Genomic DNA, 107,996 nt, shown 5'->3' with positions numbered 1-107,996 from the left:
CGTATCTTTATAGTGCTCCCCTTCACTGTTTTGGGGTTGGTTTTTTTTTGTTTGTTTGTTTGTTTTTATGCTTCCGCCATCTTAAGGTGCAGGAGGCATTATGTTTTTGGGTTGTCCGTCCGTCCGTGCGTGCATCCGTCCCGAAACCTTGTGAACACGATATCTCAAAGGCTAATGAAAGGAATTTCACCAAACTTTCACCATTTGTGTGCTTTGGGACAAACATGAACTGATTAGATTTTGAGGTTAAAAGGTCTAAGGTCAAGGTCACTGTGAGGTCAAATGTCTGTCCGAAAACCTTGTGAACACAATATCTCCAAGGCAAATGAAAGGAATTTCACCAAACTTTCACCATTTGTGCATTTGGGGACAAACATGAACTGATTAGATTTTGAGGTTAAAAGGTCACAGGTCAAGATTACTGTGAGGTCAAATGTCTGTCCCCAAACTTTGTGAACACCATATCTCAAAGGCTAATGAAAGGAATTTCACCAGACTTTCACCATTTGTGTACTTTGGGACAAAGATAAACTGATTAGATTTTGAGATCAAAAGGTCTAAGGTCAAGGTCACTGTGAGGTCAAATGTCTGTCCGAAAACCTTGTGAACACAATGTCTCCAAGGCAAATGAAAGGAATTTCACCAAACTTTCACCATTTGTGCGCTTTGGGACAAACATGAACTGATTAGATTTTGAGGTTAAAGGGTCACAGGTCAAGATTACTGTGAGGTCAAATGTCCATCCCCAAATCACAACTTAATAAGGCGTGTAGTCTACCAGGCGGAGGCATCCCCATCAACACCGTTGGCGTCGAGTTCTATCTAGTTTTTTCCCCCCTTTTCCAATTCAGTCTCATCTTTTTTATTTATTTATTTTTTTAATTGCTCTTTTGCTACTATAATTATTACCTTGTCCAGGACGGAGTCCACCAGGGGGAAAGGGGTTTTCTGTTTTTTGTTAGCAACAGCATGGAGAAATGGTTGGACCAATCTTCATGAAACTTTCAGGATAGATGAGCATTGGTCTCAAATAGAACCTCCAACATTTTGAGGGTCATTCGGTCAAGGTCCTCAAAAAGGTCAAAATCTTTTTTTCGTGATATTTTCCTTCATATTTACTTCAAACCAAATCCAAAATGTTCATCTTTCAATTCTGCTTCCACTGATATGCTACATGATGGGGTATCTCTCGTAGTTTTCTTAGTGGTTGGGGGTCAAATGTCAGGGGTCAAGGTCACGGGTTTTCAGAGGCTCATAACTGGGAAACGGTTCTAGATAGATAGATACTTAATATTATTGACGTAGAAAGTCATATATGGGCTCTCATTTGGCACCATGACCTCTGACCATGAGTGACCTTGAAAGGTCAAACTCAAGGTCACAGGTTTTCAGAAGCTCATAACTTTAAAATGGTTAATGATAGACAGATGTTTACCATTATCAACATATAAGAAGTCCCATATGGGCTTTCAGTTGCCACCATGACCTTTGACCTTGAATGACTTTGAAATGTCAAACTCAAGGTCATGGATTTTCATAGGACATCTCATAGCTGACATCTGATGATTGAGAAATATTACTATCATCCCATATGGGCTTTCATTTAGCACCATGAATGTTGACCTTGAAATGTCAAACTGAAGGTCACGGTTTCACCTTGTAAGGTGAATAGGCCAGACTGCCGGGCGAGGTTTGTTTTGCCTGGCAACACTTATTTTTACAGAGATGATTTCAGTTTTTCTCTTATATAGTGTACCTTTCTCTTTCGCATATTTCTTCCTTTCTTTTGTTTGTTTGTTTATTATAATACCAACACAAAGGCTCTACAGTACTTCCTTTCTATTTCGGACCGTTGTTGAAACAGGATTACTTTCTCATGTTATTTGCCATTTTCATGTCATTCTCACACTCGTGTCTTAACAGTATTTCTTGGTCGCGTAATTCACTGTCATTTTAGACACAAATGATTCAATTTTGATGCTTTTTCTTTTTACAACCACAAATGGGGTAACCTTTAATGTGGGAAACAAATGCAATCAGTAATACAATATCTGACAGTATGGATGCCGGATGCACCATCTTGCCAAATGCTTTAGTGAGAAGATGACTGGACTGGGCCTACACTCTGCAAGCAGTTAACAAAACTCCTCTTGCATCGGCATGAATTATTTCATTTCCCAATGCATACATCATTCAGAATACTGATAAAATTTGCATTTGTTTGTCACATTGTTTGCCAAGTCGCATTTCTCATTGCATTTGTTTCCCCACATGAAAGGTTACCCCATTTGCTAAACACTGTGTGGTCTTAAAAAGAAAAAGCATCAAAATTGAATCGTTTGTGTCTAAAATTATGTGACCAATAAATACTGTTAAGACATGACTGTGAGAATGAAGTGAAAATGGCAAATAACATGAGATAATAATCCTGGCTCAACAACTGTCCTAAATAGAAAGGAAGTACTGTACAGCCTTTGTGTTGGAATAATAGATAGATAGAAAGGAAGAAGAAATGTATGAAAGAGAAAGATACACTATATAAGAGAAAAACTGAAATCTCCATTGAAATAATTATAGTAGTAAAAGAGCTGTTCAAAAAGAAAAATGATCAGAGACTGAACTGGAAAAGGGAAAAACAATAACAGTAAAGCGGAGCACTATAAAGATACGTAAGGAATGGGGGTAAAGGTGAGAAAATAAGAGGAGGAAAGGAATAAAAAGTCAGGAGACACTTTTCTTGGGGCAAGTTTGACCGGATATGACGATTTAACACAATAGTCAAACACGCGATGTGAGTGACAAGATGGCGGCCAGATGGCTTCACTCTGACGAGTCTATGAGCTCTCCAGATTTTATATAGAGCTCAGTGCTCCCACCCCAGTACTAACCAGTCTTTTGGGCGGCACCAATCTTTGTTTCAATAGCCCTCTTGCCAATTCTATAGCTAAGGTTACAGTGGGGGGCGGGTCCTCTGGTGACCACAAGTTCGATTCTACCCTCACATCTGTATTGTAGCATGTCTTGCCAGATGGCAGTAGGTACCATTTTTACGATGGTCTTTGGTATGACCCAACCACGACTAGCACTCGTGATCTCCTGGTTGAGAAGTGGACACGCTAACTACTAAGCCAGCACGTTGTCTGGAAACATAGTAAAGGGCCTAATTTGGGGTGTAGATTAAACAGGATTAGAGTTTACCAAAATTTCTGTCACAAGTTGGACAGTGAAGAGCATTGTGTCCATAGGCCATAACCACAACTTGCGCTCTTACACATATGAAGGTGAATATTCTGCCTTCTTTATAATCAGAACGTCTACACACCAAACAAACAACATTCAAAGCTCTTTGCCCTGTAATGATTTGTGATTTGAACAGCGAGTCTGACCTTTAAGTGTAAGAAGGTTCCAGGGTTTGACTGAAACAAGCTGATACTAGTCCTGGCCTCCAGCCACCTGAGCCTCTTTACTGTGAGATGATCCAGCTTTACTGGATAATCCCTGAGACGATAGAAGTACCCCCCAAGTCCTCCCAGTTCTCCACATGTCCTCTAAAGAACCAAACAGTACTAGCTAATTATACAGCATGTATGAAAAGACTAGTAGAATGAGTGTCAGTTCCAGAGAGTGGATCTTCAGGACATTGGAGATCTTTGAACCACTTGTTTATTGACAGTATGTTTTATAGCAACTTGTACACGTCAGTCTGTGAGGTAAAAGAACATGGGATACAAATTATTTCTTTCAATATTATATTGGTTAAACATATTTGTTCTATCAGATCTAGTTTAAGGGGAATTTGTTTTTTTGAACCGCTGTACGAAATGTAAAGGCTCTTAGAAATGAAAAGAACCAGGACTGGTGTGTTATTGGATTGAAGGTCTATATTGATGTACCATCTAATTGTTGTGTACACTGCATAGACAGGGTGTTCCTGATATTATGGTCTATTTACACAGAGCAACAGTACCCTCCATGATTATTGGTTCCCCATTGGAAAGATCAATAAAAAGGGTTAGAAAAAAATCCATGTTTTGGTGAAGTCGCTTCATCTCACACTGAAAAAATGAGAAAAATCCAACCTTTTAATTTAAATAAATGTATTCAGAGAAAACCAAATCCCTCATCAAGAAATAATTATTTTCAACAAAAACGTATGCACCAAAATCCCTCAACATCAACATGGGAAAGCTAAGAGAACACAAACCAAATGAGGGAGAAGTGTGTTGACCTTCATAAGTCAGGGAATGGTTATAAAAAAAATAGCTACTTGCCTGAAAATGTCCATTTCTACTGTTAGGGCAATTTAAAAAAAAGTGGACACCAACTGGAACTGTTACAAACTTTCTTGGAAGAGGACCCAAGTTTATTTTTCCCCCCGTGTAGAGTGAGGAGGATGGTAAGAGAGGCAAAAAAAAATCTCCAAGGCTCACTGTTGGTGATTTACAAGAAAAAGTAAAATCTTGTGGTTTCCAAGTCTCCAAAACCACCATGAGACTCCACATCCATGCCAACAGATTATTTGGAAGGTCTGCCAGGGAAAAAAAAAAGCCTTTTCTGTTAGTTAACCACACACGTAAGCACCTGAAGTTTGTGAAACACTACGACAACTCTGGAACCGTGTTCTACAGTCTGATGAAACAAAAATGGAGCTTTCTGGCAATAAACACTCATGGTGGGTTTGGAGTAAAAAGAAGGATGGCTATAATGAAAAGAACCTGATCCCAACTGTAAAATATGGTTGAAGTTCTGTGATGTTTTGGGGCTGTTTTTCATTCAGAGGCCCTGGAAACCTTGTTAGCGTACGTGGCATCACAGACTCCATGAAATACCAGGACATTTTAAATCAAAATCTGGCTGCTTCTGCCAGGAAACTAAAACTGGATCATCAGTGGATCTTCCAGCAGGACAATGATCTGAAACATTTGTCCAAATCGAGACAAAAATGGTTTGCTGAGCACAGAATCAAGCTTCTGCCCTGGCCATCTCAGTCCCCTGACCTGAATCCCATTGAAAACCTGTGGGCTGAGCTGAAGAGGAGAGAGCACAAGAGAGGGCTGAGGACCCTGGATGATCTGGAGAGATTGTGTAAAGAGGAACGGTCTCAGATGTCCTGCTCTGTATCTCCATCCTTATAAAATGTTATAGGAGAGACTCAGTGCTGTTTACTGGTAAAGCGAGGGTGTACAAAGGCTTAAATGCAGGGGTGCCAATGATAGTGGCACCTGTTTTTTTTTCCCCAATAAGGGATTTTTTTTTCTCTGAATAAATTGATTTCAATTAAAGGTCATATTTTTCTCATTTTTTTCAGTGTGTGATGAAGCGACTTCACCAAGACGTGGATTTTTTTATTCTAACCCTTTTTACTGATCTTTACAGGGGGGGCCAATAACCATGGAGGGCACTGAACATATTTGGCGTGGCTCACAGTTATATAACATACTGTAGGTATAGTTCCTGTGATCTGCTTTATATAAGTCGAAACTTCAAGATTAAACTTGAATGAACTCAAGCTTCCTCTCAAGCCCTGACCTGATCTTCTGACAACATTGCAGTTGTCAGTACTTGCTTGATACTACACGCTTTTTTATTACCACTTTCAGAATATTCATCTCAAAAGCTAGATCACATAATTATATACAGTACCAGTCAAAAGTTTGTACACCCCTACTCATTCATAGGTTTTTCTATATTTTGACTATTTTCTAGGTGGCACGGTGGTGTAGTGGTTAGCGCTGTCGCCTCACAGCAAGAAGGTCCTGGGTTCGAGCCCCGTGGCCGGCGAGGGCCTTTCTGTGCGGAGTTTGCATGTTCTCCCCGTGTCCGCGTGGGTTTCCTCCGGGTGCTCCGGTTTCCCCCACAGTCCAAAGACATGCAGGTTAGGTTAACTGGTGACTCTAAATTGACCGTAGGTGTGAGTGTGAATGGTTGTCTGTGTCTATGTGTCAGCCCTGTGATGACCTGGCGACTTGTCCAGGGTGTACCCCGCCTTTCGCCCGTAGTCAGCTGGGATAGGCTCCAGCTTGCCTGCAACCCTGTAGAACAGGATAAAGCGGCTAGAGATAACGAGATGAGACGAGACGACTATTTTGTACATTGTAGAACAATACTGAAGACCATCAAAAAAGTGTCTTTTAATGAAAAAAAGAAAGCAAAACCATTTAATTAGAAGGTGTGTCCAAACTTTTGACTGGCTCTGTATGTGTCCTGTGCAAAACCATTTAGCTCTATCAGTTTAGACGTGCTTTACGGAGAGCGACATGCGCAATAACACCATTCACCATACTGTTAGAATCTCAGTGCATTATTAATCTTTCTTAAAGATCAGGCTCCCTGTATCCAGACATTAAAGAAGTAACAATTATCTAAAACCCATGTATCAAACTGAAATATCCCTTTGAAATGGTTCACGAACAACAGTCAAGTTCTGGCCTTGACACTTTACATCAAGTCATTCTAAATTTTAAAAACGCATTAGGCAAAAAAAAAAACCCAAATAAAAACACAATGTGGCTCTCGGTGGTTATTTGCTCCAACACTTTTTCTCTCTGTTTAAATAAATAAATAAATGGTTTTTTTATATATAAATATATCTTCAATATAGAAATATGATTGACTCACTAATCAAGTATTATCATCATTATTATTATCAGCATTTTTAAAAATTCAAACTCTGAAATAATTCCGCGTGTTGTAATTTCGCCACTACATTGCAGTCTTTGCTATCGTTACTGGAAGAACTGAAATCTGTCCATCTTAGTTAAAAATTAGTGATAAATGAAAGAAACAACAAATCAATCACCAGACTGTACATTATATTCAGGTTTTCCTGGTGTTCTGTGTGTTGACACCCGTTCCACAAAAGAAGGAAAACAACCAAAAATGGTGAATCCTGAGGTCCAAAAAGACCTTCCACCTGTCACACATCATTCCACTGGTTGCTCAGACTCTTTGTCCAATGGTTCTTGTTAAAATATGGTGCATGTTTTGGACTTCCCTCCTTCAGTAACTTCTGGTGGTGCTGAGAAAGAAAGACAGGAAAACGAGAGTAAGGGTTAAGGTAAAAGAGTATCGTCTCACACAGAAGCCCCTCGATTAATCGTATTTTTATGGCTATTTAGAATTTTTTTTTTTAAATATCAATCACAGGTATGCTGTTAATGTTGCAAAGTTGATTGTATCTAAGTGAAGCATGTTTATCAGGATTTATCAGTGGCTGTAAATAGACCATTTTTGTCCTCCTCTTTCTTCTTGTCATTTGCAATGGCATCTAATTTGGCTTGATAGACATCCGCCAGCTCCTTCCAGTGAGTTCTGTTGTTGTTCAGACCATCAAACATGGGCGTGATCTCCTTATGGAATCTTGAAAATTCCTGGATGAGCAAAAATGTTCAGTTATTCCACATGCTTATTGCTTGCCTTTCAAAACCTTCATAAAAAAGGAGGGCTTTGCTTGGAGCTAGAGCTTTTTAAAAGTAGGTAGGTACTTTAAATTTGACTGCAAGTTAGCCTAGTGGTTAGTGTGTCCGCCTCTCGACTGGGAGATCACAAGTTCTACTTGCAGTCAGGCCATACCAAAGACCATCATAAAAATTGTACTGTACCCTGTACCCCCTGCTGGGAGAAGCCATGGCCTAATGGTTAGAGAAGCAGCTTTGGGACCAAAAGGTTGCCGGTTTGATTCCCTGGACCAGCAGGAAAGGCTAAAGTGCCCTTGAGCAACCTAACCCCCAACTGCTCCCCAGGCTGCTAAGAGTGTCTGCGAAATGCCATTAATGTAATATAATGTACTACCATCTGGTGAGGCACGCCATAATACAGATGCGAGTAGGGAGTCAAACGCTTGTGGTTACCCCAGCAGTAACCCTAGCTATCTAATAAGTGAGAGGCTGAGAGCTACAGAAATGGAGATTGGCACCACCCAATGGGCCTTAAGGGCTAGGAAAGGAGACTGTCTCTGGAAAGACCTCTGGGACTTGGACTTAAATTTAGCTAAGTACCAAGAGATACTGCTGAACTCAGTCCAATCTCACAAACAAAAGAGGGCGAACTCACCTTGTACACGAATGAGCAGACAAAATCAATGAAGCCACACTGCATCTTGGGCAGCTCATCCGCCTTCTTCCTGTCCATCATGGGCTGAGGAAAGATTTCCCAAGAAACATTTATCAGCTGCTGAACAAAACCTCGATAAGCTATCCTAATTGAACTTTCAGGTTTTAATACACTTTACATAAATGCTAAAAATGAGATGAGAAAAAACATTACAATTACTCACAATAGGTTCTTGCTCCAGTACAGACCTCTCTAGGTCTCCCTGCTCCCAAAATTCAGCAGCCACCATCAGAGCCACCTTCAGCATGAAAAAAACCAAAAACAAAACCCAAAAACTATTTATAAAGCTGCTTGACAGGACAAATAGACCACTGGAATGTAAGCTGTCAGTGACATGCCTTGCTCTGGACCTCCCATGGTTTTGTGATGGCAGACAGGTCACAGCCAGTCATCATCATTGCCCTGTACTCAATCAGAAAGAAGAAAATTATTACCATGTGTCAAAAATAATACCCAATAATTTACAATTTTATAATTATTATTATTCTACACACATTCACTGGATATGAGCAATCGTGCGCTCTGATTGGCTACTCTACAACTAAGCTATCAGCTCATAAACCATGAGTAGAGAAAAACAAAACGGTGGAGCACATCAAGTCAGATATATCACTTTAATAAATATTTAAAAGAAACATAAATAGCTCAAAGAATATAATCCCCCCCCCCGCCTGTTCCACACTCCAGCCTAGTCGGTGGCAGTAATGTACCTTTAATTTGGTTTGCCAACTGCCAAAAACACCCTAAAGAAGAAAAACGAAATGGCGGAGGATGTTGCTGAACCAACTGAGGATGAAATAAAAACTCTACTCGAAAACAAAACCCCCAAAAATACAAAAAAAAAAAACAACAAAACGTGGAATAAAAGTATTTGATGGTATGAAGGTATCTTTTTTATTTAAAAAAATATATATTATTATTGCATTTTTCACAAATTGCTTCTGTCATGTCGCTGGTTTGTTTACATTCTAAGTGGAAATCATTTTATCGGACGTTTTGTACAAAGTTTTTATTTATTGAATTTGCAAAAAATAAAAATGCTCTGTTTCTCAAAATCCATTGAATGTGGATAGAATAAAACAGTTATTCCACTCAATCCCGTCATACATGGCTTATAACCGACTCGGTGCTATGCGCCTCGTCAGCTATCAACTCATGTACGATTTGATTTTGTGGAATAACTGTTAAATGTATACCCAATATTTCGAGCTTTTGCCTTTAACACAAAAGAAATGTTATTTACATGATGATTTCTTTCCTAATGGGATTGTTGGATATATAGTTAGTGGCTTCCTTCTCCTCTGTCATTGTTTCTGTGGCATCAACAATCTTCTGGAACATTGTTCTTTTTCTGTGAGGTACAGAAACATCAGAGCATTCAGACTGACCAGTTATTTTTAAAGCAGATGAATGCAAGTCAGGAGCAAGACCTACTTGAAATACAAAGCCAGATCAGTGGCAATGATGCAGACATCATGTAAATGCTGTACTGTTTCAAACTGACGTTTCTGTAGATTCTGAAAAATGTTTAGGTCCTGGAAACCAAGGAATAAAACAGTGAGATGGCTCATTCCTACATACACTATATGGTCAAAATTATGGGGTCACCTGACCATCACCTAAACTGTTGCCACAAAGTTAGAAGCACACAATAGTATAGGATGCCTTTGTATGCTGTAGCATTACAATTTTTCTTCACTGGAACTATGGGCTCCAAACCTGTTCCAGCTTGACAATGCTCCTGTGTACAATGTGAGGTCCATGAAAACATGATGTGCCAAGGTTGGAGTGGGAGAACTTGAGTGGCCTGCACAGAGCCCTGATCTCAACCGCAGTCCTTTGAGATGAATAGGGACACCTACTACACTCCCAAGCCTTCTTGATTGAAATCAGTGCCAGACCTCACTACTGCTTTTGTGGCTGAATATGCAAATCCCCACAGCCATGTTCTAAAATAGTGGACAGCCATCCCAAGATCTGGAATGGGATGTTCACCAAGCAAGCACATATGGGTATGATGGTCAGGTGTCCAGAAACATTTGGCTTTATAGTGTACATAAACTCAACATAAGCTTTACATATCTGAAATACACTGGATCTTTCCAAACCTCATGTGCCATAAGAGTCTTGCTATATTCAAGATGGTGTCTCTCCAGAATAGAGGACCCATGAAGTTTGGCCAAAGGTGAAGCACTCCTACAATGAAAATGAAATAATTATGAATGAATCTGCAACAAATACAGGTGATGTTTGTGATTAAAAGAAGAGCCAATTTCATACTTTGTCTGGTAGAGATTGTTGGTACCCCTGTGGTCAATATCATGGCAAAAAGCAGCCGCCACCATTGCAAAGGCATCAAGATCTGAATAGTATTTTCTCAGCTTTCCAGTCTGTTTGGAGAGGACAAGTAACAAGGGCTGATAGAGTCAGTCAAGGTAAAATGTTTGGTAAAGAAAAGGACAACAAATAAATAAAATTATTTATTTGATAAATACAGTGGGGCAAAAAAGTATTTAGTCAGCCACCAATTGTGCAAGTTCTCCCACTTAAAAAGATGAGAGAGGCCTGTAATTTTCATCATAGGTACACTTCAACTATGAGAGACAGAATGGGGGGAAAGAATCCAGGAAATCACATTGCAGGATTTTTAATGAATTGGTAAATTCCTCGGTAAGATAAGTATTTGGTCACCTACAAAGAAGCAAGATTTTTGGCTCTCACAGACCTGTAACTACTTCTTTAAGAGGCTCCTCTGTCCTCCACTTGTTACCTGTATTAATGGCACCTGTTTGAACTCGTTATCAGTATAAAAGACACCTGTCCACAACCTCAAACAGTCACACTCCAAACTCCACTATGGCCAAGACCAAAGAGCTGTCAAAGGACACCAGAAACAAAATTGTAGACCTGCACCAGGCTGGGAAGACTGAATCTGCAATAGGTAAGCAGCTTGGTGTGAAGAAATCAACTGTGGGAGCAAGTATTAGAAAATGGAAGACATACAAGACCACTGATAATCTCCCTCGATCGGGGGCTCCACGCAAGATCTCACCCCATGGGGTCAAAATGATCACAAGAACGGTGAGCAAAAATCCCAGAACCACACGGGGGGACCTAGTGAATGACCTGCAGAGAGCTGGGACCAAAGTAAAAAAGGCTACCATCAGTAACACACTACGCCGCCAGGGACTCAAATCCTGCAGTGCCAGACGTGTCCCCCTGCTTAAGCCAGTACATGTCCAGGCCCGTCTGAAGTTTGCTAGAGAGCATTTGGATGATCCAGAAGAGGATTGGGAGAATGTCATACGGTCAGATGAAACCAAAATAGAACTTTTTGGTAAAAACTCAACTTGTCGTGTTTGGAGGAGGAAGAATGCTGAGTTGCATCCAAAGAACACCATACCTACTGTGAAGCATGGGGGTGGAAACATCATGCTTTGGGGCTGTTTTTCTGCAAAGGGACCAGGACGACTGATCCGTGTAAAGGAAAGAATGAATGGGGCCATGTATCGTGAGATTTTGAGTGAAAACCTCCTTCCATCAGCAAGGGCATTGAAGATGAAATGTGGCTGGGTCTTTCAGCATGACAATGATCCCAAACACATCGCCCGGGCAACGAAGGAGTGGCTTCGTAAGAAGCATTTCAAGGTCCTGGAGTCGCCTAGCCAGTCTCCAGATCTCAACCCCATAGAAAATCTTTGGAGGGAGTTGAAAGTCTGTGTTGCCTAGCGACAGCCCCAAAACATCACTGCTCTAGAGGAGATCTGCATGGAGGAATGGGCCAAAATACCAGCAACAGTGTGTGAAAACCTTGTGAAGACTTACAGAAAACGTTTGACCTCTGTCATTGCCAACAAAGGGTATATAACAAAGTATTGATATGAACTTTTGTTATTGACCAAATACTTATTTTCCACCATAATTTGCAAATAAATTCTTTAAAAATCAGACAATGTGATTTTCTGGATTTTTTTTCTCATTTTGTCTCTCATAGTTGAGGTATACCTATGATGAAAATTACAGGCCTCTCTTATCTTTTTAAGTGGGAGAACTTGCACAATTGGTGACTGACTAAATACTTTTTTTGCCCCACTGTACTAGTGCATCTTGGTGGTGTAGTGGTTAGCACTGTCGCCTCACAGCAAAGAAGGTTCTGGGTTTGAGCCCAGTGGCCGGCGAGGGCCTTTCTGTGTGGAGTTTGCATGTTCTCCCCGTGTCTGCGTGGGTTTCCTCCGGGTGCTCCGGCTTCCCCCACAGTCCAAAGGCATGCGGTTAGGTTAATTGGTGGCTCTAAACTGACCGTAGGTGTGAATGTGAGTGTGAATGGTTGTTTGTCTCTGTGTCAGCCCTGCGATGACCTGGCAACTTGTCCAGGGTGTACCCTGCCTCTTGCCCATAGTCAGCTGGGATAGATTCCAGCTTGGCTGCGACCCTGTAGAACAGGATAAGTGGCTACAGATAACGGATGGATGGATACTAGTGCATCTCAAACACTTAGAATATCATGAAAAAGTTAAATATTTTCTATCACTTATTTAAGAACGTGAAAATTGAATATATTCTAGACTCATCACACGTAAACTAAAATATTTCAAGCATTTTTCTATTTTAATTTTAATAATTATGGCCTATACTGCAAAAAAAAAACCTCTCTCAAAATACAAGAATATTTCATTTCAAGTTTGAGTAAAACAGTATAAATACCATGTATCTCTTGGTCTAGTTCAGTACATGCAACCACAAATCATATGGAAGACTGCTGACTCGACAGTTGTCCAGAAGACGATCATCGACACCCTCCACAAAAGAGGGTAAGCCACAGAAGGTCATTGCTGAAAAGGCTGGCTGGAAAAGGTGCACAAGCAACAGGGATGAGCATAGCCTTGAGAGGATTGTCAAGAAAAGTCAATTCAAGAACTTGGAAGAGCTTCACAAGGAGTGGACTGAGGCTGGTGTCAGTGCATCAAGAGCCACCACACACAGACGTCTTCAGGAAAGGGGCTACAACTGTCACATTCCTAATATCAAGCCACTCCTGAACCAGAGACAACGTCAGAAGCATCTTACCTGGGCTAAGGAGAGAAAGAACTGGACTGTTGCTCAGTGGTCCAAAGTCCTCTTTTCAGATGAAAGTCAATTTTGCATTTCATTTGGAAATCAAGGTCCTAGAGTCTGCAGGAAGAGTGGAGAGAATCCAAGGTGTTTGCAGTCCAGTGTGAAGTTCCTGAAGTCTGTGGTGATTTGTCACCATGTCATCTGCTGGTGTTGGTCCACTGTGTTTTATCAAGTCCAAAGTCAATGCAGCCGTCTACCAGGAGATTTTAGAGCACTTCATGCTTCTGTCTGCTGACAAGCTTTATGGAGATGCTGATTTCCTTTTCCAGCAGGACTTAGCACCTGCCCACAGTGACAAAACTACTACTAAATGGTTTGCTGACCATGATATTACTGTGTTTGATTGGCCAGCCAACTCGCCTGACCTGAACCCCATAGAGAATCTAAGGGGTATTGTCAAGAGGAAGATGAGAAACACCCGACCCAAAAATACAGACGAGCTGAAGGCCACTATCAAAGCAACCTGGGTTTCAGTAATACCTCAGCAGTGCCACAGACTGATCGCCTCCATGTCACACCACATTTATGCAGCAATTCGTGGTAAAGGAGCCCCAACCAAGTATTGAGTGTACAAATGAACACACTTTTCAGAAGTTGGACATTACTGTATCGTAAATCCTTTTTTGATTGATCTTAGGAAATTTTCTAATAATCTGAGATACTGGGTTTCTGATTTTCATGAGCTATCAGGCATAATCATCAAAATTAAAACTAAAAGAAGGTTTGACATTTCAGTTTACGTGTAATGAATATAGACTGTATGAAAGTTTACATTTTTTGAATTAAATCTCGAAAAAAATATGAACTTTTTCACGATATGCTAATTGATTGAGATGCACTCGTACATCAGGATGGCAATGTCCCATGATCATTTGTGTACACATTTGCTTGTCTTGTTCAGGTGATCTGTACTCATTGTGAACGCTTGTGAACTTGCACCCACTGTTTAAAGCGATCAAGGTCAACACTGCCCTGATATTGCAGAAGAGTACAGAAGTGTCTATCACATTCTGAGGGCTTGGTGACTGATGCAGCATGACATGACCGATGGCTCTTTTTAGAGCGAAATGACTGTTCAAACTTTTGTTGAATAATTCTCTCATGCCAGTGACACTGTTAGGTTTATATAAGTATTATTCTTGACCAAGAAGGCAGTAATATATTTGTGACAAAATTAAGGATTAACTTAAGGTTCAGTTAAACTTAAGGTTCAGTTTAAAATGACCTTCTGTCTCAGCTGGACATTGTTTGGGAACATTTTGTTTATGAAATGTGTATTTTTGATCAGAGATGTGTCTGAACGACGCCAAGGTCTGTTTTGATGTCAGATCGACCCACACACACTTTAATGTTGGATGTAATGGTAGCCTTATTGCTGAACAAAGAGTTAAGACTTTATATTTTAGAGCTTTTTAAGATCCTTTATTATTTTGGACTATTGCATATACTATGGCAGTGATTTTAAACTGTTCCTGTGTAGCCTGACCTTCGTCCAGTGGAGAACAACACTTCTTTGTTAGACCAAACAGTCTTTGTTTAAAACATTGTCGTAAAAACATCTCGCGCGCTTTGACGTGCGTAAATGAAATTGCTGAAATATTATTTTGCTTATGATTGAAGGTTTCATTCACACACACACATACATATGGAATTAAGATGTGATTTGCTGACCTAGCACATAGACACAGATATCAAAATGATGTCACTCACTCACACCCTCCCATAGACACACACACACACACCCCTCTCTGAGGTCACATACAAACACACACACACATTTGACAGACACAATAGCCGTTTGGAGAGATTATGATTTGTTATAAAAGGTGTTTGTAATCTTTCATCTTTGGCAAGAATACTGTGAATAAACAGCAGTTAAACCGATCTCTGGTTCTCTGTTTTTTTGCGGTGTTCCGTCCCAGACATCTGGGTGGTACGAGGGCGGGGGTCCCGAGAAATAAACGATTAGAAATAAACGATTTCCCGATTGACCGTTTCAAACTGGGTTGAACCTAACAGACACCTCACTAATAACTAAACAGTGTCCATTTTGCCAGAATACACTCACAGGCCACTTTAATAGGAACACTTGTACACCTGGTCATTCATGCAATTTTCCAATCAGCCAATTATGTGGCAGCAGCACAATAAATAAAATAATGCAGATCCAATATAGGCATTTAGCAGATGCTTTTATCCAGAGCAACGTACAACAAGACCCTGACATACCCGCAGCAGTTGGGGATTCCGTGCCTTACTCAAGGACACTTCAGCTAGTCCTGCTGGTCTGGGGACTCAAACCAGTGACCTTTTGGTCCTAAAGCTGCTTCTCTAACCTTTACACTATGGTTTCCCACAGGCATATAGCAGATACAGTTCAAGAGCTTTAGTTAATGTTAATTGGGGAACAAGTTCTCTCAGTGACCATGGCATTTTTGTTTATGCCAGATTAAAAGATTGGTTTCAATATTTCAGACACTGCTGATCTTCACACCCAAATCTCTAGAGTTACAAAGAACAGTGAGAAAAACAAACACATCTAGTTAATGGCACTTCTGTGAATAAAAAATGCCTTGTGAAAGAGAGAGGTCCGAGGAGAAAGGACTGATTTGAGCTGACAGGAAGGGTACAGTAATTCAAATAAACCACACTTTACAACCGTGGTGAGCAGAAAAGCATCTCAAAAGGTGTTAAATTATGGGACCTGGAACAAATTCTACTTCACACTGAAACTGGATAAAAATTACTCACCTGAAGTAAACAAAACATGGTCTGACCCACATTGAAGCCATGCCTCCAGTTATGGTAAGTAATGTCTCTGTAACCCTTCCTGACTGTGTACATCCATCTGGTTAGAACCTGATGTAAGTTGTGGGAAATACATTAAGTCACTAGTAGATGCAAGCTAGAACTTCTGAATTTAAAAAAAATGAAGAAACGGTTATTCTAAAGACTTATTGATGTTATATCAAACTTCTAACTAGTATACACTGTTCATTCAGTAGTATCATTTATTACAAAGAAGTATGATAAAACAACAAATAATCACATGTACTTCCCAGCATATATAATCCAGTTACAATCTTTGATTTTATGAACTGGTCATTATAAAATATACAATACTTTATGATATAGACATGAGTATTTTACTAGGAAATACGTCTGGGACACTGAGGAACATATTTTCCAATATCTTCACTCGTGAGGAAATCGATGAATTGTTTTGATAAATTTGGGTACTGTTTTGTTTGTGAATGTGTCTATATAATAAAAACAATTTAAAGATTTAATATTTAAATAATATTGGCTGGCGTTGAGTGATATATCAGTTGAGTGGTCTATCTTCGACTTGTCTTTCACTCGTTCAGTATCATGCTAGCTGAATGGACTATATCTGATATACCACAAAAAAAGTCAGCCAATATTATTATTATTATTATTATTATTATACACACACATTCCTTTTGGGTGTTTAACGCGTCTTTCTCTTTCAAAATTCTCTCAAAATCTTCCATATTTAATGAAGCAAACCTGGAGGCCATGCTTGTTTACAAATTGCCACAGTCGCTTGTGAGCATGGAAGTTTTACATCTCCGACGTGTGACATCATGTTGTCTTGACGACCATGCAATATTGTAAACCATATTCAACGCTCATTCTACATTGGGTAGAGTGATGTAATACACGTAGGATAAGCAATACGCTAACAATATTGCATGTTATCAAACCAAATTAATGAAACCTGTAGAAGGGAATAGAACACGTGTTTTTAGTCCATCGAAAAAGTGTCCTGTATGTATAATAATTCATGATATTTCACTCTGACATCACTCCCAGTGTTTTCCCACTGACTAGATGCGTGTTGTCAAAATGGTGAACCGGTTCAAAATTAAAATTCTTTTGATTAACTTGTGTACAGTATATTTTTTGTGGATGTGTCCATATAATATAAAGAATAATATACAGTTGCGCGAAGATATGAAGTTTATCTTCTCATGGTGAAAATATTTTCACTCATTCGCTTCGCTCATTCGTGAAATATACATTCGCCACTTGAAGATAAATTTAATATCTTTGCGCAACTGTATAATATCCTCTCTATATATAAATAACAAAATAATATTACACTTTTAGTTTCTAATTATACATCTTGTCTATTCATACAATAGAATGCATGTTGTCATTTGCTTAATTGGTAAAATTGTGCATTATCTGGAAATCTAAATTACATGAAAATGTATCTGACCTCAGGGGGCACTTTGAACTTCTCAACCACACCAAGCTCAAAGAAGCAGCGTATACCGCACTTGATAAGGTCGACTTCAGACAGAGGAAAGTCACTGAAGTGGAACTCCAGCAATTCAACATCCTTGGCTTCAGGAATATTTGCCCTCTGTTTCAGAGCATGTGCGATAACGTAAGCCCACCATCAGACATAAAGCCAACTTGCTTATTTCCATATTGATGAGAAATTGTTGACTAATTATATAAACAAATTGTCCAGTGAGTGGATGCTGCAACTCATTTACTCATTGTGTAAAAACTGAAAAGGGCTCACCAAGAGTTTGTACATTTCTTTTTGATCACAATCCTCTGGTTCTTTGTCGAACTTCTCCCTTGTGCTCTGCAAGACGTGAAAAAAGTGTGTAAGGTGGATGAAATATTGACACTCAAATTGACTCTGCATGGTAAAAATAAAAGTGTACACTCATAATGGCTCACCAGGATCTGCTGGACCTCATTATGGGTTGCTCTTGTTTGATATATAACCATCTCCTGAGCAATCTCCTTCTTCCACTCCGTTCTGTTCAGCTTATCGTAAGTGTCACAGCTGAGCACAGACCATCCCAGGAATTGTGTGAGGGCCTGTGTGAGAAGAAGCTTGTATGATGAAACCTCGACCACAGCCCTTTATTCACCAATGTCCGAAGCATTAAATGAATGGTAATGGTAATGGCTGTCTCACCTCAGTTATCTGCTCATCTTGCTCATCAAATGGCTTGCCATCTTTTCGATTGAAGAAAGTGGCAATGCCTACGATTTCCTCTTTTTTGTTGACAATTGGAAGAGACAAGACGTTCTTGATGACAAAGCCTCTCTCATCCACCGCTGTTTTCTGAGGTCAAAATAAATAGACAGCGACTGAAGAAAAATGGACAGATGCAATTTAGTGGCAAATCCCATATACACACAGTGGTGCTTGAAAGTTTGCGAATCCTTTAGAATTTTCTATATTTCTGCATAAATATGACCTCAAACATCATCAGATTTTCACACAAGTCCTAAAAGTAGATAAAGAGAACCCAGTTAAACAAATGAGACAAAAATATTATACTTGGTCATTTATTTATTGAGGAAAATGATCCAATATTGCATATCTGTGAGTGGCAAAAGTATGAGAACCTTTGCTTTCAGTATCTGGTGTGACCCCCTTGTGCAGCAATAACTGCAACTAAACATTTGCAGTAACTGTTGATCAGTCCTGCACACCGGCTTGGAGCAATTTTAGCCCATTCCTCTGTACAGAACAGCTTCAACTCTGGGATGTTGGTGGGTTTCCTCACATGAACTGCTCGCTTCAGGTCCTTCCACAACATTTCGATTGGATTAAGGTCAGGACTTTGACTTGGCCATTCCAAAACATTAAAACTTTGTTCTTCTTTAACCATTCTTTGGTAGAACCACTTGTGTGCTTAGGGTCGTTGTCTTGCTGCATGACCCACCTTCTCTTGAGATTCAGTTCATGGACAGATGTCCTGACATTTTCCTTTAGAATTCCCTGGTATAATTCAGAATTCATTGTTCCATCAATGATGGCAAGCCATCCTGGCCCAGATGCAGCAAAACAGGCCCAAACCATGATACTACCACCACCATGTTTCACAGACGGGATAAGGTTCTTTTGCTGGAATGCAGTGTTTTCTTTTCTCCAAACATAACGCTTCTCATTTAAACCAAAAAGTTCTATTTTGGTCTCATCTGTCCACAAAACATTTTTCCAATAGCCTTCTGGCTTGTCCACGTGATCTTTAGCAAACTGCAGATGAGCAGCAATGCTCTTTTTGGAGAGCAGTGGCTTTCTCCTTGCAACCCTGCCATGTACACCATTACTGTTCAGTGTTCTCCTGATGGTGGACCCATGAACAGTAACATTAGCCAATGTGAGAGAGGCCTTCAGTTGCTTAGAAGTTACCCTGGGGTCCTTTGTGGCCTCACCGACTATTACACGCCTTGCTCTTGGAGTGATCTTTGTTGGTCGACCACTCCTGGGGAGGGTAACAATGGTCTTGAATTTCCTCCATTTGTACACAATCTGTCTGACTGTGGATTGGTGGAGTCCAAACTCTAAATCTTTAGAGATGGTTTTGTAACCTTTTCCAGCCTGATGAGCATCAACAACGCTTTTTCTGAGGTCCTCAGAAATCTCCTTTGTTCGTGCCATGATACACTTCCACAAACATGTGTTGTGAAGATCAGACTTTGATAGATCCCTGTTCTTTAAATAAAACAGGGTGCCCACTCACACCTGATTGTGATCCCATTGATTGAAAACACCCGACTCTAATTTCACCTTCAAATTAACTGCTAATCCTAGAGGTTCACATACTTTTGCCACTCACAGATATGTAATATTGGATCATTTTCCTCAATAAATAAATGACCAAGTATAATATTTTTGTCTCATTTGTTTAACTGGGTTCTATTTATCTACTTTTAGGACTTGGGTGAAAATCTGATGTTTTAGGTCATATTTATGCAGAAATATAGAAAATTCTAAAGGGTTCACAAACTTTCAAGCACCACTGTACTTTCCTGTGTAAATTACACAGTGATCTGGTTTGATTTTAATGTGCCACTTTTCAGATGAACAATTTCATCTGAAAACAATTGAGTTCATCTGAAAACATCTGAGTTTTCTGTTCACTGAGGTAGAGTGGAGCCAGGTTATGTAGAGCTTTAAAGATGAGAAGCAGTATTTTGAATTTTATCCGGGACAGGAGTGGTAACCAGGGTAACTGAGAGAGGATGGGGTAATATGGGCCGTACATTTTATGTAATTAAGAACTCTGGCTGCTGAGTTTTGAAGGTACTGTAATTTTTGAAGGGACTTTGCAGGAAGGCCAATGAAGAGAGTTACAGTAATCAAAATGGGGCATAATGAAAGCATGAACCAGAGTTTGTGCATCATTATTAGACAGGAATGGGCAAAGGCATGTAATGTTACGGAGGTAAATGAAAGCAGTCTTGGTGAGGCATTTAATATGTGAGTTGAAATTGAGATCTGGGTCAAATAGTATGCCAAGATTTTTTTAACACTGTTGCGGGCTTAACAGGCACACTGTCAATACTAACCGAATGATTGGAATATTTGGGACGTGAGGACTTGGGGCCAATCAGTAGGACTTCTGTTTTATCGGAGTTTAGCTTGAGAAAGTTGTCAGGCATCCAGAGTTTTAAATCAGAAATACAATTTGTTAGTTGATGGGGGAGGGGGGTGTTTGTCTGTGGGGGAACGTGATTTGAAATACAGCTGAATATCATCGGCATAACAATGAAAGTTAAGGTCATGACTATGGATTGTTTAGACAATAGAAAGGATGTAGATTAAGAAAAGAAGATGCCCAAGTGCAGAACCCTGGGGGACACCACATGTGACCGGAGAGATGGAGGACTTCTGTGGACCAACTGTGATAAACTGTTGTCTATTAGCGAGATATGACCTGAACCACTGTCAGGCTAGATCAGAGATTCCAGTTGAGGAGAGACGAGAAATGAGAACATTATGATTGACCATATCAAAAGCTGCAGTTAAGTCTAGGAAGAGGAGGATATTGATAATTTTTCTGATCATCAAACCATTCAGTGAGCTCTTTTGTCTTGTGGATGGGGGTGGAGACCTGGAAGAGACCACTCCCATCAGGAAAGAAATGTTTAATTGTAGGATAAAAATGATCCTTGGGAATAAATTTGGATTGGTTTACAGTGAGGGGCCAAGTGAACCCAAACCATGCCAGCGAAAATAAATGCCCCCAGATCATAACAGAGTCTCAAGTTTTTCTTTTATAACAACCTGTTATAGTTGTTACAATTAATCAATTAATCACAGCCAATAGCACAACTACAGTATATTCTATTACAATATAACAGCTGATTCTGTGATACCGTGAAGAAGGGGACTGTTCTGTGCACCGTACCTGGAATGTGAAGTACTCATCCGCAGCAACATTCATCATGTTACAAATCTGCAAACAGCAGACAGGTAATATTTTTTTACTGAACAGCACAAATTCACTTTACACTCTATACCAAAGGCTAATAGTGAGCCTGATATTTAGAGCTGCAGACTCTCAGTTATAGACAATATGGTTTTGTGGTGCTTAGTAAGTATTATGTGTACAACCCCAAGTCCATAAAAGTTGGTATACTGTGTAAACTATAAATAAAAACCAAATGCGATAATTTGCAAACCTTGGAAACCCTATATTTCATTGAAAGTAGTACAAAGACAACATATCAAATGTTGAAGCTGAGAAATTTAATTATTTTTTGAAAAATATATGCTCATTTTGAATTTGATGTCAACAACACGGTTCAAAAGTTGAGATAGGGACATGTTTACCACTGTGTTGCATCACCTCTACTTTTAACAACACTCTGTAAACATTTGGGAACTGAGGAGAACAATTGCTGTAGTTTTGAAAGAGAAATGTTGTCCCATTCTTGCCTGATATACAATTTCAGTTGCTCAACAGTTCGGGGTCTCCTTTGCTATATTTTGCATTTCATAATACTCCAAATGTTTTAAATGGGAGACAGGTTTGGACTGCAGGCAGGCCAGTTTAGCACCTGGACTCTTTTACTATGGAGCCATGCAGTTTTAATATGTGCAGAAAGTTGTTTGGCACTGTCTTAATGAACGAAGGACGGCCTTCCCTGAAAAAGATTTTATCTGGATGGCAGCATATTGTTCTGAAACGTGTATATATCATTCAGCATTAATGATGCTTTCTCAGATATACAAGCTACCCATGTCATGTGCACTAATGCACCCTTATACCATCACAGATGCTGGCTTTTGAACTGTGCACTGATAACAAGCCAGATGGTCCCTCTCTTCTTTAGCCTGGAGGATGTGGTGCCCATGATTTCTAAAAAGAATTTCTACTTTTGATTTGTCAGACCTCGGGACAATTTTCCACTTCGCCTCAGTCCATCATAAAAGAGCTCGGGCCCAGAGAAGGTGGTGGTGTTTCTGGATCTTGTTTATATCTGGTTTTAACTTGCATTTGTGGATGCAGTAGTGAACTGTTTTCACAGATGATGGTTTTCTGAAGTGTTCCTGAGCCCATACAGTGATTTCCACTACAGACACGTGTCTGCTTTTAATCCAGTGTCGCCTGAGGGCCTGAAGATCACAGGCATCCAATGTCAGTTTTCAGCCTTGTCTCTTGCATACAGAGATTTCTCCAGATTCTCTGAATCTTTTAATGATATTATGTACCATAGATCAGGGGTTCTCAACCTTTTCTGCTTTAAGGCCCACCTATTCATACTTGTCACGAGTCGGGGCCCATTAAAAAAGATCCCCAATTATTTTGGCTCATCTATTAGAATCTAATAATCTATTGAAAAGGTGTATTAGTGGGATGCAACATCACTCCCTATTACAGAAGGGAGCCCAGGAATTAAATAAGTGCAATGAAAACAAACTGTCTTTAATTGTAGGTATTGTATTTAAAACTGTTTGGATGTGCCAGAAGCCAACATAAGACCTTGCATGAAGGTCATTCTCAGTCAAAAGGGATTAATGATCCAAAAGTGGAGTCTGGGCGATTAACACAAGAACTTATTGCCATGTTTGTGTTCAGCAAACAAGCAAGTTATTAAAACCAAGACGTACACTCAAAAGAAGTGGATGTAGAAACCACTCAATGGGATTAGATCCTTACACATTAACAAAGAAGGATTTTTCCTAGGAGTTGGAAAATTATCCATCCATTGAGTTCCCCGACATCTCAAACTACCTGGTGCTGCAGACATCATTCTACACGGACATACAGATGAAAACCTAGATGAGCATGGAGGTGTACAACTTTGTATATGTGGCTGGGTTAAATATCTGGGGATCAGGACACTACAAGATAGACGGCAGTAGACGGATCTAAGTGCAGGAAGAGTGTTTATTAGCAGGAGTGATATTTAAGTCAAGTCAAGTTTAAAGACTTTAAACATGAACTAATTTTATCCCTAATTTATCCCCAGTGAGCAAGCCTGTGGTGACGGTGGCAAGGAAAAACTCCCTCAGACGACATGAGGAAGAAACCTCAAGAGGAATCAGACTCAAAAAGGAACCCATCCTCATCTGGGTGATGACAGATAACATGATTATAAATAACTCACTTCTATAACAGTGTCCTATAGAGTCACAAAGTACAACTGTGTAACCAGGAAATTCATTATAGTTTTAACATGAAGTCTGTTTTATTGAAGTTATAAACTGTTCATTGATGGAAACTCGAGTGCAAAACTGTTCATGACAACCGCAGTCCTAAAGTTAGCAAGTCAACTGTAGTCCTCAGACATAAATGCATTATTGTAAGTGTCCAGAGCGTCTTCCAAGTGTTTTTTTTTATAAAAGCAAAACCAAAAGCAGAGTATATAACAGCGTTATAAACATTACTAGAAACAAATGTGACAGTGATAATGATGATACTTCGCAAAGCCTCTGTGAAAACAGCTTCTGTATCTATGTGTGCTGATTTGCGCTCAATCAGTATCAGGTGTTTCCCATAATGACTGGGTCCCAAGTGCGTACACAATGCGCTCCTTGAGCGCGCACGGCAGCTCGAGCTGCACCAGACTCAAGCGCACAAAGGCGCGACAGTCAAGTGTTCACCTGCTGTGTGACCACAACTTTTAGCTCACATGTATATCGCCATCAAAATGCCTCATTTTCATCGATAACCCATCGCAAAGCATCACGAGCTGTAACGTGACTGTAGCTTAATGTGACATCAGATGCAACCCAGCAATTGCACCCTACTACGAGTAAAAATTAGCTTCCACTTGAAAAAAATTTGCGGCCCACTAGATGGCGCTTCGTGGCCCATTAATGGGCTGCGGCCCAGTGGTTGAGAAACACTGCCATAGATGATGTGATTCCCCAAATTCTTTGCAATTTTACGGTACATTGAGGAACGTTATTCTTAAATTGTTGCACGGTTTCCCCACGCAGTCTTTCACAGAGCGGTGAACCCCTCCCCATCTTTACTTCTGAGAGACTCCGCCTCTCTGGGATGCTCTTCTTATACCCAATCATGTTACTGACCTGCCAATTAACCTAATTAATTTTTTAGCAACAACTTTTTCAGTCTTTTGTTTCCCCTGTCCCAACTTTTTTGAAACATGTTGCTGATATCAAATTCAAAATGAGCATATATTTTTCAAAAAACAATAACATTTCTCAGTTTCAACATTTGATATGTTATCTTTGTACTATTTTCAATGAAATATAGTGTTTCTGTGATTTGCAAATCTTCACATTCTGTTTTTATTTATGTTTCACGCAGTGTCCCAACTTTTTTGGAATTGGGATTGTAAGATGTGTATGAGGGTAATATTTTATAGGAAAAGAACTTACAAAGCCATTTTCAGCTACATAAGTGGGGAGTCCACTAACAAGGGCCCAGTGATCTGCAGGCGGTCCCCTGCGAAGAAATGAAATTGCAAGCACAATTCAGCTTACTATGCAACACATTGTAGGTGAACATGTGCAGTGTACAATAAACACAATGGTTCTGGTAAAAATACAAATAGTGCTTACGGTATGACTTTGATTTCTTCCTTCGCTTCTAAAAGATAATCAATGATTTTGTAGAAGTTGATTTCCTGTGAAGCATACAAAGAAGTTTATCAGCCATACTGATTGCCTGAGTTCATATTTAACAGTTTTAAATAGTATAAAATGGTAGTGAAAAGACACATACCCTGCCATCAGGTGTCTTGGGGCCCTTGTACGGTTCCACGTCTCCCAGTTTAATCGGCCACTCATCATAGAATTCCTAAACCAGAACAACACAATGATTGGGTAGCAAGAATACATGTAGAATGGGATAATGCTAGAAAGGTCCATATAATGAGTGAGTGATGTATTTCTACTATGGATGACGTACCTTCTCTTTGGTCATGTCCAGTAACCCTACAGAGTACCTCTCACACTGGAGGTAGGTTCTCACAGTGTACAAAACTTTGTGAAACTGTCTCTCAATGTCCGTCAACTCTTCAAATACTTTGCTGGCAGACCAAAGAAGAACCTGCAGTACAAGTGAGCGAACAACACCTATGTGGCCTTGCCATTGGTTTTAAACATCATGAGAACATTACAGAATGTTCTTTTCCATTGATGAGTTACCTGACTTCTTCTGGATTCTACGTTCCACATATAATTGGTGTAATGCTGAAGAGCGATGATTGAGGCAAAATTTACGTACTTGTTGAAGAGCTTTGAAGAGAGTAAAATGTATGTTTTTTTAAAATAGATTGCTTGTTGGTGGCAAGCAAAGCAAAATCAAATGTTAAATGTTAAACATGTTAAAGTTTTACTAAACTATTGGAGGACACATTGCAGCATTCCTGAAGACACTTGGTACTTATGCATTTTGCTAAATGGTGCAACTGCAGCACTATGAATAAAAAGTTTAATTTATATTGCGCCTTTCACAAACACAAGGATACTTTACAAAGTCAGGGGGAAAAACAGAAAGGCGTAATGGGACTAAATTCATTTCTGTGGCAGCCTGTCTGGAATTTGAGTCAGCAACTTTCCAGTTCTTGGTGGATTCATAAAAGAACTTTTGTGTGGTGATGAGGTCACTTCCCATGTCAAACGTATATGACAAGAACATGACTTTAGAACAAGGAAGCTGTAGTTCACCTGAATCGCCACTATTAATATAAATGTTGTCACATCAATTTGATCTTTTAATTGCACATAATATACACTGATCAGCCTTAACATTAAAACCACTGACAGGTAAAATGAATCACATTGATTATCTCATTACAATGGCACCTGTCAAGGGGTGTGATATATTAGGCAGCAAGAGAACAGTCAGTTCTCAAAGTTGATGTGTTGGAAACAGGAAAAATGGGCGAGCGTAAGGATCTGAGTGACTTTGACAAGGGCTAAATTGTGATGGCTAGATGACTGGGTCTGAGCATCTCCAAAATGGCACATCTTGTGGGGTATTCCCGGTATGCAGGGGTTAGTACCTACCAAAAGTGGTCCAAGGAAGGACAACTGGTGAACCAGAGACAGGGTCATGACTGTCGAAGGCTTGTTGATTTGCATGGGGCATGAAGGCTAGCCCATATGGTCCAATCCCACAGAAGAGCTCCTGCTGACAAAGTTAATGCTGGCTAAAACAGAAAGGAGTCAGCATTAATGTTTTCACCAGTTTGTGCTACAGGAGCTCTTCAATGGGATTGGACCATATGGGCTAGCCTTCGTGCCCCATGGGAATCAATGAGCCTTCGACACCCATGACCCTGTCGCCAGTTCACCGGTTGACCTTCCTTGGACCACTTTTGGTAGGTACTAACCACTGCATACCATGAACAGCCCATAAGATGTGCCATTTTGGAGATGCTCAGACCCAGTCGTCTCGCCATTACAATTTAGCCCTTGTCAAAGTCACTCAGATCCTTACGCTCGCCCATTTTTCCTGCTTCGAACACATCAACTTTGAGAACTGACTGTTCTCTTACTGCCTAATGTATCCCACCCCTTAACAGGTGCCACTGTAATGAGATAATCAATATTATTCACTTTACCTGTCAGTGGTTTTGTAATGGCTGATCAGTGTATACTGCTGCATTGTTACACTGTATATTACCATTATTGCAAGTTAGCCTTCTAATTTGCAGATTGACCTGCTTTGTGACAGTAATGTGACTGTAGCACTCTAGTGTTTAGTTACATGTCCCAAAGTTCTTCCTGCAGGCTGTTTCTTGCACTTAATGACCTTTAAAAGCTAGATGGATTATTATTCTGCGTTATTTTGGATAACAGTATATGCCAAATGAAGAAACATGAATGTCATGTAAATGTTTTGTAATGTGCAATTGTCTGCTAATTTGTCTGTTAGTGTCCAAACTACTTACATTTTCATCTGCTTTGGAGAATTCTGTTGCTCCAACTTTGTTTAATGCCATGATGACCCCCAGCAGATCCTTTCCACTCACAATGGGAGCAGCCATCATGTTTTTGGTGGTGTATCCTGTCTGGTTGTCTACAAAGTCACTGAACTTGGGGTTCTTGTTAAAAGAGAAGAAAGATTCACATGAACATTTACTGAACTTAACAGATAGCTTCATGATCACTGGATAACAATTCAGTTATGTCTTGTCTGAGTAAAAGAGCTGTAATAAATGAACAGCTATTCGAATGGAGGAATGAATAATGAGAGAAAGTGAATCTTCTTCTTCGTCTTCATGATAATTACTGATTTATTTTATTTAAATGTTGATTTGAATAAATTATGTTGTTGTTTGCAAACTACGTTGGTAAAATATAGATTGGTGGTAATTATGGAAATGAACCAAGCCTGTGAGTACACGTGAATGTTGTCTATAAACAACGAGATGCCTAATGAAGACCACAATCAAAATTGTAGACCGAACAAATTATGAAGGGAAAAACGTGACAATTTTTATATGCCTTATTTATGTATCCAACATCACATTCACACAACTATGACTGAACAAGATTGCAGACTGAATACCGATTTCTACTTATGCCTGTTAAGATCTAGTGGCTATATATGTCCGCTTGTTGGCTGTACCTCAAACGGTGTCTAATCTAATTGGCTTTGGCTATTTAAAGTTAAAAATAGTTTAAAAATGTTCCAATATTATGTAATGGTGTAAAAGTGGGCGTGCTATATTTTGTAGCAAATCACTTTTCTCGAAAACAATTTATCTCCTCATATTTTAGACACTCTCCTCTAATAAACATGAACAAAACCACCATACCATTATGACGCTGTTTGCAAGGACAGCTAGTATCCTCGAATTAATTTTATTCTGAAACTCAAAATCTTAATTTTGTATACATGGAATAGTTCAAGAGAGAAAAGTAATTTGCTTTACAGGATACTTACTATCACTTGCGATGACTGAAAAACAAGAGTGACTAATCCATGTATGTGTAAGGGTTTGGTTTTATTTGAATACTTCTGTAAAGCAGGGCCTTAAACAGTAAAAACAGCTCCTGATTTTAAAAGTGTTCACCTAAAATTTGGATTTTTTTTTTCTTCAAATTTTTGTACTAAAAGTGGTGTGTCTGTTTGTTTGGCCAATTACTACTGTATGTTTACAATTAATAAACATTCGTTGTACACATTAAACATAGCAGTTAAAAAAATACAGGGTCATTACAATGATTTTTCTAAAACTTTTGATATGCACTCACCTGCTTCACATCAGGAACGTTAACTCCCTTTTTGCTTGTGGCTATTTGCCCAACTATGCCGATGTCAGTGGGGAACACAATTTCAGAAAATGGGTTGACCAAATTGCTCTCAAATGTGGAGGTAGGAGTAACATCAAAAAGACACGTGGCAAGCTCTGGGATTCCATTCCTCGCTCGAGATATAAAGTAGCTGCATCGATCTGCGTTCACCAGCATACATATTCTCTGGAGAACCTTGTGCATGCTGTTCTCCATGACTGATTCGCTCTGTAATTCCAAGACCAGATCAAATATGATCTCAGCCTCCTGGATCTGTGAGACATCTTTGTAGGAGGATGGATCTTTGATCTCAAGCTTCTCTGTGAAAGCAGCAGTGATGACTTCAGGCCTCATCTTCTTATCGAAATACTCTTTTGCAAACTGTGGGTTATTCTCCAGGTATTTTTCCACACTGTCCTTGTCTGCCATCTTGTATCCGGTGTGTAATTGTAAAGACGTCCTTAAAGGAGATGCATCACCTGCAGAAAGCTAGAAGGAGAAGAAAAACAGTGTTGCTTGCTTTATTGGATCTTCCCTTCACCCAGTTGCATCCTACACTGTAGTGCTGCATAAAGCACTAAAGGCTCCTGGTCTCCTCCATCAAGCTGGAAGACTATGGTGGCTTACAGGCTGAAGGGATCAAAGCAACTGCTAATTAAAGTGACGTCATGACATTAAACCTCCTAAGCTTTCTTAACCTGCAAATCCCCACACTGATCATTTTACATTCGACAATCCAATCAGTGGCAAGTCTTTTTTTGTGCCGTAAATGTCATGATGTGATATGCTATACATCAAGCATTTCTCTGGCGCGATGCTTAAATATGAATAATCTATATACTTATACCAGGGTAATGAACCTGCGTAGACCAGTTTTCCTCATTCTGGTCCTTCAGTCCTTCAGGTATGTTCATCACTTATCTGAACTGAGCAATCAAGAACTGAACACTGAATGTCTTTGATACTTCTTTATCCATCCAGATAATCCCAGCTATGTTTAGCAGCCTTGAATTGATAATACTAGACACTAGTACATGAAACTATAAATTACTAAGAATCTATTGTTGTACTGTTTTGGCTGAAGCACAGCAATGAGAAGTGACCTTCAAAAAATTGTGCTATAATTAGCCATTTTGCACTGACTGCAAGGCAGTGCCAAGGATCTATTTCCGACAATAGGATTAAGCCTGACTCATTATGCTGCTGAATGTAAAACAAGGTACGAATGTTGTTGTTTTTTTTTATCTTGACAAGGAGGAAGAGAATAGATAAGAGTCAGACAGCAGAAGGCTTTGCAACTTTGGTACTTGGCACAGAAAATCCAAGATTAAGTAAGAGGTGATTACTATGATGTCCTTTCTTGAAGAGAGTTTGCACAGCTCATTGGTTACCCACTGAAATTTGCAGGCCGGAGCCACCAGAAATGGTCTAGCAAATAAACTAGTGTAGAATAAATTTGGACTGATGCTTGAAATCATCATTGGACTTTGGCCGAGATAAATCGTCCAATGTTCTTCCACACATTCCTGTCAGCCATTGCAAATTTCAGGTCCTGTACCCTGATTCCAGTGTCCCTTGATATTAGGACGGGGTAGGTTAACTTTCTTGACCTCACCGAGCAGTGCTCCGGGCTCCAGAGGAGAAGGCAGGATATCACCTCCCCTTTTGGCTCTAAAACAGTGCCCCACAAAGAGGATTCTTCTTGATTTGAGTCTCATTGTGACTAGCAGCAAGTTCCCGTATACAGTCAAGCTGGAAAGTCTGCACACCCCTTTCACCTTCTCAGCATTTTATTATGTTGCAGACTTATTCTACAATAGATTGAGTTCATTTTTTGTCACAAAATTCTACACAAAATAGCCCATAATGACAAAGTGAAAGCAGGTTTTTAGAAAATATACAGTTTTATTTTACTGACAAAAACAGGTTATTTAGGGGTTACATATCTGTATGCACCCTTAGCCTAATACTTGGTTGATGCACCTTTGGCAGCAATTACAACTTCAAGGTGTCTTGGGAAAGAAGCTACGAGCTTGGCACACTTGTTTCTGGGCATTTTTGCCCATTCCTCTTGGCACGTCCTTGCAAGTTCCGTCAGGTTGGGTGGGGAGCATTGGTACAGCCATTTTTAGCTCCTTCTACAGATGTTCAATTGGATTCAGGTCTGGGCTCTGGCTGGGCCACTCAAAGACATTCACAGACTTTCTCTGAAGCCACTCCTTTGTTCTCTTGGCTGTGTGCTTTGGGTCGTTATCATGTTGGAAGGTAAACCTTCGCCCCAGTCTGAGGTCCAGAGCGCTCTGGAGCAGGTTTTCTTCAAGGATCTTGGTGTACTTAGCTGCATTCATCTTTCCCTCTATCAGGACTAGTTGCCCCGTTCCCACTGCTGAAAAACATCCCGACATCATGATGCTGCCACTGCCATGCTTCACTGTAGGGATGGCATTAGCCAGGTGATGAGTGGTGCCTGGTTTCCTCCAGACGTGATGCTTGGTATTCAGGCCAAAAAGTTCAATTTTGATTTCATCAGACCAGAGAATCTTGTTTCTCATGTTTTGAGAGTCCTCTAGGTGCCGTTTGGCCAACTCCAAGCGGGCTGTCATGTGCCTTTTACTAAGGACTGGCTTCCGTCTGGCCACTCTACCATAAAGGCCTGATTTGTGGAGTGCTGCCTGGATGGTTGATCTTCTGAAAGGTTCTCCCATCTCCACAAGGATACGCTGGAGCTCTGTCAGAGTGACCCTCGGGTTCCTGCTCACCTCCCTGGCCAAGGCCCGTCTTCCCCGATCATTCAGTTTGGCCGGGCGGCCAGGTCCAGGAAGGTTCTTGGTGGTTCCAAACTTCTTCCATTTACGAATGATGGTGGCCACTGTGCTCTTTGGGACCTGTAAAGCTGCAGCAATTTTTCTGTACCCTTCTTCAGATCTATGCCTTGACACAATCCTGTTTCTGAGGTCTGCAGATAATTCCTTTGACCACATGGCTTGGAGTTGTTTCTGACATGCACTGTCAACTGTGAACCTTATATAGGCAAGTCTTGGCAATCCCCAATCATAGACATAGACAACCTTTATTGTCATTCAGTATGCAACAAGTGTACACCGAACAAAATTTCGTTGCAATTTGGCTCAGCACAGAAATAAATATGAAGTGTATTAAATTAAATTATGCAGCAGCAAAAATATTATAAAGTGCAATAGTATAAAGTGACCTGTGGAATTAGGAATGTTCAAGTTATAAATAGAAGTTTAGAATTTGGGTTTGGAGTTCAGCAGTCTGGTGACCTGGGGGAATAAGCTGTTACAGAACCTGGTGGTCCTGCACCTAATGCTGCGGAACCTCTTTCCAGAGGCCAGAGGGGAGAACAGTCTATAGTGAGGGTGTGAGGGGTCACTGATGATATTTCTGGCTCGAGACATGCAACACCTTGGTGTAATGCCCTGAATGGAGGGAAGAGAAGTCCCAGTGATTTTCTCTGCTGTCCTCGCCACTCTCCTCACATTCTTCCAGTCAGAGGCACTGCAGCCTCCACACCACACAGAGATGCAGCTGGTTAGAAGGCTCTCTATGGTGCTTCTGTAGAATGTAGTGAGGATGGGAGGGGGCAGGTGGGCTCTTCTTATCCTATGCAGGAAGTGCAGACATTGCTGTGCCTTCTTGACCAGTGACGCGGTGTTCACAGACCAGGTGAAGTTGTCTGTGATGTGCACCCCCAGGAACTTGGTGCTATTGACCACCTCCACGGCCGTGTTGTTGAGGAGAAGTGGAGCGTGGCTGGGTTGGTTTTTCCTGAAGTCAACAATGATCTCTTTAGTTTTGTCCATGTTCAGGAACAGGTTGTTTTCCCTGCACCAGCTCACCAGCTGCTCCACCTCCTCTCTATAGGCCAGGTCGTTATTGTCCCTGATGAGGCCCACCACTGTTGTGTCATTCGCAAACTTCACAATGTGGTTGCTGGTAGCCCTGTGGACGCAGTCGTATGCCATCAGAGTGAACAGCAGAGGGCTCAGGACACAGCCCTGAGGGGAGCCTGTGCTGAGGGTGATGACACTGGAGGTATTCTGTCCGACCTGCACTGATTGTGGTCTTTCAGTGAGGAAGTCCAGCAGCCAGTTGTATCGGGGGGTGCTGAAGCCCAGGGGACCCAGTTTGTTCATCAGATGCTGTGGAATGATACAGTATTGAATGCTGAACTGAAGTCCAGGAACAGCATCCGCACATGAGTGTTGTTCTCCTCCAGGTGTGCAAGGCTCAGGTGAAGAGCAGAGGAGATGACATCTTCAGTGGAGTGGTTTGGCCGGTAGGCAAACTAGAAGGGGTCAAATGTGGGCGGGAACCTGGAGGTGATGTACTCCTTTACCAGCCTCTCAAAGCACTTCATCATAATGGGAGTGAGTGCGACAGGCCAGTAGTCATTGAATGATGTGATATGAGGTTTTTTTGGCACTGGGATGATGGTGGCAGTCTTGAAACATGATGGGACTTTGGCTTGATCCAGTGAGGTGTTGAAGATGTCCGTTAGAACATGAGCCAGTTGGCCTGCACATTCCCTGAGCACCCGACCAGGAATATTATTGGGGCCTGGGGCCTTTCGTGTGTTGACTCTCCTCAGAGTCCTCTGCACCGCCGCTGTATCAAGACAGAGTGCCTTTTCATCTTGATGAGGAACAGCTTTCACTGCAGGAGTGTTATTTAGTGCCTCAAACCTCCCAAAGAAGTTATTGAGTTTGTCCAATCATGTCCAATCAATTGAATTTACCACAGGTGGACTCCAATTAAGTTGTAGAAACATCTCAAGCAGTATCAGTGGAAACAAAATGCACCTCAGCTCACTTTTGGCTGTCATATCAAAGGGTGTGCACACTTGTGTACATATGATATTTTAGATTTAGATTTTTAATAAATTAGCACAAATGTCTAAAAACCTGCTTTCACTTTGTCATTATGGGCCATTTTGTGTAGAATTTTGTGACAAAAAATGAAAATCTATTGTAGAATAAGTCTGTAACATAAAACGTGGAGAAGGTGAAAGGGGTGTGCAGACTTTCTGGCTTGACTGTATCTCCTCCAAGGTGAACTGGGTAGACCAATGGATGTTTTGAACTTGGTGCTTTAAAAATGCAACCTACCACACAGTGTACTATGATTGTCACTACCATGATTAAGGTTCTTGAAGGCTGATCATAAATAATAGCTAATCTAGCCCCAAGAAAAATTGTTTTTACACTAAAGTACACATGTATATGATAAACCAAGATTAAATGACAGTACCCAATGTGTTCAGATGGAACTCTTGATTTTAAAAAAATACCTTTGCCTCTTTTCTTTGCAAAAGTCTTTTGATTATATCAATGTCTTTTGCTGCTGGAGGATCCAAACATCTCCTCTGGAAAGCCTGTCTGTCCACCCATCATTACTTTGGAGGATTATGGTATTCCTCGATCTAAAGCTAGTAGAGGAAATAGCCTTTGGAGTTTTGGCATCTCTAGGTGATTTATACAAAACAATTGCCAAAACATATTTAACGTTCCTACTTCAAGTACTTGCTTCTATAACATTACACCATCATTGCTGAAGTCATCCAAAGGTACATCTTCATAGGGGGACAACAACTACCCAGGACTGTCAAAGCTCTATCAATCTGTGTTTCGAATGAAGCAATACAGCAAATTTGACAACATTAATTGAGTACAAGGAATATTTAGTAACATTAGAAATATTTTTGAAAGTACTGGTACAGTAGATAGCATTACTGTCTCAGCTCCAGGATCCCTGGTTTGATCCTGAGCACGGGTTACTATCTGTACAGAGTGCCACATGTTCTCCATGTCCAGCTGGGTTTCTTCTGGGTTCTGTGGTTCACTCCCACATCCCAAAAACATGTTGGTATGTGAATGGGCTAACAACAAAAGTGCCCCTAATTTTGAATGTGTGTGTATACGCTGTGTAATGTGCAATAGATGGTATCCCATCTACAGTACACTGTCAGAACTAGGGGTACCGTAGGAGTCCATTTCTGTCCCCCAAGGTACAATCTACACTAATGTACCCCCTAGGGCTCATTATTGGACTTCAAGGTAACTATGTGTACCATTTTAGGGCAAAAAGGTGCATATATGTTCCAAAACAGTATGTAAAGTGTAAAAATAAGTATTTTAGAAGGTGCTGCCCCAGTGACAAACCAACTGTTGTACCCCTAAAGGGACAATAACAGTTATTCCACGAAATCAAGTCATACATGAGCTGAGGCTATAAGCCATGTACAATGAGATTGAGTGGAATAACTGTTTTATTCTGTCCACATTCACTGGATGTTGAGAAACAGAGCGTTTTTATTTTTATTTTTTTGCAAATTCGATAAAAACTTTATACAAAACATCCGACAAAATAATTTCCACTTAGAATGTAAACAAACCGGTGAAATGACAGGAGCAAGTTGTGAAAAATGCTATAATAATAATTCTTGAAAAATAAAAACGATACGTTCTTACCATCAAATACTTTTATTCCATATTTTGTTGCTTTTTTTTTGTATTTTTTGGGGTTTTGTTTTCGAGTCGAGTTTCTATTTCGTCCTCGGTTGGTTCAGCAACATCCGCCGCCATTTCGTTTTTCTCTACTCACCGTATATGAGCTGATATCCTAGTAGTAGAGTAGCCAATCAGAGCACACGATTGCTCATATCCGGGGAACAATGTACTTTATTTCCTGTCTCGTGCCCAGTGTTCCCAGGATAGGATCTGAATCCCTGTGACCAGGATAAAGTACTTAAATAAATGAATGAATAAGTTTATCTTGGTTCATATCGGTACGGTATAACAGTGTGAGTGATCTTTTTTCATGAATACTTTTCCCCAAAAAGACTGTGTAAGTCATGTATAGCATTTATTAATTGAGATTTGATTCTTAATCACATCACAGCAAGAGAAAAAAAAACATGTTTAAAAATGTAAACATGAGCACTGAAACAGGCAGCACAAGTCAGAACATGCAGTCAGTGTTTTTCTTCCCTGGAAAAACAAAAAAAACCAAACAAACCCACAGCACTGTTCTTGTGAGTATATACGATGAAACACAGATATGAGAAATCGGAGTGAGTTCAGTAAACTTTCAAAGTCCGTGAAACTGTTGTACATGGACGTACATTTAGGGATGTTTGTTCTGTATAGCAATTGAAATAAAGAGCTAAAAAACCCAAAAAACAGGAGTAGCCCGTTGTCCGTTCATTGCTTTTCACTTTGAGACAAAATGTAGCCCATATATACGGGAACAATGTTTAATATGGTGTTTTCCAGATGTTTTATTACCTTTAATGTTTTGTAACAGTTATGCAAGTCCTCTGGGGAGGGACAAAATGGTCAAATCAAATTTTTTTGGATATATGAGCCTTGTAGTTATGGAAAAATACTGTCCAGTGAACAAAATGCTCAGAGAAAGGGTTTTCAGTCTCTGGGTAGGATTGCGAAACTGTCTGCAGTGAAACAGCCTTATATAAGCTCAGTCTGTAAGAGTGTTGCACTGATACTCACCCAGAACATCTGGTAAGGTATGGTCTAGTCAGGAAAACATCTGGAAAAATTTGCTAGGCTATTACTTTACTGTTTGGACAAATCAGAAAGAATGCATGTTTTAATACTAGTCTGTTCAATTGGGTCCTTTGAAAAATTCAACTCGCCCTAACTTTCATACTGTTTTGCAGGTTCGATAGACAGCAACATGCTGAGGCTCACTATTGCTCTTTGCGTCCTGGCCCTTGGCTGGGCACAAAACTGCCAAGTTAGCAACATCCCAGTAAAAGAGAACTTTGACAAATACAAGGTAAGTCAAGTTTTAGTTTTTTTAAAATCTATTCATTCTTTGTGTACCGTTGAAAGAGTTTTCTGTTCGAGCTTTGCCATTCTGTGGTCACTATTCACTGTGCGTGTTGCAGTTCCAAGGAACATGGTTTGCTGTAGCCAAGAAAGATCCATCAGGACTTTTCCTTCTGGATAACATTGTTGCCCATTACACTGTGGAGGATGACGGCAAACTAACAGCCACTGCTCAAGGCAGAGTCAACATTCTCAAGTTAGTTCAAAACATTTCAAAGTTTCAAATTTCATTAATCATACTTCTAAATGAAATTCTCTCTCTTATTTCACTTTTCAGTAACTGGGAGACGTGTGCCCAAATGTTTTCCACTTTTGAAGAAACCCCACACCCTGCCAAGCTCAGGCTAAAATACTGGGGTGCAGCTACATATCTCCAGAGTGGATGTAAGTGACACGGGAGCTATTTAATTTAGGGGGAAAAAAACCCCAAACCCATCCTATATTGACAAAGGATTTACAAGGACGTCTGGTCATAGGAGGACTTTTCTCAGTGAGAAGATTTTAAGTGCAAAAAACCCTCACACCAAAATAAAACGCTGTACTTTAACCCTGTACACAGTTCAAGGTTGAACTCGTCTTGTTTCTGATTGCCCAACTAGGTGATGACCACTGGATCATTGATACCGATTATGACAACTACGCCGTGCACTACGCCTGTAGAGTAGTGGACACAGATGGCACCTGCCTCGATGGTTACTCCTTTATCTTCTCTCGCCACCCAAATGGTTTGAGGCCTCAGGACCAAGCGATTGTGACACAGAAGAAGCAAGAACTCTGTCTTCTCGGTAAATACAGGCGGGTTGCCCACACCGGTAAGTGACAGTTTGTGACCATGGCTGCGTAAATAAAGATGTACTCCAGTAACCTAATCTACTGGATTACTATGCATTTTTCTCCATTTTTGCAGGTTTCTGTGCTGCCTGATTCTCTGCTCAAGGATTGCCACTAGTCATTTTTTTTTTTTAATTTCATGTCAATACAAGTGTAAATTAAAAATCTGAATATGTAGCCTAATTAATAATCGACAGTAGAATTATAGCACTGAAGGGTATAAATGATTCTTCTACCATGATTATATTCTGTAACCTGAACGTTTTAAAATAAAAATGTTCATATTAGATATGATTGGGTTTTATTGCTAATGTAAATCAACATACAGCACTACAACCTGAACATTTAAGAGCTTGGCTAACATCGCATGAAAGGGTTAATAGCGCGTCCAATCTAGACATTTAGCGTAATGAGGCTATATTTATTTATTTACATTGCTGTTTATGGTAGAAGTCGGAACATGATGTTCTGATGTCAATAAGAAGAAATACAGGATATAGTAACAAATGCCCTGAAAGTAAATTGCATTTTGTCACCAAAGAAGATTTATAAATAAGAACAAGACTTAGTAAGAAAATTCAAAAGATTAAAAATGTTAAAAAAAAAAAAAAAAAAAAAAAAGGCTCTCTGTGTAAATTTACTTGGCCTTTACATGTGAGGCATTCCACCTGGGTGTGTTTTCTGAATTGAGGCATCAATAGCCTCCTTTCCCCTGCACTCTCCGTAATCTCCATGCTTTAAATAGGTCTAATACAAGGATTTACACATACGCAGCCTAATTCAAGACAGATCTGATTTCCAGCATGAGGACCACTGAAAGGGAGTCCTGTGCCACTTCAACACCTTTGAGATATTATCAGGATAGGAGAAAAAATACAAAATTATGAGAAGTAAGGTGGTTTTAATGTATTCAAAGCAGGCAAACACATTATGAACAAAAAGGTACATTACAGCATGTTACCCCAAAAGAGCTAAATTAAAATGTACCTTAAATATGTTTCACATAAATGAAAAGCCAATACTTCTGTAAATCCTCAAAAGCCCAAACAACAAGCAGCACACCATAGATTAAAGTAAAACTAAAATGCCACAAACTTCTTTGGAATACAAAAATAAAATTCTGATAATATCGACCCCTACTTTTTCGCTCATTCATTATTCTATTTTGGAAGTCACATGAGAAATGAAAAAGGACTCGTTTATGAATTTTTACACTTGTGTATGACTTGTGAAATGGAATCCAGAGCCATGTTTTGATGTATTTTTAGTTATTGAAAATGAGTCATTGAACAGCAGAAAAAGGGAAAAAGCAATTTTGAAAAATGCCGTTCTGAATTGCGTTTGAGTTTATTTAGAACTTAGGTTTTGGGTGACCTGGAAGCCTAAGCTTGTGGGCGGGTTGGGAGCGTTATGGTTTGTTTATTCTCATCCGCATGACATGGCGTCTTTGGAGGCATATTCCGACTTAATTTGCAAAATGTTGCGAAGGCATGCTACGCATGCAGATATTTCAGAGCACCTCAAAGACATTGGCGCAGGACATGGCTGTTCTGTTATGAGTGTACGGAGGTTTTGTGACGCTCACAACCTTACGAGAGTGGTATCTGATGCACAATTGGAAGAGCATGTACTGCATCGCATCCATGATCCATGAACTCGCTGGAGGTTGATCTATAAGTGAGACATGAGTGAGCACGAGCCAGGCGGTGTAATTTACTTCCGGGTGAAATATAGGATCAGTCAAATGAATTGAATCAATAAAGGAATAAATGAATATTACAAAATAAGAAAACGATCAGAAATGTCCACTTTTCTAATACTACTATTTGATGGCAATACATTTCAAAAACAAAATAGAGCCATTTCTGCTTGTATTGTTTTAAATAAAAACACCAAGCTGCACCCTTTTTTTAATTTCATCTTTTATTCCAAAATAGAATAATGAATGAACAAAAAAAAAAAAAAGTACACGGACCTAAACCATTCCTGTTTCTTCTTTTTTTTTTTTTTGGTAGTCTTAACTAAAGCAGTAGTCAAGATGTGCAAGGAGCTCTCGGTGCTGGCTTGTAGGGTACGAGGCCCTGCAGTTGGGACACTCCAGAAAGCTCTCATCCAACATGCTGGAGCTCTTTACTGGAGATGTTGGGTTCAGGATGCGGTCTTGAATGGTCATCTTGTCCAAATCCAGCCTGTATGAGCTCGGCTCAGAGAACCGAGTTTCTCGGTGCTGTTTCTAGAAAATAAAACCCCAACAGGTTCATTGGTTTGGATTGATTCAATTACATTTATAAAAGCAACTTTTCCCTAAAAGTGATACTGAACATGCAGTCCTGTGCAAAAATCTTAGGCACGTGTAAAGAAATGCTGGAGACCAAAAATGGCTGAGGAAAAATAAATAAATAAATAAATAAATAAATAAATGAAAATGTTAACATTTAAAAATAAATAAATACTGTAAGCAGTAAGCCATAATAAATGAAAGCGTCAATGTTTGGTGTGAGACGACCCTTTGTGTTAAAAAAAGGGTACAGTGAGTGCAGCTTTATGCGGAAATGAGCTGTAGGTTTTACTGAGCATCTTACAGAACCAGCCACAGTTCTTCTGGACACTGTCACACTCGCGTCTTCATTTTGCACCAAAACCCAGTTGCCTTCATGATGTCTTTTTTAATCTGAAAAGTGTGCGCTTATGTAACATGCTGCTCAGATACAAACTTTTTTTTTTCCTGTGACATTTAATTTTGTGCTGGAAAACGAATGTTTGGACTCCAAAATGTTTTTGTACTGACTCGATAATGTAAGAGTCATAAAATAGAAATCTATAAATGCTTGTATGAAAAAAAAAAAAACCCCACCACAAAACCATAACCATAGGGCGCCTAAGACTTTTACACAGTACTGTATAAATGAACATAAATATACAACTGAAGAGCTACGGATCATCAAGTGTCTTGCTCAAGAGAAGAACAGGGTCTTGAAGTGCGTTTTGAACCACTGATCCTTCATCGTAACACCTGCTACGTTCTGATGAACATCGTATGCTGCAAATTAACTCTTTAGCTGATCGAACCGTCAGTGTTGAGAGTGGACTTACTGCTGTCTCCAAGCGTGTGATTTGGTCTCGGGCCTTGCGAAGCTCCTTCAGTACTTTATGGAGCTGGCGCTCAAGACGTTGACGGTCCCGTTCCTCATTCTCACAGTTTCCAGCAACCAAATGGATCTGCATAATAAAGTTAGAAATACTTTAGAGAAGCTTTCCAACACGTCTCTGGTATTATAATGTTCACCGAAACAACATTTTATACCTGTTGCTCTAAAACGGCTATTCTTTTCTGATCTTCATGCTGAGTCAGGAGAGGTTTCTGAAGAAGGTTCACCTTTCAAAAGGAGAAAACATGAGGCTTGTAGCTGAGACAGGGATAGTGCAGTTGACCTGCAGTGCATGCACTGAAAAAAAAATGCTTGGAAGAGGATCCAACAATTTGATCTTGTATTTATTACAAATATACAACATTACTGTACGACCCATGCTGCGGTGCGGAGTTCAGCGTACCTGCAGTAGCAACTCGGCCGCTCTCTTCCTTTCCTCCTCGATCCTTATATCAGCTGCGTCGATCTCGCACTGCAGTCTGGCTACTCGCTCCATATTCAGCTTTCTTTCCTCTGCGAGAATCTGTCGGCCACTTCTGCGCTCCTCTTGCAGCTCCTCCTGGGCTCGCACCACTTCGCGGCTCTTCCCTTCATACCTGGCCTTCAGCTCGTCAAGCTCGGCCTGTAGGTGGCACGCCCGTTTGCGTTCCTCCTCCATCTCCCTCTGGCTCTCCTGCAGCTGCTTCTCCTGCTGCATGGAGGCAGATGACTGACCTGGATCACAGGAGTTTGGAACACAGACCTCTGGATATTACCTTTCGTGAAGTTAAGAGAAACCTGAAGCATCCATTAATCTTTAAAGGCAGGGTATGTTATTTTTGAGAAACGTGCTATATTTCTTGAAATTCGCTTTACATCCTGATCGCAATGAATAAATCAATTGCATCAAAAATCAATCAATCATCGGGCTGGAAAAAGCTCCTCCAATCATTTCATTCAGTCCGAATTAAATGACTGAAAGGTGGACAGGCAGGTAGACCAACGAGACGCAGCATACACCCTGCCCATACATCAGGGGTGGAAAATAACTGTTTTACCCACCTGCCACTGTGGCTGCTCAAGTCCAAAATCTACCACACATACCCAGTGGTGCTTGAAAGTTTGTGAACCTTTTAGAATCTTCTATATTTCTGCATAAATATGACCTAAAACATCATAAGATTTTCACACAAGTCCTAAAAGTAGATAAAGAGAACCCAGTTAAACAAATGAGACAAAAATATTATACTTGGTCATTTATTTATTGAGGAAAATGATTCAATATTACATATATGTGAGTAGCAAAAGTATGTGAACCTTTGCTTTCAGTATCTGGTGTGACCCCCTTGTGCAGCAATAACTGCAACTAAACGTTTGTGGTAACTGTTGATCAGTCCTGCACACCGGCTTGGAGGAATTTTAGCCCATTCCTCCGTACAGAACAGCTTCAACTCTGGGATGTTGGTGGGTTTCCTCACATGAACTGCTCGCTTCAGGTCCTTCCACAACATTTCCATTGGATTAAGGTCAGGACTTTGACTTGGCCATTCTAAAACATTAACTTTATTCTTCTTTAACCATTCTTTGGTAGAACGACTTGTGTGCTTAGGGTCGTTGTCTTGCTGCATGACCCACCTTCTCTTGAGATTCAGTTCATGGACAGATGTCCTGACATGTTCCTTTAGAATTCGCTGGTACAATTCAGAATTCATTGTTCCATCAATGATGGCAAGCCGTCCTGGCCCAGATGCAGCAAAACAGGCCCAAACCATGATACTACCATGTTCTTATGCTGGAATGCAGGGTTTTCCTTTCTCCAAACATAACGCTTCTCATTTAAACCAAAAAGTTCTATTTTGGTCTCATCTGTCCACAAGACATTTTTCCAATAGCCTTCTGGCTTGTCCACATGATCTTTAGCAAACTGCAGACGAACAGCAATGTTCTTTTTGGAGAGCAGTGGCTTTCTCCTTGCAACCCTGCCATGCACACCATTGTTGTTCAGTGTTCTCCTGATGGTGGACTCATGAACATTAGCCAATGTGAGAGAGGCCTTCAGTTGCTTAGAAGTTACCCTGGGGTCCTTTATGACCTCGCTGACTATTACACACCTTGCTCTTGGAGTGATCTTTGTTGGTCGACCACTCCTGGGGAGGGTAACAATGGTCTTAATTTCCTCTACTTGAACACAATCTGTCTGACTATGGATTGGTGGAGTCCAGACTCTTTAGGTTTTGTAACCTTTTCCAGCCTGATGAGCATCAACAACGCTTTTTCTGAGGTCCTTAGAAATCTCCTTTGTTCGTGCCATGATACACTTCCACAAACGTGTTGTGAAGATCAGACTTTGATAGATCCCTGTTCTTTAAATAAAACAGGGTGCCCACTCACACCTGATTGTCATCCCATTGATTGAAAACACCTGACTCTAATTTCACCTTCAAATTAACTGCCAATCCTAGAGGTTCACAGACTTTTGCTACTCACGGATATGTAATATTGGATCATTTTCCTCAATAAATAAATGACCAAGTATAATATTTTTGCCTCATTTGTTTAACTGGGTTCTCTTTATCTACTTTTAGGACTTGTGTGAAAATCTGATGTTTTAGGTCATGTTTATGCAGAAATATAGAAAATTCTAAAGGATTCACAAATGGGTGTCGCACCACTGGATGCTCTGTGTGTGTACACATTATACAAGTCCTGTCCAGTGTAGTCCATTAAATCTAGTTATTGTTGGGCCTTATGGCTGATAGACTGCTGTTGCTACATGCCAAAATGTTTGTTTATAGCTTATGCAACCTGCTTTTCTTGGTAAATATCCCTGTCCTTTAGCTGTTTGTTGTACTGTGCACCAGCTGAATTGATCTGAAGTTAACATGCTGAATGCTTTTTGAGAGTCATGTAGATAAGACAACAGAAAATCAGGAAATGTACGGACGGTGGCTTGAGAGGTCAGCGAGAGTAAATTTACTAACCATCAATGACCAACTGATAAAGCAGGTACAGGGAAGAACAAGGTCACCGTTTTTATAATAGAAGAACTTTGCCATTAGGGAAGAAAAAATGCAGATGTGAAGTGGACCTTTAAAAACATCTGGATATCTGGTGAGGCCCTACCTTCTGAATTGGCCTCTTTGTGCTGTTGTTGGAGTGTTTGCTTGGCTTGGTTTAACTGCTGCTCCAGCTCTGCAGTTCTGGCCAGAATCCCCTGAACATAGGCCTCTCTTTGCTGGTCATAAACAAGCCAGTGCTGATTTTTTTCCAGAGCCTTACACAAGGAGAAAGGGGGGGGGGGGGGGGGGGGGGGGGGGGGAAGGAAACATCAGTATGTAATGCTTTTGCCTTTAAAGGAACAGTCCACCGTACTTCCATAATGAAATATGCTCTTATCTGAATTGAGACGAGCTGCTCCGTACCTCTCCGAGCTTTGCGCGACCTCCCAGTCAGTCAGACGCGCTGTCACTCCTGTTAGCAATGTAGCTAGGCTCAGTATGGCCAATGGTATTTTTTGGGGCTGTAGTTAGATGCGACCAAACTCTTCCGCGTTTTTCCTGTTTACATAGGTTTATATGACCAGTGACATGAAACAAGTTCAGTTACAGAAATTGAAACGTAGCGATTTTCTATGCTATGGAAAGTCCGCACTATAATGACAGGCGTACTAACACCTTCGGCAGCGCATTGATATCTGAGCTCCGTATCAATGCGCTGCCGAAGCGCGCAGAAGGTGTTAGTACGCCTGTCATTATAGTGCGGACTTTCCATAGCATAGAAAATCGCTACGTTTCAATTTCTGTAACTGAACTTGTTTCATGTCACTGGTCATATAAACCTATGTAAACAGGAAAAACGCGGAAGAGTTTGGTCGCATCTAACTACAGCCCCAAAAAATACCATTGGCCATGCTGAGCCTAGCTACATTGCTAACAGGAGTGACAGCGCGTCTGACTGCGTCTGACTGACTGGGAGGTCGCGCAAAGCTCGGAGAGGTACGGAGCAGCTCGTCTCAATTCAGATAAGAGCATATTTCATTATGGAAGTACGGTGGACTGTTCCTTTAAGATGCTCAGCTATGCTGAAAAGCAACAGAAGAAAATCTGAGGGTCATGAGGTGTCTCCACTCACATCTCGCAGTTGCTCCTGGACCATGGCAACCTCACTTGAAGGAACCTATTAAAATACATCAATTATGTGATTCTTCAACTCATACACAAACCTACAACTGCATATTAAAACATTTTTATACCATGATGTTGAATACGCAAATCTAATGCCCAGTCTTAATGTACTGTACTTGCAACTTTTTAAATGGTCTCAACCACCACAAAAAGACACTCAATTATTCAATACTAATTAACCCTTTCATCACTGCATAATTTTTCCAGAAAGGGTTTCTTTACTACAATAAGACCAGAATGGTGGTATGCAGTGATGAAAGGGTTAATCTATCTAGACAGTGGTCCAGCCTGCAGAGGGAAATAGATAAACTTACGACACGAGGTCTGCTGGCTTCCAGTAAAGGTTAAACCATATTAACAGAAAGAGCAGTTATTTGCATCTGTTCAGTTTCTTCTCTTTTTAGCACTACGAGGTAAAAAAATATATATATTTACTTCCGTATTTTTGCCGATTGTTATTTATTCATTTGGCCAACACTCTTCTGCAAAGTGACTCACGCAAGCATAGAACACAGGAGTTAAGGGCTTTGTGGCTGTTGGACAGTCCTGGAATTTGAAGTCAAAACCTTCTTGGACACTGGGATCAACCAAGCATCTGTGCTAACCATTAAAATCAGATTAGAACATCTGTTGATTTGTACTGCGGATATCTGAGGGGGTGGGCAGCATGGTGGTTAGCACTCGTGTTTCAATTCAGTTTGTGTCTGCATGGGTTTCATCCCACAGTCCAAAGACATGTAGGTCACCTGGCTACTCTAAATTGCCCACAGGTATGAATGAGAGAGTGTGAATGGGTGTGTGTCTCTGTGTTAGTCCTGCAATTGATTGACAACCTGCTCGGGGTGTGTCCCGCCTCTCGGGATTGACTCCGGCCTCCCCTGCGACCCTGACGGATAAGCGGATAACGGATGTTATTTGATCCACATTCACTGGATATGAGCAATCGTGTACTCCGATTGGCTACTTTACTACTAGGCTATCAGCTCATATACAGTGAGTAGAGAAAAACAAAATGGCGGAGTGTGTTGCTGAACCAACCGAGGACGAAATAAAAACTACTTGAAAACAAACCCCACCAAAAAAAAAAGCTACAAAATGTGGAATGAAAAGTATTTTTCAAGAATTAACACATTTTTCACAAACTGCTACTGTCATTTCGCTGGTTTGTTTTAGCCTAGTAAACTAGACCCACCCACCTAGCGGCCAAAAATATTTTTGCCTAGCGAATGGGTCTAGCCTCACACCATATAAACAAAAACACCCCGGGCATCAAATCGTGCCCGCCAATCACAACGCAAGGTTTTTGTTTGGATTCTTTGGGCGGGCTTTTGCAGGAGTGACGACAAAGCTGCGCGACGCTGGAGAAAGCACAGCAGGAAAGATGGCTACGGGCTAGTGAACAGCGCGCGTTTGACTCCGCTTTGGAATCAGTTTTAGAAGAATTAGACTTGGAGTTTTCGTTGAAACATGAGCAGGAAGAGGCTCTCCGCTCATTCCTTTTCAAGAAGGACGTTTTCGCTGTTTTGCCGACCAGCTATGGCAAAAGTCTGATCTACCAGCTGGCTCCGCTCGTAGCCGAAAGGATGGGGCTAGTTTGTGCAGTACGAAGAATTAATAAACAGCTTTGAAACATTACTTTTTGATTGTTTCTTATTTTCCCGTTATTTTAAATTTAAGGGAAATTATTTCACCAAACACCACTAAATAAAAACTCTCAAAAACAGTTTAAGCAAACCCTTGAAAAACACTTGGAAAAAAAAATGTGCATGTGGTACAGACTCCAAACTTGTGGTCATTATCTCCAAACTTCTTAATATCTAGAACCTGTTTATTAATTAATACGCATTTTGAAAAATTATTTATTTCAAGGCCTCCCCCACTGCTTTCTGTCGCTCTGACTACGTCACAGTCACTGTTGCGCTGATTGGTCAGAGCGTTGGCCTATACGCACAGAGACCATTTGAAAGACAGCGGTTTGTTCCTCCTAACGCTTCGGAAATGTCTACGGATCGAGGCCAGAATAAATATTCACATTTAGACTGGCTTGCCAGGCTAGGTTTGTTTAAAATTGTTTTGTCGGACGTTTCGTATAAAGTTTTTATTTATCAAATTTGCAAAAAATAAAAATGCTCCGTTTCTCAAAATCCAGTGAATGTGCATAAAATGAAACAGTTATTCCACTCAATCTTGTCGTACATGGCTTATAGCTTACTCAGTGCTACGCGCCTCATCAGCTCATGTATGACTCGATTTCGTGGAATAACTGTTAAATAGAGGATGGATGGATGGATATTACTACTGAATTTTAGAAACTTTGCTTGACAAACAACAGACAAAGGCCAGGCAGGGGTGTGTGTTGCATGGACAAGTGTGAGCGTTTCTGGGAAAATACTACCATCTAGTGGAGTGAAGCCCTACAAACACCAGGTAGACTGGGGCCATTAGGGAGAGCATCGGGTTACAGAAAATACATCAACAGAATGGCCTAAAGTAGACTTTATTCAAATTCTGTGAGCTATACGTCATAAAAAAAAAACAAAAGCTTTTTGGAAATGATAAAAATCAAGATAAAATGAATCTGTGCAGACTAAGCAATACTCTGGTTATTCAAACGATCCTACAGAAACACATAAAAAGGTCATAAAAATAATTTTCCCAACACCCGATTATTTGTGTTTAGTGGACCGAAAGCTACTCAATTTGAATCACAGACTTCCAAATTTCATTTGGTTTTTAAATAGAACAATTAATGAATTTAGGGCCATGTGGCCCTAAATTCTCCGCTATTTTTTCCTGCTTCACCATGACCCAATTCAAGATATTACGTCATACATGACGTGGTGGGCTTTCCCCGTTCACATAAGGCATTGTGGGATACAAATTTGAAACAGGAGAGAAAAATGGAAGACGCAAGCGCGAGACTGAATCATGAAAGACCGACTACAGTAACGGAGAGCGAGAAAAAAAAAAAGTGTGTTATATACACGAAGGAAAGGAAACGCAGGATCAAACTAAAATATCGACGCTCAGCGAGCACCTCGGTGTGATCAGCTGTTCGTTTAGCGACAGAATGATGGAAGTCAGTGCACCATCAAAAACGTGTAGATTGCAGTAATGCAACACTGTGGATGCCAGCTGCCGTAAAACCCAAAAGAACCTGCGCATGCGCACACGGACTTCGACTGCGCGAAGCAAGCGATTTCATGCGCATTATTTGCTCAGGAATCGCCTCAAATTAAAAAGAACTTCCCAGCCACAGATTGGCCTGATATTTTGTGAGAGATTACAGAAATAAACATCTTACAATGACCACATTTCAGAGCGAACTAAATTTCACCGATTTTATGAAATCGAAAGGCCGTCCAGCTTTAATCAAACTGTTTCCTCTGAATAAATCTCTGGTTGCACGTTTTGTACAGATGCATATGAATTATATGAACTCTACAAAGTTGATGCGTACTAAGAATAGAAGAACTGTTTCATACACGCATCTCCCATAAAATCTGTATTTAATAAAAAGCAATGACTTCAAATGATGGGAAAAGGCGTGTTTAAAATTAGCATCTGCAACACTCGCACCTGCACAGTCCCTATTTGGTGTAAGTGGAATTTTGCTAATGTGCAACCTTAAACTGATGCCTGGTTTCATCAAACAAACATCGCAGCCTGTTCACCTGAGGACTGAGGTCTTCCCTGAATGACATGCTTTGAAACAACCGTCCATACGTGTTCTAACAGTAGGAATTAGCGATTCAGTCAGGAACAGTGCCCATTATAGACCTTATATGAATCTCAATTATATGGAAACAAGCGTTTTACTGGAAAATACACCACTCATTTTTCATCAGAGCAGGGCCATGTTAACCCTTGCCGAGGCCCTGGGCAGACACCCCCCCGAGGCCCCACCCCCGCCTATTGTCAACTGCGCTCAGCAAATTCACCCCCTCAAGGCCAATTTATGCTGACAACCCAGTCCTCGCAGATGGCGTCGCAGACAGCGTCTGCGTAGCCCCCCCCACCTTCGCAGACGCTCTGCGCGCACCTCCCAAAAATTGTGACCACCGCAGAAGCCTCACAGACAAGAGGGCTTTTAAAAACACGAGCGAAGATGGAGCAGCACGAAGAGCGGTTGATTAAGTACGTACATCTATACGACTCCAGTTCTAGTCATTATAAGTAACCAGAGGATAAACACTCCACTAACCACACCCACCAACTACTCCTAGCGACTTCGCGCCCCCTTGCGTTGTGGCGGTGAATAACATCGCGCACGCCTATACTCCCCGCTCAACAATAAATTACAACTGTCTGCGAAAAGCTATCTGCGAAAGCCTTGTCACAAGAGCACGCAGATGCCTTCAGATGTGCCTGTCTAACTAGGCACAGAAACTTAAATAATGCCAGTGGCACAATTAGAAATACTATTGAACGATAAAACTTTATATCCATCAACACCTATTTAATCGAGAAAAAGCAATGGTGAAATAGGCAATTGTATGGTGAAAAAAATCCATCAGACATCACGGTTAACAAGTCTGGTTAACTAAAGTTTAGCCTCAAGAAGCCTTTGAATGAGTGAGTCAAGAACATAACCTAGGCCTACAACAGTTTCTTTAGTATTCAGAACAAGAACATTCATTTGGTATATAACCGTTCGTTTTCATTTTGGAATCCAGGCGACTTTTTAACTTGTGAAAACAAAGAGCGATAACAAAGAAAAATATCTTGCTTCTCAGAAATAAATCTCAAAATGTTCGGCTATGTGAAACATTTCATCCTTTCACACATGTAATGTCCCAGACAGCAGTGGCACACAGCTTTGCGCATTCAGTTTGACAGCCATGGGTCAACTTACAAGGGCACTTTCCTACTTTTCTGGAACGTGAAGTCATTCATTAAATCATCGAACTCAAGCTAGCGTAGCGTCTGAAGACATGGTGGACAGTGATCATATTGACAATGACGGGTGATTTATGCGACGGGACAAGGTGGGCTTCCTTACGGGTGGCGAAATGCATCAAAAATGTTATATGATCAAAACTTCGGAAAATATCGTTTCATATTTTCCGATCTCGCTACCTCCGAGGCCCTGGGCAGCTGCCCATGAAGCCCATTAGGATAACGCGTCCTTGCATCAGAGCTCCATCCGGGAGATGGAGAACCAAAACAGTGACAAACTTCTATAGGTCAATCGGGAGGAAATCGATGAATTGTTTTGATAAATTTGGGTACATCGTTTGTGAATGTGTCTATATAATAAAAAGAAAATCATATGTTGGCTTGAAGGTATGACGCAGTGTTTCCCATACATTGTCGAGACTATGGTGGCCCGCAATAGTCTAAATTTGGAACGTGAAAAAATATTTCTGCCATACTGACGTCTCAGTCAGTCAGTCTCTTTTGTTTGCGTTACTTTTAATTACTTAAGTAGGCCCTACCGCAAATTCAGGCCTGTTTTGGTCTAGAAAAAAAAATTAACATGAATCTGTTTTGGAACCTACAGCAGTGCGCTGCACACCCTTGGAGGCTCCTCCACTTGCGCACGCATGCACATACACGGTGAAAGATGGTGCGTCTGTGTGCCACTCCAAAGCAGCCATAAATTAGATGAAAAGGATGTCACCTATGACTGACAGTGACTACGTTTACAGTTGTGCTCATAAGTTTACATACCCTGGCAGAATTTTTGCTTTCTTGGCCTTTTTTCAGAGAATATGAATGATAAACTTTTTTCCCCACTCATGGTTAGTGGTTGGTTGAAGCCATTTATTGATAAACAACTGTGTTTTCTATTTTTAAATCATAATGACAAAAAACATCCAAATGACCCTGATCAAAAGTTTACATACCCCAGTTTTTAATACCGTGTATTGCCCCCTCTAACATCAATGACAGCCTGAAGTCTTTTGTGGTAGTTGTGGATGAGGCTCTTTATTTTATTTTCTCAGATGGTAAAGCTGCCCATTCTTCTTGGCAAAAAGCCTCCAGTTCCTGTAAATTCCTGGGCTGTCTTGCATGAACTGCACGCTTGAGATCTCCCCAGAGTGGCTCAATGATATTGAGGTCAGGAGACTGAGATGGCCACTCCAGAACCTTCCCTTTGTTCTGCTGTAGCCAATGACGGGTCGACTTGGCCTTGTGTTTTGGATCGTTGTCATGTTGGAACGTCCGTACGTCCCGTGTGCAGCTTCCAGGCTGATGAGTGCAAATTTGCCTCCAGTATTTGCTGATAACGTGTTGCATTCATCTTTCCTTCAACTCTGGCCAAGTTTCCTGTGCCTTTGTAGCTCACACATCCCCAAAGCATCAGCGATCCACCTCCGTGCTTTACAGTAGGAATGGTGTTCCTTCCATCATAGGCCTTGTTGACACCTCTCCAAATGTAACGTTTATGGTTGTGGCCAAAAAGTTCAATTTTGGTCTCATCACTCCAAATTACCTTGTTCCAGAAGTTTTGACGCCTGTCTCTGTGCTGTTTGGTGTAAATTTTTGTTGGTCTACCTGACCGTGGTTTGGTTTTAACAGAGCCCCTGATTTTCCATTTGTTAATCACAGTTTGAACACTGCTGACTGGTATTATCAAGTCCGTGGATATCTTTTTGTATCCCTTTCCTGTTTTATACAGTTCAACTACCTTTTCCCGTAGATCCGTTGACAATTTGCTTTCTCCATGACTCAGAATCCAGAAACGTCAGTGGCTGGATGAAAGATGCAAGAGTCTGTCTGGATCCCAGAAACTCACTCAGCTTTTATGCGCACACACTGATTACAAGCAAACAGATCACAGGAGAGGACGTTACCTTTAGCAGCCATTCAAACCCATTTGTGTCAACTTCTGTGCATGTTATCAGGCCAAAATCACCAGGGTATGTGAACTTTTGATCAGGGTCATTTGGGTAGTTTCTGTTGTCATTATGATTTAAAAAGAGAAAACACAGTCGTATGACAATAAATGGCTTCACCCAACCACCAAGCATGAGTGGAAAAGATGTTTGTGTTATCATTCATATTCTCTGAAAAATTGTCAAAGAATCAGATTCTGCCAGGGTATGTAAACTTATGGCCCTTTTCCACTACCCTTTTTCAGCTCGCTTCAGCCCGACACGGCTCGCGTTTCGACTACCTCAGAGCAGCACGACTGAGCTCACTTCAGCCCTGCTTAGCACCCAAAACTCGCACGGTTTTGGAGTGGGGCTGAAGCGAGCCAAACCGAGCCGAGTGGGGCTGGGGGCGTGAGGAGACACTCCCCTGTGCACTGATTGGTGAGGAGGCGTGTCCTCACATGCCCCGCGAGCACGCTGGGATCTGTATACACCGTAAACCCGGAAGAAGAATTACAAGAATTATGAAGCCTTATGCGCCTCGCCTCATCTATACGTTCTTGCCAGTATCTGTCCGCGTTGTCGGTAACAAGCCACAGCACCAAGACCAGCAACACTAACGACTCCATGTCCTCCATGTTTATTGTTTACTATCCGGGTCGTGAGGCTACCGCTTAAAAGGTCACTGATGTCACTGTTTGCGCCGCCTAACGACATCACGTGACGTCCACCCACTTTCGCTAACTCCACCCAATGTGCCCACCCACTTCCAACCAGCACGGTTCAGCGCGGTTGTAGTCGAAATGCAACTCCAACAGCCCCACTCAGCACGGCACGGCTCAGCCCGACTCAGCCGCGTTGGTAGTGGAAAAGCAGCATTATGAGCACAACTGTACATGCACCCAAGTATCCTGGATATGTTCAGGATATTAAGTATCCCGGCTTTGCGTTTGCGCATGTAAACACCTTTTCCCAAAACCAGTATGCCGAATAAGCCCTTATCCCCATTTCTGAGAAATCAGGAAATACTAGGTGGAGTACTCTGAAAGAGACCGGGATACTGTAGCATGTAAACACCTTATCCTGATTTCTGACAATTGAATGCTATAACCAGTAACCAGAATATAAGTATTTATCATGTATTTATTCATATAAACACTATCCAGAATATGATCAAAACCCGGGATAAGCCTCATATTCGGTACACTGAAGTGCATGTAAACATAGTCAGTTACAGTGAGTTGAAGATTTACACCCCCCACCATAGTCTCCGAAAATTCTGTGGGAAACACTGAAGTTTATCTTCTTGTCTTGAAAAACTCACATCTTTCATACAAAATACATCACAGATCTGAGAGACATATTTAAATAATATTGGCTGGCGTTGAGTGGTATATCATATATTCCATTCAGCTAGCATGATACTGAACGCGTCGAAGACGAGTAGCTGAATGGAATATATCTGATATACCATGACAAAAAGCCAGCCAATATTATTTTTATTATTCATACACATTCCTTTCGGGTGTTCAATGTGTCCTCTTCTTTCAAAATCTTCCGTATTTAATAAAGCAAACGTGGTGGCCATGTTTGTCCACCAATTGTCACAGTCGCTCGCTAGTGCAAAAGTTTTACGTCTCCGACATATGACGTCATGTTGTCTTGACAACCATGCTCAACGCTCATTCTCCATTACGTAGAGTGACGTAATACACATAGGATAAGCGATACGCTAACAATATTGCATGCCATCAAACCAAATGAATGAAACCCACTAGAAGGGAATAGAACACATTTTTATTCCATCCAAAAAAACAAAAAAAGTGTCCTGTATGTATAACATCTCACTCCGATAACATCCCTCCCAGTGTTCTCACGGACAAGACGTGCATTGTCAAAATGGTGAACCGATCCAAAATTAAAATTCTTTTGATTAATTTGTGTATATTTTTTGTGGCTGTGTCCATATAATATAAAGAACATTACACAGTGGCACGAAGATCAAAGTTTATTTCCTCATGTTAGGGCTGGGCAATTTTACGATTACGAGGTTATTCACGATATAAAATCTCCTACGATTAGAAATTAGACACGTACGATATGCCTACGATAAGCCTACGCCTTCAATAAAACTACTTCATCCGAAGTTTTGACAGACACGTGAATAGCCAATCATAACTAAACAGTACCGTACGTAACCAATCAGTTGGGAAGAGAGCCACGTCATGTTAGGTTGCGTGCACACACACAAACACGTGTAGCAGCAACGCACAGCATGGCTGTGGTGAAGTTTGCAGGAGCGCGGCATTTCTCCAACAAAGCGTGAAACAAAGCGATCGTAAAAATGAGCGAGAAGCCGACTGACCGGAGTTCTGAACAGGAAAGTCAGAGCACTGCCCTGGAGGACATCGTTGAAAAGAAGGGCCAGAGATCTTCGGTTGTGTGGAGGTATTTTGGATATTTAAAATCGGACATACAACAAAGTGTTACACAAAACAAACACACTGACGTACAGGATTGCACTTTTTTTCTCCGTGCAGCATAAGGTTTACATGTCAATATGTCTTTGTTTATTTGAAAGCTGCTAGAATTTGCACAAATGATTAACAATGGTATATAGTTTTTATTTTTCAGTTTCAGTTTATTCATTTGAATAAAAAGAACAAAAGAATGTGCATCCAGTTTGTTTTGGTTCTGTGAAACTTGAAGGCTTGTTAAGCTATTTTTGTTAATTAGGAAGGAACTACTAATTTGTAATGTTCATATTTTGAGCAGAAAATTAAAGAAAATACAAAAATGGTGATTTGATTTATATCGTGATATATATCGTTATCGAAAATTTTGAAAAAATATATCGTGATATAATTTCTCATATCGCCCAGCCCTACCTCATGTTGAAAAATATTTTCATGCTTTCACTTCACTCGCTCGTGAAATATACATTCACCACTCGAAGATAAACTTCATATCTTTGTGCAACTGTATAATATCCTCTATAAATTAAACCCTCCATCTTCAGTAAGTGTTTACTGGTCAGAGCCCAGGTGGATCCTGAGCCTATTCCTAGAACCCTGGAAGCACGACTGGAACGAACACACACACACACTTAGCACAGCTAATCCATCTACTGGGCTGGTTTTCAGAGATGAGAGGAAACCAGAGAATACAAAGAAAACCAAAAAGTGGACACATGGAGAGAAACTCCACACAGAGCAACCTGAGCGCAGGATCGAACCTGGGATCCTGGATCAGCGAGCCTGTGCCCTTTCCATACGAACATGATGTGATTAGTATGAATAAAGTGAACAGGAGTTCTGACCTTAATTAAAAAAAAAAAAAAAAAGTCTTTAACTGAAGTTATACTGAAACAGTGGAATAGTTTCCATACTGGATCAAAAACACTGAAGTCGCACAACTAACTAATAATCATGTCTTCTAACTACGAACGCATCTCTAATACACAAGTCTTTGCTCACTCGTGTAGCACGTACGTACCTGTTCAGGAGAATTGTACTAAACTGTTTGGCGTTTCCTTATGAAAAGGATAGTGACTTGGCCGTTATTCTTGCTGTACTAACTCCTCTCAAAGTTTTAGCTTTTGTACTAGCAGGGGATTTGATGGAGATGATGCAAGTCACTTTGGAGATGGGTGTATGCCAAATGATGTAAATAAGTTCCTTTATACTCATATATTAAAATAAATAAATACCCTGCATATCGGTTCTAACCATGTATGTACCCAGAACAACTTTAAGATTATGAAAAGATTTAAAGCTACTTCAATAACGTATCTGATATGATGCATGAAATATTCCTGCAACACAGAAAGAAATTATACTAGATTTCTCTCTCCCCCCCCTTTTCTTTTTTAGATCAGAAGGATATGGGGTTAGACAGAAAGTCACCGACCTGCATGTCAGTACTGCATTTTTCAAGTGTTTGGCACTTCTCGGTGACAGCCAGCAATTTGTTTTTCAGGTCCTCGGTCTCCTGTGAAAGGTTTTGAAAGAGTTTCTCTCTCTGTTCTGCCTCCTGCCTTTTCTGATCCAGCTGGTTCTGCAGCGAGGCCACCACCTCTCCACCTTCAGCCCGCAGCTGTTGCTTCATGATGGAGAGCTCCTGTTCTTTAGCCAGCAGCTGCTGGGTGTTTCTCTCCCTCAGCGTCTCCAGTGACAGAATTCTCTGTGGTGCCAAAAAACACACATTCAGTTGTGTTAGAAAAAGAATGGCTGGTTAAGTTGACGTTCCTCAACTCGTAAGGGCTGCATCGTTCATTGTCTGTCTTCTACAGACGGAAAGAGACTCACCTCCAACAGCTTGGATTTATCTGAATCAGGAGGTGCAGGATGATGCCTTCCCTGTCGTTTTGACATTTCATCCAAAGTCTTCTTCAACTGGGCATTTTCCTTTTTCAGTTTCTCAAGCGCCGCTTCCAAGGCCTTGGAGCCACCGCTTTTAAATCCTAGTTTACTTGCCAATGTTTCCTTGGGTCCCTTAGATGCCATCACTGAATTGCTCCCTGGAAAACAACCAAGTATTTACTATTTTAGACAGCCAGCCAGCCAACTTTATTCATTCTAGAGGGAAATTCACCTGTTACAGCAGCACAGAGTTAGACATATACAAAAAGTAATTTAACATTGGATATGAATTAATAGTATTAATTTAACTGACAAGGGCGGCACGGTGGTGTAGTGGTTAGCGCTGTCGCCTCACAGCAAGAAGGTCCTGGGTTCGAGCCCCGTGGCCAGCGAGAGCCTTTCTGTGCGGAGTTTGCATGTCCTCCCTGTGTCCGCGTGGGTTTCCTCCGGGTGCTCCGGTTTCCCCCACAGTCCAAAGACATGCAGGTTAGGTTAACTGGTGACTCTAAATTGAGCGTAGGTGTGAATGTGAATGGTTGTCTATGTGTCAGCCCTGTGATGACCTGGTGACTTGTCCAGGGTGTACCCCGCCTTTCACCCGTAGTCAGCTGGGATAGGCTCCAGCTTGCCTGCGACCCTGTAGAACAGGATAAAGCGGCTAGAGATGAGAGGAGATGAGAATTTAACTGACACAGAACTTCTGTCTCCCTGCGCCCTTTCTACCTCCCCAGGGAATTCCCTCAGCTTTTCTTCATTTTGGTTGATATCCACCCCAGAGCAAAAACTGTAAATCCTATCGCTCAGGTAGACACATTGTGTGAATCAGGACAAGTGTGGCTACTACTTTTGAGAAAATTGTGTGTGGAGTGAAAATTGGGGCTGAAAACACAGTTTAAATGAGAAAGTTTGAGCTATTTTTCCAAGCTCTCTACACTCTAACTTAACGAGCTCCACTGGTGTGTAACGCAATAGACGCCCATTATAAAGCAGAATTTCTCAGGCTTTATGAGGGGGAGGAGGGGTGGAGACGCGGGGGGTGGGAGTGTTTCTTTTCAAAATATGGCTTGCGGGCAGGGCCGTAACCAGGATTTTTCAAATACCGAGGTCAAACATTGCGATACATCTTATTTGCCAAAAAAAAGTCCTAATATGGTGACTTTTCATACATTTTGGAAAGTCAAAATCACAAGCCCAACAAGATGAACATGTAGGTGAACATGTTTATTTTAACAATTTCAAAACTGCACGATCACAAAAGTATTTTGTGTGCGTGAGTGAGTGTGGGTGAGTGAGCAAGAATGAGAGTGTGAGTGAGTTAGTGTGAGTGAGAATGAGTGAGAGAGTGAGTGTGTTAGTGTGAGTGAGTGAGAATGAGAGTGTGAGTGAGTGAGAATGAGAGAGTGAGCAAGTTAGTGTGAGCGAGTTAGTGAGTGAGAATGAGAGTGTGAGTGAGTTAGTGTGAGTGAGATAGTGTGAGTGAGTGAGAATGAGAGAGTGTGAGTGAGTTAGTGTGAGTGAGTGAGAATGAGAGAGTGTGAGTGAGTGAGTGAGTGAGTGAGTGAGTGAGTGAGTGAGTGAGTGAGTGAGTGAGTGAGAATGAGTGAGAGAGAGTGTGAGTGAGTTAGTGGGAGTGAGAGAATGAGAGTGGGAGTGAGAATGAGTGAGTGTGAGTGAGTGAGAATGAGAGTGTGAGTGAGTGAGAATGAGTGAGAGAGTGTGTGAGTGAGTTAGTGAGTGAGTGAGAATGAGAGAGTGTGAGTGAGTTAGTGTGAGTGAGAATGAGTGAGAGAGAATGAGAGTGTGAGTGAGTTAGTGTGAGTGAGAATGAGTGAGAGAGTGAGTGTGTGAGTGAGTTAGTGAGAATGAGAGAGTGTGAGTGAGTTAGTGTGAGTGAGAGTGAGTTAGTGTGAGTGAGTGAGAATGAGAGTGTGAGTGAGTTAGTGTGAGTGAGAATGAGTGAGAGAGAGAGTGAGTGTGTGAGTGAGTGAGAATGAGAGAGTGTGAGTGAGTTAGTGTGAGTGAGAATGAGTGAGAGAGAATGAGTGTGAGTGAGTGAGAATGAGTGAGAGAGTGAGTGTGTGAGTGAGTTAGTGCAGAATGAGAGTGTGAGTGAGTTAGTGTGAGTGAGAGTGAGTTAGTGTGAGTGAGTGAGAATGAGAGTGTGAGTGAGTGAGAATGAGTGAGAGAGTGTGTGAGTGAGTTAGTGTGAGTGAGTGAGAATGAGTGAGAGAGAGTGAGTGAGAATGAGAGAGTGTGAGTGAGTTAGTGTGAGTGAGAATGAGAGTGTGAGTGAGTGAGAAATGAGTGAGAGAGTGTGTGAGTGAGTTAGTGTGAGTGAGTGAGAGAGAGTGAGTGAGAATGAGAGAGTGTGAGTGAGTTAGTGTGAGTGAGAATGAGAGTGTGAGTGAGTGAGTGTGAGTGAGATGAGTGAGACGAGAGTGTGTGAGTGAGTTCGTGAGTGAGTGAGAATGAGAGTGTGAGTGAGTGAGAATGAGTGAGAGAGTGTGAGAGTGAGTTACTTGTGAGTGAGTGAGAATGAGAGAGTGTGAGTGAGTTAGTGCGAGTGAGAATGAGTGAGAGAGAATGAGAGTGTGAGTGAGTTAGTGTGAGTGAGTGAGAATGAGAGAGAGAGAGTGAGTGTGTGAGTGAGTTAGTGTGAGTGAGTGAGAATGAGAGAGTGTGAGTGAGTTAGTGTGAGTGAGAATGAGTGAGAGAGAGAGTGTGAGTGAGTAGTGTGAGTGAGAGAGAGAGTGTGAGTGAGTGAGTGTGAGTGAGAGAGAGAGTGTGTGAGTGAGTTAGTGTGAGTGAGTGAGAATGAGAGTGTGAGTGAGTTAGTGTGAGTGAGAATGAGTGAGAGAGAATGAGAGTGTGAGTGAGTTAGTGAGAATGAGAGAGTGTGAGTGAGTTAGTGTGAGTGAGAGAGTGTGTGAGTGAGTTAGTGAGAATGAGAGTGTGAGTGAGTTAGTGTGAGTGAGAGAGAGAGTGTGAGTGAGTGAGTGTGAGTGAGAGAGAGAGTGTGTGAGTGAGTTAGTGTGAGTGAGTGAGAATGAGAGTGTGAGTGAGTTAGTGTGAGTGAGAATGAGTGAGAGAGAATGAGAGTGTGAGTGAGTTAGTGAGAATGAGAGAGTGTGAGTGAGTTAGTGTGAGTGAGAGAGTGTGTGAGTGAGTTAGTGAGAATGAGAGTGTGAGTGAGTTAGTGTGAGTGAGAGTGAGTTAGTGTGAGTGAGTGAGAATGAGAGTGTGAGTGAGTTAGTGTGAGTGAGAGAGAGAGTGTGTGTGAGTGAGTTAGTGTGAGTGAGTGAGAATGAGAGTGTGAGTGAGTGAGAATGAGTGAGAGAGTGTGTGAGTGAGTTAGTGTGAGTGAGTGAGAATGAGTGAGAGAGAGTGAGTGAGAATGAGAGAGTGTGAGTGAGTTAGTGTGAGTGAGAATGAGAGTGTGAGTGAGTGAGTGTGAGTGAGAATGAGTGAGAGAGAGTGTGTGAGTGAGTTAGTGTGAGTGAGTGAGAATGAGTGAGAGAGTGTGTGAGTGAGTTAGTGTGAGTGAGTGAGAATGAGAGAGTGTGAGTGAGTTAGTGCGAGTGAGAATGAGTGAGAGAGAATGAGAGTGTGAGTGAGTTAGTGTGAGTGAGTGAGAATGAGTGAGAGAGAGTGAGTGTGTGAGTGAGTTAGTGTGAGTGAGTGAGAATGAGAGAGTGTGAGTGAGTTAGTGTGAGTGAGAATGAGTGAGAGAGAGAGTGAGTTAGTGTGAGTGAGAGAGAGAGTGTGAGTGAGTGAGTGTGAGTGAGAATGAGTGAGAGAGAGAGTGAGTGTGTGAGTGAGTTAGTGTGAGTGAGAATGAGTGAGAGAGAGAGTGAGTGTGTGAGTGAGTTAGTGTGAGTGAGAATGAGTGAGAGAGAATGAGAGTGTGAGTGAGTTAGTGTGAGTGAGTGAGAATGAGTGAGAGAGAGTGAGTGTGTGAGTGAGTTAGTGTGAGTGAGTGAGAATGAGAGAGTGTGAGTGAGTTAGTGTGAGTGAGAATGAGTGAGAGAGAGTGTGAGTGAGTTAGTGTGAGTGAGAGTGTGAGTGAGTGAGTGTGAGTGAGAATGAGTGAGAGAGAGAGTGTGTGAGTGAGTTAGTGTGAGTGAGTGAGAATGAGAGTGTGAGTGAGTGAGAGAGTGTGTGAGTGAGTTAGTGTGAGTGAGTGAGAATGAGAGAGTGTGAGTGAGTTAGTGTGAGTGAGAATGAGTGAGAGAGAATGAGAGTGTGAGTGAGTTAGTGAGAATGAGAGAGTGTGAGTGAGTTAGTGTGAGTGAGAATGAGTGAGAGAGTGAGTGTGTGAGTGAGTTAGTGAGAATGAGAGAGTGTGAGTGAGTTAGTGTGAGTGAGAGTGAGTTAGTGTGAGTGAGTGAGAATGAGAGTGTGAGTGAGAATGAGTGAGAGAGAGAGTGAGTGTGTGAGTGAGTTAGTGTGAGTGAGTGAGTGAGTGAGAGAGAGAGTGAGTGTGTGAGTGAGTTAGTGTGAGTGAGAATGAGTGAGAGAGAATGAGAGTGTGAGTGAGTTAGTGTGAGTGAGTGAGAATGAGTGAGAGAGAGTGAGTGTGTGTGTGAGTGAGTGTGTGAGTGAGAATGAGAGTGTGAGTCAGTTAGTGTGAGTGAGAATGAGTGAGAGAGTGAGTGAGTGTGTGAGAATGAGAGTGTGAGTGAGTTAGTGTGAGTGAGAGTGAGTTAGTGTGAGTGAGTGAGAATGAGTGTGAGTGAGAATGAGTGAGAGAGAGAGTGAGTGTGTGAGTGAGTGAGTTAGTGTGAGTGAGTGAGTATGAGAGTGAGTGAGAATGAGAGTGTGAGTGAGAGTGTGTGAGTTAGTGTGAGAATGAGAGTGTGAGTGAGTTAGTGTGAGTGAGAATGAGAGTGTGAGTGAGTATGAGAGTGTGAGTGAGTTAGTGTGAGTGAGTGAGAATGAGAGTGTGAGAGTGAGTTAGTGTGAGTGAGAATGAGAGTGTGAGTGAGTGAGAATGAGTGAGAGAGAGAGAGTGTGAGTGAGTTAGTGAGTGAGAATGAGAGTGTGAGTGAGTGAGAATGAGTGAGAGAGAATGAGAGTGTGAGTGAGTGAGTGTGAGTGAGAATGAGTGAGAGAGAGAGTGTGTGAGTGAGTTAGTGTGGAGTGAGAGAATGAGAGTGTGAGTGAGAATGAGTGAGAGAGAGTGAGTGTGAGTGAGTTAGTGTGAGTGAGTGAGAATGAGAGTGTGAGTGAGTGAGAATGAGTGAGTGAGTTAGTGAGTGAGTGAGAATGAGAGAGTGTGAGTGAGTTAGTGTGAGTGAGAATGAGTGAGAGAGAATGAGAGTGTGAGTGAGTTAGTGTGAGTGAGAATGAGTGAGAGAGTGAGTGTGTGAGTGAGTTAGTGAGAATGAGAGAGTGTGAGTGAGTTAGTGTGAGTGAGAGTGAGTTAGTGTGAGTGAGTGAGAATGAGAGAGTGTGAGTGAGAATGAGTGAGAGAGAATGAGAGTGTGAGTGAGTTAGTGTGAGTGAGAATGAGTGAGAGAGTGAGTGTGTGAGTGAGTTAGTGAGAATGAGAGTGTGAGTGAGTTAGTGTGAGTGAGAGTGAGTGAGAGAGTGAGTGTGTGAGTGAGTTAGTGAGAATGAGTGAGAGAGAATGAGAGTGTGAGTGAGTTAGTGAGTGAGAATGAGTGAGAGAGTGAGTGTGTGAGTGAGTTAGTGAGAATGAGAGTGTGAGTGAGTTAGTGTGAGTGAGAATGAGTGAGAGAGTGAGTGTGTGAGTGAGTTAGTGAGAATGAGAGAGTGTGAGTGAGTTAGTGTGAGTGAGAGTGAGTTAGTGTGAGTGAGTGAGAGTGAGTTAGTGTGAGTGAGTGAGAATGAGAGTGTGAGTGAGTTAGTGTGAGTGAGAATGAGAGTGTGTGAGAGAGTGTGTGTGAGTTAGTGTGAGTGAGTGAGAATGAGTGAGAGAGTGTGTGAGTGAGTTAGTGTGAGTGAGTGAGAATGAGTGAGAGAGAGTGAGTGTGTGAGTGAGTTAGTGTGAGTGAGTGAGAATGAGAGTGTGAGTGAGTTAGTGTGAGTGAGAATGAGTGAGAGAGTGAGTGTGTGAGTGAGTTAGTGTGAGTGAGAGAGTGTGAGTGAGTTAGTGTGAGTGAGAATGAGTGAGAGAGAATGAGAGTGTGAGTGAGTGAGTGAGAGAGAGAGTGTCTGAGTGAGTTAGTGTGAGTGAGAGAATGAGAGTGTGAGTGAGAATGAGTGAGAGAGAGTGAGTGTGAGTGAGTTAGTGTGAGTGAGTGAGAATGAGAGTGTGAGTGAGTTAGTGTGAGTGAGTGAGAATGAGAGTGTGAGTGAGTTAGTGTGAGTGAGAGAGTGAGTGTGTGAGTGAGTTAGTGTGAGTGAGTGAGAATGAGTGAGAGAGAGAGTGTGAGTGAGTTAGTGTGAGTGAGTGAGTGAGTATGAGAGTGTGAGTGAGTGAGTGAGTGAGTGAGTGAGTGAGTGTGAGTGAGAATGAGTGAGAGAGAGAGTGAGTGTGAGTGAGTGAGAATGAGAGTGTGAGTGAGTGAGTGTGAGTGAGTGAGAATGAGAGTGTGAGTGAGAGTGTGTGAGTTAGTGTGAGAATGAGAGTGTGAGTGAGTTAGTGTGAGTGAGAATGAGAGTGTGAGTGAGTTAGTGTGAGTGAGAATGAGAGTGTGAGTGAGTTAGTGTGAGTGAGAATGAGAGTGTGAGTGAGTATGAGAGTGTGAGTGAGTTAGTGTGAGTGAGAGAGAGAGTGTGTGTGTGAGTGAGTTAGTGTGAGTGAGTATGAGAGTGTGAGTGAGTGAGAGTGAGTGTGAGTGAGTTAGTGTGAGTGAGAGTGAGTTAGTGTGAGTGAGTGAGAATGAGAGTGTGAGTGAGTTAGTGTGAGTGAGTGAGAATGAGAGTGTGAGTGAGTTAGTGTGAGTGAGAGAGTGAGTGTGTGAGTGAGTTAGTGTGAGTGAGTGAGAATGAGTGAGAGAGAGAGTGTGAGTGAGTTAGTGTGAGTGAGTGAGTGAGTATGAGAGTGTGAGTGAGTGAGTGAGTGAGTGAGTGTGAGTGAGAATGAGTGAGAGAGAGAGTGAGTGTGAGTGAGTGAGAATGAGAGTGTGAGTGAGTGAGTGTGAGTGAGTGAGAATGAGAGTGTGAGTGAGAGTGTGTGAGTTAGTGTGAGAATGAGAGTGTGAGTGAGTTAGTGTGAGTGAGAATGAGAGTGTGAGTGAGTTAGTGTGAGTGAGAATGAGAGTGTGAGTGAGTTAGTGTGAGTGAGAATGAGAGTGTGAGTGAGTATGAGAGTGTGAGTGAGTTAGTGTGAGTGAGAGAGAGAGTGTGTGTGTGAGTGAGTTAGTGTGAGTGAGTATGAGAGTGTGAGTGAGTGAGAGTGAGTGTGAGTGAGTTAGTGTGAGTGAGTGAGTGAGAATGAGAGTGTGAGTGAGTTAGTGTGAGTGAGAATGAGTGAGAGAGTGAGTGTGTGAGTGAGTGAGAATGAGAGAGTGTGAGTGAGTTAGTGTGAGTGAGAATGAGTGAGAGAGTGAGTGTGTGAGTTAGTGTGAGTGAGTGAGAAAGAGAGTGTGAGTGAGTTAGTGTGAGTGAGAATGAGAGTGTGAGTGAGTTAGTGTGAGTGAGAGAGTGAGTGTGTGAGTGAGTTAGTGAGAATGAGAGTGTGAGTGAGTTAGTGTGAGTGAGAGAGAGAGTGAGTGTGTGAGTGAGTTAGTGTGAGTGAGAATGAGTGAGAGAGTGTGAGTGAGTTAGTGTGAGTGAGTGAGTATGAGAGTGTGAGTGAGTGAGTGTGAGTGAGAATGAGTGAGAGAGAGAGAGTGAGTGAGAATGAGAGTGTGAGAGAGAGTGTGTGAGTTAGTGTGAGAATGAGAGTGTGAGTGAGAATGAGAGTGTGAGTGAGAGTGTGTGAGTTAGTGTGAGAATGAGTGTGAGTGAGTTAGTGTGAGTGAGAATGAGAGTGTGAGTGAGTTAGTGTGAGTGAGAATGAGAGTGAGTGAGTTAGTGTGAGTGAGAATGAGAGTGTGAGTGAGTATGAGAGTGTGAGTGAGTTAGTGTGAGTGAGAGAGAGAGTGTGTGTGTGAGTGAGTTAGTGTGAGTGAGTGAGAATGAGAGTGTGAGTGAGTGAGTGAGTGTGAGTGAGAGTGAGTGAGTTAGTGTGAGTGAGTTAGTGTGAGTGAGTTAGTGTGAGTGAGAGTGAGTTAGTGTGAGAGAGTGTGACAACGCAATCTAGCCGAGCCTGAATGGACTTCAATTGCTTTTTTAAAAAAATGTATGCCCTTTTCAATAGCAAAATACTAGACGGTTATTGGACAAAACCGACTAAAACGCTACATTCGGAGACTGAGCCTCACTGGAGATGGGAGTCAATAATGGCCCGGTCACACCGCCCGAACTTTGCTGGAGCGTTCCTTGAACGGTAGGGAGGGGGGGCCGAAGTTCGACAACGCTCGTCACCGCGGCACAAAATGGGGAAAAAAAAAAAATCGAAAGCACGGGCGTTGGCTTAGCGGTGCACCACTGAAGCCGGCGTTGCTTTAGCGTTGGTTTAGCGGCGTTCTGCGCATGCGGGCTTTGGCTCGGCGGGGGTATAAAGTTGGTTTAGCACCAATCATAGCAAGTCTCCCAGCATCCATGGTGATACAGTTTTACTGTAACTTTGAGCAAATTCGATATAGATGAGGTCTGAACTCAACGGCAGCTCGATTCCAGATGAGCTCCTGGTCCATTTCTCCCCGTATTTATAGCCAAATTCTATACCAACGCCAAACCAAAGTTCATCGCCGCCATGGATAGCTGCTTCAACGCCCGACACCGTTCCAGCAACCCCGTGTCCGCTCGTAAAACGCTTACAACCGCTCCACCGAGGTTTGTGCAACGTTTAATCGCCGCCCGATCAACGCTGGCGAAGCAGCGGTGGTCCAGCGTTCAAGATTTCTGCGTTGGCCTAGCGGACCCAAGCGGCCACGAACTTGCGTCTAGCGGTGCCAAACTTTGACTGGGCGCTGGTGGAGCGGAAAACTGCCCCCTCCTCACCGCTCGCAATATTTTGTGCAGCTCAAAACTTTCGGAGCGGTAGGAGGGCCCCTCCAGAAACATCAGCGGTGGCCGAGTGTATACGGCGTTGCTTTAACGGGGGCCAACTTTTGTTAAACGGTGGTGAACGGTTACGAGCGGTGATGAATTTTTTCCCCGCTCCAGGAACGCTCCAGCAAAGTTCGGGCGGTGTGACCGGCGAGGGGCGGGACAAGACTTCCCGAGAGGAGGCTCATCTCCAGCTGCTGATTGGAGGAGGAGCTGTGAACGCGGCTGGGCTGCTCATAATTGACAGAAAGCAGTCAGAGGCGGTACATCATGTTGTAAATAAAATGTGAACATAAGTTTGCTACCCGTTTTCATTTCCGTTCGAAAATACAACCAATGATCAAAACAATAGTGTCTTGTGTTCGTTAGCCTATAGTCTGGTAAGTTAGCAAACTAGCTCAAGTCTCGTCAGCACCCAATAACTTCATAAACAACAGGTCCCGACTGTCCAGCCTTTTCTGATCTGAAACGCACCAAATCAAATCGAGATGAGAGAGAATAAAAGAGTTTGTGCCGCCTGGAAAACGAAAATCCTATCTAGCTAAGTGGCTTCGACTGTTGTTGCTTGAAATGCTAATTAAAATTGCACTGTTAATGATCATAAGCATTCCGGACTGGCAAAATTAACTCCCCTTCTTCCCTCTTTCTTTTTCTCTCACTTGCTGACTTTCCAGAGCTGAGTTTGGTTTGTTTTAGTGTACTAGACTTCATCTTATGTCAATTTTCAGATTCCACGACTAACTGACAAACTGCCTGGCTGCGGAGTCGGACCTTGATGAGAACACTTCTCAGCTCTTGTGTATCCCGGGGTGCTGAGCTGACTATCGCGACAGCTGACTAATATGAAATGTTTCCAATGTCGGATATTTCAGCTTCGTTTAAAAATAATTATGTGGACTTTATTTTTAGACAAACAAATGAGAACAGGGGGATGCAAGCTGAATTTAGAATTTTCCACCGATCAAAGTCAGAACGATTTTCATCGTATATTAATTTCACATTTCTGAGTGAAAAAAAAAATACCGTGGGAAAAAAAAAATGCCGAGGACATGAGCTCGGTGTCCTCAGTGGTAGTTACGGCCCTGTAGACAGTCATGCGATTAGTGTGTGTCGTGTTAGTAGATTATTAAAACTTAAAAAAAAAAAATACAAAAATCACTCAGTTAGTACAAGGTGACTTACTACTTAGAAGATTAAACCGCTGATGAATTGCTGATAAGTCGCTGATGATCGCTGGAAACTCGCTGTTGCTCGCTGTGAAGGTTTGTGTCGCTCTGAAGCTCTGTGTGGATGGGTGGCTCTTATATAGCTGCGGATTTTGAAACATAACTAATTAAACTGTTTTCATTTAAACTAATTAAACTGTCTTCTTTTAAACTAATTGAACTAATTAAATTGTCTGAATCATGTGACCTGGGTTTTCCCCTAAACTTTAGGGGAAAACCCAGGTCATGTGACCAGATGACATCACCTCCCAGAGAGAGAGAGAGAGCGCATTCTGATCGCTCTGTGTTGCTCAGTAGCCCATTCAGTGTTCTGTGTGTGTGGCTTTACATCTTCTCTCCCAGACCGAGAGCTCATAGGCTCGTCAGAGTGAAGCCATCTGGCCGCCATCTTACCCCTCACACCGCGTGGATTTGGTTTGTGTGTTAAACCGTCATATCCGATCAAACTGGTCCCCAAGACAAGTATCTCCTGACCCCCATCCCCATTACCTCCTCTTAAGGGCCCCATACACGTTCAAAAAAGTCGTCAAAATTTTGATGCAAAATGTCCACACACGATTCAATGTTTTTTCTATCAAAAATTCAGTATTGTCAAAAACTTTGACATGGACGCAGCAGTGGCCGTAGCACTTGTGTTCGCTTTGGACAATGAACCGCCTCGGCATCGACGGAAATGGTCGAAAGACTGGTTTTTGAAACGGCGAACGTACGGTCACGTCAACCTCCTCAGAGAACTTCGTCTCAAAGAACCAGAGGACTTCCGTAATTTCCTTAGGATGGATGCCCCATCCTTCGATGAATTATTGGACCTTGTCAAGCCATTGATATTGAAAGAAGACACTGTGATGCGTTCATCTATACCACCAAGTGAACGCTTGTCCATCACACTGAGGTACCTGGCATCTGGAAATTCTTTTGAAGACTTGAAATTCCTGACTGCAACGTCTCCGCAAGCAATTGGAAAGATAGTTAAGCCCCCCACACACGCATCAATGATTTGACGACTCTTCAAAAAATATCAAAGTGATCTGATATGTCAAAATTTGGGTTCAAAAGTTTGACATCAAATTTTTGACATCAAAACACCCTACACACGATCAAACTTTATCAAAATTTTGACGACTTTTTTGAACGTGTATGGGGCCCTTTATTTTCTCAACTTTACCCCCATTCCTTATATCTTTATAGCGCTCCCGTTCACTGTTTTTTTTTCTTTTCCATTTCAGTCTGTCATTTTATGAACAGCTCTTTTACTACTATAATTATTTTTACAGACATTATTTCAGTTTATCTTTTTCTTTTGTATAGTTCTTCCTTCCTTTCTATCTGTTTATTTAAATACCAACACAAAGGCTATCCTTCCTTTCTGTTTAGGACAGCTGCTGAAACAGGAATATTTTCTCATGTTATTTGCCATTTTCACTTCATTCTTACAGTCAGGTTTTAACAGTATTTATTGGTCACAAGCTGCATGAATATTGTGACAGTGAATTATGTGACTTTGCAGCTTTGCTGAGATTTCGTCCATATAGCGTTCCAATGCTCTCCCAACTGAGCTGCTTTACCTGAAAATCAGTAACGTATGAGGCAAAAATCAGACGCTTGGTCCAGGAGCAAGGTGAATCCCATTTTGTCTGATGACCACGTTCGTAGAACAAGCCCGACCATGCCACCATCAGAGCTCTGTTCTAATGCTCCCCGAGCCACCATGTTGCACCCAATGCGCACATTAACTGCATGGACCAAAATTCACAGCCATGACCCATTTTCATCTTTAACAAAACTTATTTCTTTGTCCATCATTCAAAGTGGGCAAAAGCTTTTAAAGGTTCCACCAAGAATTGGACTCGGATGACTGGATTCAAAGGCCAGAGTGCTAACCGTTACACCATGGAACCAAGTTATGCTCCACTTTTAATTTTTAGAAGATGAATACAGACCCGGGGCATTGCTAGACATAAAGCTCTATTGGGTCACAGCCCCCCCATATCAAAGGTTCATGGTAGTTATTGATTTTCACCCTGGCAAGACTGCATAGTTTTTGTAGCTTATATAAATGCTAGTATGCACTGACTTGAGTGCTATGGGATTCTGTAGATTAGAATTAACTAACTACTTTTGACAATGCAGTGAACTTACTGAAGGTTGACAGCCGTAAATCAAATGCATACAGCATCAACAACTACAGTAGCATCACTGTTGCCAGCTGACCGAGCATAGATCAATGATGATAATATTAACATACAGCTAGATCATCTTACCTCCCTCCACCTTATCCACATCTCTCCTTACTGCTTCTCTCCCTGCCTCTGTTTTGGATGAAGAATTTCCTGATGTCCATCTGCAGAGGTACAACCCCGATTCCAAAAAAGTTGGGACAAAGTACAAATTGTAAATAAAAACGGAATGCAATGATGTGGAAGTTTCAAAATTCCATATTTTATTCAGAATAGAACATAGATGACATATCAAATGTTTAAACTGAGAAAATATATAATTTAAAGAGAAAAATTAGGTGATTTTAAATTTCATGACAACAACACATCTCAAAAAAGTTGGGACAAGGCCATGTTTACCACTGTGAGACATCCCCTTTTCTCTTTACAACAGTCTGTAAACGTCTGGGGACCGAGGAGACAAGTTGCTCAAGTTTAGGGATAGGAATGTTAACCCATTCTTGTCTAATGTAGGATTCTAGTTGCTCAACTGTCTTAGGTCTTTTTTGTCGTATCTTCTGTTTTATGATGCGCCAAATGTTTTCTATGGGTGAAAGATCTGGACTGCAGGCTGGCCAGTTCAGTACCCGGACCCTTCTTCTATGCAGCCATGATGCTGTAATTGATGCAGTATGTGGTTTGGCATTGTCATGTTGGAAAATGCAAGGTCTTCCCTGAAAAAGAGACGTCGTCTGGATGGGAGCATATGTTGCTCTAGAACCTGGATATACCTTTCAGCATTGACGGTGTCTTTCCAGATGTGTAAGCTGCCCATGCCACACGCACTAATGCAACCCCATACCATCAGAGATGCAGGCTTCTGAACTGAGCTCTGATAACAACTTGGGTCGTTCTTCTCCTCTTTAGTCCGAATGACACGGCGTCCCCGATTTCCATAAAAAACTTCAAATTTTGATTCGTCTGATCACAGAACAGTTTTCCACTTTGCCACAGTCCATTTTAAATGAGCCTTGGCCCAGAGAAGACGTCTGTGCTTCTGGATCATGTTTAGATACGGCTTCTTCTTTGAACTATAGAGTTTTAGCTGGCAACGGCAGATGGCACGGTGAATTGTGTTCACAGATAATGTTCTCTGGAAATATTCCTGAGCCCATTTTGTGATTTCCAATACAGAAGCATGCCTGTATGTGATGCGGTGCCGTCTAAGGGCCCGAAGATCACGGGCACCCAGTATGGTTTTCCGGCCTTGACCCTTAAGCACAGATTCTTCCAGATTCTCTGAATCTTTTGATGATATTATGCACTGTAGGTGATGATATGTTCAAACTCTTTGCAATTTTACACTGTTGAACTCCTTTCTGATATTGCTCCACTATTTGTCGGCGCAAAATTAGGGGGATTGGTGATCCTCTTCCCATCTTTACTTCTGAGAGCCGCTGCCACTCCAAGATGCTCTTTTTATACCCAGTCATGTTAATGCTGGGCTGCCAACTCTCATGCAATGAGCGTGAGACACACGCATTTGATTGTCTTCACATGCTCACACGCCATACCTCCGATTTCTCACGCTAGAAAAAAATCTATTTTATCTATCTGATCTAGGCTACCCATTGCGTCGCGCCAACCACTTGCGATCGATCAGTTATGCCTTACGCACGGCTAAACAGGCAGAGAGGTGTTCCCTTCTGTACACACTCCCCTATGGTAGGTGGCGCATCTAATGATGCTGCACTCGCCGGAAGTTGGATAATCGCCTACCGTCAATTTAGAGGAAGAGGAGAGAGAAGAAGGTATTCGAGTTGAAGACGGGTGTCTCAGACAGGTTTGTACATATGCACGCCAATGTGTGGTGTTACTGGCGTAATTATGAACTTATATAAAGTTTCTTAATTGTTTTAGCCTATAAGTGTTGTGAAAATATTTAATGCCATATCGAGAGCTGTGTACTAGGCATGCTAAATCATTATAGGCCTCCTGCCGTGCCACAGCCTCTATCTTCCCCAACAAGCAGCATGGGAGAGCACCTCCTTAGCACACATTTATTAAGGTGCATTTTTAGTTTGTTTACTGTATGTTATCATACTTTATGACTTTATTTGAAGCCATACTGGAAATGTTGTAAAATAAAGCAAGTAAGAGATCTCATCTCATTATCTGTAGCCGCTTTATCCTTCTACAGGGTCGCAGGCAAGCTGGAGCCTATCCCAGCTGACTACGGGCGAAAGGCGGGGTACACCCTGGACAAGTCACCAGGTCATCACAGGGCTGACACATAGACACAGACAACCATTCACACTCACATTCACACCTACGGTCAATTTAGAGTCACCAGTTAACCTAACCTGCATGTCTTTGGACTGTGGGGGAAAGCGGAGCACCCGGAGGAAACCCACGCGGACACGGGGAGAACATGCAAACTCCACACAGAAAGGCCCTCGCCGGCCCCGGGGCTCGAGCCCAGGACCTTCTTGCTGTGAGGCGACAGCGCTAACCACTACACCACCGTGCCGCCGCAAGTAAGAGATAATATTACAAATGCAAGAAGAGCCATTAGCCACCATACCTATTGTTTATTTACAGGGTATTTATTTTTAATTATTTATGTTGTATGTAATTGCTCAGTTAAAGTAAATAAAGCATGGTCACCTGTAATATCAAAGAACTTGAACTTGTGAATAATTAAAAAAAAAGACAGAGAACAATATACTGGAGGAGACAGGGTTTCAAAGAGGGCAAGACACGTAGAGAATATTTGTCAGATAACAGGCCCTGACGAATGCTCTATTACTAATAAGAAACATAGATAAGAAATAAATTAATAAGAAATATATTAATATAGCTTAGTTAAGTATGACAAATTTTTAAGCCCAACTTTGTGTGCACATTCCCACCTATGGCCAAGGTTCAGCTTTTTGTGTTTCAATACTGTTCAAATTTAATCATTTTAACGTTTCTTGCACATTTTGCTTACTGTTTAAGCATTTTATTTGTTCTTTTGCTGTTGATATTTTTCCCCATGCCAATCTTCTGCTGAACCCAGTGGTGGGGAAAGCCCTTAAATGCATAATGAATAGTCAGTGAGGGACAATCTTATTTTTTGCAACAGTTATTAAAAACTTAACATTTGGGGCTTCCGGCAGAGACGCTTACAAGATGGCAGCCTGAGAAACCAGCTCCCGAATAACTAAATGATTTATGCGTCCTTAATCTGAGAAATGTGACCGAGTCGTATTTTTACATGAAAGGGACGATAATGAACACTAGGGCAAAGAAAGAAAAGAAGGAATTACGTTCAGCAACGATACAAAATCAAGCTCGCTCGCCGAATACCAACATGGCTTCCCTTGAAACCGAGGCTAGTCAACATGAGGATACTACTAGCATGATACTACAGCAATTGCGAGATTTTCGCCGGGACAACAAGACGCAACTAGACGACATAAAGGAGGAAATAACGAAGACAAACACCAGACTGGATGAGGCCGAGGAAAGAATTGTTAGAGCCGAGGACAGACTTCAAAATGCAGAAGACATAATGCTAGAAATGATAAAACTCCAAGCGCAGATGGAAGCTAAGATAACTGATCAAGAGAGCCGTTCAAGACGAGATAATATCCGCATCTACGGGATACCAGAGGAAGCCGAAAATGAGTTCCCGACTATGATTGAGTTTGTTGAAAAGTTGCTTGGTGACAATCTGGACATTACTGATGCCGCGGCCCTCCAAATCGAGAGGGCACACCGGTCGCTCGGTCCTAAACCACCTTCTAATGCCTCACCAAGATCAATCCTGGTTAAGTTTGCCAGTTTCAGAGTGAAAGACACTATTCTAAGCAATATCTGGCAGAAGAAGGGGCTGCTCTGGCAAGGTGCGAAAGTTAATGTGGACAATGACTACCCGCCACGCATAATCCAAAAGAGGAAAGAATATGGCGAGGTCAGGAGGATCTTGAAAGACCGAGGCATCAAGTTCAACACGGTCTTCCCAGCTAAACTGCGCGTAAAATACACGGATGGTCCCAAGACTTATGAGACAGTGGAAGAGGCGACGCGCGACATGCACGAGAGGGGCTTCCCGGTCGAAATAATCAAACCTCCCGAGACACTAATGGAGCGACTGCAACAACTAACCTGGCAGAAAAAAAAACACGACGAGCGACTGGCAGAATTCCCACATACAAGGCGAAACTACAAACATTTAGAAGGGAGTCTTCATCAGTTGCAGACAGTGGCGGTGATTAACGAGAGTATTTATCATGCCACAAACGGTGAGTTATGTCTTATCAGACTGTGATGTTGTTGAAGATACATGGACGCTTACTTTATTGACTGCCTAGAGACTGTTGAATCTAAATACGATTCGGGCCAACCAGCGCTCGAAACTAACAGTGTCCCGACGTCCCGGGGACCATAAAAAATGTCATCGGGACACAAAAATATCATATCTGGGACAATCCCGGGACAATGGAAAAAATAGATCTAGAAAAAAAGTTCTACATTAATATTATTTACAAAGCCGTAACACATACGTAGACATTCACCTAATTTGTCAATTTTAATTTTAAAACGTTAACAGCGAAAAATACATAGTAGCTTCACTTTCGATGCACCTGCATCCGTAGGCTACAGAGCAGCGCATTCTGTTCTAGAATCTTCGGCCGGAGTCCGCATTATATGGACTTGGAATGGAATTGCTACCGCACACGCTGCGCCGACTCTTGCCAGAACAAAAATGCTGAAGTGGTTGAAGCGGACCGACCGCGGGGAAGAAACTGAAAGCCCAGACATAACGTCTCCGGGACCTTCAGGATCCAAAGTGTCATCGCCTGGTCTGCAGGCAACGCTAGCAACTGAATGAACTTAATGAACACTGTTAGACACGTTATAAAATACAACAGGAATGATGTGGATGATATTGACGGAAGATACCGTTCAACAGAATAAGTGAGTTTTCTTGGTGTCTTTCTAGTTCAGAAAGTTTAGTCAGTCAGCAGCACAACTAGGCTCGGACCTGCCACTATGCTGATGTTGCTAACATTTGCACCCACGTTTCAGCAGCGAAAGTTCATAAAATGGATAACGGAAAGTTCATAAAAATGGATAACGGTAATGGTGAAAATTATAAGTTGGCCTTATAAGTGCCAACAGATATTCAAGGTATAAGTAGATGAAATGAACATAAAAGGGGTCTTATTTTCAACTAAAGTGTACTGCAGATGTAGGGAGTTGAAACATTTTCTGAATGAGCTAGTTGGCCCCTTTAAATAAACGGGTATCTATTCATACAGTGAGATCGCCAAAGTTTAATAAACTGAAAATGCAATAACTAATTTTGAAGTAGATGATGTATAGGACATGTGTCGCTTGTGTCTTATTGTAAAAATGATATAAAGGGTTCAAAATCGCATAGTTACAAATATAATAGTAACTTCATATGATAATATTAACCACTGGTTATTTCAGAGAGGAAAAAAATGGGGACACACTTGCTTCCATTCGGGACAATACAACACAGAATTCGGGACCACTGGGGGACACAAAGAAAAAAAGTTAATTTCGAGCCCTGGGGCCAACTATGGACACTGGACCTTTTTTGTCCTGTCATTCACGAGGGCCCTCCTTCTCAATACCGAGAGGGGGGCTTTCCCTTAAAGCCACCTACTACCACCTGGTGGAGGGTCATGAAACAGACCCATAATGTGGAAGACCTTTCTTTGTATTGTCCCTTTTTCTTGATTGTTATTTTTTCAAAGGTTTATGTTGTTTTATATTTACAGTCGTTCTTTACTGTAAAGGCGAAGTTATTCATTTACACTGAGGATATGCCAGCAGATATAACTTAAATGCAGGGCATAAGAATAGCATCTTATAATGTTAATGGAATGCACAGTCCTATTAAGAGGGGGAAAATATTGTCACAATTGAGGAAGGAGAGAATACAGATAGATTTTTTACAAGAAACCCACTTGAATAATTTGGAACATGCCAAATTAAATAGAATGGGTTTTAAACATGTATATTCCTCGTCCCATGGATCGGGACGTAGAAGGGGGGTGGCAATATTACTGGCTAAGGGGCTAAATTATGAGCACTTAACAAGGGTCTCAGATTCAGAGGGCAGATTTGTCATGATAATAGGAAAGCTGGAGGGAACAGTAATCACTTTCTTAAATGTATACTCCCCCCCCCCCCCCCCAGATAGTGATTGGGAATTCTATAGGAGAATATTTGATCTAATGGCTACAAAAACGCAGGGAATAGTTATCTGTGGAGGTGATTTTAATCTACACCTAAATCCTAAATTGGATGTTTCATGTGGTAATTCTGAGTTAAAACTTATAAGCAAGAGAGCAAACACATTAATGAAGGAAATGGGCATAGTGGATGTCTGGAGAGAGTTTTTCCCAACCAGGCGCAACTACACATACTACTCCACACCGCATGCAGTGTACACTAGAATAGATTATTTTTTTTTACCTTTAGTAGGCGTTTGCATATGGTAGAACAGTGTAACATAGGGTCCATGAGACTATCTGATCACAGCCCTATATATCTGTCTTTAAGCCTTAATGGAGAACGAAGAGAAACATTGTGGAGACTAAACTCAGCAATTTTGAATAATACAGCCACAAAAGAAAGTCTAAGGCTACGTTTACATTAGACCGTATCTGTCTCGTTTTCTTCGCGGATGCACTGTCCGTTTACATTAAACCGCCTGGAAACGCCGGGAAACAGGAATCCGCCAGCGTCCACGTATTCAATCCAGATCGTGTCAGCTCCGGTGCTGTGTAAACATTGAGAATACGCGGATATGCTGTGCTGAGCTCTAGCTGGCGTCTCATTGGACAACGTCACTGACATCCACCTTCCTGATTCGCTGGCGTTGGTCATGTGACGCGACTGCTGAAAAACGGCGCGGACTTCTGCCTTGTATCACCTTTCATTAAAGAGTATAAAAGTATGAAAATACTGCAAATACTGCCCATTGTGTAGTTATGATTGTCTTTAGGCTTGCCATCCTTCCACTTGCAAGTGGTAAGTGATATGCGCTGGGATCACACACACAGCGGCTCAGTCCCGAATCACAGCTTGTTCACTTCACTCGCGCGCTCTGTGAGCTGCGCAGGGCCGGAGTGCGCACCCTCCAGAGGGCACTCGCTGTTCAGGGCGGAGTGATTTGGAGCGCAGGATGCCTGCGGAGCCGAGCGTATCTGTGTATTAGGCTTGCCATCCTTCTACTTGCAAGTGGTGAGCCTTGCGCGGCTTGCCATCCTTCTACTTGCAAGTGGTGAGCCTTGCGCATGCCCTAAATGCATTGGGATCATGTTACGCGCCGTCTGAAATGCACTGGGATCATGTTACGCGCCGTCTAAAGTCATGTGATTAGCGTATCCGCGTATTGGCGTTGCTGTGTGCACGGCTAACGGTTTTAGTGTAAACGCGAATCGTTTTAAGAACGTTAATCTGATGATCCGCTGATTCGACGTAATGTAAACGTAGCCTGAGTCAGTGGATTAGGCAAAATGGTAATATTAAAGGCATAATAATGAACACTGATGAACATAAACTTGCATTATTTGCAGACGATGTCTTAGTTTATTTAGTACAACCCACATTAACATTAACATCCACATTAGACAAATACGGGACAATTTCAGGATATAAACTGAATATAGAAAAAACCCAAGTGCTCACTTTCAACTATGTCCCACCCGACCACTTATCAAAAAAGTATGATCTGAGATGGGATGCAGACTACATAAAATACCTGGGAGTTAATATTCCCAAGGACATTAAGAAACTGGTTGACCTAAATTACATTCCTTTAAACAATAACATTAGAGCAGACCTGCAACCAGGCCTTGAAATTAACTTTTTTCCCCTATTGTCCCAAAAATGTCCCAAAAATAAATTCCAACTGTCCCAAAGTGAGGATGGACTGTCCCAACCTGGTTTTCAGGAAGTATGTATTACAACAACAATAAAGCTGAGTCAGAGTACAGTATTGCTGTCTAAGCTAATTGTCAACTGAAATAAATTCAAAATCAACTCAAATTCAAACTTGTCTTGTCCGGTTTATTATTAGACTTGTGTCTACAAATTTACCAAAGACAAACCAAAATATACTCTCTTTTCAAACTTTCTTCCCACTTGTTACATAGGATATATGCTGAGTCTACTACTTGTCTTAGGTAAACATTTGTAAAGAAACATACATTACACTAGTCTAGAAACTCTGGCCTAAACTTTCCACTTGTTACATAGGATACAGCAAGTGGTCCCTGTAGTCTATTACCCCTTTTCCACCAAATCAGTTCCAGGGCTGGTTCGGGGCCAGTGCTGGTGCACAACTCGTTCAACTTGCGAGCCCCTACGGAGCCCCTCTGGTGACATGGGTGAAAAAAAAAAAAAATTCCGTGGCCACGAGTTAATAACACGTGGGAACGAGATCCTATTCCGTGGCCATGACTTGCTTAATGCGTGGGAACGAGATGATTATTGGGTGGCCATGAATTAATAACGCGTGACCACGAGATGATTCAAGTTCCAGCCTGATGGGATGATGTCCAGTTTTTAAGCGGCCATCAAATTTGCCGTCCATATTTGCATGTGACTTTGACAGTCACATGAAAGCAATCACTAAATCGGCATTTTATCACCTAAAAAACATTTCCAAACTAAGAGGACTTATGTCAAAAAATGATCTGGAAAAACTTATACATGCCTTCATCTCTAGTAGGGTTGATTACTGCAATGGGCTTTTCACAGGCCTGCCAAAAAAGACCATCAAACGACTTCAGCTGGTTCAAAATGCAGCGGCGAGGGTTCTCACACGAACAAAAAGAACAGAGCACATTACTCCAATTCTAAGGTCCCTTCACTGGCTTCCAGTAAGCTACAGAATTGACTTTTTTTTTGGGCTTTTTCACCTTTATTGGATAGGACAGTATAGAGACAGGAAACGAGCAGGAGAGAGACGGGGAGGGATCAGGAAACGACTTTGGGTCAGAATCGAACCCAGGTCCCCGGATTTATGGTATGGCGCCTTATCCACCTGAGCCACCAAAGACCAGGCTGTTCTCAGATACTTCCTGCTAACTGATAAATATCATCTTTACGTTTTAAACTTAACTTTTACAGCCTCTGCATGTTTTAAACTTTAACTTTTATTCCATTTTATTCTGCTGTTTTTTACTGACCTTTTACTTCATTTTATTTCTACTATTGTTTAATTCTTATTTTTTTCTCTCTTCTTCCCCCTTTATTTTATGTAACTTTATTTTCTATTGTTTACTGTTTTGCTTTTACCTCTGTAAAGCACATTGAACTGCCACTGTGTATGAAATGCGCTATATAAATAAACTTGCCTTACCATATTTGCATGATGAAATCTATAACTTCCCCGAGGTCAGCATATTGTCTACGTTTGAGCTCGTGCTTTTTGAGCAGCCGAATTAAGTGTCTCTTGCTCAGAATTACTCCATGTCTAACTGCAAGTGATTTAAGGATATCATTATAATTCATTCCTAGATTAAAACGAAATCAGATCAAACTTGTCCATATTTGTGGCTGAAGCTACTGATGCCAGAAAGTCAACAGTCTCACTCAGTGCGTTTACATGCACATAGAGGAAATCGAATTTCTGCCGTTGCTCGTCTGAAATCGAAGTTCTAAATGGCATGTAAACACCTTAGCTCGGCTGAAATTGAACCGAACTTGACTTCTCGCAATCGAGCTACACGACCTAGATTATGCGATTTCTGCCGAGCTACTTAGTGCATGTAAACCCTATCGAGCTACGTATTCGATCTACTTACTTCAGCACTGCCCCTTCCGGAAGTGACGAGTGACGAGACCACAAGCGGGAAACACAACAGCCTCGGTCGGCATGACACTTCACCTTAGCCGCCCACTTTATTAGGAACACTTCTGTTCGTACATACAAACTACAAACACTCTTCTTAGGCCGAATCCCATTTCACCCCTTGGACCAACCCCTTGGCCCTTCCCCTCCATTTTGCGCGTTCACGTGAAGGGGTAGGGGTATCCCAATCCCAGTTAACGCGGAGGGGTAGGGGAAGGGGGAGGGCTTCTGTACCCCTCCAAACGGAGATTTTCCTGGAGCAGACTCCGAACGAAGGGGTTTGAGTGATTTCCCACAATGCCATGCGGATTTCAGCGAGATTTCATGCGGATTTCAGAAAGATGGCGGTTCCCGCGGCGAAAGATTGTCATAAATGTATTTTCTCCATTATTTACGTGTTTTAAGTTGTTATCCAGAGGAAACACGCCGCTTGATTCGCTTTCGAGCTGAGAATGAGCAGCGATTTCTGAAATCCAAGCTGCTGCTAAAAAGCTTTGGGAGTGAGTATTGTTTTCGGTTGCTTTACTGCGTACGTTTTGTTCTGTTATTCTCGCTTTTATTGTTTACATGAGTGTTCTGACACCTCATTCTGTCGGATGTGGTGCACGAAGCGCCAAAGATATCCCATTCAGTGGTGTTAGTTAACAAATCACACCCTGCCAGCAGAGATTTCTGGCTCTGACTGTAGCGGCTGGTCGCAGCCAATGACGCATTTGGTCGCGTTTTGCTAACGTAAACGCTGACGGAGGTACGCGATGACGTATGCGATCGTTGAAGGGCTATCCCAATACGTAAGGGTTGAATTTCAAGCCCTATCCCTTGTAGCTCAGTTTCAAGGGGAAGGGCCAAGGGGAAGGCGGAGGGGAAGGGGGAGGGGTAGAAATTAGAATTGGGATTGGGCCTTAGAGTTTATTTTATTTTTAAAAGGGACAGTGTACAAATTAAACATTATCCTTGTGGTAAGGACAGATGTCTGTACCAGGTTATAGCAGTACACGCTAATTTCCGCCTGTAGTCCCTTTGTTTATACTCTTGAATAGCTCTTCTTCATGACGACAACCGGAAGTGTACCAACACGATGGGGCGTGTAGCGCCACCTGTGGTTCGGGTGCACAATGCACCTCACTCAATAGCTCGATTTCACAGTATGCATGTAGGATTGGATTTCTCTGGCACCCCTGCTGGGACTCTTTGCTCGATTACCGACAGCAGCTCGATTTGGATGCGCATGTAAACGTACTGAGTGATGAAAAGACTGACACTTCTCGTAGCCACCTAATAATAATCATCTCGTTCCCACGCATTAAACAAGTTGTGGCCACGGAATAGGATCTCGTTCCCACGCATTATTAACTCGGGACATGGAATTTTTTTTTTTTTTTTGCACCCATGTCACCAGAGGGGCTCCGTATGAGCCAGCTGAGAACCAGTTTGCTTTTCCATAGCTCGGGGTGCTAAGGGGAGCCACGTTATTACGTCGCTGCGTTTGTCTGTGAAGATTCTCAGTCATCCAGGTCATGGTAATTGTGGGTGGTAAAAGAGAGCAACTGGACTTGCGTGAAGATTCTTGAAGACGTTTCACCTCTCATCCGAAAGGCTTCTTCAGTTCTGTCTGACTGGTAGGGACCATCAGGTATTTATCCTCTCATGGATGAAAAGCTCATCTAAGGTGTCGTTGAGTCATCCTGTTGGTGTGGGTCACTGGGGGCTGGGTGTGAACGGCCTCGAGAGTCGTTAGGGTGATCAATGGATTGCCCATTAAGGTGATCAATGGAATGCTGATTCTCTCTGTCCTCCTGTATGCCACTGAAAACAACTGGATTTTGGTGTGCATTCAGGCCCTGTCCACACGGCAACGGATTCAGGTGACTCCGATACAATTGCTTATCGTTTAGGCCTGGCGTCCACACGGCACCGGCGTTTTGGGTGCCCCAAAACGCAATCTTTTTGAGAACGGGTTCCAGAGTGGAAAGATCTGGCAATGTTGCCGTTGTGAAGTCGTCTGGATGAGTAGAACGGATTTGTTTACGATGACGTCACAACCACATGACTGTGAGTGCTTCACGCCGGGTAGAAGTGTAACGAACTCGATGCGAGTTGTCAACAAATCCTATAACTTGGTTCATGAAACTCGCTTACAAATTATTTTCACTGTGAATATTTATTGTGTAATGGTGCAAAGTGATAGAGAGAGAGAGAGAGAGAGAGAGAGAGAAAGAAAATAGCCCTTAGGGCAGAGTCAATCCCGCCAGCAAAAATAGGGAAAAAAAGGAGCGATCTCACCTCTTCAGATGTTGGTTTAAGTCCTACAATACATTCCTCAAAAAGGGCGTAGAAGAGCAAATTAATCCATCAACGTGTAGCATTCAATTTATTCTGGACCATTAAAGACGCCGCCTTCCGCGTCATCCTCGCCGCCATATTGGATAGGTCAAAGCGGAGAATAAAGATTCATGTGCTGCGTTTAACTGTACCAACAGGTTTACCGTCCAAACGAGATCACATGGGATTACCTTTCACAGGTGAGAAACAAGAAATTAATCCATCAACGTGTAGCATTCAATTTATTCCGGACCATTAAAGACGCCGCCTTCCGCGTAGAATCATACGTCATCCTCGCCGCCATATTGGATAGGTCAAAGCGGAGAATAAAGATTAGCTGCGTTTAACTGTACCAACAGGTTTGCCGTCCAAACGAGATCACATGGGATTACCCTTCACAGGTGAGACTGGAAAAATACTTTTCATTGTATTTGGTCATTATAATGTAATTTTACAAACAGATTTTCCTGACTTTGTGGCTAATATGAAGTCTCGCGCATAATAGTTTATGCGCATGCGTCCTTACTTCTTCTATTGTTCTGGTGTCTCCGAAGGGACCGTCTTACAGCGCCCCTAGAGGTGTGGCATGTGTATTGCATCGTTTTCAGCAAGCGTTGCGTTGCCATATGGACCTGATATTTTACTGATTGTTGCCCATTTGGACGCGATATTTTTTTAAATAACATCTCGTTGCCGTTGTCGTGTGGATGTAGCCTTAAGGCCAATTTATGCTGACAACCCAGTCCTCGCAGACGGTGTCGCAGATAGCGTCTGCGTAGCCCCCCCCCACCTTCGCAGACGCTCTGCGCGCACCTCCCAAAAATTGTGACCACCGCAGAAGCCTCGCAGACAAGAGGGCTCTGATTGGTCCACTCTACATCCGCTGTACACGCACTTCCGCTTCCCTACTCTCCCGGTTTGTTTTGTTTTCACGACCGGCATTTTTAAAAACACGAGCGAAGATGGAGCAGCACGAAGAGCGGTTGATTGAGGAAGTACGTACATCTATACGACTCCAGTTCTAGTCATTGTAAAAAAAAGTTCTAGTCATTATAAGTAACCGGAGGATAAACACTCCACTAACCATAAACACGCCACTAACCACACCCACCAACTACTCCTAGCTACTTCGCACCCCCTTGCGTTGTGCCGGTGAATAACATCGCACACGCCTATACTCCCCGCTCAACAATAAATTACAACTGTCTGCGAAAAGCTATCTGCGAAAGCCTTGTCGCAAGAGCATGCAGAGGCCTTTAGGCTACATCCACACGACAACGGCAACGAGATGTTATTTAAAAAAATATCGCGTCCAAATGGGCAACGATCAGTAAAATATCAGGTCCATATGGCAACGCAACGCTTGCTGAAAACGATGCAATACACGTCACACCTCTAGGGGCGCTGTAAGACGGTCCCTTCGGAGACACCAGAACAACAGAAGTAAGGACGCATGCGCATAAACTATTATGCGCGAGACTTCATATTAGCCACAAAGTCAGGAAAATCTGTTCGTAAAATTACGTTATAATGACCAAATACAATGAAAAGTATTTTTCCAGTCTCACCTGTGAAAGGTAATCCCATGTGATCTCGTTTGGACGGTAAACCTGTTGGTACAGTTAAACGCAGCACATGAATCTTTATTCTCCGCTTTGACCTATCCAATATGGCGGCGAGGATGACGCGGAAGGCGGCGTCTTTAATGGTCCGGAATAAATTGAATGCTACACGTTGATGGATTAATTTGTTCTTCTATGCCCTTTTTGAGGAATGTATTGTAGGACTTAAACCAACATCTGAAGAGGTGAGATCGCTCCTTTTTTTCCCTATTTTTGCTGGCGGGATTGACTCTGCCCTAAGGGCCATTTTCTCTCTCTCTCTCTCTCTCTCTCTCTCTCACTTTGCACCATTACACAAATATTCACAGTGAAAATATTTTGTAAGCATGTTTCATGAACCAAGTTATAGGATTTGTTGACAACTCGCATCGAGTTCGTTACACTTCTACCCGGCGTGAAGCACTGACAGTCATGTGGTTGTGATGTCATCGTAAACAAATCCGTTCTACTCATCCAGACAACTTCGCAACGGCAACGTTGCCAGATCTTTCCACTCTGGAACCCGTTCTCAAAAGATTGCGTTTTGGGGCACCCAAAACGCCGGTGCCGTGTGGACGCCAGGCCGAAACGATAAACAATTTTATCAGATTCACCTGAATCCGTTGCCGTGTGGACAGGGCCTGAATGCACACCAAAACTCAGTTGTTTTCAGTGGCATACAGGAGGACAGAGAGAATCAGCATTCCATTGATCACCTTAATGGGCAATCCATTGATCACCCTAACGACTCTCGAGGCCGTTCACACCCAGCCCCCAGTGACCCACACCAACAGGATGACTCAACCACACCTTAGATGAGCTTTTCATCCATGAGAGGATAAATACCTGATACTCCCTACCAGTGAGACAGAACTGAAGAAGCCTTTCGGATGAGAGGTGAAACGTCTTCAAGAATCTTCAAGCAAGTCCAGTTGCTCTCTTTTACCACCCACAGTCGCTGCGTTTGCATAAACATTAGCGCGAACATCGAAACAACAACGTTGGTCTTAACTCCGCCCCCCGCTGACGTAAGCGGTTCTTTCCTCTGGCCCAGCAGAGTTGGTGCTAGCATGGAACCGGTTTTTCTGGCCCCAGACCCAGTTCTTTGTCAGTGGAAACAGGAAACCCGGTTCCAAACTAAGCACTGGCCCCAAACCAGCCCTGGAACTGCTTTGGTGGAAAAGGGGCATTTATCTACTTTTAGGACTTTGTGTGAAAATCTGATGTTGTTTTAGGTCATTTATGCAGAAATAGAGAACATTCTAAAAGGGTTCACAAACTTTCAAGCACCACTAATTACTTTTTTTTTTTTAAATAAATCATATACACATATAGTACCACTGTACAGTTTATCCACATACTGCCACCTTGCACACTGTCCATGTGTTTAACAGAAATATTTATATTAAAATCACCAAACTGCCCTTTAATGAACCGAAATCAAACGCCATTTCTATGATGTTGATATAGAAACTTTCTACCAGACCAACCCGCTACAGTGAAAGCTCTAACCCAAGTGGGTGTAACAGAATATAACTCAGAAGCTTCACTGCTAAAGCTAATAACTCACTCTAACTCTGTTTTAAATAACAAATAAAAATAGTACTTATGACTGTGGTGTTTATTCCAGAAGTTTGTTGCTAACGATAGGACAACATCCATCGATGAAAGAACCGCTCGCGCTCCCTCACACTTCCTGTCCCACTTCCTTGTTGAAAACAAGTTTAAACCTCGCGCTGTGTCTTGCTGCGTCACATCCGGTATTTAAATTTCGGGCGTGTTTGAAGCACTGAGCTCGGTCTAGTCCCTGTGTCCCAAATCACTCCCTACTCACTATATAGGGCACTATATAGTGAGGACGCCATTTTGTAGTGCTATCCGAAACTTTTTTTTTTTTTTTTTTTAATAATCTTTATTGAAAACAACAGCAACAAAATACAAATACAGTAATTAATACAAACACAAACAACAAACCAAGAGCCAGGGGGAGTTTTTTTTTTTCAAATAAAAATATTGAATAATGAGCACAAATGAAAAGTTTTAGCAGCTTTCTTGGTTTTAGAGTCAGAGATGATTTTGATATACTGTTCAGTTTCCTTTTCAAATGCTATGAATGAAGGTTTTGAATGACTAAACTTGGCTTTATGAATATGGTATTTTCCTAAAATGATCAACAAATTTGTTATATATAACTCCTTCTGACAGCTCGGTGGTGTAGTGGTTAGCGCTGTCGCCTCACAGCAAGAAGGTCCTGGGTTCAAGCCCCAAGGCTGGCGAGGGTCTTTCTGTGCGGAGTTTGCATGTTCTCCCTGTGTCCGCGTGGGTTTCCTCCGGGTGCTCCGGTTTCCCCCACAGTCCAAAGACATGCAGGTTAGGTTAACTGGTGACTCTAAATTGACCGTAGGTGTGAATGGTTGTCTGTGTCTATGTGTCAGCCTGTGATGACCTGGCGACTTGTCCAGGGTGTACCCCGCCTTTTGCCCGTAGTCAGCTGGGATAGGCTCCAGCTTGCCTGCGACCCTGTAGAAGGATAAAGCGGCTAGAGATAATGAGATGAGATAACTCCTTCTGTGGTGGTGTAGTGGTTAGCATTGTCATCTTACAGCAAGAAGGTTGCGGGTTCGAGCCCAGCAAGGGCTTTTCTGTGTGGAGTTTGCATGTTCTCCCCGTGTCTGCGTGGGTTTCTTCCGGGTGCTCCGGTTTCATCCAAAGACATGCAGGTTAGGCTAATTGGTGGCTCTAAATTGACCGTAGGTGTGAATGGTTGCTTGTTTCTGTATCAGCCCTGTGGTGACTTGTCCAGGGTGTACCCCACCTCTCACCCATAGTCAGCTGGGTTGGGTCCAGCTTGCCTGTGACTCTGTAGAACAGGATAAGTGGCTACAGATAATGGATGGATGGAACTCTTTCTGTTTTTTGCTTTTGTTGTTATGGAAACTAAACAGTGCATATTTCCAACACTGAGAAAAATCAGAGTCAAGCTTGGCTGTAATGTACCGGGTTATTTCTATCCAGAATGTGATGGTAAAAGGACATTGCCAGAACAGGTGCGTTATTGTTTCCGGGTCCGTCTCATACAACGAACAGTCCACACAAATATCTCTCTTAAACTTAAGCATATAATGCTTGGTAGGATAGTATCTATGAATCAGTTTGAAAGACACCTCCCTTATTTTGTTTATGGGAGGTTCCACACACTGCTCCAGTTCAGGTCACCAACAAGACCAGTCCAGTACTGAACCACAGCGGGGATAGTGGTGGATACTTGCCTGGAATATCCATCCATCCATCCATCCGTCCATTATCTGTAGGGTACCCTAGATAAGTCACCAGGTCATCACAGGGCTGACACAGAGACAAACAACCATTCACACCTACGGTCAATTTAGAGCCACCAGTTAACCTAACCTGCATGTCTTTGGACTGTGGGGGAAACCGGAGCACCCAGAGGAAACCCACACGGACACGGGGAGAACATGCAAACTCCACACAGAAAGGCCCTTGCCAGCCACTGGGCTCGAACCCAGGACCTTCTTGCTGTGAGGCAACAGTGCTAACCACTACACCACCGTGCCACTCTGCCTGGAATAAGGCGCGAGTATTGCAATTATTGTTCATGGATGTGACAGAGAAGCATACATGACCCACAGGGTCCAGAGATGGTAAACAAACTGGTTTTTCAGCCCCTCTTAGAAGAGTTAGGATACCAGAGGGAATGGCATTCATTACAATGGCAAACTCTTTTGGGATAACAGGAATACCAAATGCTTGAAGGAATTCAGTATAATTTAACAGATTTCCATTATCATTGAGTAGCTGGGTTACTAGAATGTCATTATTGAACCAGGACTGGAAAAATAAGGACTTATTTTTATATTTAATGTGCTGATTATTCCAGCTGAAACATCTATGTGGGGAGAAGTTGTGTTTATAAATTAATGACCATGCCAAGAACATTTGGTTTATGGAAATTGGACAGGATTAGGGGAAGTTTCTCTATTTTATAATCACATAAGCGTACATATTCAAGGTCTCCAATCAGAGAGAAAATGTACCTGGGTATAAAGTTCCATGTGGATGTGGGATTATGTAGAAACTGTTTTATCCAATTAATTTTAAAGGTATTATCAAACATAGTAAAATCAAGAAAGTTTAGACCACCAGAATCATGTGTTCATAACAACAGACTTTTTCACATAATGTACAACCCCGATTCCAAAAAAGTTGGGACAAAGTACAAATTGTAAATAAAAACGGAATGTAATGATGTGGAAGTTTCAGAATTCCATATTTTATTCAGAATAGAACATAGATGACATATCAAATGTTTAAACTGAGAAAATGTATCATTTAAGGAGAAAAATTAGGGGGGCACCATGGCTCAGTCAACTAAGGCGCCGTACCATAAATCCGGGGACCCAGGTTTGATTCTGACCTGAGGTCATTTCCCTATCTCTCCCCCCAGCTCATTTCCTGTCTCTACACTGTCCTATCCAGTGAAAAAAAGCCCCAAAAAAATCTTTAAGGAAAATTAGGTGAGTTTAAATTTCATGACAACACCACATTTCAAAAAAGTTGGGACAAGGCCATGTTTACCACTGTGAGACATCCCCTTTTCTCTTTACAACAGTCTGTAAACGTCTGGGGACTGAGGAGACAAGCTGCTCAAGTTTAGGGATAGGAATGTTAACCCATTCTTGTCTAATGTAGGATTCTAGTTGCTCAACTGTCTTAGGTCTTTTTTGTCGTATCTTCCGTTTTATGATGCGCCAAATGTTTTCTATGGGTGAAAGAGCTGGACTGCAGGCTGGCCAGTTCAGTACCCGGACCCTTCTTCTATGCAGCATGTGGTTTGGCATTGTCATGTTGGAAAATGCAAGGTCTTCCCTGAAAGAGACGTCGTCTGGATGGGAACATACGTATGTTGCTCTAGAACCTGGATATACCTTTCAGCATTGATGGTGTCATTCCAGATGTGTAAGCTGCCCATGCCACACGCACTAATGCAACCCCATACCATCAGAGATGCAGACTTCTGAACTGAGTGCTGATAACAACTTGGGTCGTCCTTCTCCTCTTTAGTCCGAATGACACGGCGTCCCCGATTTCCATAAAGAACTTCAAATTTTGATTCGTCTGACCACAGAACAGTTTTCCACTTTGCCACAGTCCATTTTAAATGAGCCTTGGCCCAGAGAAGACGTCTGCGCTTCTGGATCATGTTTAGATACGGCTTCTTCTTTGAACTATAGAGGTTTAGCTGGCAACGGTGGATGGCATGGTGAATTGTGTTCATAGATAATGTTCTCTGGAAATATTCCTGAGCCCATTTTGTGATTTCCAATACAGAAGCGTGCCTGTATGTGATGCAGTGCCGTCTAAGGGCCTGAAGATCACGGGCACCCAGTATGGTTTTCCGGTCTTGACCCTTACGCACAGAGATTCTTCCAGATTCTCTGAATCTTTTGATGATATTATGCACTGTAGATGATGATGTGTTCAAACTCTTTGCAATTTTACACTGTCGAACTCATTTCTGATATTGCTCCACTATTTGTCGGCGCAGAATTAGGGGGATTGGTGATCCTCTTCCCATCTTTACTTCTGAGAGCCGCTGCCACTCCAAGATGCTTTTTTTATACCCAGTCATGTTAATGACCTATTGCCAATTGACCTAACAAGTTGCAATTTGGTCCTCCAGCTGTTCCTTTTTTGTACCTTTAACTTTTCCAGCCTCTTATTGCCCCTGTCCCAACTTTTTTGAGATGTGTTGCTGTCATGAAATTTCAAAATGTCTCACTTTCGACATTTGATATGTTGTCTATGTTCTATTGTGAATACAATATCAGTTTTTGAGATTTGTAAATTATTGCATTCTGTTTTTATTGACAATTTGTACTTTGTCCCAACTTTTTTGGAATCGGGGTTGTATCTTGTTTTCCCAAATACAATTGAACAGTAACTTATCAGTGACATTACAGAGCTGCTTGTCAACAGACAAGGGGGTAGCTGTGTATGTACAGTAAGATGGGATAATCCTCTGCCTTTGTCAGTAGTATTCATCCTTTCAAGTAAGTTGATGTCAAATTTGCCGTCCATATTTGCATGTGACTTTGACAGTCACATGAAAGCAATCACTAAATCGGCAATTTATCACCTAAAAAACATTTCCAAACTAAGAGAACTTATGTCAAAAAATGATCAATTATCTTGTCTTATCAATAATTACATTAAAGTTTTCAAAGCATCTATCTACCTGATTTCTCACAATGGTAATCCCGAGATAATTGAGCTTGTCTTTGATTGGTATGTTGGAGATGTGAGGAGCATCACAGTCTTTAAGAGGAAATAGCTCACATTTCTTCAGGTTTAAGCAGAGTCCAGAAGCTGCAGAGAATAGATCTATTGTTTGGATAGCAATGGGAACTTGGGTAGCATCTTTTAAGAATAATGTAGTATCGTCTGCCAGCTGGCTAACTATAATTTCTCTATCTGCGATGAAGATACCTTTTAATGGGCTATTTTTAATATGGGTGGAAAGTAGTTGTGTGCATAGAATGAATAGATAAGAAGATGCTGGGCAGCCCTGCCGGATGCCCCGCTGTAATTCAAATCTCGGGGAAGTCTGATGGAGCTGTTGCCTTTGGAAGACATAGTTTTAACAGCTTTACAAAAAAAAATCCACCAAATTGTTTGTTTGAAATATAAAATTTATGTTCTATAGTATCAAAGGCTTTATAGAAGTCCAGGAAGAAGATATGGTAGTCAGGCAGAGGTCAAGCAGGGTGCAAATCTGGTCCATGGTGAGGTTCATTCTATCCAGTAGGTGCTGTCTTGAAGGAGTCGTTTTCTAACAGATTCGACTGCTTCTGTGGTGGGACTGCAGGTGAAGAGAGAAGTGACATCGTAGGAAACCATGGTTTCATCTGAGTCTAGTTTGAGGTCTGCAACTTTAGCAGCAAAATCTTCCCAAGACACAATATTCCAGTACATTTCAGACCCAGTAACACCCTGAAGCAGAAACTGGTCCACCCTAAGGACAGAATAGCCAGACACAAACAGGACAACGAAGTGTATGCAATTCAGTGCAGTGAGGTATGCACGGACTCGTATATTGGGGAAACAAAACAATCGCTTCACAGGCGCATGGCTCAACACAGGACAGCCAGTTCCTCAGGCCAGGACTCTGCTGTCTATCTTCATCTTAACAACAAAGGACACTCATTTCAGGATTGCAAAGTACGCATTTTAGCCAGAGAGGATCGTTGGTATGAGCGAGGAGTTAAAGAAGCCATTTTTGTCAACCTGGAATGACCATCACTGAACAGAGGTGGTGGTCTAAGACATCATTTATCAGCCACCTACAATGGTCCTACATCCATCCTTGGCACACTTCCCAGACAACTGAATGCACACCAAAACACCAAAAGATTGATGCTCTGCCAAAGATGGACGAATTAAGAGCGATATCTCAGGAAAGGAGTACAGAAACAGTGGCTGAGAATGCAGAGATTGCACCTCGACAGGCTGATGGCATTGCAGATCGAGTGGATGAATTCATCGATCTAACAAGGCAAAATGTGAGTACAGAAAACTGGCACATGATGGGTGGCAGGCCCAAAAATAAAAACAGAAGAGTAATTACCTCAACACCAGCTCGTTCTGATGGCTGTGATGCTCCACAGCCATGCTATTAGAAATAGAGCTAGGTCTACAAATTACAATAGGATTTACAATCCTATGGAAAATCCACAGCCCATAAGGCTTCAGAACAAATTTGAATGCCTCAGGGATGTGGAAGTGGAATTTTCAGGCGGACAAACACATCGTAGAATGAGATTGCACCACAACTGAAGAGCTGTGGGAAGAGGCAAAAAGCAGCTCATAACACCACCTGATCCCACAACCCTTGTTCTTGGTGATTTCACTGTAAGACATTTAAAAGGACATGGGATGATTATTTGCTGCCTTCCAAATGCATCCATCTCTGACACCAAAGACGGCATTTTGAAACTCATGTCCGAGCATAAAACTATCAAACGTATTGTTGTGCATGTGGGAGCAAATGATGTTTTCAGAGAACAGCTGTTTGTCCAAGATGATTTCAGAAAACTTTTTTCTGATCTCTATAAGACTGGAATACAATCTTTTATCAGTGGCCCACTCCCTGCAAGGGGAAGCTTTGCATTTACTCGACTCTTCAGTCTTAACACCTGGCTTGGAAAAACTTGTTTTTCATCTGGTATGAACTTCATAGACAATTTTAACCTTTTCTGGAATCGCAGAGAATTCTTCAAGCCAAATAACACTGAACTCAGCCGGATTGGGACCAAAGTCTTAGCGGATCATTATAGACTTGCTCCACAACATGCAATTTTCTCTCAGCCAACATTGAGGAAAACAGTTGATAAGATGTCGCAGACTGACCTAGTAAAGCCAAAACAATCATCTATGCAAGTCTTCACCAAGGACACACAGCCATCTGGGGCAGACTGCCAAGAACCATCTGGGGCAGACTGCCAAGGACATCAACAATCACACGGAGAATGTGAGCATGCGATTCCATCATGCGATTCCATCCAGATTGAGGACCTGACCAAAGATAATCATGTCAAGGCTGCATCATCCACATCTCGACCCCATGCAAGTATCACAGAGACAGTCACCACAGAGACAGTCATGGAGACACTTACAAAGACCTCACCAAAGTCTCACTCTTCTGATTTTATTGTACCATCTCCGTCTCCCCCCTGCATGGATTTCCCTAATAGTATGCAAAGACTGCTGCCAATGGCTACACTCTCTTTTTCCAGCCCAAATCTGTCGCGACAAGCAGTGTGCCCAGGACTTTCAGCTGGCTACCAATCTTTTTCACCATCTAAAAGATACATGACATCTCCAATCCTTCCACCCTCAAACCAAATGGAACATACAGAGAGTCTTGTATGATGTGCTGTGGGTCCCTGCATTGGGTGTAGTTTTGAAAACAAGCTGGACCCAGTATGCCTGTGTTGATAAGAAATAGAAAACATAGAGCATATTTAACCCAGGGGGTAAACCAGTCTAGTCTCCTTCCTGTTTCAAAACAACATCAGAGTGCCCAAGCGGATATTACTTCTAGACTTTCTGTAAAGCTAGCTTTTCTGAACGTTAGATCACTTTCAAACAAGTCATTTTTAATTAATGATCTTATCTGCAAACACAATCTTGATTTTTTGCTTCTAACTGAAACTTGGCCGGATCAAGCAAATAGTGCTACCACCCTTATTGAAGCAGCTCCCCCAAATTTTAATTTTATGAATGTTACCCGACAGGGGAAAGGTGGAGGGATCGCAAATATATTCAAAGCCTCTTTTCAATGTAAACAATCCTCACTTGGTGATTTTACATCCTTTGAACACTTATGTGCACTTGTTACATGCTCTCCTAACATATTGTTATTAACTATTTACAGGCCTCCGAGACATTCAGCCAAAGTTTTTCTGGAAGAGTTTGGTGAACTGTTGTCAGTCATTTACTTAGAGTTTGACTGTCTTATTATATCTGGGGATTTTAACTTGCATGTAGATAATCCTGAAAACACTTATGCCAGAGAACTACTTGCACTTATTGACAACTTCAACCTAGTACAACATGTACAGGGGCCGACCCACTCTCGTGGTCATACCCTTGACCTCGTCATCACAAAGGGTCTTACTGTTTCTACTACTGTTGTTGACCTGGCCTTATCTGATCATTTTTGTGTTTTCTCTGATGTTTCTGTCTCCTCACATTCAGAACAGCTCAACGACTATGGGTAGGAGAGTGATAAACGACAACACGTGTGTTCTCTTTGAGCAAGCTCTCTCTCGGATCTCAACCAAAATGTCAGACTCTGTAGATGATTTACTGGAAATTTTTAATTTAAATATGACCCAAATTATGGATGATATTGCTCCATTCAAAATCAAAAGTCAATGACAAGCAGAAAGCACCATGGAAGCAATACCCAGCTATTAAACTGCTAAAGAAAGAATGTAGAAAGACTGAAAGAAAATGGCGCAAATCTAAGCTTCACATCCATTATTAAATCCATAAAGAGATGCTTTGTAAATATAATTATGAAATTCATAAAGCAAGACAGTCTTTCTTCTCCAACATCATAAACAGGAATATGAACAATGCCCGTGTGCTATTTTCAACAGTAGAGAAGCTAACTAATCCCCCACCACAATTAGCACCTGAACTTCCCTCAGTTAATAAATGCAATGAGTTTGCATCCTTCTTCAAAGGTAAAATTGATAAAATACGGCAGAATATTGCTCATAATATATCTCAGTTGCAAATAATTGAAAAACTGCAATCACCAGTGACACAGACAGATAACTTCAACACAATGTCAGAATTTTGTTTAATTGATTATGAGACTCTTGAAAAAACTGTACAAAATCTCAGTTCCTCAACATCTGAATTGGACATTCTGCCCACCAACTTTTTTAAGTCTGTTCTTCATCTTATAATTACAGATGTGCTTCAAATCATAAATACATCCCTAGAGACTGGCATTGTTCCTATGTCCCTGAAAAAAGCTGTTGTAAAGCTCCTACTTAAAAAGAATAATCTGGATGCTTCAGTATTAAACAACTACAGGCCAATATCAAATCTACCATTCATCGGGAAAATCCTTGAAAAAATTGTCTTCAATCAATTAACTGCCTTCTTGATATCAAACAGCTGTTTTGATAACTTTCAGTTAGGATTTCGTGCCAATCATAGCACTGAAACAGCGCTGATTAAAGTTATAAATGACATGCGTCTTAATACTGATGCAGGCAAAACATCGGTCCTGGTGTTACTGGACCTCAGTGCAGCTTTTGATACTGTTGATCACAACATACTGCTATATTGACTTGAACACTGGGTTGGGTTGACTGGTAAAGTTATCAATTGGTTAAAATCATACTTAAAAGATAGAAGTTTTTTTGTTACCATGGGAAATTGTACCTCAACATCAATGTCCTTGACCTGTGGTGTCCCCCAGGGGTCGATTCTTGGACCATTACTATTCAACCTTTATATGCTCCCACTTGGGCAAATTATCAAGAACAACTCAATTTTGCATCACTGCTATGCAGATGACACCCAAATTTATTTTGCTCTATCACCTAATGATTATGCCCTCCCCCTTGAATGTCTCTACCAGTGTATCGACCAAATCAACAATTGGATGTCACAAAATTTTCTTCAGCTGAACACAGATAAAACAGAAGTAATTCTATTTGGGAAAAAAGATGAAAGACTCAGGATTACCACTATTCTTGACACAAAGGGGATTAAAACAAAAGATATGGTTAAAAATCTTGGTGTTTTCATTGATAGCGAGCTAAATTTTGACAGTCACATGAAAGCAATCACTAAAACGGCATTTTATCACCTAAAAAACATTTCCAAACTAAGAGGACTTGTGTCAAAAAATGATCTGGAAAAACTTATGCATGCCTTCATCTCTAGTAGGGTTGACTACTGCAATGGCCTTTTCACAGGCCTGCCAAAAAAGACCATCAAATGACTTCAGCTGGTTCAAAATGCAGCGGCGAGGGTTCTCACACGAACAAAAAGAACAGAGCACATCACTCCAATTCTAAGGTCCCTTCATTGGCTTCCAGTAAGCTACAGAATTGACTTTAAAGCATTGCTGCTGGTGTACAAATCTCTAAATGGTACAGGGCCCAGTTACCTCTCTGATATGTTGCAGCGGCCTAACCCAATCAGATCTACCAGATCGCAGCAGAAAAATTTACTGGTAAAACCTGTTGTTAAAACAAAGTGTGGTGAAGCAGCTTTTAGCTACTATGCAGTACAGCTATGGAACCAACTGCCAGAGGACATAAAAAATGCTCCTGCTGTTGGCAGCTTCAAATCTAGATTAAAGACCAAGCTGTTCTCAGATGCTTTCTGCTAAATTATTAATATTGTCATCTCTACATGTTTTAAACTCTTAACTTTTACAGTCTCTGCATGTTTTAAATTTTACTTAACTTTTATTCTATTTTATTCTGCTGTTTTTTTTCTTTTACTGAACTTTTACTTCATTTTATTATTTTATTTCTACTATTGTTTAATTCTTATTATTTTTCTTCCCCATTTATTTTATGTAATTTTATTTTCTATTGTTTACTGTTTTGCTTTTACTTCTGTAAAGCACATTGAACTGCCACTGTGTATGAAATGTGCTATATAAATAAACTTGCCTTGCCAAAACCCAGCTGTTTTCAGTGACTCACAGAAGGACAGAGAGAACCAACAATCCATTGATCACCCGAACGACTATCTAGGCCGTTCACACCCAGCCCCCAGTGACCCACACCAACAGGATGACTCAATCAGTGCGTTTACATGCACATAGAGAAAGTCGAATTTCTGCCGTTGCTCGACTGAAATCGATGCTCTAAATGGCATGGAAACACCTTAGCTCGGCTGAAATTGAACCGAACTTGATTTCTCGCAATCGAGCTACACGACCTAGATTATGCGATTGTAGCCGAGCTACTTAGTGCATGTAAACCCTATCGAGCTACGGAGTCGAGCCGCTTACTTCAGCGCTGCCCCTTCCGGAAGTGACGAGTGACGAGACCAAAAGCGGGAAAAACAACAGCCTCGGTCGGCATGACAACGAATCATGACAACGGCATGAATCTTTTCTTTTTGTGGCATTGTTTGCACTGTTAAAATTTAGCTCACTTACTGTATCACCAAATACATCTGTACAGCTGTTGCATAGCTGTGAATTGTGTACATAAACAAGTCATTGTATTTGTGTGTGTGTGTGTGTGTGTGTGTGTATATATATGTCCAACATCTGAAGAATGTCAATAAAAACAAAACAATTGAACTTTTTGTGTGTTTATTAAGACATAAGTTAAATTGTAAGCAAAAAAAAAATATTTTTTTGTAAGCAAAAAATGGACTTTAGAAAAATATTATTGTGCAAAATAAGTTGTCTTACAAAACAGTGGTCTGTGCCGGACAGTTTGTAGCCATACAGTCTGTTAGAGCAAGCCTAACACGGAACTTCATGACGACAACCGGAAGTGTACCAACACGATGGGGCGTGTAGCGCCACGTGTGGCTCGGGTGCACAATGCACCTTGCACAATAGCCCGATTTCACCTGGGCATGTAGGATTGGATTTCTCTGGCACCCCTGCTGGGACCCTTTGTTCGATTACTGACAGTAGCTCGATTTGGATGTGCATGTAAACGTACTGAGTGACACCTTAGGATTGCTTTTCATCCATTACCCATTTTCCAACAAATCAGTTCCAGGGCTGGTTCGGGGCCAGTGCTGGTGCTGGTTCATAACTCGTTCAACTTGCAAACCAGCTGGGAACCAGTTTGCTTTTCCATAGCTCGGGGTGCTAAGGGGAGTCACATCATTACATCACTGTATACGTCAGTTATGTCGCTGCATTTGCATAAACCTTGGCGCGAACATCAAAGCAACAACAACATGGAGAAGAAGAAGCAGCAACAACAACAATGGTTGCTGCTGCTTTACTGCATCCATGATGTCTCGTCGCTTATTTAAAAATGGCGCCCTCTCGCGGTCTTGTTATTGGTCTTGCAACTCCACCCCACCCCCCCGCTGACATAAGCAGTTCTTTCCTCTAGCCCAGCAAAGAGCTGGTGCTACCCTGAAACTGTTTTTTCTGGCCCAGAGCAAGTTCTTTGTCAGTGGAAACAGAAAACCCGGTTCCAAACTAAGCACTGGCCCCGAACCAGCCCTGGAACTGATTTGGTGGAAAAGGGGTACATGAGAGGATAAATACCTGATACTCCCCATTAGTCAGACAGAAGTGAAGAAGCCTTTCGGATGAGAGGTGAAACATCTTCAAGAATCCTCAAGCAAGTCCAGTTGCTCTTTTTACCACCCACAGCTATTCTACTTGGATCATCAGTAATAGACTATTGTCCAAAAGCAGTTTTTCATTTGACCAATAAGCTCACTATATAGTCCTCTATATCGTAATTCCCTATATAGGGAATAGGGAGTAATGAACAAGTGAGCGATTTCAGACACAGGGAATATCTGGAGAGCTCAGAGCCTGTTCCCCGCTGTAGAGACGAGTGAAGCCATCTGGCCGCCATCTGACCACTCACATCATGTGTATTTTGTTTGTGTTAAACCATCGTAACCAATCAAATTTGCCCCCAAAAAAGTATCTCCTGACTTTTTCCCCCTTTCATTACTTCCTCTTATTTTCTCAGCTTTACCCCCATTCCTTACATACAGTGGTGCTTGAAAGTTTGTGAACCCTTTAGAATTTTCTATATTTCTGCATAAATATGACCTAAAACATCATCAGATTTTCACATAAGTCCTAAAAGTAGATAAAGAGAACCCAGCTAAACAAATGAGACAAAAATATTATACTTGGTCATTTATTTATTGAGGAAAATAATCCAATATTACATATCTCTGAGTGGCAAAAGTATGTGAACCTCTAGGATTTAGCAGTTAATTTGAAAGTGAAATTAGAGTTAGGTGTTTTCAATCAATGGGATGACAATCAGGTGTAAGTGGGCACCCTGTTTTATTTAAAGAACAGGGATCTATCAAAGTCTGATCTTCACAACACATGTTTGTGGAAGTGTATCATGGCACGAACAAAGGAGATTTCTGAGGACCTCAGAAAAAGCATTATTGATGCTCATCAGGCAGGAAAAGGTTACAAAACCATCTCTAAAGAGTTTGGACTCCACCAATCCACAGACAGACAGATTGTGTACAAATGGAGGAAATTTAAGACCATTGTTACCCTCCTCAGGAGTGGTCGACCAACAAAGATCACTCCAAGAGCAAGGCATGTAATGGTTTGCGAGGTCACAAAATACCCCAGGGTAACTTCTAAGCAACTGAAGGCCTCTCTCACATTCGCTAATGTTACTGTTCATGAGTCTACCATCAGGAGAACACTGAACAACAATGGTGTGCATGGCAGGGTTGCAAGGAGAAAGCCACTGCTCTCCAAAAAGAACATTGCTGCTTGTCTGCAGTTTGCTAAAGATCACGTGGACAAGCCAGAAGGCTATTGGAAATATGCTTTGTGGACGGATGAGACCAAAATAGAACTTTTTGGTTTAAATGAGAAGTGTTATGTTTGGAGAAAGGAAAACACTGCATTTCAGCATAAGAACCTTATCCCATCTGTGAAACATTGTGGTGGTGGTAGTATCATGGTTTGGGCCCGTTTTGCTGCATCTGGGCCAGGACGGCTTGCCATCATTGATGGAACAATGAATTCTGAATTATACCAGCAAATTCTAAAGGAAAATGTCAGGACATCTGTCCATGAACTGAATCTCAAGAAAAGGTGGGTCATGCAGCAAGACAACGACCCTAAGCACACAAGTTGTTCTATCAAAGAATGGTTAAAGAAGAATAATGTTTTGGAATGGCCAAGTCAATGTCCTGACCTTAATCCAATTGAAATGTTGTGGAAGGACCTGAAGCGAGCAGTTCATGTGAGGAAACCCACCAACATCCCAGAGTTGAAGCTGTTCTGTATGGAGGAATGGGCTAAAATTGCTCCAAGCCGGTGTGCAGGACTGATCAACAGTTACCACAAACGTTTAGTTGCAGTTATTGCTGCACAAGGGGGTCACACCAGATACTGAAAGCAAAGGTTCACATACTTTTGCCACTCACAGATATGTAATATTGGATCATTTTTCTCAATAAATAAATGACCAAGTATAATATTTTTGTCTCATTTGTTTAACTGGGTTCTCTTTATCTACTTTTAGGACTTGTGTCAAATTCTGATGATGTTTTAGGTCATATTTATGAAAAAATATAGAAAATTCTAAAGGGTTCACAAACTTTCAAGCACCACTGTATCTTTATTGCGCTCCCCTTCACTGTTTTTTTTCCTTTTCCAGTTCAGTCTCTGATCTTTTTTTTTTGAACGGCTCTTTTACTACTATAATTATTTTAACAGAGATTAGTTCAGTTTTTCTCTTACACAGTGTATCTTTCTCTTTCGTATATTTCTTCTTCCTTTCTATTTATTATTATTATACATTGTAAATTGTGCATATCCTTAGGTAAATGAAAATAACTACTGACCAAACTAGAACAATAACATCTCTTTTTTTATTTGCATTCTTTACTTCCATTTCTGCCTAAGGCTCTGGTCCTTCCTTCATTTAGACTCCTGAGGCTAATTTACTCCACTCATTTTTCTTTTTGAATTTGAGCCATTGAGCTTGAGCGCTCACATTCAATATCAAACATGTCTCGACTTTGGCTTTGATCTAGTCTGGGACGTTTCCATCGAAAATCTGACCCAGTCACAGTGTTCATCCCAGTTATCAATGTCGGATTTTCAACAAAAACAGACAAGACGATGAGACAGACTTTCTGTTGTTTTTTTTTCTTTTGCTCTTGCAAACCATCATAAAATGCTATAGGGGTCCACGCAAATGGCACTGTGCACAAATTATGAATAATCACAGGTGAAATGTCCATCCACAACCTTTGACTTAACGGTTTGTACAGTTCACTGCTGCACATGCAGGCATTTTTCTTGTAATTTCTCACCAACTACATAAATAACTCGGCCAGTTTTGTGTAGCTTCCAGTAGTCTAAATGACTCTTCCACGCCGTAATGCGAGTGGTAAGATGGCGGTCAGATGGCTTCGCTCTGATGAGTCTATGAGCTCTCCAGATCATAGAGCTCAGTGGTTTGAAGGGAGTTGTTTTTCTACCCGATACCAAGTAAGCTAGTAGTATCCCGACACCTTTAAAAGTCTTCTTGTGTACACAAAACCAGGAAATCTGAGATTTCTTTCATGAAAATTGATAAATGTAAACATCAAAAGTTGTACTTGGAAACTATGGCACGAGATAGTATGAGGGGAAAAACCCTAAAAGATCAGACTTCTCTATTTTTGTTTTAAATATTTAACAGCAATTATAAAACAGGTCTAATCAGGTTCAAGAAAGTCCAAATGTTTATTTATATTAGTAACTTTTTCAGGACTTATTCTTCACATAATCAGGTTCAGGAATGTTCAAAATTAACAACAACGCTTTGTTTCCTTTCTGTCTGCAATTGTGGCAAAGCTGTTTATTGTAATTTAGCATAATTTATAATTTTAGCAAGAATGAATGTGTAGAAATGTTTTTGACATAGTACAAGAGTAGGGAAAACTGCACAGTAACCCATTATACAACAACAAACAAAAGCTTGCTGCTGTTGTTAACATGTTTAGGGTATTGATAAGGAATATAAAAGACAAGGTTATTTTACTATAAAACTGCACATCCTGAAGTGTTTTATTCCTCTTATTCCACAGTAATTTACCAAAAGTGACCATTTACAACTTATGAAATACATATCATGCTTTTTAAACCTTTAAGATAAGGTGACCAGATTTCTGAGAATAAAACATAATTAAAACATTAATATTTTCATCTTTGTAATAAAAAAAAATGCACCCCCCCTTTTCATGCATTTTGATCATGCATTGCATACGTAAAAAGTGGGAGTTTCCTCATGGAGTGCACTGTAGGCCGATTCTGCAACTGCTTTAGGTTAACATTAATTAAAGACAATGTGAAAATCTCTGGTATGGGAACATAGTTTAGATTTATACACTCTTAAATTGTAGGCTAGCTGAAATATATGTTTTAGACCCATGAAAGTAAATATATATATATATATATATATATATATATATATATATATATATATATATATATAAAATTTATTTACCAGCTGGGAGGTCCGTATGGTGAAATACCATGACCAAGGTCTTGAAAGTACTGAGCGAGGCCCTCTGGGCCGAGGTCAGTATTCAAGGCCGAGGTCACAGTATTTCACTATATGGACTGACCTTAAACTGGTAAATAATATATTTATTTTTTTCTTTACCAAATTCTAACAGAAAACGAGAGCGCCCGAAAGGGAAAACCGAGCCGAGCTGCCATTTTGAATCCTCATTCACGGCTGTAATGCAAATGGCTTCCTCCTCGGTATACAAGTGCACTTCCATGGCAGGAAAAAAAAAAACTACATTTTGCCGCCTATGTAGTCCCCTATTTGTACAAAATTGAATCATTCAGGATTCAGCCATGTTTTTGCTCAGCGTTAGTAAGTTACAGGTTTTTAGCTTTCTCCTGAAATGTTTTCTTTTATTTCGTCTTCCTCAGGGTAATAAAACTCGCTTTCGCTGTGAACACTGTCGTTATCGCTATCCATGCTGTAAAATTAATGCTATTCTCCTGAGAAATGCGAAAATAAATGTTAACAAAAATTGCTACTATGTTTGTTGTTGTGAACAAGCGAGTCGCCAGAGGTCCGTATCTGGGGTCCATAACTGGGGTCTGTACCATAGGATACGGACCTGCTCACCAGCCAATCAGAGTGCAGGATTTGATGGAAACCGGACCGGGAAAAAAAAAAATTTAAATTAATTACCATATATGCCACTAGAGTGGTGGCTACAATTATCGACAGTCCATAATTATCGGCATCTTTTCAGATTTACCAATTAAAAAACAATTTTACAAAAGGTGAGTTTCAGTTACAACGGTTATTATTGGTTAACTAATCAACCGGCAGACCCCCCCCCCACCCTTTGATCTTGTCATCTGATGACACAGCTCATTACCTCAGATGGAATTTTTTTTAGCATGATCAGCAATTTGATGAAAACCCGGACGTTATCATCGCAGGTAAGCATGGTGGAAAGAGCATGGACATGTTTTTACTGATCAAATTCACCGATATTTCATGATCTCCTTGTCGAAACCTACTTTGTTTCTTACTCTTTCATTTGACAGCCGCCATTTTGTATCTAAACGCACATTTGAGAAGTCACGTGAGGTGTTGATAATAGTGATCACTTTCACCGGTGTCCACCATTATCGACACCCCGTTGAATTAAGTGACATTTACAACGGTTATGGATCGATCTTTGTGTAACATTGTTGAAGTAGATGAAATACTTAAAAAAAAAAAAAGTGCTGTGATTTATAATTTTTTTCTGATTCATAACAGAATGGAATGTTTACAGAGTATTTGGAATCCGATTGCAATAAATAGAATTAGAACAGAATTAAATTCCTAGCATATAAAAAAATTACATGCTTGAAATATTCAGATTTTTCTATTCCATTCAGATTTTTTTTTCAGTTTGTTGTAAATATCTACCACATATTGCAATATCAGTAGACATTTTATATTTTGTTTTGAGGAATGACGTGACCTTTGACCTGGATTTCCATGCGGTTACAGTGTCGATTGCCTGTTGACATTTATTGGTAAACTACATCCATCCATCATCTGTAGCTGCTTATCCTGTGCAGGGTCGCAGGCAAGCTGGAGCCTATCCCAGCTGACTACGGGCGAAAGGTGGGGTACACCCTGGACAAGTCGCCAGGTCATCACAGGGCTGACACAGACAACCATTCACACCTACGGTCAATTTAGAGTCACCAGTTAACCTAACCTGCATGTCTTTGGACTGTGGGGGAAACTGGAGCACCCGGAGGAAACCCACGCGGACACGGGGAGAACATGCAAACTCCACACAGAAAGGCCCTCGCCGGCCACGGGGCTCGAACCCGGACCTTCTTGCTGTGAGACGACAGCACTAACCACCACACCACCGTGCTGCCCCTGGCAAACTACAAAAATAGAAATTAATACAAAACAGCAAATGAATAACAAAATGTGATCTATGAATATACTTAGAAAGTGGGCAGAAAGTGGAACAAAAAGATTTTCTGACGCAGGTTTAACATTATCAGTTCATTTGTTGACAAACCTTAGAATTACTTCCTCATTTACGTAAGCACCGACATCCATATATTTATATAAAAGATATTTTGTACTAAATATAAGTTTATGTAAAACAAATTTTAAATAAAAACTACGTTTTGTTAACTTAATACCACACACCAATTATTATTATTATTATTATTATTATTATTTTTTTTTTATAAATAATCATCTGGATGTTGATAATTGTGGAACGGTGTCACGTGATCTGATATGCTAAGTAATCGGGAATCAACTCTTTTTTTTTTTTTTCCAGTGGAAGTTTGAGTAATTATTTATGCACAATTTATGTATTGAAAGTCTTTTCTACTTTTGCAACGGCCAAAGGATCATTAAGGTGTTGGTAATTGTAGTCACCGCTCTAATATTATTATTATTATTATTATTATTATTATGAGGATACAAAGGATTCCCAATCTCCCATAGCCTAAATTGTAGCCATAGCTAAATTGATGATCGAGCCTTAATCAAAATGCGTACTCCGCTACACAAATTATTGACACTTTGGTAACATTACCATAAGCCTACAGCTTTACATGGCCAACTACTCTGTGGGATAACACACCAATTTGTGGGTAAGTTAGCTTGTCATTGAACTGTTACAATTTTACCTCAGCTAGATTTCTGTTACAGCAACACTACATCTAGCAACAACTTCCACTGAGTGACTGGCGCTGCACTGAGCTTTCTCTTGCTAGCATTAGCCGCAGTAGGCTACAGTTTCTTAGGTAGACCACTACATCTCAATACAGTGTGACAAGCAATGTTATGTCATATACAACATCGCAAAATGTAGCTTACACATTTAAAGGCTACAGTGCCTTGCAAAAGTATTCATCCCCCTTGGTGTTTGTCCTGTTTTGTCACATTACAAGCTGAAATTAAAATGGATTTTTGGAGGGTTCTAACCATTTGATTTACACAACATGCCTAACACTTTAAAGGTGCACATTGTTGTTTTATTGTGACACAAACAATAATTAAGATGACAAAACAGAAATCTGGAGTGTGCATGGGTATTCACCCCCTTTCATATGAAACCCCTAAATAAGAGCTGGTCCAATCAACTCATTTCATAAGTCACATAATTAGTTGATTAAGATCCACCTGTGTACAATCAAAGTGTCACATGATGTCTGTATAAATCACCCTGTTCTGGAAGGACCCTGACTCTGCAACACTACTAAGCAAGCAACATGAAAACCAAGGAGCCTCCAAACAGGTCAGAGACAAAGTTGTGGAGAAGTATAGATCAGAGTTGGGTTATAAAAAATATCCCAAACTTTGAATATCCCAGGGAGCACCATTAAATCCATTATAGCAAAATGGAAAGAATATGGCACCACTACAAACCTGACAAGAGAAGGCCACCCACCAAAACTCACAGACCAGACAAGATGTTAATCAGAGATGCAACAAAGACACCAAAGATAACACTGAAAGAGCTGCAAAGATCCACAGCAGAGATGAGAGTATCTATCCATCGGACTGCTTTAAGCTGTACACTCCACAGAGCGGGGGTTTATGGAAGAGTGGCCAGAAAAGTCATTGCTTAAAAAAAAAAAAAACATTTGGAGTTTGCCCAACAGCATGTGGCAGACTCCCCAAACACATGGAAGAAGATTCTTTGGTCAAATGAGACTAAAATTGATCTTTTTGGCAATCATGGGAAATGCCATGTGTGGCACAAACCCAACACCCTGAGAACACCATCCCTACAGTGAAGCATGGTGGTGGCAGCATCATGCTGTGGGGATGTTTTTCATCTGCAGGGACAGGAAAGCTGGTCAGGACTGAAGGAAAGATGGCTGGCACTAAATCCAGGGCAATTCTGGAGGAAAACCTGTTTGAGTCAGCCACAGGTTTGAGTCGGCCACAGGTTTGAGACTGGGATGAAGGGTTACGTTCCAGCAGAACAATGACCCTAAACATACTGCTAAAGCTACACTGGAGTGGTTTAAAGGGAAACATTTAAATGTCTTGGAATGGCCTAGTCAAAGCCCAGACCTCAATCCAATTGAGAATCTGTGGCATAACTTGAAGATTGCTGTACACCAATGCAACCCATCTAACTTGAAGGAGTTGGAGCAGTTTTGCCAAAAATCCCAGTGGCTAGATGTGCTAAGCTAATAGAGACATACCCTAAGAGACTTGCAGCTGTAATTGCAGCAAAAAGTGGCTCTATAAAGTATTGACTTTGGGGGGTGAATACCTATGCACTCTCCAGATTTCTGTTTTTTCATCTTATTGTTTGTCACACAATAATAAAAAAAAACAATTTGCACCTTTAAAGTGGTAGGCATGTTGTGTAAATCAAATGGTGCTAACCCTCCAAAAATTCATTTTAATTCCAGCTTGCAATGCAATAAAACAGGACAAATACCAAGGGGGATGAATACTTTTGCAAGGCACTGTAAATAACATAGATGACAAACAATGTCACTTCAGCCTACAAGAAAAGTCTATGGTTCATCTGTCCAGGAGCGGATGAAACGATCTGTCAAAGCTAAATGAATGACTTTAATTTAGGCAAAAATTCTAGCACTTGTTCCTCAGCTCCATCAATCAAAATACTGAAAAGGCTCTTGCCAGAGGGTTTCTAGAGCATCTCTATCATCAGCCTGAGCCTGTCTTAAAGTGATCCACACAACAATACACGAGGCATCTGCTGAAAACTGGTAGATGTTTCAGTCTGGGTTTTTTTTTCCGGGTCTTTCAGTCATGGTTAAAAACATTTCTGGGGACAGCTCCAGCCAGGGACAGGCCACCAAAAACAGGGACTGTCCCCAGAAAAAAAGGTGACGTCTGGCCATCCTAGTTTAAGATTGTGAAACATCTATGAGTTAGTTCTGTTATCACTTACCTTACAGCATGCACAAACAGTTGGTCCCTCACCAGCCTCCCCAAGTCAAAAGAACAAACAACATTTTTTATGTTACAGGGAAACCGGAAAGTGGTTTTATTTCTTTCTCTCTCACACACAGACATTGAATCCCATCCACAAAGCTGCATACTATCTGTGCGTACTATTCTCAGGATCTCAGCAGGCAGTCTTCTCAAGTGGGATATGATGCGAGGACATCTGTTATGCAACTGGTAACAAAAACATTTTGTGGTTTCCTTTGTGCCATTCAATCTGAGAAAGATGACTTCATTTATTTTAATTCATGATGTATAGAATTTAAGCAAATATAAAGCAATACAAGTACAGATTGCTCTCAAAACAAGAAAATAAAAGTACAAGAACATTGGCTGACTGATTAATACACAAGAACAGTCGTGACCTTTTATGCTATCTCCAAAATATTTTCCACACAAACATTTTACATTCTACTTGTTGAAATTCTAGCACAGGATAAGAATGTACCGTACCATTACGCTACAGTAAAGGTGACACATTTTACCCCTTTTCTACAAATTGACCCAGTTCCTTGAGGTCTTAATGAAATGCCTGTGATATGATTTGGTTAAAATATCACAAGGATAAAACACCACCGCTCCCTTCTCAAAACAGCTGATCTGAGGAGCGGCCTGTTCCTTTAAATGATAATGAGCCACTGCTCACCCCACCCCCTGTTATGCCAGCTAATCAAGTAGCACTTTCCTCATGAATATTCATTTGTAAATATGGCTCATTCTCAAGCCATGAGCGAAGATATACAAAGGAGGTGTGGGATAATTTGATTGAACTCCCCTTGTGACATCAAAAAGTGGAGCCAAATCTGAACCACTTGTTGAAGCACGTTTTCCGAAATAGGAACTAAAAAAAAACTGACTGTGGGTCTTACTGCTGGGTTTCATGTGACGTCACATCTGCCTCATTAGTTATTCAAAACTTTAGCTGGTGGTCTACCAAAGCTCAGTTGACAAAGCGTTTGTACGGAGAAGGTGCATTGCTCGCATGAAAAAGGCCTTACGCTTGCGTTGTTCAAATCGATCAAACCGTGAAACTGATAAAAGTTTCTTCAGGGTTCCCCGTGAATTAATAAAAATGGGTGAACGAACACAGGATTTCACAAAAAGACGTTGAGAAAGGCAGCTTTTGAACCTCTCAGTGAAATTGAAGGGAGCCGAGTCGAAGCATGCTCGAGTTTGCAGTGATCACTTGGTGAAAGGTTTGTATCCCTCTCGGCTACGTCCTGAGTGTTTTCCAAGTACTTTTCTTGCTGTGTGTCATTATTTTACAGTACTTTTTAAGTCATGAAGAGCTAAAGTCCCCAGCTGTTTCTTTCTTTACTCCTCACAAAGTCCATATGCATGAAGGTCGCGACAAAATTCTTCCCCAGCCATACAGTTACAATGCGCCGTGATCACTTCTCCGTCTTGTTTAACTAAGATCCAGGTCTTTAACGGGGTTTCTGATGATCTTTCTGAATGATTTACCTGAGAGATAAGAGCCAACACAAGTGAGAATCAAGCCAACGGTTTGTTTACACTTCAGCTTGCAGCGCTTCATTGTAAAGATGCGAACGAAAAGCTTAAAAACAAACAAAAAAAACCCCAACAATACAGGATTTATTCGACAGCGACTTGATAGTGAGGTCCTTTACCCAGCCACATACAAAAAAGTCGTAAGCCTCCATACTCTTCCACACTTTCATCTGTTTTGTGGTGTAGAAGGACGTCTACAACACCAGGTAGTTCGAGATGTCGGAGAACTCAACTGAAGGGTCGTTTTCGAGATCGTATGACAAATCCTTCTTTCCCAGACTGTCGGGGTCGATTCCATTGCACACAGCAATCTTCTGAATATATCTAAAGCGAGCAGTGGCTTCTAGATTACGAGCATACTCTGATAAGTTATCGCTAGTTGTTTGCACTACGGCAGCCGTTTAGACCACCAGCTATTTCACTTCTGGTAAAACCGCTAAGAAAAGTCACGTTACTGAAACCCAGCAATTACAGAGTTTCTGGGGTGGTAGGCTCCAGATACCCAAATGTGTTTTTATGTGCACAAAAAAAAAAAAAGTGTCTTTTTTTCCCCCCCCCAGAGCATGCCCCTTTAAAACATTCCCTCCTGGATGTCTGCTTCTCTTCTCTCCAGGTTCCCCTGTTCCATCTTTTAACCTCATGCTTCACTGGGTAATGATGCACAGCCTCAGCTCTTCCCTGCTTCACTTGCTTCTCCTGCTCTCTCATATGTTTATTCCTTCTCTCGTGAAAATTTCCTGGGATTTTTTTTTCACTGTTCTTTAATATCCCCTCTCAGGCATATAAGTCACGCAGATGCACACATACAAACTGGCACTCTCCTCAGCTGCCACTTTCCATCTTCGTACTGCTCACTAATTACATTACGAAATCAACACAATTTTACCCTCTTGTCAAGTTCAATATGTCAATCCTAATTCGGAGAACCACTGGACCTTAACAAAAGCTGACAGTTTCCACGGCAAAAAAACCCCACTGAGTCAGTTTCAGAGAGAGAGAGAGAGAGAGAGAGAGATATCACTTCTTAGGCTTAATAACAGACATTTACAGCTGTTTATTTCTCTTTTCCCTTCAGATATACACTGTGAAGGCTACAAGACTTACAAAAAAAGACCATGCAAATATAAGTGCCATGCTTGTAATAAACTTGTTTTATACAATACAAAATTCATCATTGTCTTCTTAGGGCAGACAATTCCTGTCAAGAAAGTGTGGGGGGAAAAAATACAGCCAAATCATCAACATTGTGACTCATCATGTCATATTGTTATTAGTAAAATGGTCTGTTTAGTCTAACTGCGTTGCCGACAACTACTCACAAGATTATAATTAAAAATACCACAACACTTAAAAAAAAAAAAATCCAAGTCACTAATATTAACTGCGTCAGGAATCCAACATTCCCAGTGCAGGTACAGAAAGGGTTAATCATTACTAGCTAATTCGATATATAATGCAAAATGAGGTTTTGTTGTGAGTCCACGAGTGATGAAAGTTCGATTTCAAAGGTTTACACAGTGCTCAAATGTAAATCCTACAATATATTTC

At 41.4% G+C, this 107,996-nt stretch overlaps 3 protein-coding genes across 7 annotated transcripts; 1 reads left to right on the top strand and 2 right to left on the bottom strand.

Moving 5' to 3' along the window:
* Positions 1-6,814: 6,814 nt before the first annotated feature.
* pde6c (phosphodiesterase 6C, cGMP-specific, cone, alpha prime) lies at positions 6,815-29,167 on the bottom strand. 2 transcript variants are annotated; one of them, XM_060939534.1, is made up of 22 exons: positions 28,700-29,167; positions 27,391-27,543; positions 25,640-25,729; positions 25,401-25,541; positions 25,215-25,289; positions 25,052-25,116; positions 24,869-24,935; positions 21,423-21,470; positions 18,194-18,343; positions 17,950-18,093; positions 17,786-17,851; positions 17,474-17,620; positions 15,979-16,086; positions 10,393-10,502; positions 10,221-10,308; positions 9,547-9,647; positions 9,356-9,463; positions 8,451-8,514; positions 8,276-8,350; positions 8,053-8,136; positions 7,226-7,370; positions 6,815-7,018 (listed from the first exon to the last, which is right to left on the bottom strand). In XM_060939534.1, the coding sequence occupies exons 1-22, from the start codon at positions 29,165-29,167 to the stop codon at positions 6,966-6,968; spliced, it is 2,550 nt and encodes an 849-aa protein (XP_060795517.1). In that variant the 3' UTR covers positions 6,815-6,965. The 2 variants fall into 2 exon arrangements, with proteins under 2 accessions (XP_060795517.1, XP_060795518.1); XM_060939535.1 differs by having other exon boundaries at positions 6,815-7,006.
* A 7,021-nt stretch (positions 29,168-36,188) lies between these two features.
* On the top strand, positions 36,189-37,729 carry rbp4 (retinol binding protein 4, plasma). Of its 2 annotated transcripts, none has more exons than XM_060938806.1 (6): positions 36,189-36,284; positions 36,438-36,556; positions 36,669-36,805; positions 36,887-36,993; positions 37,209-37,421; positions 37,517-37,729. In XM_060938806.1, exons 2-6 carry the CDS (start codon positions 36,455-36,457, stop codon positions 37,531-37,533), a joined length of 576 nt encoding a protein of 191 aa, XP_060794789.1. In that variant the 5' UTR covers positions 36,189-36,284; positions 36,438-36,454; the 3' UTR covers positions 37,534-37,729. The 2 variants fall into 2 exon arrangements, with proteins under 2 accessions (XP_060794789.1, XP_060794790.1); XM_060938807.1 differs by having other exon boundaries at positions 36,199-36,279.
* A 610-nt stretch (positions 37,730-38,339) lies between these two features.
* On the bottom strand, positions 38,340-83,894 carry cep55l (centrosomal protein 55 like). 3 transcript variants are annotated; one of them, XM_060939531.1, is made up of 11 exons: positions 83,795-83,894; positions 68,485-68,564; positions 66,180-66,306; positions 55,881-56,092; positions 55,483-55,755; positions 44,700-44,744; positions 43,692-43,842; positions 40,993-41,303; positions 40,745-40,816; positions 40,534-40,659; positions 38,340-39,673 (listed from the first exon to the last, which is right to left on the bottom strand). In XM_060939531.1, exons 2-11 carry the CDS (start codon positions 68,503-68,505, stop codon positions 39,458-39,460), a joined length of 1,554 nt encoding a protein of 517 aa, XP_060795514.1. In that variant the 5' UTR covers positions 68,506-68,564; positions 83,795-83,894; the 3' UTR covers positions 38,340-39,457. The 3 variants fall into 3 exon arrangements, with proteins under 3 accessions (XP_060795514.1, XP_060795515.1, XP_060795516.1); XM_060939532.1 differs by lacking the exon at positions 68,485-68,564; XM_060939533.1 differs by lacking the exons at positions 66,180-66,306; positions 68,485-68,564.
* Positions 83,895-107,996: the final 24,102 nt, after the last annotated feature.

Source organism: Neoarius graeffei, chromosome 14, assembly GCF_027579695.1.
Source record: "Neoarius graeffei isolate fNeoGra1 chromosome 14, fNeoGra1.pri, whole genome shotgun sequence".
NCBI lineage: Eukaryota > Metazoa > Chordata > Actinopteri > Siluriformes > Ariidae > Neoarius > Neoarius graeffei.
This window is presented reverse-complemented; position numbering and strand designations above follow the sequence as displayed.

Bases quoted from the DNA above. Each gene is read 5' to 3' on its own strand.
- pde6c (XM_060939534.1), bottom strand. From the start codon at position 29,167: ATGGCAGACAAGGACAGTGTGGAAAAATACCTGGAGAATAACCCACAG. The intron at 25,730-27,390 runs GTAAGTAGTTTG...CTCTCTTCAAAG, and splicing joins TCTCCAAAGCAGATGAAAAT to CTCTTCAACAAGTACGTAAA. The intron at 25,117-25,214 runs GTATGTGTCTTT...TATGCTTCACAG, and splicing joins CCAAGACACCTGATGGCAGG to GAAATCAACTTCTACAAAAT.
- rbp4 (XM_060938806.1), top strand. From the start codon at position 36,455: ATGCTGAGGCTCACTATTGCTCTTTGCGTCCTGGCCCTTGGCTGGGCA. The intron at 36,806-36,886 runs GTTAGTTCAAAA...TTCACTTTTCAG, and splicing joins GGCAGAGTCAACATTCTCAA to TAACTGGGAGACGTGTGCCC. The intron at 36,994-37,208 runs GTAAGTGACACG...TTGCCCAACTAG, and splicing joins TACATATCTCCAGAGTGGAT to GTGATGACCACTGGATCATT.
- cep55l (XM_060939531.1), bottom strand. From the start codon at position 68,505: ATGTGGATAAGGTGGAGGGAG. The intron at 66,307-68,484 runs GTAAGATGATCT...CAAAATCCGCAG, and splicing joins TGTGGATAAGGTGGAGGGAG to CTATATAAGAGCCACCCATC. The intron at 39,674-40,533 runs GTAAGTCCACTC...TTTATTTTCTAG, and splicing joins TCACACGCTTGGAGACAGCA to AAACAGCACCGAGAAACTCG.